General features: G+C 36.4%; 1 protein-coding gene across 2 annotated transcripts; it reads left to right on the top strand.

Annotated features, from left to right (window-relative positions):
* The first annotated feature begins 78950 nt into the window (after nt 1-78950).
* On the top strand, nt 78951-143807 carry LOC150097217 (G protein-activated inward rectifier potassium channel 3-like). 2 transcript variants are annotated; one of them, XM_090406884.1, is made up of 4 exons: nt 78951-79117; nt 107068-107277; nt 130429-131926; nt 138219-143807. In XM_090406884.1, the coding sequence occupies exon 3, from the start codon at nt 130539-130541 to the stop codon at nt 131922-131924; it is 1386 nt and encodes a 461-aa protein (XP_090263010.1). In that variant the 5' UTR covers nt 78951-79117; nt 107068-107277; nt 130429-130538; the 3' UTR covers nt 131925-131926; nt 138219-143807. The 2 variants fall into 2 exon arrangements, with proteins under 2 accessions (XP_090263010.1, XP_090263011.1); XM_090406885.1 differs by lacking the exons at nt 78951-79117; nt 107068-107277 and adding an exon at nt 110328-110451.
* The last annotated feature ends 372 nt before the right edge of the window (nt 143808-144179 follow it).

Below are 144179 nucleotides of genomic sequence, written 5' to 3'. Positions count from 1 at the left end.
TTATAAGTATTTTGTTTAAAAGTAAAAACATGTACCATAAGCATCTGCTCTTCAGTTACGACTTATTCCAATTTTAATATAATTAATTTCTTTCATATTCAATAAGCTAATTTCTTTATTAACTCTCCTTTACTGAAGGACTGTGAAAAGTGAATGAATTTTTGTGCAGTGAAACACATCATCATCACACCTTTCAAGGATTTAGGCCTACTGGCCTGTTCCCTTAGAAGTCATCGTTGAATATCTTAATATGACGTCCTGGTTTTCTTTTTCCTAATGGTTTGTAATTGAAAACTTGTTTCGGTAATCTTTCTGTTTTCATTCTTTCAACGCTTTCTATCTACTTCTTTATTTTCTATGTATTTCTTTATTTTTTCTATTATACATTCCTGGTTTAATTCTTTCATAATTTCTTCGTTTCTTTTGTGATCAAATAGAGTATACTTTGCAGTTTTTCTCATAAACTTCATTTCAGCTGTTATTAATCTTTGTCTTTTTGTTTTATTGTCCAGATTTCACTTCCATACAATAGGACTAGTAGGGCTAACATGTCGAATTCTTTTAGTTTGGTTTGTTTTTGAACAAGGATGGGTTTAAATATAGAGTTAATTACACCTGTTATTTTTAAATATTTCGCAATTCTTAGGTTTATATCTTTTTCATTTTCATATTTAATCATATATCCTTGGTAGCAAAATGAATTCACCTGTGCTAAAATCTTGTTATCTATTACTATTTTAGTTCTTATTGGATCTTGTCCTTTAAAGGCCATCGTCATTTTATTTTTCTGTCGATATTATCATTCCATATCTAATTTAAATTTAAAATATGTCTGTAATATATCTTCAGAATTTGTAATTATTATTTGGTCATCGGCAAAAAGGAGAGTTTGATTTCACAGTAGGAGAAAGTTTAATACCTTGATGGAAATGTTTACTCCATTTTATTATTATTTCATTTAGATAAATATTAAAAAGGGTTGCTGAAAGGGGACATCTTTGTCGGACTCCTTGGTTTATCTCTCTCGGATATGATAGGTCATGATTTAATTTGATTTGTATTTGATTATTTTCATATATACTTATATTAAGCTTTCAGAATATTCTTTGGTATTTGTCTTTCTTTTAATATGTTAAATAATATGTTTCTTTTAACTTTGTCAAATGCTTTTTCCAAGTCAATAAATTTAATGTGTATTCTCTTCTTTTCTCTATTATTAATTTTAGGTAAAAGGTCTATACATAATCGTCCTTGCCATGATTTTTATTTAATAATAACCTGAATTTATAGATTCAGGTTGTTTTTGTGAATTCGATTTTGGATTCGTCAGGTTCGGACCTAGCAAGCGTGACACAGTTGGATAACTTGCAGATCTCAGTTTTTTTTCTAGTGCCATATATATGCAGGCATCTTTGCACTCGTTGGTAACTCAGATTGTCGCCATTAGTGAGATTTGGCTATCAGAAGCAGACGTATTAACTGGTATCAAGTGCAAATAGTACAGTATTTTTAGGAAGGAGAGGAGGGGACGTGCCACTAATGATATTGGATGACTTGAATCCAGTGAGATTGAAGTCATCTGGTGTGAAGTGAAGATTAAAAGATCATATACAACATGGTGGAGTGTTGTTATAGACTTAGTGGATCGGTTGCTAGTGGCATCTGCATCATCAAATAAAGACGGGTGCGAAAAGAGTAATCATAATGGTGGACTTTAATTATCAGAACATTGATTGAGTAGCTATGAAATCGCATGAGAAAAATGAAACTGAATTTATTGGGCTGTGGCGAGACAACTTCCACAAGCAGCATGCGCAGAAGGAACTCGAGGTCAAAGAGTGTTAGATGGTCTTTCAGATAAAGACATGACTATTCTGCCTCCGGTTGGTGACACTAACCATGCAGTTCTCACTCGGGAAGTAGGTAAATTTACATACTGAGCTACAAAATAGGAAATGATGAAAAACTGAGGTATATGCTTTACTCTGCGTCATGGTATCGAATGGTGTATGGGAAGAAGATCGACAGGGCATGGGCAGTGTTAGAAAATATTTAAATGATTCAGTATCACAATGTATGATTAGAGTTCGAAGAATGAATAGAGTAGGAGTTAAATGGATGTGTAACCTTATCAAACAAGAGATTCGTAAGAAAATGCTGATATGAAAGGAGTACCGTGTGCATAACGATGATACACATTGATGAATGACTGCTTATGAAAATTACAGTGTGCCAGAAAAGTCAAAAGTATTATACGGAAAGCCAAGTTTGGGTATGAAAAGAAATTGATTCTACAAGCTAAAGATAACTCAAAGAATTCTAACGTTATGCTGCAAGGAAAAGAAAGAATGAATATGAAAAAATAGCTATACTGAATGCAGACAGTGCAAGTGTGACATATGCAGACATTGTTCAATAAATCAGTGCCTATTTTGACAAAAGCTATCAACCTAGTGTATGCAACATTGAGCTCACTGCTACCTCTTCACCGGATGAAGAATCTCAGGAGTATGAGGACGAGGTATTAGAGCTGTTGCACAAACTGAATAAGAATTCAGCAATATCAGCACGAATGCTAAAAGTGTGTACAGCTGAATTGGCCATTCCGTTGACCAGGCTGTTTAATATGAGTCTCGGAACAGGGAAGATTCCGCAGGAATGGAAAGAATGCATGGTAATCCTATTGCACAACGGTGGTGCAAAGACCGATGTATCCAACTATAGACCAATCAGTCCCACAGACGTCGCGGTTATGATTTTGGAAAAGATGGTTAGGGCACGCATTTCAGAAATGAGTTGACATATAATCTCTACTTTGCAATGAACAGCATGGGTTTTAGTAAGGGCAGGTCATGTTTTTCAACTTGCTCACATTCTATAATATGACCATTGAATTAGACAAGGGGGGAGGGTAAGGACAATAGCATGAAAAACAGTTGCATAACTTGGAGAATATGGGTTTGAATTATAAAATATTAGCGTGGATAAGAGGATGACTGGCTGACAGATATCAAGACTCACATCCCCTGTATACCACAAAAAGTGGTATACACCGGATGTCTGCCAGATTTCAGGTAATGAGTGGTGTACAATGATTAGCCCTTAGTCCACTGTTATTCAGTCTGTAATTAATGACATTGGAAAGGATTTAGCAGGCAACATACAGCTATTTGCTAATGATGCAAAGATAGACAGGGTAATCACGAATGTGGCTGATATGCAGTACTTGCAGAATGGTTTTAATAGGCTGGGAATGTGGGCATTGAAAAATGTCACCGAGTTCAATGCCAGTAAATGTAAAGTGATTCACTTCAGTCAGATTAGATATCCAATGTCATATTATATTGGTAGGAGTATACTAGAAGAAACTGATCAGGCTAGAGATCTTAGAGTTTTTTGTAGATAGGAAGTTGAAGTTCCAAGGCCATATAGTAAAGACTGCAAATACAACTCAACCGGATTTGTTTCCACCAAAAATAGTGCTTGCGATTCTTCTGCTAATTTTTGGCTGGTTTCGGAATTGCACTGTTTAGAATTACGGCTGAGGCACCTAAAAGTATTAATGCGTGTATTCTTCTGGTCGGTTTGTCTGTTTCACCTGCATGAAGAATCAGAGTTAAGGGAAGAAAAACTCTGCCACTTCTGTGTGAGATAGACAAACACAGTTCAGCTGAAAAGCTCTTATAAAAGCTACGTTGCCTAAATAGGATTGGATTTATGTTTTTCAAGGTAAAGAATAGTGTGTTTTGGGTCCAATGAATAATATCAATTGTGAAACTCAGATCCTAAACTTCCGTCTACATCAATGTAGTGGTCAGTCTATGCATGTTATGTGCGTTATGTTTGGATGTTTCCAATAGTTAAAGAATTACAATGTATATAGAAATTAAATTACAAACAATTCGGTACAAAAATACTTGTATAAAAGTCATCCAAATGAAAAAGAAAAAAGATGCTTACAATATTTAAAGTGAAGACTCTTTGCATACGAAATAATTTCCCTAACTATAAGCGAAAAATATTTACAAGGATTTGTAAATTAATATCTTACAGATTGGAAAGAATGAGTAAATAAAAAAAATAAATAAATAAACAAACAAACGTGCTATGAAAACACCACCAAAACCACTTTACTAATTTTCAATAAAGTCCGACTGTAGGTCCAGATAGTTCTGGACATTGACTGGCAATGGAAGTCTTTGGATTTCGTCTGGAAGTCGCCAGTTTTCTTTCATGCAACTTCGGATTACACATCGGCAAAGATTCGCTCGGATTCCAATACTGTTGTCTCAACATTGGCACCCACGGTACATCATGTTCAAGAAATCCCGCGCAGTGATGTCCCAAGTGGAATTTCTGGGACATCTGTACTGTCTCTGTTGATCAATGTGGTCGTCGATTATGCTTTAAAGGATCCACCAGTGATGACAGCTGTGGAGCAACATGCAAGTATCTGAACACATTTAAGTCTGCCGTTGAAACATTGGATTTATCTTTCGTTATCGACAACTGTCCTTGAACGACCAGAAAGCAGGTGGAGAAAACTGAGGAATTTCTGTAAGAAGACTCGCGTTGCCAATATTCTTCCAGTAACACACCGTTCCAAGTGTATACGTCACTCTCACACTTAATCTGCCATCATTCGCATATTCATCGTCATTAAATTGTTATATTTAATGACGTATTAAATTAAATACTGCAGGAAGAAGGAGCAACTTCCAGTTGCTCCTTCCTGCAGTATAAATCCAGAAGGTGTCGGATCTTCTGTTCTACAATCTGACGTAGATCCTCTTCACTTTTCAGTGGATCATTTAAAAGCTCATCTAGAGCGGGGGGATCAGTTCATCGAACTGGGTGAGAACGCTGATGTTCAGCAACTGAGCCATCTTTGTACTGCAGCCAACAAAAGCAATCGGTTTCAGATCGGATATCCATTGCTGTAAGGGGATTCGATTAATAAGCGATTATTGCTGAAGGGAAAATTGATAAAAGAAACTTAATAAAAAATAAAAAAACTCCTTGGAAGGTGGATAAGAATGGGATCTTTTTTTCGATTCTATTGAGTAGTGCTATTTTGTAGTTTGTTAGTTTTTTTCCATTCTACTAAAAGTATCGTCGTCATAAGTCGTTGAAACGGGCAAGTTGAAATCGAGTGCATTTTCTCTATAATGTGATAACAGAACTAATTACGAAAATCAATGTTAAACAATATCTAATTATTTTATACAGCGAAATAAATAGAGAAAGTATTATTTGCATTAAGTAAATTAATTACAAGATATTTCCCTTTTTCATTTGTTGGAAGTTCCTGAGAGATGAGACTCAAACACCAATGTCAAGGCTAGTAGTAAATGCGATGAGTAGTGCTATTAAGAAGATATTCATTAACTGCCTAAAGTAAATTTGAAATCCTTTGGATTCAGATGCGTCTGTATAATGTGAAAATTGTTTGAGAGGAAACAACCGATTAGTGATTGCCCTTTCGTATTATGTGTAGTAAATTTATTTGCGAAATGACGAGAATGAAACGCTTGTCTAAATTTTAAACATAGTACTTGGTGACAAATAGAAACTTGAAGAACTGGCAGCATTGCTGGTTATTTACGAAACTGTTCACCCGTCTACCAGAACATATTTCAGACACAGCTGCATACCAGATCTTCACGGCTGAACTTTGTATTTTTCGTTTTTTTTTAGCAGATATAATTCGCATCACCGTATTGCGCAGAGTAAAGCTGAAGGTGAGGTCACTTTTATATGGCCTGATTTTTTTTTTCCTTGAAATGTGACTATTTTTAATTACAATGTTCATTTGCTTTAAACAGAATATCTTTCATTTCTTTCGTTTATTTCATTTAAGTTTTTCATTTATTATTAAAAATATTTATTTTTAAGTACTAAATTCTATCACTTTTGTATGAGACCGGCTAACTCAGTCCTTATAACTGTTATAAGGACTGAGTTAGCCGGTATTTCCAAACAAAGGGCTCAGGTATTTCCAAACAAAGGGCTTTTATCATTACCAACTGAGCAAGATATTTTTTTATCATTAAAGCGGTATACAGAAAACATTTTATTTTAAATAAAGGTGATTGTCAAATCGTAGCAAATGGATCGTATTTACATCTCTCACCTATCACGCCATGTTCAGTTTTGCCATGGTTTACTAGTCATATTATTCCCAAAAGTTTTTAATTAACTGCGTCCTAAAAATGAAGTAAAGCCTGTCGTATCCTTCCCTATATACGTGGGTGGTCTGAAAAGTTCTCGGCCTAACAATGAAAAAACGAATTTATAATTTCAAAATTATTTTTATTTTTCAACATAATGTCCCTTAGGACCAATACATTTATTCCAGCGATGCTCCAGCGCCATTATCCCGTCCCTGTAGTAGTTCTCGGTGAGATTTGCAAACTACCCCTCTACAGCTGCAATGACTTGTTGATTCGAAGAAAAACGCTGACCAGCGAGGAAGAGTTTTAGTTTTGGGAAGAGATAGAAGTCAGAGCGAGCCAAATCTGGGGAATAGAGTGGATGGTCCAAAATTTCATAGTGCAGATCTCTTAATTTTCCCATTGCCAAAACACCTCTGTGGGCAGGTGCATTGTCCGTATGAAAGTTGATTTGTTTCTTCTGCAAACCGGGTCTTTTCTCACGAATTTTTTCGTCTAGTCTGGTTAAAAGATCCAAATAATATTCCCCGGTTATTGTTTTACCCTTTTGAAGATAATTAATAAAAACAAATGCCTTTAGCATCCCAAAACACCGATGCCATGACCTTGTCTTCTTTGGCGCTGAACAACCGGCTTCTGTCCAATTTTTTGACTGCTGTTTGGATTCAGGTGTGTTATGGTGAATTCAAGTCTCATCCATAGTAATAAATAAATACACACAAAATCAGTTTTATTCTTGTTAAAATGCTCCAAGCACTGTTCAAAGATTGTCATACGAGTGCGTTTTTAATCTGCGCGGTACTCATCTTTCGCAAAGCATTTTCATTTGCAATTCTTCATGCAAATATATCCTACACGTTCTTTTGAAATGCCGATAGTCTCAGCCGTTTCACGCACTTTTGACTCGCCGGTCATTCAATACGTTATCGTGCACTTGATCAATGATTTCTGGTGGTGTTACACTTTTTGGACGTCCTTCACGTGGATCATCTTCAAGGCTGGTACGGCCACGTTTAAACTCGGCAGCCCATTTCTTAATTGTCGAAACGAAGGAGAAGAGTGTCCATAAAATTTTATGAATTTCTTTTGGCGTTAAACCTTCTTTTACAAAGAATTTTATAACAGCACGATACTCCATTTTATCCATTTCAAGAGATACAGACAACACTTTGGCTTCCCACAGATTGTGTGTGTGTGTGTGTGTTTATATATTATAAACCACTTGATAGAATGGCTTGCAATTTCATTTGAATGCTTATGACAGATGTACTAACTTAGAAAAAAGAAATCTTGCCGATAGTGATGTCATCTGTGGTCGAGGCCGAGAACTTTTCTGACCTGCCACGTACGTTAAGCGTTTCCTCTGTTTCAGGTTCAAAGGATGAAAATATAATTATACTAATACAGTACTTTTCTGAAAGTACAGCTTCCTGTAATTATTATAATAATGGAAATAGCTATTTCTATCCTTACTATAGTGATACTGGCGGTGTTAATAAACCCAAGTCTTTTCACCATAAATAATAAATGAATGCCGAAGTATCACTATTTCTATCGTTACTATAGTGATGCTTCTGCATTCATTTATTATTTATTTATTTTTCCTTTGTTTAGGCGTTCTCTTATGGACAAGGAATTCAACTTCATCCTCTCCCTTCATAATTTTCATGTGGTATGATTCGTATGATTATTATAATTCTGTAGCAAATAACTTGAAATCATTTATTTGAAATTAAAGTATTAAAAATTGTATATTTTTAAAAGAATACTGAAATCACACAATATACATCTTAGAGTCTGGTTTTCCCTTTCAGTCATTTTCGACTGTAGGTGACTTTGTAGGCTTTGCCCACAAAGTGTTCTTGGTGAGATTTTTACAGGTTAGTTCACTATTGCTTTCCCCAATCCCCCAATTTTATCTGGCTCAGGACCGACATATGACTGGGACGTATTCATGACTGTAATCAATCTGTGTTCACGGGGCCGGTTTGCCTGTTCTGGGGGATGAAAAATCCCAGTTTCCGCAAATATGCGCAAGAACGCTGTAATATTGGTGACATTGTAGCTTCTGTACAATCTATCTACCCTATTTCCTCAGCCATAAGACTGGTGGAGGTAGTTGTATGCTACCATACTATGGAGATGATTATGAGGAAGGTAGTTTCTTGTTGCCTTCCTTGCTGTAGTCTATTTTAAGACCGTAGCCGTGTGTGTTCACGGGACCAGTTTGCCTGTTTTGAATGATGAAACAGTCGAGTTACTGGGAGGAAAAAACCCCTCAATCTCCGTATGAGACCAGCTAACTCACCTTTAGTCGAAAGAGACCAGGTAAAGGTTCCTCACGTTACTACGGGAATCGAACCCAGGTCTTTCCGACCAAAGCTTCGTCTATACTGACGGAGCTACGGAGGCTCCATACATTTTAGTAATGATACGAAATGCGAGAATTTTCTCAAAGTTCGTGAAACCCGAGTAAGCATCTCGTATGCCCAGAGATGGACCAAAAAAAAAAAAAAAAAACGTAATATTAATATTATTATGAATTGTGCCCTCTTGAGTCCTTGGACTCCTCGGATGTGTCACGTAATAATAATAATAAAAAAAAACCGCTATCGCCTTTGATTCCCTTACAGGAAGCAGGGGAGTTTATCTAACTAATTTGGATCGAGCTGAAGGGGCAGTTCAATCTCCACCGGAGGCCAATTAGACATAAATAGCTAGTTTAAGACTATAACTAACAATAGCCGGCATCCAGCGAAGAGGCAGCTAACAAGTGCCGCCAAAACAGGTCCCTAATCCAAACAACATTCATTTATTGTCTGAGATAGTGTGGATTCTAGGGTCAATCTTCTCGGGATGAAAAAAAAACCGAGTTTCATGGAGGAAAAAAACCCGCTTGCCCTTGAGACAGAAATCGATACCCCCTTTAGCATCATAGCAGGAGGGGGGGGGTTGTGTTCGGTTGGTTGACATTAATGATTAAATCAACTAAACTCTGGTACCTCCGTATGAGATAGACTAACTCCGAGCGGCAGCTGAAAAGCGGTAATAATTGTTCGTCATATCTTAGGCTAGGTTCGAACCCAAGTCTTTTCACCATCTGTACGAAGAAATCAGAGTAAAAAAAAAAAGAATCTAGAGTTAAAAAAGAAACCGATCTACGTATATCTTTGAATTATAATTATTGGTGATGCAGAAAGTTTTATACTTACAATGTTAACCTGTAGGGAGATAATGACAGTAACAGATTTGTTACATTAGACTACATTTGCTCATTCACGACGAATGGGAATAACGTTTGGATTAAAAGCGCGGATGGCAAGAGGGTGTGCAGAAAGCATTAACTCCAGTAGAAGTAAAGATCCAAGAAAAGGACAGGAGCTTTAAAATTATTTGGTATCACGCTGAGATGATTAAGATTACTTAGATATCTCAGGATATCTTTCGATAATTTCTTGTAGACAAGAAATTATCGAAACTATTTTGTTATGTAGAGAAATAAGTAAAACTATTAATTTCAGCTCTAGTGAGTTATCATCCTCTCTGTTCTGTAAATTACAACTCCATTCAGATGTCGAATTAGCTAGGATAATCTTTCGGTAATTAATCGGTATCATCCTCTTTAAAATCACGTAGAAACTCAAAGTTCGTACAAGAGGAATGGAAACAGATTACTGTTAATCTAGTTAAGTCAGTAACATACTCTTTTTTATAATTAAAAAGAGTATGTTAAGTCAGTAACATATTCTTTTTTATAATTAAAAAGAAAAAAAACATGTTTTGGAAAAAATTATTTGTAATTTATAAAAGAAAGAATAGCAGAACGAAGATAAAGAAGTCCTTAGAAAAATGAGGGAAATAAATGGATATGAAAAGTAATAAACATAATAATTAAAACACCTATATGCAGTTAAAAAACACAATTACAGTTCAAATATTATAATAACTTGTACCTGTACAACAAAAGAATAATACATTTCAAGCAGCAGGCTGACTAGATAATGTCACAGATGTTAAGATGGCATCAGTGCCATCTCTAAGCTTGCGACACGTTAGAGGGAACAAAAAAAAAATGCTATAATAACGAGGGCAGAGACTTGAAATTAGCGAATGTTTCATGACAGGAATATCGACGTCAATAAAGAATAAAATATTTTTCGAAAGAAAGCTTAACTGTTGAGAACTTGTGAAAAATTCACTTTTAACATTGTGATAAGATTTAAGTGACAAAATGAATTTACTCCAGCAAATCTTTTCCCTGGAACTTCGCTCGAAGACTGGTGCGAACCAAATTATGCAGCATCTCCAATAATTTCCGAATACGTAAATACAGTGCGTAATATTCTGTTTTTAGTTTTAGGGTTGCTACAGTTTTCTCTTTTCAAACAATATACTCGAGCCTTCAATCGAAATGTGTACGTAATTTGGACCTTATATCTCATCATGGAAATATGTTCGACTTATTTCCATGCTACTCTCAGTCTTCTGGGACAGTTACATGATGTGCTAGCAATTCTGTGGTTGATAGCGATGGTCTTTGGAATATGGTTTCCTGTGAAATGGATTCCATTGTTCTTGAATAAAAACAGACAAACCTTCTAACGTGTGATGCTAATTGCGCATATACTTGGAACAGTTCTCTGTTTCACTTATCCGGTTTTAAATGCCTATTTCTTAATGATATGTGGCTTCTTTATACTAATAATAATCTACGAAGATATTTCACTGTGTAAAAGTGAAAGAGATAAACGATTAGTAGTTCGATGCCTTGGGTTATGCTTTACCGCAGGAATCTGTTGGATGGTTGATATCTTGATGGTTGATAACTTGCCAGGTCTGTAAAGATGTCAACTTTCCTTACTTACACGGTGAATGGCATGTTTTGATAGCACTTGGTGTATGTGATGGTTTAGTGCTATATGCGTGTTTTGATGCTCGCAACACAGTACCGAAGAAATCATCAGTGGTTACATTCTGGCCTTCAGATGGAACTGAAGTAGGGATCGCTTATGTCATTATTGATTCAAGACCTTCGCCGCAAAATAAATATCGTTAAAAGTACACAAGAATGATTTTTTTTGTACCTTATTTGAGATCATTGTTAATGTATCTGAAATATTTTTTGTTCCCGAGCTGGTTTGTTCAAGTAATTAATTAAAAGTTATCTTTAAAACTGTATAATTTATATGTTTATGTATATCTTACATGAAAGCTGTATGTTTAACATTCAAAGTGTGCTTGGATGTCAGTTATTCAGTTTTAAATAAAGATAATTTCTCACAAAGATAATTTTTTTTTAATGAGAACTCCGCTCTGGGAACTGTGCTCAGGAAATCCAACATGGCATTTTTACAGGTACTGTAGGACTCCTCACTTTGGGACATTGTCATCCTCAACTGTATTAAATAAGTTTTATTTTATTTTATTTTAATTACTATTTATTCATAATTTTTAGCAGATTTTGGTAAATGAATTAACTCTTCAGAAATAGTAAAATCTGTAGCTGATGAATGTTTCAATTTTTCTCTTGTCAAAAGGAGTCCATTTATCAGGGGAAGGTTTTTTTTTTTTTTTTTTTTTGAGATTTCATTGAGTGAATCTACAGCCAAAACATTTTTTATAAGATAGTTACATTTAGTGCGCCCACACTCTATTTTCTTAGCAATTTCACTGTCAGTGGCAATTGTTTTCAATAGAGTTGGAAGAGCATCCATAAACCTCAAAGGCAGATTGTGTTCTTCAACATGTGCACATAATCTTAATTCTGCCTCTTTAATTTGTTTTTCCGAACTGGTATTTGGAACTGAATTTAAACGATGACCTTATCCTGGTGTGACTCTTTTAGATTCTACATTCTGCTTGTGTTTTGGAGTGTTTGCATGACAATTCATTAGGCTTTGCTATCATTAATGCATATATCACAAAATTTACAATAAGCAGTTTGTCCTTTACTTTTACCTGAACTGGTCCAGGATTTAAGAATGGGATCCTCCAATCATTCTTCTTTGAATTTTTGCTTATCTGAATCTGAATTTGAATAATAACTAGCGTCACTTTTTCTTTTATCTGAATTACTGTGTCAAAAGTGGTTTTTTGTGAGTGGGAAGGATCGGCATTGAGATCTTCACTTTCAAATTTCAAATTAATTCCCCCCCCCCCCCCCCCGAGATTTAGAATCAAATTTAAAATTTAGCAAGTTTTTTTTGTCACTTATCCATGTTTAAAAGGAAAATCTAAATAATAATATTTTTGATGAAGAATTGAAGAAGTTTTTGTTAATAAAATTAATAAAAACACTGGACTTCTTATAACGCGCGAGAAGTGTGTGAATAGCGAAGAATATATTTTCATTGGCTAATGCCAGTCGGATTGCGTGAGTATGGGATCACGGGGAGGAAAAGGTTAGCGAACAGTAAAAGGGGGGGGGGGCGATAAAAAAGAGATCATGTGTGTCACTGAATGTGACATATAGGGAGGTGGGAGAAGAGAAAAATATTAAACTCAAATGTCTAACTCGCATGTTGTTGTTATTGTTGGTATTATTCGGAAGGAAGAAAGTACTACATATGTTTTTGAACGTACTAGAACACTAAAAATTTATAAAAAGTACTAGATTTAGTACGAAAGTACTAGTGGTGGTCATGCTGATTACAAAACCTTTCTTTAAATATTGCATCCTACAAATTTAACGAAGAACCAATAAGAATGGCACACGTGAATTCATTCATTCAATTTTATCGTCTGCATTTTGTTCATTTCTGGTGCACTAGATGTCAGCACTATACTTCTGAAATTTTCCACTTAGGCGATATGGCGAACGATATATCACAGTATCAAAGTTCAAATTTATCAAAGGATTTTATGGTTTCGTTTTTATAATCTCAAATCCTTCTTTTTAAAACATGTTAATAATTGCAACACAATATGAAATTTTTTATGGCATACAGAACATAAATAAAGCCACAACCAGAAATTACAACCCTGCAATTCTCCTTTCTCAATCTATACTTCGAAGGCAAGCGAATAACTTTAGCCACCGCTATTCATTTCAATTAAGGAATTCTAAATCGCATTCGAAAGAAAATATCAGAATATTATCAAACTATGGTGAGGAAATTAGTAATTTCCTCACCATAGTTTGCCACAACCAATGTAATAGATTGATTGTGGCAGTAATTAAAGTCTAACATTTCAATACTACAAAGTCTCGGGAATATGAACAGGATTTGAAATTAGAAAAGTCATTGAAGTATATATACGAGGAAGTGTGTGATTGAGACAACAAAATCTTGGGATAATCTAACTGATAAATATCTGATGAGAGGATCCCGTCCATCCATTATGACAAACAATGAACGATGAGCGAAAACTTGCAATCCAACCACAAAATAGCAGCGTGATTCGAAGACAACGATACCAAATATGATCAGATGTCTGGGAAATATTAAGGTTGAATAGATGAGGTTGTTGCATATCTTCATATGGCTGTCCAAAACCAGGTAAGGTTGCCGAGAGTTATTAATATCAAGATGACTGAGAATTCTGATATCCATTTGGCGAAAGATTAGAAGACGTGTGCTGGTGAGCAGTTCGTGCTATGTAAAAGTTAATAAGCCTTGATCATCTAAACAAACGTTGAAGAAAAAGGCTGATATAAAGAGTTCTTTAGGTGATAAGGCATGTTCCCATCAAGATGGGAAAGAAGATGAAAAAGAAAGGACAGGAGTTACGCCGAGCAGCCTAAGCGAGGTTCCTATTAGGCTTAACTGCCACTTGAGCAGGAGTCAAAAAGCGCATTTGATCCTTACGGAGTATGCTTTAAACTTGATTTTCTTTCGCTTATTTCAGGCTGTACCCTAAGCACGGTGAAAAACTGGAGCCATTGATTATATGCTCCGTTTTTACTTGGGAATGCCATGGTGCGTTTTTTAAAAATCTTCAAACCTTAAAAATGTGGCACATTTTTGCTCTTCGAATTCGCAGCGTAGCGGAGAAAGAAGACCCTCAATCCAGTAAGTATTATTTTAGTTATTCATTTGGAACAGGTTTTTTTGATCGGTGGAGGGATACATGAATCAGATTGTGGAAAAGAAGTGTAGGATTCTGGGGGGCATTCCAGTAGATACCACTGAAAGGTAGGAGGTAAAATTGGGAAACGCATAGTGATGTCATGGTCGGAGTTGTCAAGAGGACAGCAAACATGTACAGTGTATTTGCAGAGAGAGAAAGAGACAGAGTTAAGAAAAGATCCAGATTGTTGGAAGAATTATTAGGATTCTCTGGTGAATAATTTAGGTTAGGTCATGCCTAATGGCAAATGATTAGGCTCTCCCTTTTGACTTGATCCGTGAATTCAGAGAAGGAAGTTGTTTGAGTTGTAAATATTAAATCTTCCTATGAAGATAACCTCACCGTTTAGGTAAGATTGCATGAAATTAACTCTTTTCAAATCAATATTCAGAGACTGGTATGGTTTTCTGAATTATTAGCGCAGTAAATGGAAGAGCTATAAAATAAGGCTTCAGTGTCAGTAGAGATCATATAGCGGGGATGATACAGCATTTATATTAAGTAAGATCTGTTCTGACTCGAAATAATAAAGATGCTCACTCCTTTCTTGCAGCCTTTATCTTCTGTCAGTTGTAGTTAAGTTCCCATTACATAAAATGAGGCTAAATACATTTACTATTTAATAAACAAGATAATTATTAAATAATTCTATCCTTTACTAAAAAAAATACTTTATTAAATGTAGACAATTTTTAATTATCATATCACATTAACTGATATACCAGAAATAGTATTTTATAATCTAAGTACATAACTTCTAATAGGTTTTTTTCTATACTAATTTATTGACGGGAGATCAGACGTGTTATCTTAGACTGTGCCTGAATGAATTATATACAAGCTTTTTCGGGAAACTCACATTACGCTGGCGCTAACATAGTTTGATTCCTACTGTCTCCACCTCTGCATGAAACATGCAAGAGGTCTGATGGCCGTGTAGGCCCCACCCACTATGAGGAGCAGTGGTGGATGATGTATGGTATTTTAGGTTAGTAGGTTTCTCCACTCTGGCTAAGTGAGTTCGTTCTTGACACTCCTTTCCACATTTAGTAGGGCATTACAAATTTAAATATTGCTAGTAGACCGCCTCAGTCTACAGGATTTTTTTTTTTTTTTTTGCTAGCAGGTCCCTATCCCTGCGAGGTTATATTTGTAGGCCAATAGGCTTACTTCACTAAAGACTCACATTCTTTACTGCTCTCAAACAGTTCCAGCCGGCAGGAGACGCCGCCTCGATATGGAAAACTAAGGAGCAGGTACTGAGGTTCGTAATGGACAAGCTTGAATCCTATTGGCCGGGTTTTATAAAGTAGTACACTCAAACTAATGATCAGGATGGAGAGGAGGTAACCCAAGGAGAATTCATTGCTGTTCTGCCATTAAAATCCCCCCGCCAAAACAACTCACAGGGGGAGCATTCAAACAAAAGACGCAGAACGACAAAAGACTAGATGGATGAAGACTCACCAACACCGGATGTCCCGAGGAACACTGAAAAGGTTTCCCCTGTTATATAAAGGGCCATGGATAAATTGACCATTGTCTCATCAGCCTTAAGGGACCATAACATCTCGTTCCTGGGCGAAAAACTTAGAAGGAATCAAAATCCAGCAAGCCTCAGTAACTGACTATAGAAAAATGACCAAGCTAATGGACAACAAAAGTCTTTCTTACCATACAATTGCTTTACCCAGTGAAAAGAATTTGAAGGTTGTACTTAGCGGGGTCACCACTGAAGAAATCAGTGCTGACCTTATGAGTCAGGGCCTGACCCCAGTCAAAGTGAGCAGGATGCTCAGATCAGATAAATCAGCCTATGCCACTGGTGCTGGTAGAGATTGACAAGATGCAGAAAAAGATATACGAACTGACTGCTATCTGTGGCCTTAGAATTTCTACTGAGCCGCTAAGGAAAAAGTCGTCAGCTGGGCAGCGCCAAAGGTTTGGCCATGCCCAAAAACTATGTAAGGCCAACTTCAGGTGTCTAAAATGCGGCGAGGGCCACCTGACCATCAAACGCACCGAACCAAGATCCACAGCAGCTAAATGAGCCGACTGCAGAGGACTTCAACCTGCAACTACAAGGAGTGCATTGCACACCCAAAGAACTGTTGGTCAGCAAAAGCTGCCCTTCCATCACCCCGCAGCGACACTCAAGGCAGCAGTGCAGATCTCCCCCCCCCCCGATCCAAATAATGTCTAATTCGACAACTTAGAAAGGAAAAAAAAAACCAGCAGTGACCCAAACTTATGCCGAGGCATCACTAACTAAGGCTATTCCATCTCATGAACAAATAAGCTGTAATCTAACGTCAGTATTAACTGCCTCGCTAGCCACCATGTTACAGGAATTCAGTGTGGCAAATATTTCACCATCCTTCACAAAAATATTCCTGCAAGGCACCCATTTAATTCTAACAGCCCTCAATCACGAAGAAAAGAAAATATGAGCCTAACTCCCTCATCATCACTGCGTGGAAGGCAAATGGACTGAGCAAGAAAATCCTGGAACTGCAGGAGTTCACTCACAGATACAATCCTGATATAGTCTTAGTAAATAAACACATTTCAGGCCAGCTAATAGCCATAAATTACGGGGCTACGTGTTCTACTAAACAGATAGACTGACTGCCAGTGGAGGAGGCACAGTCGTATTCATTAAAAGCTATCTAAGCCACAATGCCCTGACCAATCCGCAATCCAAGAACCTTGAAATAACAGGTATTGAAGTTCATACTAACAATACTGGCAGCATCAAAATCTACGCTGCATACAACCCATTTAGCATCCCACTGTTGGCATCTGATTTGGATTCCATTCTTGGCTCTACGAACTCCATTATTATGGCTGGAGATTTCAACACAAACACACAGCTTGGTTCAGCTCCACAATCAACAATAAAGGTTGTACATTAAACAATTATTCAACACAAAACTCTACATTTATAGCTGGACCTACAGAGCCCACCCATCACAGTCCAGTTGGAAGCTCAGAAGTACTTGACATAGTCATCCTCGGAAACATTAGATACCAGCATCAGCTGGAAACACTGAACGAGCTATCTTCCGACGACAACCCTATCCTGCTTAAGCGCGGTACGCTAGAGCAACTCACTCCTTTATACCGTGGAACAAACTCTCTAGAATTCTTAAAGAGCGCATCGGCCCATCCCCCTTTATTCACAATAAAGAGGAGATAGACATTGCTGTAAACAACCTAACCAGCCAAAATCAAAAAAAGCGATAAAATCAGTTAATCAAACTACAGCCTTTCACTCGATCAGCCGGATGCCCGAGGAAATCATGGACCTAATAAGAGCAAAAAAAAAAAAAAAGCACGAAAGAAATACCACAACACAAGACAAAACAATACCGAACAGATTAAATCGAATTAAAAGCTCTTCAAGAACACCGAAACCATGATTGCGACACTAAATTGACTAATTTAAAGACAGGGGACAACTCCATCTGGAAATTCTTGAGATCCCTCTGCACTAAAAGACAACTTATTCTCCCAATACTGACCAAGAAAGGAAAGCCCACACAGACAAAGAAAAAGCTGAAGCTCTTATAGACAACTTGGAAACACAATATATAACCCCTTTTACGAAAATTTAAACATCAACCTTATCTACAAAATTTACCACTGTGTCAAGCAAGCCTTAATACAACAAAAGGGTAATTCAGTACCTATCACACCTACTTCTCCAGCAGAAATAACAAGTACTATTACCACCTGAACAAGGAAAAGTCTCCAGCGCCAGATGGCATCACGAACAGAATAATCAAATTACTACCTAGAAAAGCTATAATTCATTTAGTCAAGATAATCAACGCTACTCTTAGATTCCAGCACTTTCCCACAATCTGGAAGACTGCCGACGTCATTTCTATCAAAAAGACTGGATAGAATCCCCATCCAGAAATGACTGGGGATTCTATCCAGTGAATGGCTGGTGTGACTTAGGTCAGGTGTCCCTCTCTATATTTCAGACATCTGTGGGCAGCTCCGCACAACATTTGGGCGTGCCCGAATTTTCAGCATCTATGGCATTGTCCTGCTGATGCCTTCTTCCTTACAAGCTCGGTTGTAATTTTGAGCCTGCAAATATCCGTCACTTCATATATCCTTTTCTGTGTGTTGCTGATTTTGACCAACACCAACGACATTGGCCTTTTGTCAGATCTCAACATCCTGCTGACTTTGATTGGGGTCAGTCTTTGAATGATGAGGTCGGCAGTGATCTCATCAGTTGTTATACCCTCAGCAACCCCCTCTAAGCACCACTTTCAGATTTTTCTCGCTTGCTAGTGCGAAGGTATGGAAGGGCAATTTGGAGTTGTCCAGCATTTTCGTCATCTAACGATAATCTGAAACAGCAGCAGGATGAATTTTCACACCCTCATCAGTATTTCTTGCCCTGGAGAAGTTCATGTTTTATTCTCCTAAGGACCTTGAGACTGAGGTCCACTTCTCTTTTTCTTGGAGGATAACTGGAGGGACCTTTTCTTTTCTGTCTTTCAGTACCAAGAAATGATATCTTGGGTATCATTGTTGCTACATCTTCCATATGATCTTCAGATGTTCATTGCCTTTTGTTTGGTTGTTCCTCCTGAGAACAATCATATTGTCGGGGAGTCTTTGGCGGTGGTGATGGGAGGTGTGAACTCCCCTTCAGTGTCCACATCACCTTCTTCCGTGTCGTTCACCTGAGTGTAGTTATTCAGGAAGCCAGGATATTCTGCCTCAAATTTATTTAAGGTAAATTTAAGAACATCAAGTGTCAGATCTCTGTTTAGGTTGTGAATGGCGTCCTTGATGTCTTTTGTTTTCCATTTTTGTTCACTGTATATTGGTGGAGAATATTCCGGTGAATGTAGATAATCCTGTAAACTTTAGAGGTCCCGTAGACTTTAAAGTCCCGTAGACACAAATGTGTCTACCAGCAAATCAATACTTAAAATACCCTAATTAATGGGGAAGGAGTGTCGAGAATTCACTTGGCCACAGGATGAAAGCCTACCTTCCTAAAAAACCATAAAACCATCACTGATCCTCGTTGCGGGTGGGGCCAAGACGGCCATCAGACCGTGCATTTTTCATGCAGACGGGAGACAGTAGCAATCAAACTGTGTCGGCGCCAGTGCAATGTGAGATTCCCGAAAAACCTTGTATGAAATCTAATCTCGGGCTCAATCTAAAATAACACGTCTGATCTCGTGAAAAGTCCAAGCCTCAATTCACGTTCGATGTTTACAACTTACAACATTACTGACCTAAGGGGTGAAGCAAATGCTTTTCATATTCCCCGCTATCTTGAGAGAAACTGTGAGTGAAAAAAAATTTATGAGCTAATTGCTCGCCCTGAGTGGGCTTGGAGATTAGTTTTCAGTATTGTAGTATAGGATGGCTGTAGATCTTTTATGTTTGAAATAATCCATTGCATCATAATCTGCAGCCTGTTTGTTAGGGTGTGTACAGATGCTTTTGAGAAGAATTTGGTTGCTATAGTCTGCATGAAAGTAGATATAGGGAACATTTGTGTGGCGATGAAGTTGCACAGTTCGTACGAACCATGGGGCGTTCAGGATCATTCTGAGACATTTGTTTTGCACACATTGTAACTTAAGAATATTAGTATTAGCGGTATGACTCCAGGCCAGAGAGGCGTAAGTGAGTATTGAACGAACTATCATTTTATATATGAGTAGTTTGATTCTGGTGCACAGCTTACTGTTCCTGTTAATTAGCGGATAGAGCTGGGCTATGGTTTTTGATGTATTTGCACAGAGAGTCTTGATATGGGATCTGAAAATTAATTTTCTGTCTCACTGTATGCCAAGATATTTGATCTCAGTTAGCCAAGGGATTTTTGTGTTGAATAGGGGGATATCTTCAGTAGGAAGCATTGATTTTCTAGAGAATAGGACGGTTACGCTCTTCTTCGGATTCACGTGGAGTCGCAATTTGTTGAAATATTGTTCGATTAGCAATAGGTTTTCTTGCAATTTCTTTATGGCTAGGTGCGGCTTTAAAGATTTGGCCAATATCGCTGTATCATCCGCGTATAAGGCTTTGATTGATGACAATGGGTTGTGCGGGATATCACACAAGTATATGGAAAATAGAATCGGTGCTAGTAAGAATCCTTGTGGAACTCCATCCAAATGCATTTTTGTGTCGAAACTGCCCCACACACATCCTAACTTGCATGCACCTATCGTAGAGGTATGACTTGATTAGATGAGTGATTCCCAATGGTATACCATTTGATATCAGTTTGTATAGCAAACCATAATGCCAAACCTTATCGAATGCACTGGCTATGTCAAGGGAAACAGCCCCAGTGCATTGTCGTCAGTTAAAACCCATGGTGACATATTCCCCTAATCTCTATATTTGTTGCGTGGTGCTATGAAATTGGCGGAACCCAAACTGCTCCTGAGGAAGAATATTTAGCTGGTGTACTGATTCTTGGAGTCTGGAAAGAATTACCTTCTCGGCAATTTTGCCCAGGTTTGAAATGAGGCTGATTGGTCTGTAACTTTGAGGCAATCGAGGGTCTTTTCCAGGTTTATGGATTGGCATTATGTCCGCCAGTTTCCAGTAGGAAGGGAAATATTTGTAGTGAAGGATGGAGTTAATTATATTTATCAAATGCAAAATAGGTCTGCGAGGTAGTAGTTTTATCACCTTGTTGGAGATACCGTCAGGACCGGGGGCCTTTTTGTTCTTAAACTTCTTGATTATATCATATATTTCAGCAGGTGAAGTGGGTGCGTTTTGAGTGGAATATGTGACAGAAGATTTGAGTGGAATATGTGACAAAAGATTTGAGTGAACATCTGACATGTCGATTGATCTTATATGTGTAATTGAAATCGAGGTGATCGTATGAGGGATTACATTGCATTTCTAAATGTTTTGCTTTTCTGTGCTTTAGGTTTTTAATAATATATTTCACCAGGTGATGTGGGTGCAATGTGGTCAGTACTGGTATCAAGAAGTTTGAGTGTCTGCTGACCTATATGAATTTTATATATGTGATTGAAGTCTAGATTTCCATATGCAGGTTTGCACTGCTCTTCCAAATTTCTTGCCGTGGCCTCCACCTTGTCTGCATCAGTGTGTACAAGGCCCTGGTCAGAGAGTATTGGGAAGTGATTTGCCTTTGTTTTTGATATTTTCTTAGTAATCCCCAGACAGAGTGATCAGGTAGATAGATAGGTGAGATAGAGGCTAACTTTCTTCCCATAGATGGTGTCTGTGAGCTTTGAGTGCATCTTTCACAGCCCCAGTAAGTGTGTTTAGATTTGTTTTATCTTGTGGCGCACGAGTGTTACGAAATCTTTTCCTGGCTCTGTTTTTTCCCATGATCAAGTTCATAATGTCTTCAGGCAAACGACCTGGCTTGTGGACAGATTTGTAGAAGGTGGCTACCGTTATGGCGGAGTTAATTAGTTGGGAGAGGCTTGTAACTGTAGATTCTATGTCTTCTTTTGTATCTATGTGAGGAACAGGGCCAATACTATCCCTGAGCACTTCCGACAATCTTTCCCACGATATATAGGAGTGAGTGGAAGGAGACAGGTATTTTTGTTTTCCCATCTGAAGTAGTATTGGGTTGTGATCAGATGACAATTCATTTAATGATCTACTATACGATATTAATCTACGGGATATTAATCTTCAATACAGCCTATTTAATAGGCTGTATTGAAGATTAATATCCCGCAGGATAGCTATATCCAGGATGTCTGCAGTTCCAAACGTACTAAGATGAGTTGGTTCGATGAGACCTGCCACAACAGCATTGTGTGATCCTATGAAGTTGGAAAGGATGCAGCCGTTCTTGTTGGTGGATCTGCAATTCCATGCAGGTGCTTGGAGTTCAGATCCCCGCATTTCATTTTAAGGGTTGGTTGTAAGCAGAGTAGATTTTCACTTTGCCAGCCGAGCTCGTGAACACCTCCACGCCCGTGATTTCAAGATTAGTGTTTGGAGGGTTGTTGTTCACAGAATTGTGCTTGATGTAGTTTTTAATGAAGATGGCAATGCCACCACCTCTGTAGACCAATCTGTCATTTCTGTATAGGCGGTAACCCCTTATTTTAGGATTATCTGAGGGTCTTAGATGTGATTCATTAATTTATATAACATCTGATTGATATCTGTTAGTGAAGTCTTGAATCTCCACAATTTTGTTTCTTAGGCCATTTGCATTCCATGCAATGATCTACAAAGAGGCTGGAATAAGTTTGTTTCTACTCATCAATTAGCGCTGTGAGGATGGCCTGTGTTTCACGGAGAAATCTTTTGGTGGAGGTTGCTGAAGTCTTGTAGCATGTTGGCTAGAGAGGCTGTAATAACAGCTGTTAGGTTTGTAGGTGCTGATTTGTTTGTACGGCCCACTTCAGCATAACTTGTTTGGTTTTGGTGCACTCTGTCTTTGAAGGTCTGACTGTGGACGCTGAGCCTCTGGCTGTGGTGCAGGGGCCTCTGGTGTTGTACTAGAGGAAGAGGATTGTTTGGCTGATTCCATCCGTCTATTTTGTGGGTGCCGAATGCATTCCTTGTAGTTGGCAGGATGGGGGGGGGGCACCGCAGCTGGCACATTTAGTTGGAGTTGTTTTCGACTTTGTCCAGATATTGGTTGGGTGGCTATCCCCACATTTCCGACATTTAAACTCAGCTTTACATAATTTCTGGGCATGGCCAAACTTTCGGCACCTGTGGCACTGCCCAGAAGATGCCCTTTTTCGGAGTGGCTCTGATGTGACAATGAGCCCGTAGATTGTTTTCAAGTTGTAGATATTTTTATATATGTTATGGATCTCTACGAGGACTAACGGCATGGGAGTCTTGTTGGATCTCTACATTCTGCTGACCTTAACTGGCGGTAGATCCTGTAAATTAAGATCAGCAACCGAATCTTCTGTATCAATGTCTTCACAGACGCCACGGAGGACCACTTTTAAATTTTTCTCCGAGCTGAGCGAAAAGGTATGGTATTGTCCATTTCTTTTGATAGTCGCCTGTAGTCTATCACCGTTGTAGGTTATATCTTAATTCCTTCATCCACATTTTTGGTCTTTGCATAATCTTAAAGCTGCCCATCTCTGCTTCCCTCTTAATATAATCGGAGGCACCTTTTCTTTGGAAGAAGCAGTGGAGTTCAAAATTTGACCATCTCGTTCCATTGTGAAGTCTTTGAGTGGTTCATCTGTTGTTTTCCGCTTTTTACGTACGCGGACTTCTTGAAAATCTGTAGCCCATTTTGACTGATCTTCCATAATCTTGGCGTCAACGTCTGTGGACTTGCCAGGGGAAACGTATCATAAAGTTTCACCTTTCATGGCCAATTTTTGTTGAGCAGCTCGCCCAGTTTGATAAATTCCCGATATACTTCTTCAAGCGTTGTCTCATTTGGCTGCTGTTTCATATCTGTCAATGTGGACCCTAAAAAAAAAAAATAATAATATTAAAAAAAACCGCTTATCGTGCAGTTGTAGCCTTACTAGCACTTCTGCAGGACTCTGAACTGTTTTGGTAAGAGCACTGATTCAAAATTGCATTATCTTCAAGATACATAATTCAAAACTCTCCTAAACTCCAAACCAACACCATTCTTCAAAACTCATTTCATTTGTCAAAACCTCCCTACAATTCGTTTTTCGATGTTTTTAACCATTAACATTACTGACAGGATGGGTAAAGCACTAGTGCTTTTCATATTCCCCTTTATCTGTAATGCGAGTTGTTTGCCTGGTTGTCTGATTGCCATGGGATCTTATGACCAGAGAGCAGGATGTCTTCTTTATTGCAGACCTTTCTTCTTGAAAACAACATGGCTTCGCTTTTGAGGGGGTTCTCTTGAATCCTCCAGTTGGTGAACCAGTTTGCTAGCTCATTGATACTTCCTTGGAGTCTAGTGATTGCTAGGCGAGGGCTGAGCGATTTTGCTAGAATAGCGGTGTCGTCGGCATAAAGGGCCGTAGTAGTAGTTGTTCTTGAATTGAGAGGAATATTTGCCATGTAAGTTGTGAAAAGTATTGAGTTTTTCGATGTTCTTTTTCGTGCGATTAATAAGTAGAGTTAATTTAAAATATGTTTTGGTGTTGTTGATATTTATTGAGTTGTAAGTTAGATTTTTTTGAATGAATTCCATTTTGTTTATTACTAACTATAAGTTGTTTTTCACAAAAGTTTTTTATTCTTAAAAACTATGACTCTTGCCCCATTAGTTCAGTGACAAGTTTCCTAGTGGAATATTTCTGGATTTTCTTAATTTTAGCTGCACCAGGTGGCAGCACTAGACTTCTAGACACTTTCATTGTACTCAATATAACTGACGATATATCACAGTCATATGAAAAGGGTTTGTGTTCATTTGTATACTTTTTATTGGAACGTTTACAGCGAAAATCCTTCGTTGGATGTTTTTTTTTGTTTGTTTTTTGTTTTGTTTAGCCGTCCTTCTACATAAACAACGAATACGAAATTTTAAAAGAGAATGAATATCTGCGAACCTTTATTTATCATAAAAAGGAAATTGTTATTCATTATCTGATCATCAACGTGGCTGAGATTCTGAGCCTAAGATGAACAGAAACTACATTTTTATCTTAGCCCATATCGTAAAATGTTTCAAGTATTTCCAGAATGTATCGATAGAGGAGGTATCTAACACTTATAGCGGCGAATAGACGTGTGAAATTGAAAAATATGACAGTGTTTGATGGCACACAAATTATTACATACCCGCAAAGTAGTATCAGGTACAACTGTAAAGTAGCACATACCTGGATTATCTTGAAAATATTGGCACAAATGTCACGTGTTTATATCGTCATTAGTTTGTATCGTCATAATTTTAAAATATCATTTTTTTTATTATTTTTTTTATTTTTTAATCTATATCTATCTCGCAAGATTGATAAAAGATACAGACCACACCTGGACTACTGTGCGCATATATGGTCTCCTGAGTTTTCCAAAGGGGATATAGAAGTAGAGAAAGGCTGCAAAAAAGTTACAAAGATGATATTCGGATTAGGAGATTAAGATTATGAGGAGAGATTGAACGTATGTTGACTGCAGATACTGGTAGAAAGAAGAAAGATTGATATGATAGAGATCTATAAATTTTTGAGAGGTGTTATAGGATATCAGTTGATAAAATATAGAAGATGGAGAGGGGACATGGGGGATTGCTTGGAGGTTAAGTTTGCGTGCGATTAAGAAAGGGCGTAAGAGATAGGTTTTTTCTCTCACAAAACCATGGGAGAGTGGAACTGTCTTTTGAAGTAGTAAAGTGCATTCAATGTGAATGAAAGACAACTGAATCGGAAGATGTATGGCCTCCCTCAATCAGTCTTTGACCATATGAATGTCTAATGATAATAATAATGAGTGCGTATGTGTGTGTGTGAAAATTCCCTCTAATTTTCAACCTCTCTTTAATACCAATATAGCGCCGGTTTCAGCTCTCTATAGGCCCTGTTTTTTTTTTAATCAGTCAATCAAACTTTATTACTTGTGATTTGTGAAGTGTATATAAGTGTTAATATAATATTCTTTTATTTTTTATTTTTTTCAGACTCCGTCCAAGAACTGCACAGAAATATTCCACCAATCACAAAACGTGACCCTCCACTTGGACCACAATCAAAACAGACATTATGGTTCCCAACCATGAAAGAAGCAGAACTTATTTCTGTAATACATCAAATCAAACCAAAAAAAGACCCAGGAATTGATTGTCTAAGACTGAAGGATATCAAGCAACATGCAACTAGCTTAGGCCCTATCCTACTAAAATTACTAAATAAAATACTTAAAACAGGACAGATACCAAGTATGCTAAAGACCGCCATAATCACACTCATATACAAATATGGAAAAAGAAATTTAATCAGCAATTACAGACCATAGCAACATTACCAAATATCAATCAAATTATGGAGCGGATCATACTGAAGAAACTCACAGCATGCACTGAGATCTTTCATATTATCCCCAAAACACAATATGGTTTTCAGAAAAATAAGGCAACAACATCTCTCTTGGAAGACTCTACAGACGTGATTAATACCGCCTTAGACAAAAACAAAATTGCCATGGTAGTCTTTATAGATCTAACTAAAGCATTCGATACACTTACACATCAAACCTTGTTAGAAAAGCTGAGTTTGAATAGACTGGCCTCTTCACAGGTGGTTTACAAACTACCTCCAAAATAGAAAGCATATCACACGTATCGGGTCAAACCGAAGCAGAGAGCTACCAGTAACCTCTAGAGTACCACAGGGAGCTGTACTCTCCCCAACTCTATTCAACATTTACATGTACGATATTAATCAGCTACCACTCAAAGGTAAGATATTCCAATACGCAGACGATACAGCAATAATATCCATCCATAATAACGCAAGCATAGCCCAAACAAATATGAAACATCACATAAATCTGATCATAGACTGGCTCACGAAAAACTTCATACACCTAAACTCAGAAAAGACAAAATTAATGATATTCAGAAATCCACTGACTCGACCAGTTGATAACAAATATATAACCATCCAATATCCACTCCCCAACATAAAAAACACACAGAACAGTAAAACCACTATAATCACTTAGGTTGAAACAATACGATACCTTGGAATTTACTGCGATGCAGATATGAACTGGAATGGCCACATAAACCCATCTACACAACAAACTCCGAACAATAACTGGCAAACTCTACAGGTTAAAAGACATAGTTCCCATACGCCTAAAAACACTAATATACAAAGCACTATGCCAAAATATACTAAGATACGCTATAACAGCATATGCTTTCTGTGCATCGTACAAACTAAATAGATTAATGTCGCTACAGTACAAAATGATAAAACTGATCTTTAGGGAACAAAGAGAAAATAACGACCTTATATACAGTGCGATGTCAGAACACGAAATACTGACAGCAAAACATTTATGTCACTATGCAGCTTTGCTAAAACATTATTTCGATGCCAACTACAGGACAGTCAGAAATACATACCGTACAACAAGACTTCAGACAACTAATTATATCACATATAAATACAATAATCACTACGGAAAGGCCACGCGAAATTTCTACATCCAAGAGATGAAAAACAAATTACCTTTTGAATACAGAAACCTTACAAACTACAATAGCCTGAAAAGAACTCTAAGGACATACTATGAACAAGAAACATGCACCTCCAAGTGTGTGTGTGTGTGTGTGTGTGTGTGTGTTTCTTCTAGACCTGTGGCTATAGTGGAAATCAAACATCAATCTACTTCCCCACACAGCAAACAAACCAATAAATAAAAACTAATTGGTGTCATCCTCATATTAAGCCTAACAAATAAGCTGAGAAATTACATCTCATCCAAGATCAATAAAAAAAAGGGGGGGGGGAATTCATATATCACATTTAAGTGCAGTAGTTACAACGCTTAAATATATTAAAATCAAAATTGTAAATATATATAACTCATTGTTAAATGAATAAATGCCGTAAAAAGCAATATTAGTCCCAGAAATAATAAATTATTAACTACAGTAACTATTATTAAAATATTATACAGAAAAGAAATGGAAAATCTGTACGAATTTCACTATGAAAAAAAAAAAAAAAGAATTAAACCCGGTCGTAAATATGTAATCACAATATGTAATGCTAAATTTCAATAATAAAAAAGGATTGTATTTAAAAAAATATGTAATCAATGTATGTATTATATGTAATGTAATGTATGAATCATATGTAATTTAAATATGCAATCATAATTTTAATAAAAATTATTATTTTATCATTATTCTTTTATTCTAATATTCTTCTTATTATTATTATTCCATCAAAGCAGGCCAATACACTCAATTAAGAGACACACAGACCACGGAAATAGGATTTATCCTCCATAGAATAAACAGCAATGAAAAGAAATTTTTCTGATCTATTACTAGAGAACTTAGAAACTGATACATCAACGAGGATGAAATAAGGTTTGCATATTTTCGTAATATCGAATGATTGTTACCATGGCAACGTATTTGTTTTTAAAAAAGTATTCTTGAATGAAATTTAGATCAGTGTGTGTGTGTGTGTGTGTGTGTGTGTGTGTGTGTGTGTGTGTGATCAATGCATGGGCTGAAAGAATTTAAAATTATTGTCATTTAAATTACGAAATGAATACTAAAAAACCTTGATTCGAGATTTTCCCCAAATCTCATGATTAAAATTCAAAATTTAATTCGCATTTTAATCAAACGTTCAGAAGTGCCCACCGTTCTCTACCCTACATTAAATAAAAATACCTTAAAAACAAAGCAAAACTTGTTGTTGTTGTTGTAGTTGCAGATGAAAGATAAGTGCTTACACGTAAACAAGTCATCCTGCATATCAGTGTTAGCGTATATAATTGCTCTCTGGAAGTAAAGACGATTACCTTGGAACCTGCTTAATGGGAGAGGAAGTTGATACATAATGCAATTTACTGTGACTTCCATTTTGGTACAATGAACGTACTCAAAGTCCTTGCTGCTTTCTATAATCTGTTTTCAAGGAAAATATTTACCTCATGTTAAATCTTCTGAGCTATGACGTCATTGTTTGACGTTGACAACAAAACAGATCCCATTAAATGACCCAAATGACGAAGTGTAATTTGAGAGATGCATTAACAGCGAGTATCGATCTTGATATATTTTTGAAGCATACTTTCGGAGTTTATAAGAAGAGTAATTGTTAGAATACTTAGCTTATACAACAGTAGTGGACCATCTCACGAAACCTACGCTATAGAGGGCATCTATAGCGTAGAAGTAAGAAAGTCTGAAGTATAATAATATTATATGTCGAAAGACATTATCCATTGCGAATTTCTTATTCTTTTTTCCTGGGAGGGGGGGGGGGAAGAAACGCGCGAGCACGCAGGAGTCTCCTGCTTGTGCTCCTAAAAGATCAGGTATTACCGATTCCCTTTGGTTTGAAAGATCTGGATTCGAGTTTCATCTGGGACGCCAAGAACCTTCCTGGTTTCAATTAAAGATGAGACAGCCCATCTCATACGGCAGCCGCTGGGTTTTTCCCTCAGAAACATGCCTTCTAATCCAGCAAAACTGACTGGAAGTCGGTTGCTAGTTTATCATCAGCAGTATCAAATTTCTAAGATGACATTCTGTTGAGTTGAATAAGAGATGGAAGATGAGTTGAATAACAGATTGGCTTAAGCGAATTGTCATAGCATCTATACGGCATATTTGGAAAGATGACAAATAGATTTTTCAATAAATGTATAGTTACCTTGTTTGCCATTTATTATATTATGACCTCCTCCTGTACTGCGAAATGAGTCATTTTTAAGATTATATGTATTTTGTGTTGTGTTTTCAATGGAAAACTACTCCAAAAATATACATTTTCAAAGTTAAACATCTAACTTACATATATATTTGTAGAATACGAATAAATCACTATTGATTAAAAGAAATAGACTTGGCCTTATAAAATAAAAATAAATAAATTAATGTTATTTTCTCTGAAATTTAACACAAAATATTTATTGTATAAAACAATATGAAATATATAGGATAGAAAAGGTTTTAATATTTTGATATAAGGGATTGAATTTTAGAGTGTGAGCCGAACCGGCATGATGGTTGTTGTTGCGAAGAATGTTTTTGATTTCAGTGGTGATTAGTGATTTTTAGATTTTGTGAATCTTCTTTGATAGCGGAGTACAAGGTAAGACTGACTTTTGATGCAATTTTCCGGCCTTTGCCCATTCTCCTCGCCATTATATATATTTCTAAGGTAAGCATATTTGAATACTTTTAAACATGAACAGTTTAAGTCCTGACGACTTTGTCCAATCTCTGGATAGGAAGCTGGCGCTTTACCTCCTCAGAAACCTGTTGAAGAAATTTGAGGTAGAGTGGCCAGGGTTTCTAAACCTATATTCAATGACAGAGGACTCCACAGAAGGGGACAACTCAACACCAGGGGAAGAAGGGAAGATGAACCTGATAATCTCTGCTCCCACACCAAAGAGATCATACAGAAACCCATGCTCGAAAAAAGCGTAAAACAGCGGAGACTCAGGTAAACGAGGGGATGGAAGAAGATGCCCCAAACACTGACCTCCCCACACCCAACAATGAAAAAGTTCCCGTAGTACGGGAAAAAGAACGATGGACGGCCCTCAGGTCTATTATGCAAAACCACCAAATTGCCTATTCATGGGCAAAAAACGTAGACGACGGAGTTAAAATCCAGCCTGCCACAGTAGGCGACTACAGACACCTCACAAAAACCATGGATGAGTTAGATATTAAGTATCATACTTACTCACTGAAGTCAGAGAAAAACCTAAAAGTTGTACTCAGGGGAGTAACAGAAAACATCTGCACAGATGAAATAACTGAAGACCTCCGCCTCCACATTCTCCCACCTATCAAGGTCAGCAGAATGTTACGATCCGACAAGAGTCCAATGCCCCTAGTACTCGTTGAGATACCCAACGCACACAAGAACATATACAACTTGACAACGATCTGTGGCCTGAAAATCACAACAGAACGACTAAGAAAAAGAGCCTCGTCAGGCCAGTGCTACAGATGTCAGAAGTACGGACACGCACAGAAACTCTGCAGAGCAGACTACAAATGCCTCAAATGTGGACAAAACCACCCCACCTCAACTTGCTCAAAATCCAGGACCTCACCAGCCAAAGCGCGAATTGTGGGGCCCCCAACCGGCAAACTACAGAGGCTGCAGTCACTACCCTAAGAAAAAAACACAACAAATGGAAATAGATCTCTCAATCCTGCCCACAGGCACCAGAGTCGACGGCTCCCCAGTTGCCTGACACCCAACAAAAGACAACAAAACACCAGCTCTCACAAATGGAAAGTACCAACAGTCTGGAAAGCCACCGTCGAAGCAGGACATATGCCGAAGTAGCCCGCCCATCCAAAGATATCCAGCAGGACCAAATTTTTCCAAACATGACAACAGTCATCACAGCCTCGTTGGCAAACATGCCTCAAGACTTCAGTAAGCCAAACCCTTCATCAAACTCCACAAAAATATTTCTAAAAGAAACTCAAACCATCTTATCAATGCTTGTTAATGAACAAAACTAGATTACTCCCAGACTCAATACAGATCGCCGCTTGGAACGCTAATGGCCTAAAAAAATAAGACTGGAGCTTCAAGAATTCTCTCACAGATACAACCCCGACATCATCCTAATTAATGAAACTCATCTAAGACCTGTAGACAATCCAGAACTAAGGGGCTAACCACTATAGAAATGACCGACTGGAATACAGAGGTGGTGGTACAGCCATATTTATCAGGAACTGCATCAGGCACAATGGAACACTCAACCCCCAACGTAGAACTCACCGGTGTCGAAGTCCACACAAACTCAACTGGAAGACTTAAAATCTACGCCGCCTACAACTCCCCTGCTAAGACCCTGCTATTTTCTGACTTGGATGCTGTACTGGGCATAAATGAATCCATCATCGTCGCTGGGGACTTTAACTCCAAACATCCCTCCTGGAACAGCAGAACCACAAATAAAAATGGCCGTATCCTCTTCAGCTACACAGGATTAAACAATACTGTCGTAACAGGATCCACCGAACTAACCCAACACAGCCCAACTGGCATAGCCGACATCCTAGACATCGCTATCCTACACAACATCAAATACCAGCACAGCACAGCATTCAAGCACTGAACGAATTATCATCAGATCACAACCCAATCCTATTTCACTTAGGGAACAAAGAACAGTCACCTCCCCCTTAAAGACGTAGGAAAGTGCTACCAGAACACATTGGTCCGGTTCCCCATATAAAAGCCAAGGAAGAAATAGGCACGGCAATAAAGAACCTCACCAATCAAATCAATAAAGCCATACCAGCAGCCACAGTATCTACGATCACCCACAAACAAAATCGTCTCCCAGAAGAAATCATGGACTTAATAAGGAAAAAAAAAACAGATGAAGAAAAAGATACCACAACACACGTGCTCCTCAGGACAAAGCAGTCCTCAATAGATTAAACAAATCTGTCCGAGAAGCTCTCCAGAACTACAATGTGACAACAAGTTCACCTCCATCTCCACAGCAGCAGATCATTCCATATGGAAATTCCTCAGGAACAAGCGCAAATCCTCCCACTCTCGAAGCAGAACAGCACCTTGCATACACAGATGCTGACAAAGCTGAAGTCATAGCAAGAAACCTAGAGAAACAATGCAGTCTTGCATATGAGAACCTAAACATCAACCATGTATACAAGATCCATCGTAAAGTCAGGTTCACAGTAAATCATCCCGATGACAATCCAAGCCCTATAATACCTACCTCACCTACTGAAATAATTGGCATCATCAACCACCTCAAGATCAAAAAAGCCCCAGGTCCCGACGGCATCACTAACAAAGTCATCAAGGCATTTCCACGCAAAGCCATAGCACATCTGGCAAACATCATAAACTCCATCCTCAAATGGCAGCACTTCCCCCAGTCATGGAAAAGAGCTGACAACATCCCAATTCACAAACCAGGCAAAGACCAACACCTACCTGAAAATTACCATCCCATCAACTTAGGAAAAATAGCAGAGAAAATCATCCTCATCAGATTCCAAGATCATGTCAACCAACTAAATATCATTCCACAAAAACAATTTGGCTTCCGTCAAAATCACAGCACCACCCAACAGATCCATAGACTGGTAGAATACATCACCACAGGATTTAATTGGAATCAGCACAATGGAGCCGTCTTCCTAGCCATCTCAAAGGCCTTCGATAAGATCTGGCACCGAGGCCTCATCTACAAACATCATCGCTAATCTTCCACTAAGCATGATACACCTGATCAAATCATATTTCTCAAACAGGAGGATGCAAGTCAAAATCAATGAATCAGTCTCAACCCAAAGGAAAATCCTCGCTGGGGTTCCTCAAGGATCACTGCTAGCTCCAATCCTGTTCAATATCTATATGGCAGACATCCCATCAAAATCCTCTCACATCCACCATGTGCAGAAGAGACGGCTATACTAGCCGGATCCCGCCAACCACATCTCGTAACCAAAAAACTACAAGACGCCATCCCGAATCTAGAGAAATGGTTTACAGACTGGCGACTACAATTAAATCCCCAGAAAAGCACAACGATACTTCACAAGAAGACGAGCATCCCCCAAAGGAGACATCACCCTGTTCAACTCTAAAATTCCCTGGAAAACTGAAACAAAATACCTCGGAATACTTCTCGACAAACGATTATGCTTCAACAGCCACATCAAGAGCACATGCACCAAAGCTTCAAAAGTTATCGCCCAGCTATACCCCTTGATCAACAGATACAACAAACTAAGCACAAGAAACAAAATTCTACTCTACATGACAATTATCCGTCCCAGAATTATATACGCCTCCCCAGCCTGGAGCCATACCTCCAAGACAAACATACTCAAGCTACAAAGGCTACAGAACAAGTGCCTGCGAATGATCCTGGACGCCCCGTGGTTCATCAGGAACGCCCAGATCCACCGGGACATATATATCCCCTACATCTCTCCACTACTAATAGCTCCCTAGCAGAAAAAGTCTTTATGAAGACATCTACGCATCCAAATCAACTAATACAACAAGCCGGAAACTATGACGGTAATGATCACTGGAAACATAAAAGACCGAAAGCCATCTTAACACTCAACGACGAATAACCACTTCTTCCCACTCAAGGCGAGCTAAAATAGCTCACAAATCTCTCCCATCACTGCTCCCGAAACAGACAACAGGGAATATAAAAAGCGTCAAGCTTCATCCTCTGCGCCATATACAGTATATCCTGTGTCCTGCATTTTAATATTTTCATGCGAAATATTATTTTATATGAAATTATATATAGTCTTCTCTATTTTTTTCTTCTTCGTATGAAAAAATATGCAAAGAAGCCATATTGTGGATTGAAATTATGCTTAATTAGTTTATGAAAAGACGAAAAAAATGTAAAATATAATTATTACGAATTAGATTATAAAAATATACGGAAACTATTTAGGAGGAAAAAAGAAAAGAAAATATTAGAAAATATATATAGAAAGTATTTAGGGGAAAATCGGAAAAAATGAATAAAATAATACTTAAATATATAAATAAAGTAATAATTAGACATAATTATTCACGCGCAGATGTATAAAATTCGAAAACATATAACATAACGCAAAAAGTATTATGATGTTGACAATTGACATTAATGTCTTTAAGGGTGAAGCAAGATGCTTTTCATATTCCCGCTATCTGTTACGGTTACAGTGAGGGTAGAATTTTGCTCGCCCTGGAATGGGCATGGAGATTATGCATCGCGACAGTAAGTTAAAATGGCTTTTGGTGTTTTATGTTTGAATATATCCGTGGCCTTGTAGGCTACAGCTTGCTGGATTAGATCGTTGGGATGTAAGGAATATAAGGAATATTTGTATCTCGATGAAGTTGATTGTTTCTGATGAACCATGAGGCGTTTAGAATCATTCGCAAGCACTTGTTTTGTACCCTTTGAAAATGTTAGTATTGGAGGTATGGCTCGAGGCTGGAAAATCATAAGTGATTATGGGACTAATCGTCAGCTGGTATCAAAGCAATTTGATTCTGATGTTTAGCTTGCTGTTCCTGTTAATTAACGGGTAGAACTGGGCAATGGCTTTAGATGCCTTTGCACACGTAGTCTTAATGTGTTGGTTAAAAATTAGTTTTTCGTCGAGCACGATACCAACGTATTTTGTTTCTGTCTGCCAGGGAATTTTAGTATTGAATAATAAGACGTCTCCAGCAGGAGATATCGATCTTTTCGTGAAGAGAATGGCAGAGCTTTTTTTAGGAATTTACTTGTTGTCTCCATTTGGAGAACCATTTCTGTAACTTTAGAAGGTTTTCTTGAAGCTTTTTAGTAATGTGGTGTGGCCGGAGAGATCTGGCTAACAATGCTGTATCATCCGCATATAGGGCCATGATTGATGACATTGGGTTTTGTGGAATGTCTGACATCTATATAGAAAACAGCAATGGAGCCATTAGGGATCCCTGCGGTACTCCGCCAAGATATGCAACTGGGATGAGACACTACCATTGATCTTGACTTGCATGCTTCTATTCTGCAGGTATGATCTAACTAGATGTACCATTTTCAGTGAGATACCGGCTGAGATAAATTTATGTAGCAATCCGAAGTGCCATATTTTGTCAAATGCGTTGGATAGATCAAGAGCGTAATTTCTTGTTTGCCTTTGGCACCCTCTATCTTTGAAGGCCTCTGACTTTAGCCACCGAGCCTCCGGCTGTGGTGCAGGGGGCCTCTGGTATTTTTGTGTTAGAGGAGGAGGAGGACTGTTTAGCTGTCTCCAACCACCTGTTCTTCGGGTGCTGAATACATCCCTTATAGTTGGTAGGATGAGGGCCGCCACAGTTGGCACATTTAGCCGAGGTGGTTTTCGGCTTTGTACAGATATTGGTTGGGTGGCTATCCCCATATTTCAGACAATTAAATTCAGCTTTACATAGTTTCTGGGCATGGCCAAACTTTCGGCACCTGTGGCACTGCCCAGAAGATGCCGTTTTCCGGAGTGGCTCTGGTGTGACAATGAGCCCGCAGATTGTTTTTAAGTTGTAGATGTTTTTATATATGTTATGATCTCTACAAGGACTAACGGCATGGGAGGCTTGTTGGATCTGTACATTCTGCTGACCTTAACAGGAGACAGATCCTTCAAGTTAAGATCAGCAGGTATTTCTTCTGTATCAATGTCATCACAGACGCCACGGAGGACCACTTTTAAATTTTTTTCCGCACTGAGCGAGAAGGTATGATACTAAGTACCCCTGTCGTCCATTTCTTTAGTCAACCTTCAGTAATCTGTCACCGTGGAGGGTTGTATCTTTATACCCCCATCCATATTTTTGGCAATTATGTAGCCAATGTGTAAACTGTACATTGTAGATCTTAGAGCCAACCATCAGTGTTTTTCTCTTCGCATGATCGGAGGCACATTTTCTTTGGGAGAATCAGTGGAGTCCGAAACTGGACCGTCTTGTTCCATTTCATTGCCTTTGAGTGGTTCTACAATTGTTCTGCGATTCTTACGAGCGCGGACCTCTTCAAAATCTGAGGGAGTGGAGATCACCGATTCCAGCTGTTTCTCCGTTTTAGCGACGTCATCGCCTGTGACGCTTGCGCGCGGGGGGGGGGGACATATCATAAAGTTTCACCTTTGCCGGCCAGTTGTTATTAAGCATCTCGCCCAGTCTGATGAATTCACGATATGCTTTGTCAAATATCGTCTCATCTATTTGTGTTTACATGTTTATCAATGTGACATGTCAGAAGCTAAGGAAAAGAAAAGGGGAAAGAGAAAAAAAAACACGCTTATCGTGCAGTTGTAGCCTGGCCGGCACTTCTGCAAAACTCGGAATTTTTTGGATAAAAACACTGGCATGAAATTTGCAAACTTACAAAAGTAAGTGATACTTGTACGACATGCATGGGCTGCAGTGGAGCTCTTCTTATCCCGGCCACCACACGGGGATGTTGGTTCCCTCATTATGATGTGACAATTGACATTTATGTCTTTAGGGGGTGAAGCAAAATGCTTTTCATAATCCCCGCTATCTGTTGTGGTTACAGTGAGGGTAAAATTCACGAGCTGTTTGCTCACCCTGAATGGGCATGGAGATTATGCATCGCTATTGGAAACTAATACAGCTTTTGGTCTTCTATATTTGAATATGTCCGTGGCCTCGTATGCTGCAGCTTGCTGAACCAAATCGTTGGGGTGTATGGACGTATTTAGGAAAAACTTGGATGCTAAGTATTGTAGAAAAGAGAAAATATAGGGAATATTTGTGTCTCTATGGAGTTGATTGTTTCTAACATACCACGGGGCGTTCAGAATCATTCTCAAGCACTTGTTCTGCACTCGCTCTATTTTGATAATGTTAGCATTAGAGGTATGGCTCCAGGCCGGAGAGGCATAGGTGATTATAGAACGAATCGTCATCTGGTATAGTTGCAATTTGATTCTGTTGGTGAGCTTGCTATTTCTATTAATTAGCGGATAGATCTGAGCTATGGCTTTAGATGCCTTTGCGCACGCAGACTTGATGTGTTGGTTGAAAGATAGTTTTTTTTTGTTGAGAATCACACACAGGTAATTTGCTTCTGTCTGCCAGGGATTTTTAGTATTGAATAGTAACACATCTCCTGCAGGAGACATTGACCTTTTTGAGAAAAGAACGGCTGAACTTTTCTGGGGGTTGACTTCCAATCTTCACTTGGAGAACCAACCCTCAAGCTTTAGAAGGTTTTCTTGAAGTTTTCTGGAAATGAAATGGGGTCCGAGAGATCTGGTTAGTATTGCCGTATCGTCCACATACAGGGCCTAAATGGAAGGCATCGGATTGTGTGGGATGTCTGACATGTATACAGAAAACAGCAATGGAGCCAGTAGAGATCCCTGCGGCACTCCAGCAAAGATATGGCGCTGGGACGATGTAGAACCGTTGATTTTACCTCGCACTGATCTATTCTGAAGAAATGAATGGATTATATGAACCATTTTTAGTGAGATACCGGCTGAGATAAGTTTGTGCAGGAGTCCAAAATGCCAGATTTTGTCAAATGCTTTGGATAGGTCTAGGAAAACAGCTCCTGTGCTCTGGCGCCAGTTGTAACTGGTGGTGATGTATTTGACAATTCTGTGGATTTGCTGGGTTATACTATGGTGTTGCCGAAAACCAAACTGTTCTTTAGGGAGGATGTTTAGGTCATTTACTGAGGTTTGGAGTCGTGAGAGGATGACTTTCTCCGCAACCTTGCCCAGATTGGAGATGAGACTGATTGGGCGATAATATTGCGGTAGGAGTGGGTCCTTGCCGGCCTATGTATAGGAATTACATCAGCCAGTTTCCAGGTGGAAGGAAAATAGTGAAGTCTTAAGATTGCATTTATTATACTGGTCGGGTGCACTACAGCTTTTCGAGGCAGCAGCTTGATCACCCTGTTTGAGATGCCGTATGGTCCAGGAGCTTTATTGTTCTTAAGTTTTTTAATAATATCATATAATTCAATAGGTGATGCGGGTGCAATATGGTCAGCACTGGTATCTGGGAGATTCAATGCATGCCTGACCTGTCTGTGGATTTTGTACAAGTGATTGAAATTTAAGTTGTTATAAGAAGGTTTGCACTGCTCCTCAAGATCTTTAGTATGGCTTCTGCCTTATCTGCATCTGTGTGGACTAGGCCCTGGTTTGAGATTACGGGGGGGGAGGGATCTGTTTTTATTTTTGATGTTTATGATGTGTTATATAGTCCTTATAAGGACTGGCTTAAAGGGGCGAAGCAAGAATGCTTTTCATCTTCCCTGTTATCTGTAGAGGACAGTGTACGGATATGGTGTTATTGAGAAATTAAAGCTCTGATCATGGCAGGAGGGTAACAGCAATAGCCGAGCCTCAGTTAGAACTTCATTGGCTACAGCATTGCCTTCCATTACCCTCCAAGGGTATTGGATTGAATGAATCAATCACCGCATCTCACGGTCGATTGATTCCAAATCTAGGTCGTTTATGATGTGTCTGTGGGAAAATGTTATTTTATATTAACTTATACGAAACTAAAACAGGTGTATTTTTGTATGAAAAATGGTAATGATACAATTCCAAATAATTATTAATAAATATATTAATTAGTAATTGTTTAATGTATTATTAATGATCAAAATAATTATTAGAAATTAGATTATAAAAATATACAGAAATTATTTAGTAAAAAAAAGGAAAAATGGAACAAAATAATAATGAAATGTAACTGTTTAAGTATGTTGATAAATGTCTACATTCCATATAATTATAACACGTGCACTTCATATTCTTGCATTAATTAGGCAAAAGCAAATTTTGCCTTGCAGTAAAGCAAACCATGATTTATAGAATAAAATTCCATAAACCATGCTTTGCTTCATGAAATATACGAAATTAATGAAATACACCAAAGAATACATGTAGCTGTTAGTTTAGAGTTGAATTTAAGGTCACGAGATGCAATATACGTGTCCTCTGGGTGGTGGTAAATGAGCAACAGCGACAGGCAGCCAGTCTATCCTAAGGATCTCCTGGCCAATTTCATGATGTCTACTGAACATAGCGACTTGCAGAAACCTGAATTTAGAAATATTGGCCTAAACTACGTATTTGTCAATTGAATATTGAATCTATTAGAAGCCAAATGCGATTATTTATCGAAATTATTGCTAACCAACAATGTTGATGTAATTGCTTTCCAGGAAACACGTGCTGCTGATCCTGAACAGATCATTAAAAGAGGTCGCATTCTAGGTTCTATTGGTGCAACTTATCACGAAGTATATGGAATAGCAACATACGTGCTAAATCGCCTTAAAGAAGTTTCTCTTCTATCTCAAAATATTGAAAAAAAACATACATACAGTAGTGATAAAAGTTCATGATATTACAATTATGAATATTTATGAGCCAGCTGGATTATCGTGGCCGGAAAAAATTATTCCTATTGCTGAACATCATGCAATTTATATTGGGGACTTTAATAGTCACAATGAACAGTGGAATTGTGCTGGAAACAACGAATGTGGTGAAAAACTTATTGATTAGATCGAACTAAATAATCTTCATTTAGTCTTTGATGCCAAAGACTAAATGAAAATTATTTGATGAAAAGACTAAATCACTTTTAGATCTACAGCCTGGAAAAGAGAATATAACCCTGATTTTTGTCTTGTGCAAAAATAATTTTGGTCACCCTATGCAAAATTTGAGAAGGGTCTTAACTGACTTTCCTCATAGTCAACATAGACCGGTATTAATTGACATTGGTATTTCTATTCCATTTGGAAGATCAATGCCTTTTCCACGCTGGAATTTTGAAAAGGCTGACCGGAATAAATACGCAAATGAACTTGACAAATGTATTCGCTAGATATCTCCAATAAGTAGTACTTTTAATCGATTTATAGATGTAGTCCTGCTTGCTGCCAAGAAAAGTATTCCTAAAGGTATTAGTTATAACTATATACATGGTTGGAGCGAAGAATGTGAATTACTCTATAATGAATATCAGATGAACAACGACCCAAAAACAGCAGACGAACTTCTAGAAAAATTGGATATATCCCGAAGGAAAAAATGGGTAAATATAGTTGAAGGTATAGACTTTACTCATTCTAGCCGTAAAGCTTGGAGCCTTCTTAGGAAACTAGGTGGTAGTGCTCCATTGATTAAAGAACAACCAAGAATCACCCCAGATGAACTAGCTAATATTGTTAATACATCACGTACCCCAATCAATAAAAAAGCATACACGATAAATTAAGAGAAAATTAAAAGAATTTAACAAGTCTTCACCTATAACTTCAAATTTCGCACACCCTTTAACTCAACAAGAAGTTGAAGCAGCCTTAAAGGAATTAAAGTTTGGTAAGGCTCCTGGTTTGGATAACATTCATCCAGAATTTTTGATTAATCTGAGAAGAAATGCAAGATTATGGTTAACTAAGTTCTATACTGACATTCTTACAACTGGTAAACTTCCCACTATTTTTTTTTAAAAAAAGCAAAAATACTTTAAATTTTAAAGCCTGGTAAGCCTAATCATTAACCGGAAAGTTACCGACCTATTACTCTCCTCAGCTGTTGTTATAAACTCTTTGAAAGACTTATTTATAATAGAATAAGCTCCACAATTTTTAAAAAATGTCCCAATAGAGGAAGCTGGCTTCAGACCAAATCGTGGGTGTTGTGACCAGGTTTTCTCTTTGGTAACTCACATGGAAGCTGGTTTTCAAAAATGTTTAAAAACAGCAGCTTTTATCGATTTGTCAGGAGACAAGGCCTTCTATATAAATTATATAAAATTATCCCATGTAAAACAATAGTTAATATCATTAACAATATGCTAAGAGATAGAAGATTTATAGTGGCTATAGGTAATGAAACTAGCAGCGAAAGGAATAATGGATTGCCACAGGAATCTGTTTTATCTCCCTTATACAGCATAAATTGTAGATAAGAAATTCTAAAAGCTGACTTAACTATACTGGATGAATATTTTAACAGATGGAGACTGTTTAAATAGGAGCAAAACAGTAATCTCTTGTTTTCATCTAAATAATAACTTGGCAAATGTGAAACTAAAAATTGATTTGAACATCACTATACTCCCATATAATAAATTCCCTAAGTACTTGTACTTGGGAGTCGCACTTGACCGTTCTCTCGCTTTTAGGCAACATCTTTCAAACTTGACATAAACTAATGACCCGTAATAATATTCTACAGAGACACTGTGGAACTACTTGGGGTTCAAGAGCCTCTGCCCTTTGGACAACAGCTCTTGCTCTGGTATTCTCAAGTGCTGAATACTGTGTTCCTGTGTGGCTAAGTAGTCCTCACTCAAGGATAATCGATTCTCAATTGAATAATTCCAGGAGATTGAGGAGGCCAAGGACTTGGGAGTGTTGGTGGATAGGAGAAGATGACGTTTAGGAGGCACATTGCAAAAGTGGCTAAATCAGCTCATCAACCCACTTGGTTGTTGAAAAATACTTTGACGAGCAGAGACAAGCAAGTTATTGTACCTCTGTACCGAGCCTTGATAAGACCCCATCTCGACTACTATGCCCAGATTTGGTCGCCTAGGTTTCTTCTTGATGGGGAGGAGGTGGAGAGGATCCAGAGGCGAGTGACCAAGATGATAGCAGGTCTATGGAATGAACCTTATGAGAACAGGTTGAAGATTTGTGGGTTGCAGAAATTAGTTGATAGGCAGAAAAGGGAAGATATGATTGAGACATTCAAATTGATAAAGGGTTTCTATAGGATTAATTCAGAGGATATTTTTGAGATCAGGACTGGTGGTGGGAGAACTAGGGGACACCTATGGAAGCTGGGCAAGAGTGTGGTTAGAAAGTGTGTTAGAGCTGGGTTCTTTACTTTTGGAGTGGTGAATGAGTGGAATAAGCTGCCAGAGTCTGTTGTGGGTGCTATGACAGTGAGTGAGTTCAAGGCAAGGTGTGATAGATACTGTGAGAATGTCGTATAGTTGTGTGGACGTGATGTTTAGGGCCTCCCTCGATGAGTCTAAGGACTCCCTTGAATCATCCGTAATAATAATAATAATAATAATACCTTAAGATTAATTACAGACTCTATTAGATCGACTCCGACTTGTTGCTTACCTCTTTTAGCAGGCATTATTTCTACGGAACTACGCAGATTTAATTCCTTAATCCGCGAATTTCAAAAAATTGCTAGTAATCCAATCCTACCTATTCATCAGGATCTCCCAAATCTTAACGTCAATAGATTGAAATCTCGCCATCCATCACTATGAGCAGCAGAAGAACTAGTTCTGAATAATTTTAATCCTTTTTCAAAGTGGGAGGAAATATGAAAGGAAAAACGAAACATGAACAATACTAAAAATGATTCGGACAAACCATGACCTTTGTGGCGATACTCTTTATAAATGTACCACACACTAAAGTCCAGTATGTGACTGTGGTGCTCCACAACAGACTATGCAACATATTGTAAAAGAATGCACCTTTCGTGCTTATCAGAATGACTGGAGTGACTTTTTACAAGCGGTTCCTAAAGCTTTGATCTGGATTACAAATTTAGATCTGAATTTATAATGATAAATATGTTTTTTCTTATAATAACATATTAAGACTTTTACTTTTAATTTTTATTTATTTTATATTTATTTTAATTTTTCAATTCCTTGGATTAGATCTATGTTTTCCTTCAAAATGTTTAACTTAAATCTTTTAAATTATTCAATCCTGTTAATATATAATGATATCATAACCAACTACATGCATTCTACCACTTATTTGTCTATTTATATGGAGAAAAACTAGACATTTTCCATTTGTTAATAGCTTAATGAGCTTCGTTTAGAAATAAGCCTTACTGCGATCCAAACTCATGGCTGACCAGTCGAGAGTCTTGCATCCTATCCACCGCACCACACTAACATAAAATTTAATAAAGTGACATCTAATTATAAAGTGTGAAAACAAAATGGTTACGGGAGTGAATTCGATGAAATCTCATTATTAGTTTTAACAGGGAAGCAGCAGAGTAATTTCTTAAACTATAAATGCGGGAAGGGTTCATAATGTTTGATCATCTCCGAACTCATTGAACACCGAATTGAGACCAGGCGTCAATTGCAGCGGAGGAAAGAGATGACATCACACTCGACAAAGGCGAAATCGCGTCATGGGCGCGCGTGACCTCCTCGTTGTTAAAAAGCACCGAAAGGGCAACAGTGATTGCGCACAGTCATCCATCTCAATTTACGACCCCCGCTGACACACACACACACACACACACACACACACACACACACACACACACACACACACACACACACACACACACACACTTGTGACCGGACGATGATGTGTACGTGCGTCTGACACAAAGCGTCTAACCCTATCCTGCCTAAATGCGAAGAAATTTCAACCTCCAACAGGATGTTGTTGGAATAGTGTGAGATTATCCTGTTCCAGGCCGGAAAAGATCGTTATATACAATGAATGACTGCTGCTAGATGAATAACAACGTAGTAAAATAATCGAGACCATTTTTTTTTTTTTTCAAGATGAATGAGCATATTCTTGATAACATATGTTAGCTTAATGCGCTTTTAACGACTCTTATTTTGAAGAAATTTCTCATTTCCTTTTCAAATAAAGGGACACTTCAGTGATTTGAATGGGAAATTCGACATCATTATGATATTCCATAAGTTAAGCCTAACATGGCTGACAGACCTTTGAAATATACAAGGATTCTTCAATTTTCTCAGCACAAAAAAAAAAAAAAAAAAAAAAAAAAAAAAATAGTGATACTCTGTTGTTTTCTGATTGAGAAGAAAAAGTTGATTCTGACAAAAGCGGTTTCGTCAAGAAGGAGTTATTGAATCCACTTTGCTCCAGAAATTCATTTCCAATTGTACTGTAGGAACTTTTAGCCTCCCAAATGTTATAAAAAAAAAAACTAAATAAGAAGGCTGACTGTTTTGTTTCGTGTGAATATTGCGGAAGAATATGAAAAAACCAAGATACATATAGTCACTAATACTTTAATACAGTGTTGGAGCTCATTTAGCCCGAATTACAGTACACATGCGGTTTGACATTCCACGAAGTGTTGGATTGCCTCTATGACTAGAACATGCCGGACGTTCACCCTTTAACTGGCTCAGGTTTGACGGAAGAGGACTTTCCTCCCGGATCTGTTTTTCTAACATGTCCCCATACATTCTTAATGGGAGTTCAGATGTGGCTTTGTGGTGGCCAGGGAAGATAGCGGAAATCGCCGTCATACTCGCTGAACAATTCTTGGCGATGGACGCATTGTCGTCCATAAAACAATCATCACCTGCTGGAAAAAAATCATCATTGACGGTTTGAACTTGATCGGCAACAATGTTCAGATATTCCTTGGAAGACACCCAACTTTCCAACAATATCAAGGGACCCGTTTCGTACCAACAGAAAATGCCCCACACTATGACACCATCTCGAGAATCTTGAGTTGTGTTTACAAGGCAAGTTGGGTTCATTGCTTTATGAGGCTCCTGCCAAACTCTCTAACGTTGGTACAGAACGAGGTGTACAGGGTCTACAGAACGAGGTGTACAGGTTTTCCAGTGTCCAGTCACGGTGTTTCTGACACCACTGTAGATGAACTTTCCGGTTCTCCGAAATCAGTGGTTTCCGTATAGGCATGTCTATATGTTCATTAAATTCTGTAAATTGTTGCTCACTGGAAGTTCTGTTTGTCCGTACAAGCGTTCTCAGATGACGGCGATCTCGTTCATGACCGACCGTCCTAGGACGGTCGGTCATGAACGAGAGCCTCTAGACAAGCAATGCAGGTTATTGTTCAACTGATTAAACACCCGGGATATCTCATCTTTTGAGAAACCAGTCAGCTCTGCTGTTTTCCAAATTGCAGGTCCAGCCAGACAGGTACCAACAATAAGCTCTTGATCGAACTCCGAAAGATTCATTGTTTTTCCCTTTGTGATCACAATTGACGATTATTGACTAACAGCATTCTTAAATAGTTGCCTAGAACACGTGGTGCCGCATGTGACTAACTATTTTGCATATACGCTGTGTATCGTTTATGTACCGGGTGATTATAAAATAACGTCAAGCGTTCAGAACCCTCTAGCGAGTAATGTATTGGACGAAACACGCCGATATTCGGTAGACGTACACAGTGGAACATGGGGATTCTATTTAACGAAAAAAAAATATAAATTCGCCAACAGGGGAAATTTTGGCACTGTTTACCGAGTAAAATGCATTAATTTGCATTATCGCGTTTCTTGTGAGCGATCATGCAATCAAAGGAAAGCCTGTGAGATTTCTTATCATTCGCAGACGAACTGCTTTTCGATGCCTCTTACCTTACGTGAGCGTGCTTTGTTAGTCAAACTCTATTATCAACGGAACAATAATGCCAGTGTTTGTCTTCGTGATTTTCGGTGTATGAAAAATTTACGAAAAGGACCGATTAGCGTAACAAACTTACGAAAACTGATTCGGCGATTTGAAACTACTGGAACTCTAGCAGTGCAGGTAGGCAGGGGACGCAAACCAATCAATCATCAACAAGTTGAACAAGTTGCAACTGCTATTGTGGAACAGGAGATGACGAATGTGTAGGGTACCAGCAGTGCACGAGCAATATCCCTGCAAACGGATATCGCATACACAACGGTGTGGAAAATCCTACATCAGATGTTGAAGTTTTACCCCTATAAAATCAGTCATGTTCAAGAATTGCGCCATAGTGATGCGACCACATGAATCGACTTATCTTTGAGATTCTTAGCGCGCATGGAAGTGGATGATGCATGGCCGTGGCAGATTTTATGGTGTGACGAAGCACACTTTTCTTTGAACGGCGATATCAACACACGCAACTGTCGCATTTGGGCTAAAACTAATCTGCACGTGTGTCTGCAGATGCCTATCCACTAGCCCAAAGTCACAGTGTGGTGCGGATTTATGGCATATTTTATCATGTCCATACTTTTACGAGGAAAATCGCCAAAATGGACCAGTGACCTGTACCGTCAATGCTAACAGGTATGCCAACATGCTACAGAACTTTGTGGTTCCACAGCTGCAGCAAAGAGGATGTCTCAATTCGACCATCTTCATGCAGGATGGTGCACCACCCTGCACGAAGATGGTCGAACTTCAGGTACAGCGTGTTTGGCGACAACATTTCTCTGACAGAAGAATCATTAGTCGTGCATTTCCCACGCCATGGCCACCGAGATCGCCTGATCTCAATCCTTGTGATTTGGCTGTGGGGGATTTCTTAAAAGCATTGTGTATCAAGGACATGTACCAGATATTCCAACTTTGAAAGATCGAATAACGTTACACGTGAGACAAATTAATTCCGATATGTTGCGAGCCACTGTGGAAAATGTCGTGCATCATATGCAGTTCCAGGAACATCAGAATGGTGATCATATAAACGTCATGAAATTGATGTATGCTGTCTCTCATTTGCCATTTAGTCATTCATTAGTCACACCTACTAAAATTAATTTGGCAGCGCCAAAATTTCCCCTGTTGGCTACTTTTGGTACTATTTTTTTTTCTTTAAATCGAATCCCCATGTTCCACTGTGTACGTCTACCGAATATTGGTATGTTTCGTCCAATACATTACTCGTTAGAGGGCTCTGAACACCTGACGTTATTTTATAATCACCCGCTATATGTACATAAACGTTTCTAATTCAGGCCGGTATGTACAGTTTCCTGTTGTACCCGTTGGAAGGTACAACAGGAAAACAATTATTAAAAATATCAACAAACAAATATCAACAAAACAATTATTAAAAATAAACCGACATACAGGAAAAAGTGAAGCAAAACTGTTTACTTGGAGTGTTATGATTTTTCATGGTATACAGGGTGTTCGGGATAAATTTGACATATTTATAATTAATTATATTTTTCCGTAAGTTACATGTATTAACACACACACTTCTCTTCATTTAAAAGTTTGGACCCTTCTTCATTCATATACAAGATGTCAGAAAGGATGGATAGCTGGAACCCACCTGAATCATGGAAGAGAATAACTTGTATCATGATGATTCGTGCCCGCCATCAAAATAAGGATATTACGACTGCTGCCCAATGCTCCCTGAATACAGTAAAAACAATCAGGCATGAACTAGAGACTTGCAATGGTGACTACGAGGATGTAGCAAGAAGAAAGATCCCTAGCAGACGATCTGATTGCGTTCGTACAGCAGAATTCCTCGCAAATCTGCAGGAACAGGTGTTGAAGAACCCTGGCATTGGAATTCGGGCTTTGTTCGTGGAGTTGCTAACTGTAGTCAAGCCCTGGATAACAAGGGTAGCCAATGGTAGGCCGTATGTATGGCAGCAGGATTCGGCCCCTTGCCACACCTCTGGGAAAAGTCAAAAATGGTTGTCTGAAAATTTCTACGACTTCACCAGTCCAAATGTTTAGCCTCCAAACTCCCCAGACCTTAACCCCATGGATTATTTTGTATGGGGCGCAGTTGAAAAAGACACCAATCGCACTTCCAGTAATACAAAAGCCCAGTTAATGGATAAAATTAAAACAGTTTTTGCGGCCCTTCCCAGGGAGACTGTAGCATCAGCTTGTTCGAGGTTCCGAAGCAGAATTGAAGCTGTGATCGATGCTAATGGTGGTTATTTTGAGTAAATCTTGTTGATAGTATTGTAATTAACTCTGCCTGTAATGTTTTTTTGTCAATTCATTAAATTTAATAGATACAAAGAAGATTTTCTTTTTCCTTACGAAACTGTCAAATTTATCCCGAACACCCTGTATATTATATATATCCATTAACTCGATCACTGAAGTAAATCTTTCCAAATTTTTCTTTTTTTATTAGGAATGTTAGAAAATAGTATATTAAAAATTATATATTATTTCAGGAATAAATATGGAAATAATATGTTATCTTAAATATAATTGTAAATCAGAAAAAATTCTTTATACTTATTTAGATATTTATAAATGAATTTAAACACCATTTTATATATTAAAATTTTTAATACAAAAGGAGATTCTGTAAAATGATTCTGTAAAATTGATGTTGTTGTAATTATTGTTGTACGTTAGAAGAAAACATGAGAGGTAAACAAACAAATTCGATTCATTGAATTTGTTTCTGGATTATACCTGTACGCGATTTTGCCAATTGGACGAAAACTTCGTGAATACTGGAGTGTTAATCAAATATGAGAAACTTTGGTTTTGTAGTTTAGTTGCTAGATTAACTAGCTGAGACGTGTTTAAAGTCATTAAATTGCGGATTATACTGTATTCAAGAACATCAGCGAAGGTAAGTGGACTCTAATTGCAACGAGGGCGATTCGTTAGGCCTAACAGCCGTTAGAATAGCCATTGTTAGCGTATCTATTTCAGATCCATTTACTTGCGTTTATACGCAAACTGTCAGTGATGAATGTGTTAGATTTGGACGCCCTCACAGATTCGCTGGATGAAGAGCCAGCGCTCATACTTGTAAATAAACTTCAAAGGAAATTTAAGCTGAAATGGCCATCAAACTTGATAGATCCTGATATCATTATAGACTCTCTAGATTCGTAAAGAAACTCCTTAAGAAGTTCGAGCTTGAATGGCCCGGCTTCCTGAATCTTTACTCTTTACCCGAAACTGATGAAGATCAAAATGAAGACGTTCCTCAAATGGAGGAAAAACTAAGTCCAATTATCTCTGACTCTACTCATTCAGATCAAGAAGAGAGGCACGCGCGTAAAAAACGCAAAACTCTCGCCTCGGAGTCAGTAAATGAAAATGGCATGGATGCCCCCAACACAGATTCCTCTGCCTCCACCAATGAAAAGGTGCCTCCAGTCATTCTTAGGGAAAAGCAGAGATGGACAGCCTTAAGAACCACCATGGCCAACCTGCAGATAAATTACTCAACTGCCAAGAACACAGAGGAGGGCATCAAAATTCAGCCCACTACAGTGTCTGACTACAGAAATCTAACCAAGGAGTTGGACACAAGAGGTATACAATATCATACTTTCACACTTACCTCGGAGAAAAATTTTAAAGTGGTACTCCGCGGAGTATCTGAAGACATTGAAACAGCTGAAATAGCTGCTGACCTCAACATGCAAGATCTGCCTCCCATCAAAGTCAGTAGAATGTACAAATCTAACAAGACCCCTATGCCTCTAGTATTGGTGGAAATACACAACATCTATAAAGATATTTATAACTTGAAGACAATCTGTGGGCTTAAGGTCTCACCAGAGCCACTTAGGAAGAGGGCCTCTTCTGGGCAGTGCCATAGATGCCAAAAATTTGGTCATGCCCAGAAGTTGTGCAAAGCTCAATACAGATGTCTGAAATGTGATGCCCACCCCACATATACCTGCTCCAAGCCAAAAACCACCCCGGCTAAGTGTGCTAATTGTGGTGGCCCCACCCTGCAAATTACAGAGGGTGCATTTGCCACCCAAAAAACAGACAAACTGAGTTAATCAGTCAGTCTACCTCACTGACAGAAACGAAAGCCCCAGAAGCTCATCAGGCTCCTATTAGCTTGAACAAGATGACAGGTGTTCACCCACCATCAACTGAGCCCCCTAAGAAAATAAATCTTCAACACCAAACAAGAACATATGCTGATGTGGCCCGCCCCCAAAAAGCAATCCATGACCAGAATATGACAAATCCACATTCAAATATAACAGCCATCATCACCTCTTCTCTTGTAAATATGTTACAGGATTTCAGTAACGCAAATCCATCACTAAGCACTACAAAAAGTTTCTTGCAGCAAACACAGTTCATTTTATCTGCACTCTCCAATGCACAGGAAAAAATTTACCCCAGATTCTCTAATGATTATCTCATGGAATGCCAACGGCCTTAAAAATAAAATACTAGAAGTGCAGGAATTCAATGACAGATATAATCCGGATATATTATTAATTAATGAGACTCATCTAAGACCTGCTGACAATCCTAAATTCAAAGGATATCAACTCTACAAGAATGACAGACTGGATTACAGAGGTGGTGGCACCGTCATCCTCATTAAAAATTACATCAATCATCATGCTGTAGCCATTCCTACAACCACCAAACTCGAACTTACAGGTATCAATGTCATCACAAACTCTATCGGAAACTTAAAAATATATTCTGCTTATAACCCACCATCAAAAACATTACTGACCACAGATCTGAATGCTATCCTTGGCATTAAACTGCCGGTTATTATTGCCGGAGATTTTAACGCAAAACATCACGCCTGGAGCAGTAGGTCTATAAATAGGAATGGCCGCATCCTCTTTAACTACACAAGCTCAAATTGCGCAACTGTGGCTGGTCCCTCAGTGCCAACTCACCACAGTCCTACTGGCTCATCCGACGTCTTGGATATAGCTGTCCTTCAGAATGTCAACCTACAGTACTCCCTGGAATCATTGAATGAGTTATCATCAGACCACAATCCTATTCTGCTCCAACTGGGTTATCAGAGGGATCTTCCCCATTCGCCTCATACCTTCATTCCCTGGGAAAAACTATCCAAAATGCTTCCAAACTACATTGATCCCATCCTTCATATTAATTCCAAGGAAGAAATTGATTCTGTAGTCAATAAACTTACTGATCAAATCAACACAGCCATAGCATCTATCACCTCAAATTCAGTTGCCTTCAAGCCTAAACGACTACCAGATGACATAATGAACTTAATCAGGGAAAAAAAATAAAGCAAGGAAAAGATACCACAACACCAGAACACCCCAAGACAAGAAATATCTCAACAAAATGAACAGTGCAGTGAGAGATGCACTTAAAGCCCATAGAAACAAACTATGGGAAGATAAATTAGCCTCCATATCACCTGGTGATCAATCCGTTTGGAAGTTCCTGAGAAACATCAAAAACAAAAACAAATCGCTTCCTCCTCTCAAATCTGACCTGAACATTGTTTACACAGATGCAGAAAAAGCCGAAACTATAGCTAAAAATTTAGAAAAACAGTGTAGCCCTTCATACAATAATCTAAATTTCAATCATATTTACAAAGTCCACCGCCACATCAGACACGTGTTAAAACGGCCTTATACCTGTACCAGCCAACTCACACCTACTTCCCCAGCTGAAATTTATGACATTATAAAGAATTTAAAGAATAAAAAAGCTCCAGGGCCTGACGGCATCTCCAACAAAGTTATTAAACTGCTACCCCGAAAGGCCATCGTATATCTCACAACAATAATAAATGCTATGTTCAGGTTTAAGTACTTCCCCTCTGCATGGAAGTTGGCAGACGTAGTTCCTATATACAAACCAGGCAAGGATCCTCAGCAGCCTCAAAGTTATCGTCCCATAAGTCTGATATCTAATTTGGGCAAAATAGCAGAAAAAGCTATCCTTTCCCGAATACAACTTTCAGTAAAAAAATTAAACATCCTTCCTTCAGAACAGTTTGGTTTTCGCCAATTTCACAGTACCACCCAACAAATTCATAGACTAATAGAATTCATTATCACAAGTTATAATTGGCATCAATACACCGGAGCAGTTTTTCTTGATTTAGAAAAGGCGTTCGACAAATTATGGCACTTTGGACTACTATACAAGTTGATTTTGGCTGGCATTCCATTAGATCTAGTCCAAATCATAAAGTCATTTCTTAGTGACAGGCGAATGCAAGTCAAACTAAATGATATATTATCTACCCAGCGACGCATCTTGGCAGGAGTTCCTCAAGGGTCCCTTCTGGCACCGATACTTTTCGCGATTTACATGGCGGACATTCCGCACAATCCAATGTCATCCATTATTGCCCTATACGCAGACGACACAGCTATACTAGCAAGATCTATTAAACCGCACCTTGTCTCACCAAGAAACTGCAAGAAAACCTGCAGAGATTAGAGCACTGGTTCTCGGAATGGAGACTGCAAGTAAACCCTCAGAAGGGTATCACCATACGCTTCACTAAAAACTCAATATCTCCCAAAGATGACATCTTCCTATTTAATACCAAGATTCCCTGGAAACCAGAAGATAAATATCTGGGTGTACTGCTGGACAGAAAACTAACTTTCAGTTCACATATAAAAGCCTCATGTTCGAAAGCATCAAGAGTCATTGCACAGCTTTACCCTCTTTTCAATAGGAATAGCAAGCTGGATACCAAAATAAAACTGCTCCTTTATCAATTGATGATTCGACCCATTATTACTTATGCTTCCCCAGCCTGGAGCCACACCTCAAGTACAAATATCCTCAAACTACAGAAAGTGCAAAACAAATGTCTCCGCATGATCTTGAACGCACCATGGTATGTCAGAAATGTCCAACTCCACCGGGACACAAATATCCCCTACATCTACTCTTTCCTGCAGTCTTCAGCAGTAAAGTTCTCAGTATCCTCTTCACATCCAAATGAATTAGTGCAACAAGCAGCCAATTATAATGAAACAGACTTCTCAAAATACAGGAGACCGAAGGCCATCCTACTTCCAAATGAAGTTCTCTAAATCACACTCACTCAGGCAGAGCACTTAGCTCATAAACTTTTCCTCACACAGCAATCCTTATCAGATAGCAGGGATTAAAAAAGCATTTAGCTTCACCCTTATAGTCAGCAACGTCTTGCGTCTTGATGTTGTTGTACGTAACGTGTCGGTAGACAGAGTTAATCGACCGTGAGATGCGGTGATTAATACCCTTGGAGGGTAATGGATGGTAATGCTGTAGCCAATGAAGTTCTAACTGAGGCTCGGTTATTACTATTACCCTCCTGCCATGATCAGAGCTTTAATAGCTCAATAACACCTTATCCCTACACTGTTCTCTACAGATAACGGGGAAGATGAAAAGCATTCTTGCTTCGCCCCTTTAAGCCAGTCCTTATGAGGACTATAAGGATAAGGACGTAACGTGTCGAAGAAAAAAAGAGACTCCGCTAGTGACTTTTGATGTGATCGGACGCGTTATTTTAGGCTGTGAATGGGGGATTGACGAAAAGCTTTTGTAAGTGATACTTGTTGCAGATGTGTTCTGAAGATCTCGCCATTTTACATCAGTGCTCTTACCGAAAAAATTCCGAGTCCTGAGAAGTTCCGGCAAGGCTACAACTGCACGGTAAGCGTTTTTTTTTCAGCTACACATATTTGACATTGACAGATATGGAAAAACAGTTAAACTCATTAGACTAGACGAGCTACTTAATGACAATTGACCGGGAAAGGTGAAACTTTATGATACGTTTCCCCCCCTCCCGCATCACAGACGTTGACGCCGAGAAAATGGAGGATCAGTTAGAATCGATGATCCCCATTCCCTCAGATTTTGAAGAGGTCCGCGCACGCAAGAAGCGCAGAACAACAGTAGAGTCACTCAGAGACAGGTAAATGAAACAAGACGGTCAAGTTTCGGACTCCACTGCTTCCCCCAAAGAAAAGGTGCCTCAGATCATACTAAGGAAAAAACACCGATGGTCAGCTCTAAGATCTACAATGTCCAGTTTACACATTGGCTATGTAGAAGCCAAAAATGTGGATGAGGGTATAAAGATACAATCCGCCACGGTGACAGATTACTGAAGTATTGACTAAAGAAATGGACGACAGCGGTATTCAGTATCATACCTTCTCGCTCAGCTCGGAAAAAAAATTAAAAGTGGTCCTCCGTGGCGTCTGTAAAGACATTGATCCAGAAGAGATAGCTGCTCATCTTAACGTGCAGGATCTGCCTCCTGTTAAGGTCAGCAGAATGTATAGATCCAACAAGATTCCCATGCCGATAGTCCTTGTAGAGATCATAACATATATAAAAATATCTACAACTTGAAAGCAATCTGCAGGCTCATCGTCACACCAAAACCACTCTGGAAAAGGGCATCTTCTGGGCAATGCCAGAGGTGGCAAAAGTTTGGCCATGTCCAGAAACTATGTAAAGCTGAGTTTAAATGTCTGAAATGTGGGGATAGCCACCCAACCAATATCTGCACAAAGCCGAAAACCACCTCGTCTAAATGTGCCAACTGCGGTGGCCCTCATCCTGCCAACTATAAGGCGTGTATTAAGCATCCATAAAACAGCTGATGGAGACAGCTAAACAGTCCTCCTCCACTGGTACAAGAACATCAGAGGCCCCTGCACCACAGCCGGAGGCTCGGCGGCCACAGTCCGAGCCCTTCAGAAATAAAGGGAGCCAAAGGCAAACAAGAAGTTATGCTGATGTGGCCCGTACAAAGAAGTCCACACCAGAACAGAATCAGCCAACAGCACCTACAAACCTGACAGCTGTTATTACGGCCTCTCTAGCAAACATCCTTCAAGACTTCAACCTGTCAAACCCTTCAGTAACCTCCACTAAAAATTTCTACGTGAAATACAAGCCATCCTCACAGCTCTTATAGATGAATGGAAACAAACTAATTCCAGCCTCTCTTTAGATCGTTGCATGGAATGCAAATGTCCTCAGAAACAAAATTTTTGAGCTCCAAGATTTTACCCATATATATCAACCAGATATTATTCTAATAAGCGAGACACGTCTAAGTCCCTCGGACAGCCCTAAAATAAGGGATTATCTCCTATACAGAACCGACAGGTTAAAACTGTAGAGGCGGTGGCACTGTCATCTTCATTAAAAATTATATCAAACACCATTCTGTGAACAACCCTCCAACCAATAACCTTGAGATCACGGGCGTGGAAGTATTCACTAGCTCGGCTGGCAGACTGAAAACTCTGATCAGCTTACAACCCAGCCTTAAAATCTCTACTGCACTCTGATCTAAATGGTATCTTAGGCGTCAGAGAGTCCATCATTATTGCTAGGGATTTAAACTCCAAACACCCTGCCTGGAATTGTAGAACCACCAACAAGAATAGCTGCATCCTTTCCAACTACGTAGGATCAAACTAAACTGTTGCGGCAGACCCCACAGAACCAACTCATCTCAGTACGTTTGGCACTGCTGATATCCTGGATATAGCTATCCTGCAAGATATTAAACTTCAGTACAGCCTAAAATCATTGAACGAGTTGTCATCTGATCAAAACCCAATTCTACTACAGCTGGGAAAACAAGAATACCTGTCTCCTCCTTTTCACTCATGTATATAGTGGGAAAGAGTGTCAAAAGTACTCAGGGATTACATTGGATCTGTTCCTCACATATGTACAAAAGAAGATGTAGAATCTGCAGTTACAAGCCTCACCCAACAACTAACTCCGCTATAACTGTAGCCACCTCTTACAAATCTGTCCACACGCCAGGTCGTTTGCTCGAAGACATTATGAACTAAAACATAATGAACTAAACATCCTTCCTAAAGAGCAATTCGGTTTTCGGCAACACCATAGTACTACCCTGCAAATCCTTAAAATAGTGGAATATATTACCACCCAGCTACAACTGGCATCAATACACTGGAGCTGTTTTTCTTGATCTATTCAAAGCATTTGACAAAATATGGCACTTCGGATTGCTACACAAACTTATCTCAGCCGGTATCTCGCTGAAAATAGTACACCTAGTTAAATCATATCTACAGAATAGAAGCATGCAAATCAAGACCAATGGTACTCCCTCATCTCAGCGCCATCGCAAGTATCCCTACTGGCTCCATTGCTGTTCTCTGTATAAATGTCAAATATCCCGCACAACCCAATGTCATCCATCATGGCCTTATATGCGGATGATACAGCATTATTACAGCATTATTATTACTAAAAAAGCTTCAAGACAAGCTTCTAAAGTTAGAGAGATGGTTCTCCAAATGGAGACTACAAGTGAATCCCCCCCCCCCCAAAAAAAAAGCTCAGCCATTCTCTTCATGAAAAGAACCACATCTCCTGCAGAAGATGTCTTACTATTCAATACTAAAATTCCCTGGCAGACAGAAACAAAATTCCTTGGTGTCGTGCTCGTCAAAAAATTAACTTTTAACCAACACATTAAGACTACGTGTGCAAAGGCATCTAAAGCCATTGCCCAGATCTACCCCTTAATTAATAGGAACAACAAGCTAAACATCAGAATCAAATTGCTTTTATACCAGCTGACGATTCACCCCATAGTCACTTACGCTTCTCCAGCCTGTAGCCACACCTCCAACACTAATATCCTCAAACTGCAACGTGTACAAAACAAGTGCTTGCGAATGATTCTAAACCCTCATGGTTCGTCAGAAACAACCAACTTCATCGAGATGCAAATATTCCTTATAGTTTTTCCTACAATCTTTAGCTACAAAGTTCTTCCTAAAGACTTCCATGCACCCAAATGATCTACTTCAGCAAGTTGTAGCCTACGAGGCAACGGATATATTCAAATATGAAAGAGACCAAAAGCCATTTTAACTTCCTGTAGCGATGCATAATCTTCATGCCCATCCAGGGCGAGCAAACTGCTCATAAAATTCTACCATCACTGTAACCGTAACAGATAGCGGGGAATATGAAAAGCATCTTGCTTCACCCCTAAAGACATAAATGTCAATTATCAATTACGTAATGTAAAGTTTAGTAAAATATTATAAAGATATATATAATTTATTTTATAAAATGATCTATAAAAACGTAATTTTATATAATTTTAAAATAAATATGTAAATGAGTATATTATAATTATAAAGATATAATTTATTGGATAATATAATATAATTGGTACCGAAATGATTTTATGCAAAGTCATTTATAATACATTTCGTCATGCGAAAACTCCTTTATTGCTTCTTATTTTAATCACTGGTTGCATTGTATCCGAGCTAAAAATCACCTGCTTCACGCGTACTTAAGAAGGTGCTCAAACAGATCTCTTGTTGACATAAACGCTTCTAAAAAGAGGCGTTTATGTTGCCTTGTAAAAACAAGGCAACTTTCACTGACCTTCGAAGTCTGAAGTTGGCCTTCAGACATCACTGGATAACCGCTGTGGCCTCTAGCTGCTTTCGTGGAACTGGCGATAGGTGTGTGGGGGGAGAAAAGGAAGGGAATCATGGATGCACGAGAATTAAAGAGGATGTACACGGAAGAATGCAGGATGTCAAAAAACGAACGCTACAATTCTTAGAGTATGAATGAGCAGAATAATTCATTGCATGTTTATGTTATCCAGGGCATTAACAACAGAGCACTACCTGTTGCCATGGTTACCACGAATCCCATTTTAGCAATTTACAGGGTTCAGATGATATATTTATTCATAACGTTTCTCATCAGATGGTAATATCACATAGCATAGGCAATTTATTTTGTTTATTTTATAGTTGGAAGAAATACTGAATCTTGTAGTTGTGATTTTTTTTTTTTTTTAAAGATGCTGCCAAAATGGGAAGTAAAACAAGTTTGTGTACTACTAACCTATAATACCAGACGTAAATTTGTTTAGTTTATTACGAGATTACATTTGCAAATATGATCACTAGAGGTCACTCCTCATATTGTTGACTTTTATTTGTTTATTTTCAAGATAAAGAATTTTTTAGCTAATACCGTTATCATTTCATTCATTGTGTTCATGATAAGATGCCTCCACAAAACCAACAACAAAAAAGTTGATTCCATAAATTCCTTTGTTGGAGATGTAGAGTTCTTGTTCCATCTTCTAGTCAATATTTATAATTCTTACTGATAACACAGACAGTGATGTGATCAACTAACAAGGAGGAGTGTGCCATTGGTATAAAAAATCACGTGTTTCTTGTTTAAAAGATATCTGAGTTGTATATACACTATAACTTAAATTAATGGCTGCCTACAGAACTTAGCCCTGTTACCATGGATACCAGAAAACCAGGCTAGAATTTTTTGATTTTCAAAAAGTTATTTTTTGTAATATAATTATATGAAACGAGAGAAAATTAGTTGACAATAGAAGTCAACATAAAAATTAAAAATGACATATTTTTAAAAGATGGATTAAATATATAAATTAATAAAGTTATTAAAAAATAAATAAAAATACAAACACAAAGCAGTTTCTACAAAAAATTTTAAATAATTAAAAATTAAAACGAAAAACTCGTTTTAATTTTTAATTAAAATTTAATTCATTTTAATTTAATTTAATTGTTCTAAAAAATAAAATAATATAATTAAAAATAAAGTAGGAAATTGATGCAAAATATAGATGCAGAGCAGCCTTATGAAATGCAATTGCAAAAGAAATATGTTTAGTTTTGGTTACTCACTTAAATAAGTTTTTCTAGGCCTTTTTTCAGAATGTTCTGGGCTAGTCGATCTCTGGTACTTGTAAATAGGCGTTTCTTTCCGTTCCCTTTTAAATTGGCAATTCAGGAATTGTAGAACTCACACAATAATACCATTTAGAATTAGGACCATGATATGGTGGAAGTTGTCCGCCATATATCAACTGAGCAGGAATAATGCTTTCATTTTTTTTTTTTTTTTTCATTTCGTTACTCGTGAAAAGATGTTTTTAATAAATGATACAAGCAATCTACTCTTTATATTGGCAGGAAACTTAAAAGTGATTTTGGTAACTGACAATGAACCCCCCCCAAAAAAAATGCAAACAAAATTTAATATTGCGTTCTATCTTAATTAAATTTAGGGGAGGTTTCCATTGATAGGAGAAAACGAAGGCAACCTCCATCTACAAGCCTGTTTAACAGGGGTAAATTAATGTATTACGTTGTTAAACTTTTGGTAAGTCCTCTTTATGAAATTTATATTACTTTCTATGAGTCACCCACTAAGAAATGCGATGTGCAGGAAAGAACTGCAACAGGCTATATTTAGGTTTTAGTAAGGCTCTGGACGCAACTATAACAATTATTTACAAATTGAGAAACGCTTTGATATGGTTCGAAGGATGGATGAGGCAAACAAAATAGAATTTTGTACTGAATGGTAATGCCTTCGATTTGGCTACGGTAACTAATAAGATTTCATAGGATTTAGAATTGGGACCAAATTATTCACCCTGTACAAATACTATTATTTCCATATACAAAGCAATGGTTAGGCCTAACTTAGAATACTGTATTCAAGTTAGTAAATCCTACATGCATATGCTGAAGAGCATTAATATGCCACAAAAACGAACTTATAATCAAATTTGGTAAAAAGTTGCAAAACAAGGTTAATAAAATGGGATTTAATGATAGTCTTATAAAGCTGTTAGGAGAGTAATGATTTTTTTTTCTTCACAAGTTCTGAGCAATAGGAGATATAATTTAAACTAACAAAGACTTGTTTCTAAGTTATACTTAAGAATTTTTTTTTACTAAAAGAATAAATCAAATGGAAATAAACTTTCAAAAGTATTGATGTATCAGATGCTTTAGCGAAATTTAAGAAAAACATAGACAATTATTTGGAAAGCATTCATTAGTATAACTGAGATGCCTTGTAGGTTATACTTGGGCACAATGGCTTTTGGCGACATGAAACCTCTAAACCTAAGCATGAGACCCGTTAACTTACCTTCGCTCGAAAAACATTTATAAAGATAGGAATAAAAATTAAATAAAACGTAAATAAACATAAATAATAAGCGAAATAAATCAAGCTCGAGTAGAAGAAAAATATAAAATAAAATTTAAAGAAAAAGTTGAAATAAATTGCGATAATAGTAAACATATACATAGAAAGAAACACAAAAATTAAGCCAAAATATAAAAACGAAAAGGAAGTAGAGATAGAGAAGGTGTAAAACTTCACATAAATAAATAAATAAATAAAAATAATAAACGAAAAAAGAGGGGATAAAACAATAATAATATAAAAATAAATTAAAAAATTAAATAATTAAAATTCAATTATAAATCAGTTAAAATATCAGGACGTGTTTTAAAAATAAAAATTAATTTAAAATAAAAGAAAAACAGATAGAGTAAAAATAGTACAAACGAGAAATAAATTAAAAAAAAGCAAAAAAAACTACAGAAAAGAAATAAAACCAGAATATCAAAAAAGTTTATAGTATTCAATAAATATCGTCTTCACAGTTAGTAAGCTGCCAACGAAACTAGTGTCTGAACGCTTCAATTGCCACACTATAGCGAATAAATAAGCCAACCAATCAGTAGCATTACCAGCAAAATGAAGTAATCCACGAGCTTATTAGAAATCCCCAAGGCGTAACTTTTTTTTTGCGATGTCAGTCTCTTGAGAGTCAGCGAAAATGAAAAAAATAAATAAATAAATAAAAGGGTTGGCTCGATGGTGCTTTGCGTTGCTAGCTTGTTCCTGGCACCCTAAGGAAACCCGTTTACGGCCTACTTACACACAGTTGCATGCCCGACTGACTTTTTTTTTTTTCTGTTTATTATTATTTCTTCTTTCTTTCCTTATGCAAGAAAGCAGATGATTTTTTTGACCTAGTGTATTTCATTTTTCTCTTCGTTCTTTTTGTCCCTTTTCCCCTTTTATAAGAACTAGTAATCGCTCTTATATTCTCTCTCTCTCTCTCTCTCTCTCTGTGTGTGTGTGTGTGTGCGTGTGTCTTTCATTCATGATTTGATTCTTTATCCTCATCTTTCTTTTGTTTGTTTCTTTCACTCTCTTTGTCGTATTCTGCATGCGATATGAATGATGTTTTTTTATCTCTCAGGATGTGAATGGACAGAAAAGAAAAGTAAGAATCCGTATAAGCATAGACGCAACTGTAGAGCCACCCGACCTTCTATACAATAGCTGTGCTTATTGCTGTTCAACGAAAGCTATTCTACCAGTGTGACGTCACGAGCACGTGTTTCTGATGACAATTGCACGTCAAAGAGGTTTTTTTTTTTTTTTTATAACAGTGGCAATGACCTATTTTAAACCGAAATACGAACAGCAACGAACAAATGAGGTCACAACAGACAAAATGAAATAAAATAAATAATAATCATAGAGCCACTTAACAATAACCGAAGAACGTCAATTGCTTTGTTTTGATTTGAACTTGTTCCACTTCAGGATCTTCTCATAGAAATCCTAATTGAAAGCAATAAAAAAGGAAAAAGAATTCTTTGAACGACTAACACCCATCTCTCTTTCTTTCTCTCTCATACACACATTGAAAAAACACCCAAGACAGTGGTAACACCCCCCCCCCCCCTCTGTGAACAGAATCGAACTTATGAGTGCTTGTTCTACCGATTGATCGTGAACTTTCCATATGGCTACACAAGCTTGACCCCTTACGTGAAGCGAAACATCACATTACAGATGTACCGTAATATTTTCCTGACAAAAATAAATTTTAGGGTCAGTAATCCAGTACTAACCTTGCTTATACTTTTCAGCTTATGCGAGAAATCTTATTTTCTTTTCAACTGATGAAAAACCGAAGTAATTGGAATTTTAGCACATCGTATGAATTAAGGTCAATATATATATATACCGTCTTTTTCTTCTTGAATATCACATGACAGAGCAGGATACAAAGACAAGGTTTGCTAAATGAATGTAATTGGGTACAATCCTTGAAATAGGACATAGAGTGAACCATCTTCCACAGAGGAGTTATAATAGACTGCCATCAATCAGTTTGTGCAACTGAAGCACAATTAAGGAATCATCTCAGACCATCTGCGGTTGATACGTGACAGAAAAAAAAAAAAAAAAAAAGATGGCAGAAAAGAAACTGAGTAAATGCAGCCAAATAGATTGCATAATCTGAAGGAAGTGAATAGCACAGAATTCGTTACGAAGCCCAGATGTAGCGGTTTGTGTCAGAACATTATACTGAATCTCATAACACTTTGTTATGAGATTCAGATTTGAATAATACTATTTGAATAAACCAGGAATACTCTTTTAAAGGCTTTGATACTTCTCCAAATAACTTCAACCATCTAAGAAGCAAAGTACTGGTTTCACAGGTAATGAAAGTCATCGACGACCTAAAGAGTACCAAAATGTAGTGGTCATGTTTGCTAGCACAAAGTCCTGATCCGAACCGTACTATTAGGAGTAGTTATTACAATATCATTCGAGGGAGAGATCATCACTTCTACCCTCTGCAGTTTTGAATGGCCCTCTAAGAATCGTCTGTTATCCTAAGAAATGACTGCAATTCTGATTTAAGAATAAGCCAAAATAATTGTGTATTTATCGACATTTAACGACAGATCTGTGTAAAAGAGTGGTAATCACAGCCAAAGACGGACACACAGTGTATTAAGGTGAGTGAAAATGAAAGGAAGATTAGTGAAATACTTGAAGTTCCCCATCCCCTCCCGGAGATCTTGCATACAGACAAATCGGCCATAGAAAACATGAAAGTAACAGTAATACTATTAGTGCGTAGTAGAAGGTGTAATATGTAAATAGAGGAAAGTAATGTAGAGAAGTAGGTGTGTGGACAGTGGCGGCTCGTGGCTTGAAATCGTGGGGGGTGCTGCAACTTTCGAAATATACATACACACTGTAAGTACAGTGTATACGTGTTTGGATAAAATATCAAAATCATGGTAAAAATTAAAAAAAATTAAACATGAAAAAATATTGTTTATTATCGATAAAATTATACAGTTTGGTATACAAAATTACTTAAAAATAAAATCTATTATCATAACCCCAATAATGTTCTAAAATAAAAAATATAACAAATGTTATGTCTTTAATTGTAATGTCCAAATATTTAAAGAGACGGAGTAAACACGATAAGCACTACGAACACTCTACTACTGGCGCGAACTGCATATAAACAACAGTGGAACTGCGCGACTGACAGTGTCGCATTACGCTAATAGCCCGCATCTCATGACGTGCTTATGCTTGCGCGCGTAGCAATATGACACTGTGGTAAACACAGTGCTGCTAGCGCCCTTCGCCCTCCTAAGTGCTACAGGATGGATTTTTATTATTTTTTATACAAAATAAGAGAATTGTATAGGATTGGTGATGGGAAAATTAAATATTACAAGCAAATATAAATTAATTAATAAATATATTTATATATCGAGAAAAATTCGCCTGCTCGTGCATAGGCACTGCAGTTTCGCAGTGCCTTTGCACGAGTCGTCCCTGTGTGTGGAGTGAAGTGCCATCCTGAGATGAGCCCAAGGATTACTTGGCGGTATAACATAATAATAATAATAATAATAATAATAATAATAATAATAATAATAATAATTAACACAGAATGTTGTAAGTGACGTCTACTTCATTGCATATGTAGGTTAAAGAAGTCGTATACGTGAGAAATAACGGGCCATATTCCTATGTCGCTCAACTTCAGCCCAATTCGTTTCGATGAAACTGCGAATGATCAATGTATCAGTCACGATCCACAGTGACTTCAAAATTAACCACGAGAAAAATAAATCAGCAAAATGTGAGGTTCCACTGTTACAAAAATAAAGATCCACTGGATCGGATATTTTTGGAGTCTCTTTAAATTATTTTATCTATAATTAATCCATCAATTAGTAACAAAGGATCGATACAAAAATGATAGGTTGGTATCCCATGTTTTTCCTCTATGCAGGCCAACTCGCGCGCGCTCACACACACATTTATACACTTCAGTAATGATAAAGAGCAAGATCGAGCAGCTTATGAATATAAATGAAACAATACTGCATTTAAAATGCTTACAGGGGCGTCTCTTCAAGCTGGACCGGATGGTATATGTATGTAAATCATAAGGAAAAAGCTATACTAAGACAGGTGAATTACATTTTGGCATCACATTTTTAAAATGCGGACCCATCTCTGATGATACCATCAATGTCTTTTAAACGTGTGTTTCAATATGCAAATTCTTTGCACTATCTTCACCCTCCTCTAAAAATCGTCAAGTGTCTAAATTTCACTAAAATTTTATATAAAACGGAATGATTAATTTAAAAAGGTTATAATTTTGAATTTAAATAAGTATAATAAAGCAACGAATTAATAAAAAAAAAAAAAAAAAAACTCAATTCCTGATCAGTGAAATACAAATCAGAACCGGTTGACCAGAAACTAATTAAAAACAGATACTATAAACACACACACACACACACACACACACACACACACAGCGTGACAAAGCTATTTATGTTTTGCAAAACGTCTCCCTAGATCTGAAGTATCATTTTGTTTAATGAGTTGAAATCAAATACATTCGTCACTGCATGACAAACAAACGAAATCACTTTTAACTTAATAATAGATTCTGGAAGATTATTTATAGCTATAGGTAGTGGCTAAGTTACTTCTGGGAACATCCCAATTACTGCGGTAAATGACCTATTTTATGGCAGGTGTTTGTCTGCTTCAATCCCAGCAACCACCACAAAATGCGTAATAAATGAGCCAAGCCTGCGGGAATTTAACTGTCTTTTCCATTTCTTTGGCTAGTTTCTTACGCAAGAAATCCAATCTGGTGCTTACCACTGGGTTAATTACAAGTAATGCAACACTAGGTTCACATACACACAAACCGGTTTTATTTAGGTCTTCAATATTCATCAAACTTGAATTAAAATGCAAAATTGCCCCACAAGATTGAACGTAGCACACGGTTTCCATAGAAATTATGCATGAAGCGCAAGTGTGGTATTTCACTGTCAAAATATATTTCTGCACGCGATTCACCATGACAACTGCGCGTGTAAAGAAACACAGGAAATCTCTTTGAAGTTAACACGTAGATACGTTTCCATGGAAACTTTATGAAGTAGAATTTTTGGTATTTCAGTATCAGCTCGTATTAAATTATGCATAATCAATCTACGCATGCTTTGACATTGGAAATTGTTATTGGCTGAAAAAAACAGTTGGTTATTTCTTTTGATTTCGTGTAAAATGGACGGCGGCTCATAGCAGCATTTGAGTATATCTTAAAAAAAAGATTTATTATTAGCGAGAATACAAATTCATGTCTGTTTTTAGATTACGTATAAGAGCGAAACTGGCTCAAGGACAATATAATTAAAAGGGGAAAATAGTATTTAGTATTCTTAGACTAATTACTACTATTTGTAACTGTTGCGATCTTTGCAAATTTCCAAATATAGACTTTTTTTCCCCCCTTTCCCATTGGATGAGTGCTTTGTTGATGTAATCGCTTAATAATAGAATAACTGTAGTTAGCGAAGTAGAAATCGGGAAGAAAATAATATACAATTTCACTCATTTTCTTATGTAATTTTCCATATGTTACAATTTTATACATATTATTTTTGTTTAAAAATAATCATGATGATGACAGAATAAGAAATAAATTTATAAGATGATTGAAATTGTAAAGATTGACAAATGTGTGCAAACGTTAAATATTTTCTAAATATTAAAATGTTGAAATATATCATCATCATCATCATCAAATTCCTGCCATGTACCCTCAAGGGGTGTACAGGATATGATAGTACTACATGAAAAAAATTACATCATTATTAATTTCCTATCTACAATTTTCCACCAAATCAGTCTGTTACTTGTCAAGACTCCAACATTATCAGATCTTATATTTCTATTGTCTAAAGCACTTTGTACCGTATCAATCCACCTATATCTTGGTCTTCCTCTGGGTCGTTTTTCTGCCAACCTGGCAGAGAACACTTGTTTTGCTAATCTTTCCTCGCAAATTCTGTTTAAGTGACCATACCACCTGAGATTAGCTCTGCTAACGCATTCCTGGATGCTGACAATGTCAAGTTCTATCCTAATATCCTCGTTTTTAATACGATATTGCCATTGATGCCATCTGTTCACGCCTCTAATCTTTCTCAGGACTCTCATATCTGTGGTCTCTAGTCTTTGGTCAAGTGTTTTACTTCTGACCCAGCTCTCAGATCCATAAGTTAAAACTGGTTTGAACACTGTCTTGTATAGCTAATTTAGTGTTCCGACTAATTTCTCTCTTATTCCATATGAATTTATTCAATTGACTTCTCACCATACCAGCTTTGCTGATTCTGTTGTCTATTTCTATATTTAATTTACCATCTTCAGTAAAAATCGTGCCTAAGTAGCTGAAATGTTTTACTTGTTCCACAGGTTCTCCATTCACAACACAGTTGACATTTTCAATGATTCTGCCTATTTTCATTGTCTTTGTCTTTTTATTGCTGACCTTCATACCATATCTATTACAAGAACTATTCAATTTAGATAGAGAATCTTGCAGACTTATAGCGGATTTATTTAGAAGTATAACATCATCCGCATAGAGCAAAGAGCTGACATTAACATCTCCAATTTCGATATCATGTTTAATACCACATTCCTTCATAATGTGATCCATATAGGTAATGAATAACAGAGGGGGTGATGTACATCCTTGTCTCACACCAGATTTAACATTAAACCATCTTCCTGTACTGCATTCAATTCTAACTGCTGACTTACAACTCAAATAAAGACTAAGTATTGCTTGATATAATGCCAAATTGACACCATATAACTGCAGCGTATTGAATAGCTTCTCTCTTGGCACCTTGTCATATGCCTTTTCCAAATCGACAAAACTTAAATACAGATCTTTGTTATATTCCCATGCTTTCTCGACTATTTGTCGTAAAGTGAAGATCTGATCCTGACAGCCTCTATTTGGCCTGAATCCAGCTTGTTCTTCTCCAAGCTTTTCTTCCACAATTCTTCTCAACCGTTTATCAAGTATACTTGCATAGATCTTGCCAGGAACACTCAGTAGGGAAATACCTCTGTAATTCTCACATTCAGTTTTATTTCCCTTTTGATATATGGGTACTATGAGAGCTCTACTCCAATCATCGGGAATTCTTCCCTCTGTCCAGGCTTTCTGAACTATGCAGTGCAGCCACTGTAACACTCTTATACCACCATACTTCAGCATTTCTCGTCGAATATCATCTACTCCTGCTGCCTTTCCACATTTCAAGCCTTTGATGGCTTTTTCTACTTCAAGTATGGATATGTATTCCTGACTGCATGCCTGGGCAGTGTTTTTTATCACTGTGCTGTCATCACAGTTTGTTTCATTTAGCAATTTTTCAAAGTAATTACTCCATACTTCAAGGATATCTTTTTCTGCCGTTTTCATGTCACCTTTATCATCTCTAATTCCTTTTACAGCACTCTTTCCTCCATTCTTAAGCTTCTTCAACAACCTCCAGAATATTTTGCCACCTTCTTGATATTTATTTTCTATATTCTTGCCAAAGTCCTCCCATGACTTTTGTTTAGCTAGTTTTACACACTGTTTAGCATTCTTGCATTTGTCTCTATATTCTCTAAGAGCACAAGCTGACTTATTTGACAGGAATTTTTGATATGCTTTCTTCTTTTCCTTCACTGCCTCTTTAACTTCCTGTGTCCACCAGGGAGTTCTGATTTTTTTATCCTTACAGACAACCTCACCACATGCCTCTCTGGCAGAATCAATCAATGTTTTCTTCAGAGTTTGCCACTGAATCTCCAAAGTTTGATTCCTGTTCTCAAACTCTTTCATTTTTTCTTCAATAATCTTTGTGTATTTTAGTCTACAGTTCACATCTGAGAGCTGCTCAACTTTTATTCGCTTTAATACTTTCTTACATGTTATTCTTTTCAATATTAAATTCAATTTTATACTGCTCAAGACTAAATAGTGATCACTTCCAATTTCAAATCCTCTGTACACTCTGGTGTCCTGCACCAGGGAGAAAACATCACTATCAACAATAACATAGTCAATGAGACTTTTCTTATTCCTAGTCTCTTCTCTCCATGTGAATTTGTGCACATTTTTATGTTGGAACATGGTGTTAGTAATAACCAGTCCATGTCCTGAGCAGAAATCCAACAGATATTTTCCATTATTATTAGCTTTGCTCTTTTTTCCCAATTTTCCCCAAAATATTTTTGTATGTCTCACAATTATTTCCTGCTCTGCTATTTAGATCCCCAACAAGGACCAACTTTTCATTTTTCATTGTGTAAGTTGCTTTTTCTAAAGCCTCAAAAAACTCCTCCACTTCTACCTTACTAGAACCTTCTGTGGGACCATAGGCACAAATAAATCTCATTGTCCAGTTCCCCATTTTCATATTTGCCCACATTACTCTACTTGAGACTAACTGCCATTCAAGAAGATTAGCCTTGTATTTTGTGTTGAATACTATGGCTACTCCTTCTTTTCCTTGATTGTCATTGCCTGAATATAACATTTTGTATTTATTGCTCAGAAAGATCTCACCAGTTTTGGTCTTTTTTGTTTCAGTCACCCCTATTATGTCGATCTGGTACTTATCTAATTCCTCAGCTAGCTCCATTTCTTTGCCATTCAGGCTTCTTACGTTGATAATACCGATCTTTAACTCTGGTGATGTTGAGTTGGGGTTTGTTTTCAGATTTGTTCCAGTAGCTGACTTTTCGCTGTTCGCCCTGGTTCCGTGGCGAAAACAACGGGGCCTTGTTTAACCGGGCGACGCCCCAGCCGGCATGAAATTCTGTCATGTTGTACCATCATTTTTTTTTTTATTTTGGTTTAACCAACAAGAATACAATTTGGTCGGCTAAATCCCAAATTGCCAGCCCATCCTCGTTCGTTCAGTATCCAAGTAGATACCCAACAGGGTGCACCACGAGAAGGTAAGGATTGGACATTAGGTCAGAAGCCCTGGTCGGTTCTCCGCATTCCTTTAAAGGCTATGTGGAGGTCTCCTCTCAGTTATACAGCTTTGACCCTTAAGCACCCCTGTTGAAATATATTCGTTAAATATTTTCTAAATATTAAAACGTAGAAAATGCAAGTAAGCTGAAATCATATAACAGAAGTGCTACAGCAATCAGAGGCATAATTACAAAAAGCATTTATTCTAAAAAATAAATAAAACATTATGTAAACATTTAGCTCTATGATAGAAGTTTAAAAGCGATATCTCTTCTGCATATCAAGGAATGGCTTTACTTAAAAGCCATAATCCTTTTGGGGACAGCATTTTGTTTTTCGATATACACGCAACCGGAAGTATCATTGAAGAAAATGTAATACAAAACAACCCGTTAGTCTGTTTAAGAAATGTGGGTTAGTTCCCTTTCACTATAATAATCAACCTTAAAATTAACGTAAATTTCTATTTTACATTGTTTTGGGGAATAGGGAACAGGAACAGAAATCCTGTTCCTGTTTAGTCTTTTTAATTTTTTCAAGGCCACGATGAGAGCGAATACAGCCAGTCTAAGGCTAGGTCAACAGGTGTTCACCTTTCACAGCAGACCTTAACCAGACCAGCAAAACGTATAAAGATGAGGATGAATGTACTACAAGTCGAGTATGACGTCCACTTTTTTTTTTTTTTCATTCATTTCATGTAAATCTGATATTAGCATATCCAGGTAGAAACTTGAAGGTATCATTTGAAATAAGCTATGAAGTACTTCCTCTTTCCATAAATCTCTCTCCTTCTCTCTTTTTATTATTTTTAGTTCTTATATTTGGCCGACTCTTCTTTGTTTCTTTCTAATGCTGTTATCGTTTTTATTTTCTCTTTTTCTGTATTTTTTCCTCTTCCTCAATCTATTCTCCTCTCTCTTCCCATCTTTGTTTCTTTAACTCCTTCTGTTCATTGACCACCAAGGAAATAGAATTCAAAGGGAAAGAAAAACATTGACAATCGATTAAAATGCCCATCTGTTCATGAAATCATCCAAATGGATAGTCATTAACTCCAATAGCCATCTTATTAGAACATGCAATGAGCTCAAAAATAAATTAAAAAATTTCATTGGAAAGAGCTGTGGGTTCAAACCCCGTCTAAGATGCGAAGAATCTTTGTAAAGCCTTTTAAGGACGAGTTAGCCAATCTCATAATATGCAAATCGTCAAAAAGCACACATGAAAAGAGACATAATACACTGGCCTCGTAGTTTTATTTGCTTTGGTCCCAATTTCAAACAACCTACTTCCCTAACCTAACTTTCTTAAGTTGTTTTACTCACTTGGGTTTCCATGACAACTAGTTACATATGTTGTCTTCACTGCTCCTAATCTGATAAATATTTGATTAACTGCATCCAAAGTCAAAATCATGTCACAGTTTAACCAAATTGTGCTTTATAATCAATTCTGTGATCCTAAATATTAGAAACATTAAAATGCGTTTATTTATGAGCCAGTCAGCTGTTTCATTATTTGTATCTACAATAGTAATAAATTATATTTGTATGTTGACAGTCACTGACCATATACATCAACATTAAACATTCAGGAACTTGGAGTAAAAGTCTGTTTTTTTTGTTTTTTTTAGGGTAAAAAGTAAGTTTGCGGAGATAAAATTAATGAGGTCAATGAAAGGGATATTTGAAGAAAGGAACATGGGTCCAAAACACAAAAGCGCGCTATTTTTAGTGATATTTTTCCCTTTTCGAATGTCTCACACTGTTGGGTGCACAAACTTTCCTTAAAACCAAAGGAGATTATGCAAAATCAAAAGTTACTTAAATGCTCTTTAATATTTTATAACCTTCTCAGAGTGCTTCAAGAGTCAGCCACGATGTGTGTTTACAGGGAAATATTTCTCAAATCTCTCATTAAATTCACTATCCAACTAAGGAAAAAATTCAGCTAGTAACACCACGTAAGCTAAAAACGAAACCTTTTAGTTCAGGGTCATCAAATCTCTGTATGAGGTCTGAATTTTATATTTCACCACTAAGGGGTCTACTCACTTCGATGACGGATGATAAATGACAAACGGGAAAAGAAGCTTTTAAAAAATCACATGGAATAAATAATAAGGGAACCACAGCTCCCCTTAGTAAGAAACAGCTGTCACAAATAATTCACTATTATCGATTTGCGTATGCTTCTTTAGGGACGAAAACATATATTTAATAACTGATGAGAATAAGGAAACAAATGACTTTTGAAGTTCTGCTTGAACTGTGTTGTAAATACAAGAAAACACGGCTTTTGTATGTGCTGACAACTTGCTGACAGACGATCAATCTTCATCTCACATTTTAAAGAAAGAAAAAAAAAAACTAATATCAGAACAGTGAGAAATATTGAGTTGGGTCGCTTCCTCTATCCGTAAGGAAGGTGTAAAGAAAGTTGGCAAAGTGAAGATTGACGAACGCAGTCAATGTTCATTTGAGGAAGAAAGCGAATACAACCAGTGAGTGTAGAAATTCCATATTTTAAAGTTTCGTTAGAGAAAAGCTAGAAAAGACTCCAAATAACATTCAGAATGAGTTTATATTTCAGGTAAGTGAGTTTTTACTTGGATTGTACTGTTTTTTTAAAGTTGCGAGATAGTCTAGTACATTTCCGTTGCTTAGCAACACTTTAAAAGACGGCAACCTATCCTAACACGTTTCACGTTGCTTAGCAACTTGCTTAAAAGCAAACCAGCCAATAGAAAATGTCTGTTTTCACGCGTTTCATTGTCACTTTTGGCAAGATTACACAATAAACAGGTCACCATTTTTTCCCCTCACTTTGCATGCGCTGTAATGCGAATAGCTGACCTTAATATAAGTGGCAGTAATCAACGTGTAAAAAATGATTGCAACAGTACTAATATGCGAAATTTTCTGCTACGAAAAACGTTCTTTTTAATGTGACCGATTTAACCTTGAATTAAGGTATTTTATGATCCTATTAATGGTACATTGGGATTTTTTTTCCGAGAAGATCTTCCAGGCTTTAAAAGAACGAAGAAATAAATCATTTTTAAGGCCTCGAAATCACCTCTTTCGTACATCTCTGTTATATACCAGAAAAGAATCTTTTACAGCGATATATGCAATTAATTGACCTTGACTTTCGGCACCATCACGAGACTTTGGTATGTGCGACAGGGTCAAGAGTGACGCGATTCGCTTCCAGAGTCCTTTGCAGGAACATTTAATGAATAATGGGAGATCGGGCGCTGATTTTATTAACCTTTGTGCACTTCCTAGTCCCATTTATCGCTTTGAACTCCGAAGTCCACGCACACATACAAAACATTTCACTTCCTGCATTTTTCGAATCATTTAGATCAGTTTTATCATTTTATTTTTCTTCATATTTGTCTCTGTATTTTCTTTCGCTGTCCTTCCAGTATAAACGTATCTTCCCACTTGTATTTCACATCATTTCAAACAATGGTGACAATCGTAACTTAAAGTGGGTCACCTGAATAAATTCCATATCCGTAAGACGTCGTTTGTAGTGTTTCTTACAACTACAGATTACCACATCCCATCCCCCATCCTTACATCAACTTGTTTACTGTCCGATTCTCAATCGTGGGATGAAGAAAGTGCAGTACTGCATTCTAAATTTGTGTTACAAGACAATAAACCACTTGCACTTTTCCAAGGTAAAGAAAAAAAAAAATTTCCGAACCACAGGAGGTTAGGCCAGGGACATTATGTGGGAGATGGCCCACCTAATGTCCCTGGAGATGGTTACTTGTAATGGATACTGATCCACCAATAATGACAATGGGTCAAGGAGGGGAAAGATGATACCCAATTTACCACCTCACTTCCTGATTAACATTCACCGTAATATTTGGGATTGGTTCAAGATAACTTTTCTTTATTAAACAAAACAAAATACATGCTCTGAAATAAAATCGTATGATTCTATTAGTTATTTTCTGATGACTGTCCGGTCGCCAACAAAATTATTAAATGCAAACGAGGAGCGGTTTTAGGCTTAATGATTTAACCAGACTTGATGCTGAGCGTTAGGCTTAAGAAATGACTGTTATCTTATTATAGCAGAAACCGGTTTGCGTAGCGTCTAGATGTTAAATCGAGGAGGGGGGGGGTGTTGGTGGAAGAAGGCGTGTACAGTATGCTAAAAATAATTAATTATCAATGTATAATACCTTTCTTGTGTTTATTTTTTTTTCTCCGTTTACATGTATCTTAGGTTACACTGAAGGATCGCTAAGCTGTAGGATAATCTAGAGAACAAATATTTATTTTAAAATAGGATAATAGTTAATCAATAATTATAAAGAGAATTAAGCTAATATAAAATGCGTATTTCTAAATAAAATAAAAAAACGATGTAATTATAACATTTGTAAACTCGAGATACAAAACAGAATTCTATCCTTTATTGTCGCTAAAACTGAGAATAAACAGAAAGTAATAACTAAAAGAAGGTCAGATATAACGATGTTTTCCAAGAAAAAGACAAATGAAAAATCTTTTCGCCGATTAAAGAAAAAAATGGAGCTGAACCATTAGCCCAATAGCTCATCGACTCGTCTTGTCATAATTAGCTTCTCCTCATCTAAGTGGTCGCCCGACGCGGATGTTCGAAGTGCAACCAAATTCTCCAACTACTCTTAGTTTGCTTCTATTTCACGCATCCTTGAAACAAAGTCTTGAGCAACTATAAAACAGGTCAATGCGTACTTCAGAGAAATGGTTCCCGGATGCAAACAGTTTTTAGCATCCCCTCATGGACAGATAATTTCATTGAGATTCCCGGTGGCACGAAGAAAAGAGAGGAAAAAAAAACTGTTAGGGAAAGCAGGTGGGAGGAAAAGAAAGGCATTCGTTTGGGAAATAGAATTATGATTTAAGTAGTAGCAGCTGAAAATATTCCTATGAAAATATCTTTAGAACGTTTGTCTATTATGTATATGCTGCGTTTTATGTATCTACCTCCTAAAAGTACAACGCCCACTTGTTTGTTAACTGGATAGCTGAAGTATCAGAAAACTTTAATCGGAAAAATAGGCTTCATTTCGTGCTAATGTTCTACGTTTTCAAATTTGCGTAGGCGGGATTTGCTATACACAAACAAATAATATCATAATGTGCATTAAGCTTCCTACTTTTATTGGGATATATCAGTATGGAGAGAGAAAAAGAAGAATTATAGAGAAGAGAGCACAAGAATAGATGGAAAGAGATAGAGATTGTGAAAGAAAGAAAGATATAGGAAAAAGAAGGCGGAGAAAAAATATATATGTATAAAGAGAGAGAGAGAGAGAGAGAAAGATAAAGAAAAAAGAAAGAAAGTACAAGAGAAAAAGAGAAAGATAAAGAAAAAAGAAAGAAAGTACAAGAGAAAAAGAAAGAAATAGACAGAAAACGAGAGAATCAGAAAGAGGGAGGTATAAATACCGAAAAAAAAAAAACAGCAGAAGAAATGAGTACAGAAACGGTGAGAGATAGAAAAGTACAAGGAGTGACAGAGAGAGAGAGAGAGAGAGAGAGAGAGAGAGAGAGAGAGAGAGACCCAAGAAGCAGAAACGGGGAGAAAGAAAATATTTCAAAACCAGTAGTCCTTTTGACAAGGTGGTGGTAGCCTTTATTTATAATTATCTATGACCGCGGTGAGATTCGAACCGTAGTTCGTTGTTTGAAATGCTATGAGAAATATGCTATAAGAATGCTATGAGAATAGGGGAAGGAAGAGAGAATGAAAATGAATTGACGAAAAGTATCTTTGTGAAATAAGAATAATATTAAAGGTGTCAAGCTCCTCACTATGACAAATATGTGGTTCGTTGAAATCCTTCGGATCCTTTTTAATATCCATTTCGTGTTTTAATTACTTATTAGTACAATGGTTAATTGTGGCGAAAATTGACTGAAATAAGATGGTCCTTTATTGTGAGTTAAGTTAGAAAACATTTAATAATTAAATGTAATAAATTCTTCGAAATTTCGTCACATAAAGGCACCCAAATCGTTGTGAAACTTGCATCCCATTGATTTACCTTGTGGTGACCACTCTGACGCATTTCCGTATCACTTTTCTTCCTTGTTCGACGGGATTCCACATCTTGCGAGCACCTATTTCAGAGAATTGAGGGTTAAAATTAGAGAGGGTAAAGGTGCAGAATTCATCTGAAATAGTACTAATTTTTAATGATTTTTTTTCCTGCTGGATTATTTAGTGCAATACGGGAATCCCATGTTGTCCTGATAACGAAAGATTCAGGAAAAATTTGTGTTGTTATTGATAGCTGTAAGCATGGAGTTCAAAGGGTTTATATAAAGCATTATATCCAGAAAAATTATAGGTTCCATGAATGTGGTTTAATATGTGGTTGTTTCTAATATTTTGACTATTGAGTACAATACGTACCTCTCCCTGGAGTGTAACTTTAAACACACGTTTTACATTAAACATTTAAACACATTTTAAAGTGTTTTAATGCCATATTTCAATCAGAAGCTATAGTGAAGTACATGACATTCAAAAGCCAAGCCTAACAATTGTTTTGTGGTATACTAAGATGTTAATTGAGCTGAAAAACGTTCAGTTGCTATGATGACGAATGACGTCACTCACTCTCACAACAATGTTACAGACTATCAAAAGCAATTATTATTATTAACACTATGTGATGTTAATCATAAGAGAAACTCTCCTATTTTAGCAGTTAGGTCATATTAAAAACAATAGGACTTGTATTCACGGATATTATTACAAAACAATCTTAAGCATTAAAGGCTTGTTTATTTTATCACTCCTTCAGCAGGAGTGATAAAAAAAAATTCTGGGCTTACCAACAGATGGCGCTACTGTAGGTGCAAAGCACCATAGCTAGATGTCGCTAGGATAGAATCTTCCTTGTAATTCGTCGTTTATTTTATAGTTTTCTGTTTGCATTAATGAGAAGTTAAAATACCTTATGAATTGAGACTATATCGTCTTCGCACTTTCCAACCAATCAAAAATTGGCAGAATTTAACAGGACATGCTATTCAAACTGAGAAAAACCTGTTTAAGAAGTCGTCAACATTTTTAGATTTGCTTTTAGATAAGAAACAATGAGAGAAACTCAAGCATATTATTAATTTTCTAAGTGTAAAATTGGAGTGAATCTTTTGATATTCATGAAACTGTGTTATGAGTTCATTACAAGCTAAACAGCGAAGTAAAATTTCTATTTAGATGTCCTGCAGCTAAGAAAATGTGTAGAGAAAACTACTTGAGAAGTACTGCAAGAGAGATTGATTTTTTCATCATGACAATGCGCCTGCTCACTTTATGTCTGTAATGGAATTTCTGGGCAAAATACGCATTATTACCCTTCCCCACCTTCATAACTCTCTATTTATTTATTTATCGTATGGCTTGTACACATGGTTAAAAGACAATTTGGGGGTGCAATTCTAGCTCGCCTCCTCGTGGCACCTTGGGCCATGCTAAAGAGTTAGAGCGACTGGCGGCCAGACAATTGTGCAATCTCCTAACCATACTTACACATGGATAACTCTCTAAATAATTTACTATGCAACTTCTTTCTATTTTTAAAACTCAAGTTGGCACTGACGAGTGGATTTCACATTACGATTTAAAAGATAAATAAATAAATAATAACAAAAATAATAAAAAAATTAAATAAATAATAACAAAATAATAAAATATTTGACAGATGCTGTCAATGATAATGTCTTTTCTCTGGTGATGCAAGTAAGAAGTTAAGGATTATTATTTTTGCTTAGTGTGTTGAAAATGATGTTGACTAAATCCCTGTAGTTAGTTGTGCATGAATTCAGTTGAGAAATTCCTCATGTAATTGCAAACATGCACGTGTGATGTTGCAGTTTACAGAAAAGAAGTCACATAACTTGCTTATCGGAGATTTTCATCTTCTCCGATTCTGCATTTCACTGCGGTCACTGATCTGAATCTACGTTGAATAGTAAGAATGGGAGAAGAGTTGTCATTCTCTCTCTATTGGTTTTCTATTTAATCCATTTATGTACCAAACCAGAGAGAGAGAGAATATGCATAGGGAATAATTTTTTTAACAGTAAAAATATGCATTTGAAATAACGGGAACAACAAGCTGTTTATTTCAAAATACATATTAAAATCATAAACATCGGTTTAATGAAAAAAAAAATAACAGAAAACTATCAAAAAAAAAAAAAAGAAAGAAAGAAGGATAATCTCTCTTAAACCGAAGGATGTACTGCACTCTGAGTGGCTTCTCGGCTATATAAAGTTCGTATTATCTTCTGCAATCCAGAGGAGAACACCCTTTGAGCTCCTATTTGCTTTGAATTGGCTTAGAGTGTCTTGTTGTGTGAATGAACTACTGATACTTTTATTGGTGCTACCAACAGTAGTAGCAGTATTAGAGAGAGAGAGAGAGAGAGAGAGAGAGAGAGAGAGAGAGAGAGAGAGAGAGAATATACATGAGATAGATAAAAAAAAAAGTAGATAAAGAACGATTACATGAAGATAGCCACAGATGGGTGCTGGTTTTCGTTTTCGCTTGTGTTTCTTAAGTAAAATATAGATAGAATGAAAAAAAATAAACAGATAGAGAGATAAAGATGAGGAAGAGAGAGAGAGATAAAAAGGAAACTCGACAGAAGTCAACAAATCTACCATTTTTTTCTTTTCTACAAGTCTGGCAATTAAAGCTAAGTTTTACGACTCATTGTATAGCAGTTATTACCAAATTAATTATTTAATAAAAATCAACTTTTTCTTATCTTTTTTCAATCTTTTGTTTGTCACGCGTTGCTTTCTCTGTACAGTAAACAATCAGTAAATTAAAAGTGAACACCGTACAAGAACGGTGTTCACTTTTAATATGCTGACTTGCAGTTTGTGTATAAACTACCTTACAGGTTATGATTCACATCTACATTACGATTAACATCTACAAGAATCTAATCCAAACAACTGTGGATTCAATTCTTTTCAATACTTCGTGCACAATCCTTGTTTTGATAGTTAAAAAGGCGATAGAAAATCTTCTAAAAATATCATTTAATCGTGTCATTTTTTAATATACGATAAAAACTCCGTAAAGTTAACTTGATTTTAATTATTTCATCAATAAATTCTCTAATATTTAAACTAATTAGTTGAGAATTGCAAAAAAGACTATTTAAATAAAAATATCATCAAGCCCGAGATAGAATCTCAAAGCATATATATATATATATATATATATATATATATATCTTTCATATTTTCATTCAATAGTCAAATATGTTGTAACTCGATTTTTCCAAGAACCTCTTTGTCTGGTCTGCTTTTGCATACTGACAGTCATCCATTTTCTCTCGGCATTGTCGTACTGTTTATACATAGCTCACAAAACCGGTTCGTCAAATATCTGTGATTACCCAGTTAAAACTACCTTTTCGTCGAAGAAAAAAAAAAAAAGTTGTCAAGGTTCGATAATTCTCCAATAGAGGCGCATTAAACCTCTTCCGGAATCTGCAGTTCCTTGTTTTTGAAATTAACAACAATTATAAAAGCAAAAGCAACAATAAAAAATAAATAAATAAATAAAAACTTTTCTAGTTGATTCTACAAACATCATGGAGTAGATGAAATAGATAAGACTGCAACTCTTTATACATATGAAACAGGCTGATAGGTCGTATACAGCCTCATTTATGAGGAATTAATTATAAGATTCATTAAACAATGTCATTTCGATAGACCGTTGTCATGGAAACTGTGGCTATGTATGTGGTTAAAAATCTCTACACGGAATTAATAGAATCTTAGCTCGTATTAAAATCAGTCGGTATACAAAAAACAAAACGGGCCAATCAGAGCAGACAGGAAACTCTGGAGTGGCGCCACCTGTTAGAGGCTAGCAGTACGAAGCATTGGTTGCAAGTTAGTGCCGGGGAAGCCGAGCAGTGCGCGTGTTACGAGATGTGGTGGTTTGGTTACTGAGAAGATCGGATAAGTTTGTTAAGTATAACGCGTCGTATAACCCTTTTATCGAGGGTCGCTCGGGTCATCTACCCAAGGTGCAACAGCGCACACTGTCAACTTCTCCGCTGAGTGATGAGAACAGGTAAGACCAAGTTCTGGGGGGAAATAGGGGAGTGTGTGGGTTAAAGCAGATGGGAATGCATGGCGTAGACAGTTTTTATGGTTCGACAGCAGAGAATAGCTTTTATGTAGCCAGCGACACGATTGTCGTCAACACTATTTAACTACTTGGAGAGTCTGCATTCTGTTTTCGATCCAGTCTGTTAGATGGTTGGTTACAGTATTAGGACATCTAAAATCCTTTAACTCGTTTTTTTCTGTATAATTAATATTCTAGAAGTTCCTCACTAGCAGTCTGTAAGCATATATTTTACTATTGAATTTTAAACCTACATCCGATTGCTTTTGTGCAGTTTACTGGAGAAAGAATGGCTTATTGAATGCAGTATTTGTTCATTCTTACTTTCATACATCTACAGAACACGGGTTTAGAAAAAAGGATCTATTGTTAAACATGAATTTTTGAGTTTTGATTTCTCTCCCGGTCAAGAACACGTCTATATATATATATATATATATATATATATATATATATATATATATATATATATATATATATATATATATATATATATATATATATATACACGCCGAGCTAAATGGTGAAAGAAAGAGAGAGAGAGAGGAAAAAAAAAGACAAATAGGAAAACAAGATTGAGAGAGGGGGAGAGTTAACCCGATTTATTATTCAGAAAGTAAGAATGAAAGAGTAAAGATAGTAGGAGTAATTGATTATCCTTCATCATTTCACAGAAGAAAAGATAAATAAACAAGGAAAAATTGTCAAAGAGAGACAGACAAAGAAATTGTTTTGGTCACATTCGTAGGAAAAAGCGGGCAATTTAATATTTTATTATTCAAAGGTTGAGTTCCTGATTTACGCTCACGTGTAGACCCACACTTCACCGTGTAGGCATTCGAAACCGAAATCCTACGGAATAGATTGGTTACTCCTTATTCCAAGAATTTTATGTCTGTATATGTGTTTGTTCATGAGTCTGGTCTGATCGGCCTGTTCTGAGGGACGAAAAAACCCGAGTTTCCGGGTGAAAAAAAAAAAACTTCCGTATGAGACCGGCTAACTCACCTTTAGTCGAAAGAGCCCTTTTAAAGTACAAACAAAAAATATTTAAACAGGAAATGAATGATAAATATTCGCAATAATTAAATGGTTGCAATAATACAAAGAGCAGCACACGGAGTCGGTAGCTGTGTGTGTGTGTGTGTGTGTGCAGGTGTCCATATACAGCTGCTAAGCATGCAATTATCATGTGTACACGGTAAAGCCGTCTGTCTTCCTATGCTCATGCACAAAATGTGCAGAATGTTTTCCATTTCAAATGGCGAACAAAGACTTCAGGTGTATTTGAAATGGATGTTTCTATCTGTTATCGATTAAAAATAAAAAAACAAACAAACAAATAAATAAAAAGGTTTTTACTTCATTACATTTTGTTATACACATTGTAATTATGAAACTGAGTTACACAACAGTGGTGTATTCTAAAATGCTATGATTTGAATCCAAGGGATCAACTTGGTCCCTCCAGGATTCATTCGATATACACTCTAAATTTTACGAGACACCAGCTTAGCTGACTATATACATAAATGCAAAAGCAATGTCAAATAAATCTTCCGAAAAAAGAAACAAAGTAATATCAAGCATAATATCAACAAATTAATATATTTACTCTATCAGAAAATCATTTAAGGCTTGTCAAACTGCATTAGGTTGTTGATCTAACACATCACTGTTGTGGCTGTATCACTGCGCATGCGTCCAATCTCTGACATTATTATTTTATTTTATTTTTTTTTCAGGTCTTTGTCATTAACCTTCATTTACAGTAAAATAATCTCCGCTTGAGGGAGCTCTATGTAATCTGTATATAGTTTATAATTCTGGCCAGTTTAGAAATTATAATCCTTTATCTATATGAAGTAGAATTCACATATAAACAAACATCAACAATTAATTCGATAAGAAATAACATGTAATTAGTGGGAATTTAGAATTTCCAGATCCAGAACTTGTATAGTAATTTGTTTTAAATAACAGAATGTAAGTAATTGATTCATCTCAAATAAATGAATATTGCATAAGATAAAGCATGAGATTAAGGAGGAAAAAAACGAATACATTGACTAGACATATTACTTAAAAGAATTTTAATGTTTTATGAACCACTTTTATTTCCATTTTTGAATATTATAATATTTACAACGATTTTTTGTTTATTTCGTTATTTTGGTTATTACGTCACCTACTGTGTGCAACAATATTTGTTATTTATTCATATCAGTGAAATCTACACTCAAAAATATCTCCACGTGGAATCTACAATAATGGCGTCAATAATTTAATTGTTAGAAATTCACAGTAGTAGTACTTCCATTTTTGGACATCTACGATTGCGTGTATATTTCAAGCCAATGACTGCTCTGGAATAATCTACTGCGATTGCGTCAAACGACATGTTTTCTTTTGTTCACTAATCTGTTCGTAGATTTCAATAAGAAACTTGTATTGTTGTGAAATATATAAACATTAAAACACTATTAGTGAATAGTTCCTCTTAGGAGTTGACGTCACAAGCATGCGCACTGAATCTGTTTGATTATACTTGATGTGTCAATTTTAGTGGTATCATATGAAATTTAAGATAAATGAAAAAAAAAAAGGGATAAAATTGTTAAATTAAAATCTCTGTGTTACAAGGTCGAGCACCAACAAGACGCCATGAGTTGATTAAAGAGTTGACTACGGGTGAGGCAAAAAGGGGGGTTGGCAACTCGTTATAGCAAATTCATGTCATTCTTCCGCTCTGTGCGGATGAAGAGTCCTTAAGAAGCAGAAAAAAAAAAAAAAAACATCTCTGCGGCAGCTTTTTTTTCCAGAGGAAGTCGAAGTTCCCGGTGACCTTGACACGAATGCAACTAGTTACGAAATAGCTCCGACAGGCCCTAAATCTGAACGATAGCCCAGATTTACTTTCTGACATGAAGGAATGTGTATCACATGAAAGAAACAATCTCACTGATGACCGAAACACTGGAATCTTATCAGTAGAACGAGTTGGACAAGAAGGAAGCTCAGCAAGATATCAGCTAACACAGCAGGAAAGAAATTGAACTAGACAAGGCCTAATATATGAACATACTAGAAATATTTCACCACTGAGTCTCTAATTAAAGCTCTCTCTCACAACTATTTTCAATCTCCTTAAGCAAAAATTGACTTCAAAAATTCTGAATCTGGGAGGTATATTCAAAACTGACTTCGTTTCTCCAACAAAAACTAAATTGTATTGCAAATATAGGTCTTCGAACTTTTTTAAAATAGTGTTCGTATGTCATTCTATTTAGTTATAGTTTTGATGTAAGTTTGAAAAAAAAAAATCAATTTCCATTTTTTCAAGAGTTCATCTGTTTGTCTATAATTCAGAAATTAATGCATGTGATTATTCATGCTATTTTTATGATTTATGAATATTATTTATTTATTTCTCTTATAAATAAATAAATTAAATGTATATTTTATTTAGAATTCAAGCCTAAATTTATAAAATAAGAAAATAATTTTAGAAACTCTAAAAAGGACGTCGTACACCTTTAATGTTTTAGTATATAATAGTGTTACAGTGGAATTTTCCAAAAACCGGTTTTGGCTTAAAACTCACACAAAAACAAGTCTGGGATAAAAGGTTAGCCTCTATCTCACCTATTGATCACTCTATCATCACGAGAAACATCAAAAATAAAAATAGATCCCCCCCATAATTTCAAACCAGAGCCTTGTCCACACATATGCAGATAAGGCAGAAGCCATACTAAAGAATCTTGAGGAGCTGAGCAAACCTTCTTATAACAACTTAAACTTCAATCACTTGTACAAAATCCACAGAATGGTCAGACATGCATTAAATCTCCCAGATGCCAGTGCTGACCATATTGCACCCGCATCACCTGTTGAATTATATGATATTATTAAAAAAATTAAGAACAATAAAGCTCCTGGACCAGACGGCATCTCAAACAGGGTGATCAAGCTGCTGCCTCGAAAAGCTGTAGTGCACCTGAGCAGTATAATAAATGCAATCTTAAGACTTCACTATTTTCCTTCCACCTAGAAACTGGCTGATGTAATTCCTATACAGAGGCCAGCAAGGACCCACTCCTACCGCAAAATTATCATCCGATCTGTCTCATCTCCAATCTGGGTCAGGTTGCAGAGAAGTTCATCCTCTCACGACTCCAAACCTCATTAAATGACCTAAACATCCTCCTTAAAGAACAGTTTGGTTTTCGGCAACACCATAGTACTACCCAGCAAATCCGCAGAATTGTCGAATACATCACCACCAGTTACAACTGGTGCCAGTGCACAGGAGATGTTTTCCTAGACCTATCCAAAGCATTTAACAAAATCTGGCATTTTGGACTCCTGCACAAACTTATCTCAGCCGGTACCTCACTAAAAATGGCTCATCTGATCCATTCATTTCTTCAGAATAGATCAATGCAAGTTAAAATCAACGGTTCTACATCGTCCCAGCTCCATATCTTTGCTGGAGTGCCGCAGGGATCACTACTGGCTCCATTGCTGTTTTCTGTATACATGTCAGACATCCCACACAATCCGATGACTTCCATTTTGGCCCTGTATACGGACGATACGGAAATACTAACCAGATCTCTCAGACCCCATTTCATTACCAGTAAGCTTCAGGAAAACCTTCTGAAGCTGGAGGATTGGTTCTTCAAGTGGAGATTGGAAGTCAACCCCCTGAAAAGCTCAGCCGTTCTTTTCTCAAAAAGGCCAATGTCTCCTGCAGGAGATGTGTTACTATTCAATACTAAAATTCCCTGGCAGACAGAAACAAATTACCTGGGTGTAGTTCTTGACAAAAAGCTATCTTTCAACCAACACATCAAGTCTGCATGCCCAAAGGCATCTAAAGCCATAGCTCAGCTCTATCCAGTAATTAATAAAAATAGCAAGTTCAGCAACAGAATCAAATTGCAGCTATACCAGTTGACGATTCGTCCTATAATCACCTATGCCTTTCCAGCCTGGAGCCACACTTCTAATACTAACATTATCAAGATACAACGAGTGCAGAACAAGTGCTTGAGAATGATTCTGAACGCCTGGTATGTTAGAAACAATCAACTCCATAGAGACACAAATATTCCCTATATTCTATCTTTTCTACAATCCTTAGCATCCAAGTTTTTCCTAAAGACGTCCACACATCCCAACGATTTGGTTCAGCAAGCTGCAGCATACGAGGCAACGGACATATTCAAATAGAGAAGACCAAAAGCCTATATTAGCCTCCTATAGCGATGCATAATCTCCATGCCTATTCAGGGTGAGCAAACTGCTCGTAAATTTTACCTTCACTGTAACCACAACAGATAGCGGGGAATATGAAAAGCATTTTGCTTCACCCCTAAAGACATAATTGTCAATTGTCGGTTTTGGTCATTTTAGTATAGTGTCCATCTTTAACTGATTTTTCAAACAAAATTTACCGCAATTTTAATACAAGTTCGAAAAAATAATCAATCGTGGATTCCATTTTTCGAAGAAAAATTAAATGTCTCTATATCTAAATTAAAAAAAAAAAAATTCGAGATTAATTCTTCTCGAATATTTAATCTCCTTACCTTCGAACGAAATTTTAGTTAAAACATTGACATGTATTTATTTATGGTACCTTTACATGAATGAGGTGTTATTTATTTATATTAATATTTTTATTTATTATTTTTTCTTAGAAATAATGTTGTAACCTATATTTTATTAATTCAAGATAAATACAATATTTTAAAATAAAGAAAATATTTTTTAAAAGGGTAAAAATTCATTGTACGCCTCTAATTTTTTCAAATCATATTAATATAATTGAACTGTAATTGGCGTGAAAGAAAAAACTATAATAAAACTATAATAGTAATGGTTCTAGTTACTGATATTGATCCATATTTAATATTTAACGATTATTCTAGATTGCTCAAACTGGTCCTTACATAAATGTTGCCGAACACGTGGTACAGGTTTTATTCAATTACTTCGTCAGGCGATACACTAAAAAGAGTAAATGCATGTTGCACAAATTCCGGATCTAACTAGTTACTTTACATGCTCGTTTTGCCTTTTAACTTACTCGTTTCAAGTGGGAAATCTTCCTGTTTTTATAGAGTTAAGCCTATTGTCGCGATGCTGGTTGAAATTAATGGTTAACAGGCATAAAGAGCTCTCTGTGAGTCTGTTGAAATGTTTGGGCAGTTATGGCTGGAAAACGTCATTATCATCAGCTCACGTGTAACATTTTAGAGTGATTACAATGAACAAGAAGGAAAAATATACTCTAAATGGAACATAATTTTCAAAAGCTTTCTTTGTTATATGCCATACGAACAAAAACTGTAAAAAAAAAAAAAAAAAAAAAAATCTGTACTTCTAAACCAAGCAATGCATTCTATTGCCATTGCATTAAATAACATTTGGTTGATATTAATCGTAATTTTTTCTCAGAAATCAAAACCGAGCTAATCAGTGACATCATTACACTAACTCGCTTTCAGCTTTAAAAATAAAATCAGTATAAAATTTCCCGAGCTAGTTTGCAACTAAAAGGTGGTTATTATGAAGAATATTTTCTTCATAATGACGAAAATAAATTTTAAAAAAATCAAGACAAAACTTTATAATTAGAACATTTAGTGGTAGACGTGTAACATCATAGTAAACTATCATTTATTTAATTCTGTTTATTTTTCTCGCTCTGACTGCGATATCCGAGCCATAAGTACATCATCGATCTATCAACGATTGTCAAATCGTCTTTGCTTCTAAGAAAGGAAAGAAGCCAATCGTTTCTTAGCTAGTTCTTATCTCTATTGGAACATGATTGGCGTCTTACTTTTCACCTAAGTGCAACAGGAAAATCACTCTGGTAATTTGTTGAACAGTCTCAAACACGATAACCATCACGTGACATCATAAGGCGTAGCAATAAGAAGGAAATTGCTCAAGTAGGACGGTTTCTCAGATGGCAAACAGGTTTTTCTGGGAACTGCTTTAAATCGTGGTTTGAAAAACGCAGATTTTTCCTCTTTTCGTACTACTTTTTTACATTTTTTTTTTTGGTGTCGATTGGATACGATGCAAACACAGATTTGTTATTTGAATGTAAGTTTTTCCTTCACTGAAATGTAAGATTTATTCGGCTGACGGATGTTGCCATCTACGTATGAATCCAAAGTATGTTTATCTGTAATGTGGAAATTAATAAGAGGTGTATTTCTTATCTAGTGTTGCCACACGGTGAAAATCAGTCGTATTCATTTACTGCCGACCATGCGTGGGTTTCATTCTTTCGCTACTAACCATTCTCTTAAAACAATGTAATAATATACGCTACCTAATGAGAATTATGGTCTCTATTTCAGAGGGAAAAAAGCATCAGGTTTTATTTTCTTTATTTATTTTTATTTATTTATATTTATAAATTTTTCCATTCACGAAATGTTTTATGTAACCTATAGTACATCCTCATCATGGATGGGCCAAGGATTTTTTTTAAATTAATTTTATTTATGTATTAATTATTTTTTGTATTATTTTATCCATTTTCTACCTGGTTCGGAAACCTTGCTGTAAAGACCACTCTATGAAGCCACTTCAGTCCTACAATAATCGGAGAGGTGATTTGACACTAGACGAAATTCATCTTCCACCTAAATACAATCCCAAACATCCATGCCGAAAGTGAGATTCGAATAAGAAAACCTATGCCGAATTATTTCATTGAATTCTTTAATAAAATATTGTAATAACTTATTGATCGTGAAGTGGATAAATCAATTTGCATCCCACAGACTAGACGCTCGCAAACTTATTACCAGATCACCACTATGAGCTTCAGATACACCTCTCCTTATGTTGTGTCGTATACAATTGTACCTTTAGCAGGCAGTGCATTGTGGCTGCAATGTAAGCGTTTATGTTAAGGGGAAGGGGATGTTAGTTAGTGTATCACACGTCAACCATTTATAAGTACTTTAAGCATATTTTTAAGAATAATCATTTCGAATTTCAGTTAGTACAAACGTGTTGTGTCATTCGATTTAATCTCTCATAAAAACACCAATTATTTATTATTGATCGCAATGAATACTTTCAGAACGTCCCAACGTAGCCTTTTACTAAGTTCATTCCTCAAGTGTTGCGCATACTCATAAGCCAAAGCATTATGACAACCCATCCAATCAAACTGCGCAGTTATCAGAAAACAGGACGATGGTAGGGGTATCCTAACATGGAGATAATTCTCATAGACATCAATGGGTCCTCTGATCTCCAATGAATACGACTTAAGTGCCAATTCTTATCTTGGATTATTTCGGACAAGTATTGCCTTGCATCAACAATGAAGTCCAATGGATCTGGATTCATTCAGTACATCTCACAAGGCTCACATTTACAAGAATAGCCCGAAGAACATATCCCAGCATTCCGTGTACTCCTCCAGCTGCTTAATTCCCCTAATTTGAGTCCTATCGAACATTTGCGAAATCATGTGGAACATAGCCCCCTCCCATTTGAAACGAATGTCTCTCTTGGTCGCTAACCTCCGAGACATTATTCTATCTAGTTAGGTAAGAATACTTCAAGACACCTTCCATCATCTGATGGTGGCAGTGCCAAGATAGATGGAAGCGGTTATTCCCCCAAAAAAACACGCTGCTAAATCATGTTTGGCTCATTTTTTTTTTTCAATTATTAATTGTTTATAAATTATAATATTATTTACGTTAGTAATTAATAAGAATAATCAAAGATATATTAAAATATATTAATAATAATAATCAGTAGTAGTAGTAATGATAATAATATGTAGCATCTTTACATCAGATAATAAACATGATGCTTGAATTGCTAGCAAACCGGCTCGATACGTGTGGTGTGCTTATCTGAGGATGCCACTGGATAACTACGGTTTGGTGATCGGAAACTGTCCACCACAATACATCTGGTATTTGTTTGACTGCTCATGTGTCTCTAGTTTAGCATAAAGAACAAATGCGCATATACACGCTAAAGGAAGAACTATTGTATATGCATCGATATCTAAGAATATAGTGATATAAGGATAGCTTGATCGTGATGCTGATTATATTTGTATTTTCTGCAGTTTTCTATTACTACAGCTAATTTTTGCAGTTATGTTATTTGACAGGTGGTTTTAGTTATTCTATAGTTAGCTTTGAAATAGATTTAATACTGCTGTGTAGTGGCAGGTGTTTCATTGTTGGTATTGTGTTCTGTCATGACATTAAGGTTATAAGTAGTGTCCTCTCTTTGATCTGTTTTTAATGTTGTGATACTATCCTGTTTAACTTATAATCGGTACAGAATGCACATCATAATTGCATACATTAGGACAGTTTCGTATAAAAGACTTGAAGAAAATCGTACTATTTCACAGCAACATTGCAATAGATACCAATGTATCTAATTGTCTACTTTAGAGTGATAATTGCAGATACAATTAGATGTCATCTATATAGGAAGATAAGACAGTTGTAGATATTTAGTCTCTATGGATTGTAGCGTTGAGATTTCTGTTTTTTTTTTGTGTGGAATTTTGCCAAAGTTTAAGGGCTATAGAATTCCTGAGTTATTTGTAAGCCAGTTAAATAACCAAGTTAAAATCATGTTGCATGTTTGAACAAACAGCGCTTAAATTGTGATGTATAGACACCATAGCTACGTCATCTGCATGCTGCAGCATGCTTGTTAATGGAAGCTGATTAGTGGCATCCATATAAATGTTAAACAGAGTCCGGAGAGAGAGAATTTCTCCCTGTGGGAGCTCCACAGGTTAGCTCTTTGCTTCGGTTTGATCCTGTACACGTAATTTACTTTCTGTTTTGTTGCCAATGTGTAAATCACTCAAGAAGAGCTCCAGGTATTCCTGTATACATTAACTTTTCTGGTAATTTTTTGTATGAGGTATCGAATAAGCTTGTATATACTCGTAACTATAGAAATAAATTTAAATGTTTTGTCAAAGGTGGGATATTGATTAGTTCCATAATAATTCAGAGCAGTTAATTTGTCCTTTTATCGTTATTATGATTGTTTTTCTTTTCCTCTATACAAACAAAATCCTTAAAAGGACTGGCTTAAAGGGGTGAAGCAAGAATGCTTTTCATCTTCGCCGTTATCTGTAGAGGACAGTGTAGAGATAAGGTATTATTGAGCTATTAAAGCTCTGATCATGGCAGGAGGGTAACAGCAATAGCCGAGCCTCTGTTTGAACTTCATTGGCTACGGCATTGCCATCCATTACCCTCCCTGGTACTCATTTTAGTCGCCTTGTACGACATGCATGAGCTACACTGGGACTATTCTTATCCCGGCCACCACGGGGGCTATACAAACAAGCATGATTAATGCCATCTTTAGTGTATTTTATGTTCAAATTTAAATACTTTATCTATAAATTACTAAAATATAGAGCTCATAAGCTTTAATTTAATATAATAGAGAATATTATGGATACATCTGTGTTTTATAGCCAGAATATTAAAATATTAAGCGCAAGGAATTACTACTGCAAATATCAACATTCTCCAGTTAGGCTTAAAAGTCCAGGATGAGGATCATGATATCTTGATAAATATCTTTGGAATGAGGCTCACAGATAATAATAAGTCATTATAAAGTTCAGGTAGTTGTAGGTACCAACGGTGACTAATATTTCATTATTAATCGTGCCATTTTTTGCCTCGATTTTTAAGACGGTTGATGTAGCAAGTCATCAAGATATTTTGAAGCAACAAAATACACAATGAATGACTGTAGCTGTGTATAATTCTGGAAACAGGGCATAGCTTAGAATTAACTGAACTTCCAGATGGTTTTATCAGAGGCTGCGATGTTAGTCAATTAGTGGGACTGCAGCTCAGTTAGAGTAATGTGATATCGCTTGTGACTTAAAGATAAAAGAAGATGATCAAAAGAAATTCAATCTGACGTAGCCATACAAAGTGAATGGAATGGACATCTGTTTCCAGTCTTTACAACTGATTGCTTCTTGACCAAATGCTTATATTAATTCAGATATGCACTTATTGCCTTATTGAGTTTAACAAACTTATAAACGTCTGTAATTTTTCATTTTCCCATGAGTAATCTTCCTCACACAAATCACTGCATGGGACTTTCCAAGCGAAACCACACTTTCAATAGGGTACACCTTCGATGATGTATCCACTTTTGATACATTTCAGTGATGGGTGTTTTCGCAGAGGTATGAATACGTAAATTACCTTGTGACTCTCATTTTTTTTTTTTTTTATTCAAAAAGTAAAAGATTATGTTATAAACTCGGATTTGCAGCCTAACAAATATACCGCGACGAGTGTCTGGAAATAAAAATTGCAAATGAAGTGTCAGTCGGATATTTTAACTGAATGGTACAATCCGTAGTTTGTTCGTTTATCCATGTCTAATACGAAGCATTTTTTTTTTTTATCGGATTGAAAGACAGTGGAATACAGAATTTCAATTCTTTCTCTCCGTCCTGCACCTAATAAGTTCATTTACTATTAGAATTTACTATTATTTAAAAAAAAAAAAACATTTCATCCCCAATACTTCCAGCGAAAGGTATCATCAATACCGACTGAGCTACAGAGACTCTAGTGAGTGAGCGAAGGAGGTGGCACATATGCTTTTCTGTTATGCTACATGAGGCATATTTCGTCTAATGATACAACCGCTGTGAACCCCTTTTACGGGGAGGTACGATACCATCTCAATCCCCCCTATTTTATCCTGGCTTAGGATCGGCATAGCTGACGAATCAGGCCCAGCTGAGAGGAGCCCCGTTTCTTAAGTATTCCTGACTATAATCCCTGTATTTTCACAGACCGGTTTGTCTGTTCTGAAGGACGACATACCCGAGTTTCTGGGTGAAAAAAACCCTCTACCTCCGTAGAAGACCAGCTAACTTGCCTTTTGTAGAAAGTAACCACATAAAGATTACGTCACAGACTGGAATCGAACCCAGGTCTTTCCGACCTAGAGAGGCTTTACTTGAGGTATCATCTCGACCGTTGTTAGGATGTATGCTTCCCCTAGGCAAGTATTATTTTGCGTTCCCTGAATTCAATAAGTTTTGTAAATTAAAAAAAAAAATGTGTTTTTATGGTTGAGATACAATTTTCCTGGTTTTTGCATCTCCCCAGACTTGCCATTCCTAGGCATTGCCTTGGTAGCTTACTGTGGTACTATGCTCCCCGCGGACCATACAAACAAAGAACACTGCGTACTTTTTTGATGTTTTTTTTTATTGCCTTAATTATTTTTTAGAGCTAGGAGATTTCTACAAATATCCATACCGCAACGGGATTCGAAATCTGTGGCGTATTGGTAACAAAGCGAAGTCTGAATCCATTTTACCATTATCTTGTAAAAATGTATTAGGGTTCTCAATAGATGCAATAGGTAAATGAAAAGGAAAACGAAGATAGATAGATAGAGAGAGAGAGAGAGAGAGAGAATATCTATTTTACGAAGTGTAACGGTCCATCTAGAAAGATTAATAAAAATCTTGCTTTGATCTTGGAGAAAAAAAAAATGCAAAAATAGATAGAAAGATATACAGCGTTGTTTTCTTTATCATTCTTTCCTGTGAAAGAAAATTATACAAAGAGTCTTGGAATGAAAGCAGTGAAGATCATTGACTCTTGACGGTTGTTGAGCTAATGGATAAAGAGCAAGTAAAGTGGAATCACAAACTTCATTCAAAGAACAACGAAGAATGAAGTGTTTCGAGTTGAACGGCTCCAAGGTGAAGTGCCTTCACTGCTGGTGAGTGTTAGTTCCAGCTGTGAGAGTGAAAGCAAGCGGGTACACAGCGTGACCTTCGCACTCAACCCTTCAGCTGTGGGCCATGGCTTGCCAGTGTTTCCTATGCATACCGATATTTGCGGCGTCGATATCTTGGCACGTTCTGGAAGACAACACGCTTTCCCGGCATCGCTCGTTAGCATGTTTTGGAGTGACGATTGTTGACAGCGTAGTTTTGAGTATTAGCAAAAAAAAGAAGGTGGGAGATTAGAGAAACTTCGGCATTCCACGGAGACAAGCGGCAGATTTACCTTCTCCGCGGAGTCCTTCCCTTCTCGCGAAAACGAAATAAGTCAAGGTTGCGCAAAGCAGTGGTGTGTTCCTGTTCACCTTGTCGGAGTTCCACCACAATAAACTCCCCACGAATCAACTCCGCTTTAGCGCTTGCTCTGCTGACACGAAAATTGCACTGAATAATCATTCGACTCGCACTAAGGACATCTCACCACACAAAGTAAATACCCCACGGATTTGTGTTCCATTTAAAACCCATTGCTGAAGAACTTTCTTTCTTCTCTCTCTCTCTCTCTCTCCTTTCTCTGTTCACATATTTTCTCCATCGTTTTCTTTTTACACCCTCTGTCCCAAAAGAAACCGAACTTTTCGAAAATAGAAGAAACTAGTGGCGCCACCTGTTGTATCTTTTTGTTGTCAAAATCGGCAACCTTCATTAGTGTTGTGTCAACTGTTTATGACATTTGTTTCATTAGACGCCGAGTTATAGTGCCAAGAGTGACAGTAGGTTTTGGCGAACGGTCGGAAAATGAGTTTCAAACAGAGAGCTGCGATTGACTTTTGTGTTAAACTTCGTCAATTTTTACCAAAACGCATCAAAAAGCATACAGTGATGAATGCTTATCCCGTACTCAAGTTTACAAGTGGTTTAAGCGATTTCAAAGTGGTCGTGAGACGCTTGAGGACGACGAAAAGCCGGGCTGTCCAAAAACTGGACCGAGCGAAGTTTACATCCAAAAAGTGTGTGATTTCATCAGAGAAAACCCGAAATTATCAGTGAATTGATTGAAGATGAATTGGAGATTCCAAAGTCAACTGTGCACAACATTTTGACCGAGAGTTTGGGCCTTCGTAAATTGAATTCGCGATTTGTTCCCCACAAGTTGACCGACGACCAATAAAGTATCGGATTGAATTTGATCTCATTAAAACCGTTCGTAAGGACTCAAATTTCCTTGAAACGATCGTTACTGGTGACGAACCTGTGTTTTGCGTATGAACCCGAAACAGAGTGCTGAGTGAAGACCACCAGAAGAGGTGCATCCGAAAAAAAGTCGCTTGGAGAAGTCAAAAGTAAAGACAATGATTTGTTTCTACGATTACAAGGGAATTATCCACAAAGATTTTGTTCCACCTGGCCAATTGGTCAATGGTGAATTTTATCTCGAAGGTTTGAAGCGATTGATAGGGAGAATCCGTCGCGTACTGCATGAATATCGTGACGACCGACCGTTCGTGAAAACACACTGTCACTCTTGGGACTATAACTCGGCTTCTAATGAAACAAATGTCATAAACAGTAGATACAACACTAATGAAGATTTCGACAACAAAAGGATACAACAGGTGGCGCCACTAGTTTCTTCTATTTTCGAAAAGTTCGGTTTCTTTTGGACAGAGGGTGTATGTTCACCTCTCTCTCTCTCTCTCTCTTTTTCTTTCTTTCTTTCTCTCTCTCTTTTCTCTTTTCACATATTTCTCCATCATCTTCATTCTATGTTCATCTGTCTCTCTCTCTCGCTCCAACTTTCTGTCTTCGTTCTCTTCATCCGTCATCTGTGATATCTTCTTCATGTCTCTCTCTCTCTCTCTCTGTCTCTCTCTCCTCAGACTTTTACTTTCCACCTAATATTTTCTGCTCTTTCTATACTTTCCTTCTTATCTGGCTGTTATCTTCAGAAAACACCGAGATTTTAAGATACCTTTCGCACGATATATTCCCTGACCAATCATTCCAGCTACGCAAAAACAATATCAATTATTTTTTTGTCTGTGTTTACGCCTAAAATAATAATTATTTAAATCCGTCTTCTGAGATTAGAGATGTCAACTGAAATAAATGCAGAGAAAATCCTCGGCTACTACACAAAAACATTGTGCCTGTGTATGTGTCTTCGCACGTATCCTAGGTGATGGGACAACCAGCCGCGTGCCGGATGTGGGATCGTGTATCACTGTAGGCATGAAGTGTGGGAAAAACACTAAAATGTGACGATTTTCAACTCTATATCCGCGAGGATCGAGTGATGTATCCTAGTAATGCGATACCATACACCAATGAACATTGGACTGGACGAGCATCTCATAGTTCATCTGAAAATCATCGGGGGTTAACCTTTTGCATGGGGGGTTTGCACGACACCAGGAAGACGTCACATAATTCTCATCTTCAATGCAATCGCAGAGTTTCAGTATCAAGAATCACATACTTGCTTGATTCAGTTTCTTCCTATACCCATACGTTTGCCTCAATGAGCCTGTTTCGGCATTGACACGTGGTTGGTTGCCAATTAAATTCTTCTAATGTGTTTTGTACTTAATCGTTTCTTATTTCTGTTTACGTATGCAACTGATAACTGCCTCATACTGTTTTTTTTTTTTTTTAAGTTTATATATGGCAGTTTTGTTCGAGCAAGTTCAAGGAAAATTTTCAAAGCGTACAAGGGATACCTCTCTAGCTCTTTCAAAGGATTTAAGTATTTAAAAAGCACGAAATGAGTGTAAAAACACGTGATGCAAGTCTATAAAAGTCTTTAAGGATTGTATGAGGTAATCTTGATGATATTTTCCAAGTCATTTTGTGTTAGAAAACTATAGGTTAAAAGACTCGAACACAACCTTCATTTTGTACGCAAAATAAAATATTTTCATTTATAGTTGATTATATCAGAAAGATAACTAATATTACATATTTCTCCAAACTAGTTTAACTTTGATGATCGCTCAGACTTTACAGAACAAACTTTAAATTTTTGTGTTAACTTGTGTTGATTGGGAAGTGTGTCTACTCTTCAACCGATAGGCCGTTGATATGAATTTCAATGTGAGCGTGGATATTTTGTGAGTCCTTAAGTGCAGCTATTTTCTTCCCTTGCGAGAACAGCATCTTACTTATTGGAGGTACGAATTGGCTTGGGAAAAAGTTGCTTTTTCTTTTTTTTTCCGCAAGGTTTTTGGAAAATCGGATCCCTAAATGCCATAATAGAGTATTTTACGGGATGGGATTAACATAAAAATAAGAATTTTTTAAAAATTTTAGAATAAATAATATTCTAAATTCTAATATTTAGAATATTCTAATTTTTGAACCCTTTAGAATGTTTTTTTTTTCTTTCTTTCTTAATCAGTTGTCGTTGTTCTTTCTATAAGAAAATGGAGACAAGCATTCTTTCTGTGATCATTTTTCTATGTTTCTATTTACGACTTCTTAAGATCTATGATACAAATGTTTTTCTTAGTTCATACCCTGTCAATGAAGAAAGACGACCTTTTGACCCCCTAAAAAAAGCCAAACCCTTCTATTACTTCCCTCATTAAATGCATGGCGAACCACTTGAGAGTCATTAGCAACATTGCAGACCTTCAAGAGAGGGTTTTAATTACTCCGTAACAAGCCCAGTTTACTATTAATTATCGCTATGACCCAGGGGGGTCACGTGACATTTTTATCTGCGAATAGCCAGGATGCAGTTAGGACAAAAATCAAACCCCGTTTTGAGACGACGTGTTTTTGATGTTAATCAACTGACATCCAATATTCCATGGATAACAGAAGACCTCGCTGAGTGACCTCGAGAGAATGCGATAAAGGCTGCAAAATTGGTTCTTTTTTCGTTTTTTTTTCTTTACTTCCTGGTAACTTTATTCATTTGAATATCGGAAGCGCTGATTTCAATTAAGATTTGAGTGTCTTTCTTTATTCTTTTTTTTTGTACTGCCACTTCTTTACCTTACTGTCTTCGTTCTTCTTTGTCTCTCTTTATGTTCAGCTGTCTTGTCTTTGTTTGCATTCTTTTTCTGTCATTCATTTATCTTTTTTTTTTCTCTCTATTTTTCTCTCGTTATAATCTCTTTGTCTTCCCATCCAAGCTCTTCCTTTTTTTTTATCTCTTTTTAGTTATATTTTGTTTATTTGTTTTCACACTTTGTTGTCTGTTTCTATCTATCCTGTTTCTCTTATTTTTCTGTCTTCTTTCTTTTCCCATGTTTTATTCTTCCACTTGTCTCTGTTTTATTTATTAGCTAAAAGATAACTGTAACTCTAGCGACTGGAATGCAACTATACATTTTTATAGTTTCTTATTCCTTTGTATTCTTTTATAGCGTCGTTTTTTTTTTTTATATTCTGTCTTTCCTTCTCTTTTCGAACTTTCGCTCACTCACTTACTTGTTGCTATCCGGTTCAGAGCCTGTTTCTCATATAGGTCGAGAGCATTTGCCGGTTGGTTGGCTGCACTCGAGTAAGCTGCGATGCTATCATAAATAAAGGTTGCAACATCCGGACAAAGTTTTACTATTTCTTAGAAGAAATAAATCGACAAAGACCGCACTCTACAATTGGTAACGGTGACTTCTCGCTCTACCATGACCTCTACTACCGACCCTTCTGGCATTTCGACACGAGTCTTATTTTTGCATCAGAAGTAATCCCAATTACGTGCGTACTGTCCTACCACCTTGTTTTCCCTTCCAACTTGGAAAAAAAAAAAAAAAAATGAATCACCTCAGGAAGGTACCTTAAACAACTTCAGAGAATGCCCGAAGCTACGGTGTCACCCGACTAGGTCATAGGCACGATTACTCTAGAAAAGTGCCACCAATTGCTCAAACACGTACAAGAAAGGCTTAACTACAAGAAATAAAAATTATATATTTCTTAACATTCGTATTCACAAGTTCTTGCTGTCTTGTTTGCTAGTCTAGAAACACACTTTAGTAACGAAAGAGTGTAAAAGACCAAAAATATGAATTTTGTTATCAATTTGGTCTCGAACAGCAAGACCAAAGTTATGTCGAATGATCTTTGCCAACAGTACGTTGGAAATCTCCACAAAATCGGACATGGTTACTATGGAAATGTCACCGTGATTGCACTTTTACACGCAGACACACACTGATATCGAGTCACTTAGTCTGATTGTCTTTGACCAAAGTGATTATCGCACCAATTTACACCCTTCATACTAGTGGCGGCCGGTGAAAATTTTAAGTGGGGGTTCTGCATATACAAAAAAAAAAAAAAAAAAAAAAACCACTAATCAGTAACCAATGTATTAATAAATACATTTATTAATACATTTATTAATACAAAATATTTTACCCTCACCACGAACAAATACCAATAATAAAAGTTTCGTATCTCACAGAAATAACGCGCGCAAGCATACGATACACTGCCCAAACGTGCAGTGTCGGAATCACTTGTAACGTGCAATGGGAAGCACAAACGAATATCGGCGAGTCTAGCTGCAATTGGCCTAACGTGATAATTCTGACACTGCGTTTTATCGCAGTGCATTTGTTTCGTAATCTAAAGCGTTAATCGAACAATTTCAATTATTAACTATTCAATCAATGTCGAAACATAAGCTGTAACCTTTAACATGTTGTATTGCATTTATATAATGTTGTAAGCATTGTTATTGCTTATCAACACAAGCAAAATTTAATTTTTTCGCTTTTTTCCTTGGGGGTACTGCAGTGTAGCAGTGCTTATGTACGGGTTGCCACTGCTTCATACTCACTGTAAATGGCTTCGTGTGCCATTAGTTCTTTTTCTTCATTTTAAGAGAATCCACAAGATTTATCGTTGACACATTGAAGAAATACGATGAAAGAACGATACAACTAATGCAAGAATGCAAAAAAGAAATCTTACGTGGGACATGATTATTCCCCAGAATACGTTATGTAGACTTTTTCTTTATTTTTACTATTAATAAGACCTTATGTAAAGATCAGATATTAGCCTACTTGACACAGTTGAAAATAGGGTAGAAAAGAATTGATATTTATTTTTCAATTAATTAGAAATAACTGATTAAACTGGGACAATAATTTGGATCATTATAATAAGATGGGAAATATTTTATGAAGCACATAAATTATTATCATCCACTAACTAAACATCTTTCGGTACACATGCTGGAATGGTCTATAAGTGACAGCTGACTGGAGTGAGAGAACGAAAAAAAAAAAAAAACCTGAAGGAAAGTAAAACTGAGTGGAGAGAAAACTGAAAAGCAAGAGATCAAACTAAAATGGAGAAAGAAAGAAAGATACAAGGAGAAAAGATAGAGAGAAAGGGAAAGAGAAATATGGTGGGAGAGAAAAAGAAAGGAAGAAAGAAAGAAACAAAAGAGAGAGAGAGAGAGAGAGAGAGAGAGTGATAAAATACAAATAGAAATAAAAAAAAGAGACCAGAAAGAGATAATAGCATAAAACAGCGAAAATAGAACTAATATAAAACTGTAATCTCGATTTCATTCATTCAAATCACCCAACTTGGATTCTTGAAATGATTGTTGTATTTTGACCATTCACTGAGTTTGTTATTTGCTGAAGAATCAGTTCATTACGGTGCTTCGTGCCATGCAACGAGTCACATGTTTGTAGATAGTATAAATTGGAGAAATGTGATGCAGGCGCGAATTCTCCATGCTTGCTGCGCAAGCTCATTAATTGAGAAAGAAGTACTATTTATTTGTTAATAAATGCATGCATTTATAAGCATTCCATTTAGGCTTTTATTTTTATAGACAGAAGACGTCTTAAGCTTGCGCGGCAATAATTGAGCTTTGCGTTGTGTATCAAAGGCCGATGCTTGCTCGTCTAGTCAAGCCACCTTGGCTTGCTTGGTTGTAGGAGCTTCCAGGTCCTCGCAGCAGCACTGTGATTTCATGCGCGCGCATAGCCATTTCAAGTCGTCTCACTCTGTTGTAGTCAACATAGCTCTAGCCAGTGAGCTTCAGCCAGCCTTTACAAGTGTGCGTGTTGCTTGGGAAAATTAAGTTACCACCAACTTTTTATGACGATGTTATTGACCAGTTCATAAAGAAGAACCGTAGGGTAGAATTTGTATTCAAGTAGCTAAATTGAAGAAGATAGAATATCATTTGTAAAATAAATGTTGTATTTGTATGATTAAATGTGCATAAATTTCTAAATACATAGTTTTAAATGGTCAGTAATTCATTATTCCGCTAATCAGACTTCAATCACACCTCTCACTCCCGGAATGATAACAAGAGCAAGCGTGAATTTCAAGACCAGCATTCGCCCCTGATATGATGCTCCGAAATTAATGCAACTGAGTCTGGGTGGAATGGCTGCGAAAAGGGAGCTGACAGAGTTTAAAAGAAGTGTGATAGAATGCCATATTGCAAGCCTATCTATTCAGCAAATTATCGTAGAATTGGGACATCCCAGGTCAACAGGCAATGATACCATGTTGAGATGGAAGCGTAGTGAGTCAACTGCAGGTACTATCCGTAGTGAACATCACACTCACCAAACACTGACTGTAGGAGATGCTACGAAGGATAATGTGTAAAAATTGCCATTTGTCGGCTGACACGTTGAATTCGAAGCTCCGGGCATCGACTGGAACATGAATCTGTACAAAAAACAATCAGAACACAAGTTCACTACATGGGTTTCCATGAGGGGACTCAACATGCAAGCCCCACATTACCCGAACCAACATGAGCGTCGTCTTCAGTGGTGCAAAGCGCGTGTACAGTGGGACGTGGAAGCTTGGACATAACACAGGTGTCCATGTAAAGCGATGAATCACTCTACACCTTCTATCGAACAGATGAGGGTGCGTCGGATGGCCGGTGAACATCTCTTACCAGAGTGCATAACCCAAACTATGAAATTCGGGGTAGCGGTGGGATGGTATGGTCCTATTTTTGCTTGTTTGGTCTCGGACCTCTGTCTGTGGTACCAGTAACATTGAACCAGTAATATTTGAACATTCAGGCCAATGCCATGCTTCCTACTGTGTGGCGTTTCTAAGGAAATTGTCAAACATCACCACACTTGACTGGCCTCTCCCAGAGCCCTGATCTCAACCCTATTGAACATCTGTGGGATGAACTGAATCGTCGGGTAAGGTCAAAGATCACCCACCCCACCCCACAACAGTCCAGGACCTCATTACGTAAATGTACAGGAAAAATGGTCCAAAATTCCCATTGATCGCTGTCGTACATTTGTGGAAAGTATGTCCTGTAGGCTTGCTACAGTCATCACAGCAAAAGAGGTCCTACATGTTATTAAGGTGGGCTGCTTGTTTGTCACACTATGGTGTCTGTTGACTTCTTTCGCAGGGTATATATCTTTCCTCATTTGACAGCTGTAATAGATTTTCCCTGATATTAATATTATATGAGCTTGAGATGTATTAATTATATTCAATATTATTACGAGTCACTTTGAGTTTTCAGTGATTAACACTGATATCATAGGAAAGTCGTGTATGACTAAACTAGCCTAAAATAACCTTTTTTTTTTTATTTATTAAACAAAATACTTTATACATTCCTATACGATATCCATCAAGCCTGCGTAAGTTTTGTGTGTTACGTTTACGGAGTATAACTTTCCTTCTTGTTGCAGCTCATGATAAAAAAAAAAAAAAAAAAAAAAAAAAAAAAACATCGGCTGTAAAAAAAAAAAAAAATTGTTCGCAATTTGTTTTAAAATGTTCCTTTTCGCGTCCTTTCAGATAGTTCTCATGTCGGTTCTGAACAGTTACCGGTGGATGATATCTACGAGGATGTCCTCTTGTGCAACTTATTGTGATTCTCTGGGTCTAGTTGAAATAATTTCCGGGGAGAAGCTGGGATTATTACCTTGTTTATGTGAAACTTGCATAAGATGATCCAACCTTAACGTTTAACAGTCACTTATTTACAGTATAAACATCGCAATGACATCTGGTGTCAAAGAATAAAACATTGCATTTTTTTTGCCACTTGAGGAGACGAAAGAAACTAGCAATACACCCACTCGTACTATCTTCGTGCTGTCAGCATCATCTGGCGATGGGTATTAAATAAGCTATTAACCTCAAAAGGTTATCTCCCGGGGTGATTTATTCTGGGAAAAAACTTCTGTGAAGTGGGTGTTGTCAGGCTCGTGATACAAAGAAGTAGACAGTTCGTCAACAACTGCATTGAGCACTTGAGGAAACAGCCGAGAGAGAGAATACTCGCAGGATGTTAGACAATCTTCCGATTTTGTTTCGTTATATGCGTATCAAATATCGTCACAATGCTGAAATAAACTCCGGCGTATGATGCACACTTGTTACCAAGGCAACAAGAGCATTTGGAATATTCTGGAATGTTCATTTCACATGATTCGAATGTTGTCATGACAACTCAGAAAAAAAAAAAACGTTTTCCGTGTTCATTTCATTTGTAATTTTCACGCAGTTGCTATGACAACGTTAAGAATAAAATTATTTTTGCTTGGTTCATTTCACGTGGTTGCCACGACAACTGCAACAATGGAGCGCGTGTAATATTTGCTAGGCAACAATGGACAAGAAAAGGAAACGCATTTTCATATGGGCTATGCAAAACGTAATTTCCATATGCTTCAGACTAATTGTTATAAATTTAGAGATATATTTTATCGCTTATATACCTCATAAATATACTTGAAACACAGCCATTCGAAGAACTGCTCTGTCCTCCATACTTACCCTGTTGTATAATAGACGATATATTTTTTATATTTATTTTTGGTCTTATCAGCTCAGCTAACCAACCAGTTTGATGAAGGTCTCTGTCTAGACGAGCCCATTTTCAACTGATATATATATTTCTTTCTAATGATATTATATCACTGTAATTGTGTTCTTAAAGTGACAGACTTCATCAAAGCAAGCGAAAGGCTGCAGTTTAAAATCTCAAGGCATGGATGCTAGTTAAGCTTTTTTAAGAGAGTGCGTTCGTATTGCTTTAATATGATGCTTGATCACGTTTCTATAGAATTTTTTTTTATCATTTGCATGGACGCATACCAGACAGCAGACAGATAATTGCATAGTTCAGTTTCTAAATAGAGGGTATTAAATATGTTTTTTTTTTTTATTATGCACACATTTACTTCTATTTTAGCCATATAAAGTATTGGAAACAAACATTTATTTGAAGTTTTATCAATAAACTGACTTACAGACCTTCAAAAAATTCTCTTATAATAATCAGTACTTTTTTTCTCAATCTGGTGTCCTGCTCTTACTACAGCAGAAGGCAATACCTGATGAACACGAAGAAAGCCAGCGATTAATCACAGTAATGACTGTTCATCCTTTTGTAATGCTGGACCGGCTAGTTTGCCAGGACAGCAACGCAAAACTACTTCCACCTGATGGTATCCATTAAAATTACTAACCTTAGCAAAAAAAGGTAGTTTTAATAACAAATCACTTTATTTTTGCGAAGAATTAATCAAATTAATTAGCCTAGAATAAAAATAAAATGCAATAATTAATCCGCTACCTCTTTTTAATTTAATTTTTTTAATGATTTCAATTCGCATTCGAGAAGGAGGGTACGGCAAACAACTGCCGCCATCTTGTGATCTCCATTCCGACCACTGTATATTATCTAAAACAGTGTGAGGTCTACTCTCGATTTTCTTGAGCAGATAAATAAAAAAATAAAAAAAAAGAAGGAAAGAAAAGAAGAACTCTCATATATTTTAGAACCGTGTTTTGTGAAGTTTACCCAAATAGCTATCAACTGCGCTTCATGCTGTTCACACATCTGCCCGAATTTGAAAAACTGATCCCCCCCCATTAAATACATATATAGTTTTCCATGCAGAGTACTGTATTTCTTGATAAAAAATAATAATAATAAATAAATAAAATAAAAACTGAGTGAAATTGTATAGTATTTAAAACACTAGTAAGACGATGCGAGCGTTTAAAATAATTAAAAGCAGTGAAAGGAAACTCACTCTTTTGTTATAGAAAAATATCGCATTAAATCGTTTAACTCATTCTGATCACTAAATTAAATAATTTTTATTTGTAAACTAGATTCATTCCCCATAGTAATCACTTAAGTTGTTTTTTTTTATTTCTTGTCATTGTATCAAACAATTATTATTATTATTATTATTATTATTATTATTATTATTATTATTATTATTATTATTATTATTATTATTATTATTATTATTATTATTATTATGTCATAAATTGCAACTATTTCGTGAACAGCTAAAATCGCAAATAATAACAATCATAATAATAAAAAAACTCCACACAGAGATCGTTTAGTTTTCAGCAAACAATAAAAATATAACTTGTGCATTATTTGGGTTGCCAAGACAATAGTAGAAAACTGTACATTTTTTTCGTGTTGATATCTGTAATCAACTAACACAGATATCATTTGGTTTCAACAAAGAATAAAAATATAACTTTTGCATTGTTTGGGTTGTCAAGACAACGGTAGATTTTTTCCGTGTTGATTTCTGTAACTATCACGGAAATCGTTTGGTTTTCAACAAAGAATAAAAAATACAACTTTTGCATTGTTTGGGTTGCCATGACAACGGAAGTTCACGTTCATTTCTGTAATTTTTATTGGTTATCAAGCCAATAATGAAAATGAATATATCTTAGGTTGTTTATTTTAACATGATAACAATGAAACATCACACAGCGAACATATTTATCACTCATTGCAATTTTAAGTGAAGTTATATTAAAATATTTCTCATTCGTTTTGTATATCTTATAATAGAAAAGTGTGCATAAAAATATTGAATTATATTTAGAATAAGCATTTTGTTTCGGGTTAGCAATGTATTTATATAGATTAAATGATACAGTAAATTACTATCGAATTAATTTACTTGTTTTTCATAGAACGGTTATGCAACTAAGGTTTCCATTATTAGTAGTATTTTTCTATTGAAATAAAAGCAATGGAAACTTTTAATTTGAAAAGAAAATACAAGCCATAGTTTTCTTGTCTTCGTCTCAAAGCTTTAAACTTATCGACTTCGTCTTTCTAGCATAATAATGCTTACTTTCAGAGAAATAGCGTTGTATAATCGGATTGCAAGCGCAACTTCCCACATTCTAAATGCCATTTCGACATCATTCTGACTCATCCAAGAACTACCAGAAAAATATTGCGCTTAAGATAGTGGGGATTGCTATTAAATCATATATATTACCCCTAGTGGGATATGACTCACGATTTCTGCGTCACAGTTACCATAGTTAAATAAGGTTCATTTGCTCAGACTAAATCCCACTTGTACCACCTAGAAAACGTCTGGACAATTAGACATAAATAAAATTTTGTACAGAAGTAGCAGATAACAATATAGGTACGAAATTCCCTCATTTTTTGTTCTGTTAAATAAGAATTCTTCAAATCGGGTTTGTTTGAATTATTAGGTATTCTGAGAATAAATACCTAGTCAAAAATTTGAATCCCACATGAGTATTTTATGGATCCCTGTACTTTTTTTTATTATTATTGTTCTTTACCTAAGCTGAAGATATCGATCCATATATGATTAGCGGATTATCGTTTAGCCAAAGGCATTCTTGATGGTTCTGTTACACTACCTCGTGTTCTTCTGTGAGAAGTAGCTACCTTACGATTTAACCAATGTTTATACACTTTTGCGTTGACAATCATGTTGAGTTAAGGGGTTTGTCTAGAAAATAATGTTCTTCCTTTGGTTGTTCCCCTTGTAAATACATTCTACATAATGAAGTCTTATTGGAAGTCAATTAGGTCATTCGATTTCGAAGTGGAAGTGCTGATTTGTGTTTATGTCAACTTATTTACGGTAATATCCAACGTTTCATGCATTTTCTTAGGTGAAGGAATTCGAAATAAAGAACAAGTGGATTGAATCTTTTCCTCATAAAGATGGATGCACATTGCATATCTCTCTGCCAAAATATTCTCAGACTAAAATGATAATTTATGCAAATGCACCGCCATTTTGAACTATTTCTTTATTGCATTGAATTTTTATTACTAATCAACGGTTGTACCTCCCATACGGATGAAAAGACCTAGGTCCAAATCCTGTTGCATTAAATTTTTATTAAATTTTTGTTATTACAGATATCAAGAGCCTCAGTGGTAAGGTTCCCTTCCCTCACCGATGGAAAGATCCGGGTTCGCATCCCGTCTTAGACGCTTTTCAATAGTTAGCCGATTTTCTATGGAGGTTACAGAGTGGACAAACCAACCCTGAGAATTCATATAACTACGGATAATAATACATTCCCCTAAGGGAAGCAGTGTAAATGTCTGTAAACCTCTAACCAGAAGATTTTTACATATAAACAGAAAAAGAAGAAAAGAACAGAAAAATGTAAAGAAAATTAGACTTCCCTCAAAAAAAACAAAAAAAACAAAAAAACGGAGCACTTCCATAGATATGTTCTATCACGTTTTGTGCCATCGTGTTTTTTTTATCCACAAAATGAGCGTCACTCGATTTAATGATTATTTCTTAGAACTACTGCGAAAAAAGATAATTACTATTCTAATTTTTCATCGCATTTTTTCCTACAGCTAATAATTTAACCCCCTGAAGCTAGCGCTAACCTAGAGTAGCAACTATTCTCAGTGGAAATTTCCAGACTTGCAACTGGTATTGCATATGTATTTTTTTTTTTTTTTCGTTTTGTTTTGACTCGCCATAAAACAATTTTCTACTGACAGTACTCAGTCCGAAAGTACAGTCTAAATAAAAATGTGCCATATGTTTGTAGAGTACGTTTTCCTCGACATTGCTTTGTATAATCTCTGTGACTAAAGCCATTATTTGAATTAAAGTTCTCTATTTTCCTTATGGTGCACATTTAAGTTATATATATATATAATTTTTTGTCACTGACAATCTTGCTAAAATTAGATAGTTCAGTATTTACTTCATACACCAAAATATCTTTCAAATAAATTCTAATGAAAAGACGCCGATTGCTAAAATTTCGCATTTTCTATAAATCAACATATTTTGCACGCGCAATAGTTTCCTAGCTAGAAAACACATCCTGGTTATTATATAACATCTGGTATCTTGTCAATAGACACGAGATGCCTGTTTCTGTGGGTTGGTATTTGAACAACTACGTCATCGGTATGTTTATTTAAAATGATGGTTTTTGCGTCTAAATAGACGATTCAGGTTTCTACTCAACTATCGTATCTCGTAGCTAGCCATTTTTTATTCTTGCATGGCTGCTTTGATATGAATGTAGTCCATTAGGGCCTTTTAATCTCTTTGAGTAAGTGGGATTTTGTGCTTTGTTAATTTAATAAGGGTATTATCCAAGCAGAATCACAGTTTAAAATAATTACCAGCAATCATTTTTAATACAAAGAAAATTATGCTGATAAAAGCTTCAAGTCCCAAAACTATTGCTATCCCTCCGTGTTTTTTTTTAACTCATTTACCTTCGTTAGAGTAATGTGCACGACTTTTATCTGCAAATCGTGGAGGACAACTTCAATAGCCTTCTGACGTCACACGTCACGAACAAAACAGGATGTGATGTAACAAGGGGCGTGGCTACGCTAACTATGTATAAGTCTTCATGGGAGAAAAAAATGAACAATCTGAGAGTTAGAAGCAAATTGGCAAGATTTTTGCAGAAATATTAGGAAATATTAGATTTTTCGAAATATTTTGCAGAAATATTAGAAAAAATATTGGAGTCAGAAATGGCTGAACTTAGCTTCTGTAATTTTAAGATTAATCTGTTTCATAAGATTATATATATCTTACGATAGCATTTGCACCTAGTTCAATTCAGTATTAACATATGGGCATTATAGGTGTTCATAAAAATATATCGAACACCGAAAATGTTTAATATTTTGTTACCTGCGCCATCTAGTGCACAAAGTATGAAATGATATCACGTTCTTTATATATTTTGTTTGATCTAAACTGGTAACTTTTGTACAATTTCAATTTTTTTACATTTTTTTTATTGCTTTATTTTTCAGGTGTGCGAAATCTTCAAAATCAATCGCTGTCGAAGTGGATCTCACCGGTATTAGATTTTAGAGGAAAACGACCTCCATAACTAACGGAAGTGTTAGGAGTTCATGTTTTCTGAGTGGGCACCAGCGAATGGTCATAACGCCGAGAAGGACACGTTAAGAGAAAAACCAGGATAAAAAAAAAAAAAAAAAAAAAGAGAGGGAAAAAAATAGGTGAGAAAACCAATTGTATAATATCAGATTCCTTCTAAAAGTAACGGCGCGTGACTGCCACTGCAATAAAAAAAAAGAGATATTCATTGTTATAGAGCTTTGACCTGTTCTCAGGTTACCATAGCAACAAAAGGAAAATTTCATTGTTATGAAGTTTCATGTAGAAATACTACAAGTTACCATAGCAACAAAAGTGGGATTTCTTTGTTCTAAATCTATGATCGCTTAGCATTTACTATTGTAATTAGCTTAGCAGTTACTATTATAATTATGCTTAGAATATCCTACAATTAATCGATATTAACTGCATAAGAAGTACAGCTGTCCGATAAATTAGTACACTACATTCAACAGCAAATTAAGAATTATTTCTAGACAACCATTAGCATCACTTAACTAGATTTTTGTTAACAAAATATAGGCATTTATTTATTTTTTAAAAAAACATTCAAAAATATAAAGACCTTCGTTTAGTTAACAAATATCTAGTTGAGTACTGTTAATGTAGATATAAGCTCAAACTATGGGGAGGAAAAGAATATCAATAATAGCAGATCAAAGAGCAAATATAATTCTAAACAATATAATAAATAAATAATAAAGCATTGGAATTGCGACTATTTATTGATTATAGCAGTGTTTCTCAACATCTTGTCCCCCCCGTGGGGCGTACGCCCTACAGGGGGGGACAATATGAATATTTTGGAGGGCAATTAGAAAATGATGTTGCAACCCTGACTTTCCTAGAAAAAAAAGCTGACATCACCAGTACAGCAGTCAACATAAATACAGTATCAAGAAGAACTCTCAGAAAAGCAAAAATGATGAGACTATTAGAACTTTATTCAACATAAAAGGAACAATGGCATGGCTTTCTGACGAGACAGAAACGAAATTCAACTAGTTTTGCAAAAAAAATAAATAAAAAATACTGTTGCCCTTCTCGTCGTCATATTTAGTTGAATGTGGCTTTAGTGCTGTAAATGACTTGCTACTGAAAAAAAAAAATCAGCTGGATATCACAAACTATGGGGATTTGAGACTGAAAAGGACTAAATTAGTACCTCAAATAAAAACTCTTTGCAGCAGACATCAAGCTCAAGGATCGTATTAACTTGGATTTTATTTTCCCGAGTTCAGTTCGATTTATGTTTTATGATATACAAAGTGTAATATAAAATTTATATTCATTGAAGAAAGTCAAATTAAAAACAGTTTTACCTATGTTCCTTTTTATATTTAAAATATATGTTTATATTATACTCTTTCAGAACTTGGCTGACTATTATGCTGGGGGGGGGGGGTATCAAAATCTTTGAGGCGTTGAGGTGAGGCATGATCCAAAAAACGTTGAGAAACACTGAATTATAGGAAATTTCCCCAGAAAAATAATGATTTAATTATTTTTTATATTAAAAAAAATGGTTAGATTTAGAATTTAAAACTAGGCGAACTGTGAATTGTGTTCTTCGGCCGATTTGTCTGTTTTGCTAGGTAAAACTCTCCCATTCGGTATGATACCAACTAATTAATTCTCAAAAGCCCTGTAAATGTTCCTCACGAGTCTTACGAGACTCGAACCTAGTTTTTTTGTTCATCCTATCTGTGTAAATATGTTAACACTTGAGAAAAATATTGAGGAAGGAATATGAAACACTTGGAATTTTAAGGTAAACTTGGTAATGAAACACGTAAAGGAGATTATAAGTGTATATCTTAAGGAGATAAATCCACTGAATAGAAATGATATTTTTACATTCTATCAGGAATAGCATACCAGAAGACGCAATGATAATTGATGATGGATTACACTTAAAGAAATATTATTTTTGCACCAGAGGATAGGATCAATGGAATAAACACCTTAAAATATTGCGGGGGTGGATACTCGAAAGAAATTTATAGTCCATGATTATATGAAGGATAACTTTCAGATAATGTTCGCCAGAGAAAATCAATGTTATTTTATTCTTGTTCTGACATTATTGCCATACAAGCTATCCTGTATATTTTGATGTTTCCTGCTTCAATGTAGATAATTTTTGATCCTTGACGTCCCACATGACCTTCTCTTTAACCAACTAAATAAGAATGCTATTTAAATTGAACGATTAAGCAATCAATTGTATGCTTATCTATACTAATGCAAAACTGGTACCGACCAAAGAAGAAATATTCCTAAGAGCAACGATGACCTCAAAGTGAAAAGTTGGGAAATACCCAGAATTCTTGGAACATTCTACCCACAGAGTTCCGCATTAATTTCCAAGGAAAAAAAGAATGTATCAACATCTTAAGTCAGAAGAGAGGCATCAGTGAAAAGCCCTAAGGAAAAAAAAAAAAAAAACAGTCGTTACGTAGCAGGTGGATGGAAAATAAATTAAAAGCGCAATAGAATGAGACAAAGGAAAAAGTACAGCACTGAAATCCTTGTTAGATATGCAGGAAATACGTCATAATGTGATTTGACCAGGTTGCTTTGTTATCCTGCGCACTAGACACTTTGGCGCACCTAAATGATAGGTAATGAGGAAGTACGCCGAATTTCTAAGTATTGTGTGACTTACAGAATTTCAAAACGTCTTTAAGTGATGGAATATTGACCCTAACTATACCCTTCAGAATTTAAATCGCGCAATTTATTAAAGATGTCATTTTGGAATCAGTTTTCTCAATAAAAACTAAACCTAACGGGTTACGCATTTCTTTCTTTTTTTTTTTTTTTTTTTAATCCCGAACTTCCCGAGGATATCAGAGCAATTAGGTACTTGATGCTAGCGCCAAATTACTCAAACGTGCTTATCCAGGATGTTTTCCTATCTGCGAACCATTAGTCTAGAAAGCACCCTATGTGATAGGCCGCTAACGGTCTCTGAGCGGCTTCACCTGGTTCTGCCTAGACAGAACAAGCGATCTCTCCCGCCCCCATCTCTAACATTCCGACACACTTGACCCCTCATTTCTGATGACGTAGTGACAAATCCCCATAGTAACAAGTCCCTTTTCTATTAGGGGGGAATCTATTAAGGGGGATAAACGTTAGAACGTCTTATAAAGACTACTGATAGTGACTTTGCCTTCTGATCGCGTGTGTGTGCGAATGAGGTGACACTTAGAGAAGCTTGTAGTGAGGGAAGCCATCTCTAAGATCACAGTAACAGTCCTTGGATGTTGGTAAGAGACTTTGAAATTACAGTTATTGACATTACGTTAAAATTGTATGGCATTCATATAATGTTAATTTTTGTTAAGCCTAATTATAATAATTATCCATGTATTTGTATAGCAGTTAGGCTTAAAGTTCATTCATAAACCTATGCATGTTTAATCTGTATCGCTAACTGAAATGAATATTTATTCCAAATAATTAATATTTAAGTCCGTGAAATGTTTAAATAAAGTACTGTATACTTTAAACGTAAAAATCCTAAGGAGTACTTTTAACCTTGAGTTTATCTTATTACTATACACTATTGAAGCCGTATTCGTGAATATATTTGATTTTAAATCTTTCTTATCAGCATATTTTATCACTCACTATTCCCGTAATGCTAATAAATCTAATTTTACACCTATCCATGACACAGACATTCGGGGATAATAAACTGACTGTCGCATGTGTTCGGTGCTTTTCTCGCTTACAGGAAGTCCGAAAAGAGCGAAGCATAGAAACAAGCCATAAGTGTGTTCCGAACAATATAAATGATCTTTTTTTTTTATATTTAAATAGCACAACTTTTTTTGTCGTGAGATTAAAAAACGGAAAAGCCAACACTAAACTCATTGTCTGGATTTCTATGAGCTGCCTTGTTGACTTTTACTGACGAGGTCATGTAATAGGAGGGGATCCGATTGCACCTGTTCGTCCTACTCCATACTTTCATCCCCTCTCGTCTGTTCAACGATAAGACATCGTTGTTGCCAGGGGCCGACTGTCTTAATTCGAAACAAGATCCTCTAGAAATGCTGATAGTCACATAACGAAGAAGAAACTAGAGTAGACTTAAGACGTAGGGAATCCCTTCTCGGAGAGATATATCTGTCGTCTGCTAATTTTATTATTATTTTTTTATTTATTTATCTTTATTATAATAGCAACAGTAAGGGTAAAGGAATGTTACAAACTGATGAAACTGGGCGTGTGATACATGCCCAGTTTCATCAGTTTGTAACACTAAAGCTGAGAGCATTCGCTGATCGATGAAAAAGTGAAAGTAAAAATTTAAAAAAATATATTTTACTAAAAATAATCTTTACAAAATAGAAGAAAACTCACCAAGAAGTACTGATGACAAAATACAGAAATTTTACGCGTATCGCTACAACAATTAAATTTTCTTTCATTTGATTGGTGGAGGCACTGTTGATATGGAAACCTCATGTCCATTTTTTTCCGCTTTCAACAATGAAATTTAATTTAATGTTTCTGTGGTAACCTCACACCAGTCTAACTTTACAATAATGAAATTTATTTTCTTGTTACTATGGTAACCACGTATCTGTCAAACTAAGCAATAATGAAATTTACTTTCTTGTTGCTATGGTGACCTCATGCCAGTCTAACTTTACAATCATGAAATTTACTTTCTTGTTGCTATGGTAACCACGTATCAGTCTAACTAAGCAATAATGAAATTTACTTTCTGATGCTATGGTGACCTCGTGCCAGTCTAACTTTTCAATAATGAAACTTACTTGTTGCTATGGAAATCTCATTTTAGACACTTTTAATGAAATCAATTGAAATAAACTACTGTTTTTAATGTAATATATTTCATTTTATGACAATGCTTTTATTTTGCACATGCACTTTTAAATCGCGTGCATAATATAATTATTGTGGCTCATTCTGAGATTACATTCAACTCCGTGGAGAAGGCAAGAAACCAATAAAATTAAGTCTTGCCAGCTGAACAAATAATATTCACTCTCTTGTGGGATCTTTAGCAATTCATAGAACGCCAAACCATTATTGCAACTTCATGACGTCATTTGTAAGGCCACTGAACCTGTGATTGTTAGTAAACGATGAGAACAATTGGCCTAAAGCTGTAAAAGGTACGTCAAAGCAGCGTAACATTGGTAGAGGCGTTTCTCTGCCATTTCCGTCTGCTTTGTGCATTGGATGAATCAACCCGTACGTGAATTACAAGAGAGAAAGACAAGGATAATAAGAGGATGAACTCCGATGAACTGAGTAAAATAAAGGCTTCTAGTTATCATAATAGCGCATGTAGAATCGAGCTTAATTGTCAATTTTAGGCATATTTTCATGGTAGTGTATCAAAGAACATTTGCTATAAGCTATTAAGCTATGCTCCATGATAAATAGGTATAATTCCAGAATTTTGGGGAGTTTTTTTTTAAAAAAAAAAAATGGTTCTGCTTGACTAATTACAAATCACATACTTGTTTATACAATGCCAAACACAATAAGTTATTGTTTTTTAATTGAGTAAATATTTGAATTTTTGTCTAAAAAACAAATAAATAATAATTATACATAAAAATATTTTATGTTTATTTGATTGGATCTAATTTTCTAATAATACTATTATTATATTTTCCTACACCTTATTAATATTAATTAAAGTCTATATATACATATTTCATTGCTTGCCTTCTGTATTATGTCCCCGTATGGTTGCTGGGATAAGAATGGCACCAATGCAAATCCAAGCATGTCGTAAGAGGCGACTAATTGGACGCTGAGATTCGAGAGTTTGAGTTCGCTCTCTTAAGGTTTGAGTTTGCTCTTTTGCCTTAAGGGAGCAATTTGAGTCTCCGGGGAAGGTGTTTTCCGGCCCGGCCCGGTGAGGGGCTTTGTCGGTGAATGCTTTTCTTCGGAATTTGAGCGGTTCTGCTCGGTGGTGGTGGGTGGAAGGCCATCATTGAGTGGAGCCAACGCTGAGATGGACGGTCTTTCGGCCACTATTGAGTGGTCTAGGGATCGTCTTAATTTTTAGAGATTGGCTTTACTTACGTATCACTAATGCAAATCCAAGCGTGTCGTAAGAGGCGACTGAATGGACGCCGAGTTTCGAGAATTTTGCTCTCTCAGGTTTCTTCCGGAATTTCGCTCCCGGTGAGGGGGGGGCTTAGATTTCGGGAGGTTTGCCTGGGAGTGCATACATATATATTGAGTCTCTCCGGGGAGGGTGTTCTCCGGCATGGCCCGGTGAGGGGTTTTGTCGGTGGATGCTTTTCCCTGAAATATAAGTGGTTCTGCTCGGTGGTGGGGGGGGGGCGTCACTGAGTGGAGCCAACGCTGAGTTGGACGGTCTTCAGGCCACTATGGAGTGGTCTAGGGATCGTCCTAATTTTTAGAGTTGCCTTTACTTACATATAAGCTCCACTGCAGCCTATACTTGACGTACGAGGCGACTAAAATGGGTACCCAGGGAGGGTAATGGATGGCAATGCTGTAACTAATCAAGTTTTAACTGAGGCTCGGCTATTGCTGTTACCCTCCTGCCATGATCAGAGCTTATATAGCTCAATAATAATACCCAATTCATAGATTTTCTTAATCAGATGACGTGATAAAGAGTCAAGGACTCAGTCCATCTATCTCCCCCCCCTAAAAAAAAATCTGTATTATGTTTATGTAATGAGTAAATATAAATATTGCAATTCATTCTATATTGTCTACGAAATGAGTAAATATTTTTTTTTATAAAAAATAAAAAAATTTAAATATTCATGAAAATTAAAAATATAGAAAACAGCAAAAATGTAAGAGTCTCTGCACCAGCATGTAATATCAAATGGTTAGCATGTTACTGGTCTATTAATGCTTGAAAAGTAATAAAATCTCTCTCATGCTTTACTCGTTGGTTTCCTATGAATGTTTATAATAGTTTTCCTTCTTGAATTTTTTTTTTTCATTCCAGACACAGGCTACACAACACATGTTATATATAGATAATATAGTTGGTTCTGCTGTAGCCATAATCAACCCAAACTTCTTGAAGAAACACAGTCAACTGAAGAAGATAGTTAATGAAAAATATACACCTAATAGCCTTAATTACTATCTGCATGATTCTAACCAATAACCATTATATTATATAGATGGATTGCTAATTTCATTTCAACAATATTAGAGGTTCATTTCACTCGCAACAATGCCTGATGATTCTAACAATAAAATGTTCTTCTAACAATGTTAGTGGTCAGTTTTATTCACAATATTTAATTTTCTTTTCTGTAAATTTCAACAATGCCAGTTGCTTCCAAACGATGCAAGTCTTTTTGCTGATTTTGGACTTTGCTTTTAAGAATGCAATTTATCCATTGCGTATGGTTTTGTTGTTTTTCTCGTCGGACAGCTGTTAAGATTAGCAATGTTACTATCTCCAGTCGCTAAGCTACTAATTCTTGAGAATGTTGTTCTTAGAAAACCCGGTCCATAAATCAAGGGGGAAAAGATCAACCGTAAAACTTCTCAGAATGCATTATATCAGCTGTATTTGACCAACCGGTAATAATTAACAATTTAAAGTCTCGCTGTTTCCTTCTAACAGGTGTGTGCCTTGTTGCTGGTTTATACGGCCACTGTTTTCAGTTTTCCATAACGCAAATATCTTAAAAGAGGTCAAGTATTATGTTGATGTAAGATTTGGTCTCGTGATTCTTGCTTACAGTTGTAATCTTAGAACTTGTTATCTGAGCTGTTTCTTAGATGGGAGCTTAATTTAGCCATTGAATTTATCTTTTCCAAGAATCGGACAATTGTTTACCTGCAGCAAACACAAATACGGATAAGAGTTGTTTATTTATTATTATAAGACGTGATTCATCACAGAAACACTCCACACACACACACACACACACACACACACACACACACACACACACACACACACACACACACACACACACACACACACACACACACACACACACACACACACACACACACACACACACACACACACGCGCGCGCGCACGCACGCACGCACGCACGCACTTGATAGCAGTGGAGGTCGGACGGACATAGACAAATAAAAATGCTAATTAGGTAGCTAACAGATGTCATGTATTAAAATCTCTCTTGTAATATGAATATTACGACTTACATGCTAGAGAATGACGGGAGATTATATCGGGTGTTAATAGACCTTTGAAATGCATACGATGATATACTTACGATGTCGTCTGCTTAACTCTGAGAGAGAGAGAGAGATGAGAGAGGATAATGCGAGCATTGTAGAAAAGGGCAAAGACCGTGGTGAGAACAAGGGTCAGACGACAGATTTGTTTTAGTGTGGATGACCATTGCTGTGTCCAGTGAAGAAATTACGAAACATCCTGGTACTGTTGAGTCATTTTATCTTCCAAAATTTTTACGATATATAAAAACCTTCCGAAAACAAATAAATAAATAATTTGTATGATCAAGTAACATTTTGTTTCTGATGTAATGGGATTTTTCTCCTGGAAAATCAGATTTTTAATTCCACGTACAAGTAAATTGGTCAGAGAATGCACATAATTTATAGACAAAAAATACTATTAGTCAGCGACAGACGCAGTACCGTCGACAGGATGTAGCATAGAGGTTGCCTGCTTCACGGTGCGGCTTAATAAGGGCGCTCGCTCAGCCATATTGCAGTAGGCGCCGTAGCAACGGCGCCTACCGCAATATGGCTAACAGGAATTGCTAAGCTAACAATTCCTGTTAGCTTAGCAAGTGCGGAAAGAAGTTTTTTCAAGCTTCAACTGATTAAAAATTATTTGCGAACAGCAATGACCCAAGAAAGATTGGTTGGTCTAGCAACTATATCGATAGAGGCGGACATAGCTTATAATTTAAATTTAAAAGAGCTTAAAAACAGTTTTATTGTGCGTTATCCCCGTAGAGCAAACATTGAATTAATATTATTATGTAATTGTTTTGCATTAATGTTTCTCTTGTAATAAAAATAAAATAGCAATTGGAGATTTTCTTATATTTTTGCCTTATAATCCATCAGGGGTGATATTTAATTGTTTGCCTCAGGGCACGCCAGAATTGTTAGTACCCGTTTTTGAATTCTAATTTCAATTCCTCGTTTGTTGTTACTTAAGCGGTTAGCCTAGTGGCTTTGTTCTTCGCAACCATATGCCTGGGGAAGGAATGTCCCAGGTTCGATTCCCGTCGAAGAGGTGAGGAACTTGAGGATCTTCCTCAGGCATGGCCTGCAAGTCGACAAACCGGCCTCGCGTCTACAGTCAAAAATATATTCTCCCCCAGCGGCAGGCTAGGCGACAGGTCGGTTGGGAGTGGTACTAACAAGAAGTCGCATCTAAGTAACACGCGGACCCTGCATAGGAAGCGGGAATAACGCGTAGTGAAAGAAGTATTTGTTGTTACTTCTATCAGTTCTTCTTGCAATTGTAAAGATTCTCCTGTGTCATTATGTAATTACATAATGACACAGGAGAATGACACCGCATCGCCTCTTTGAAATATGAAATAAACGCGATAGCGGCCTACCATCGGTAGCAACTGAGAAGATATTTAAACATTTCTTTTTCTTTAAAAATCTCTTCCAATGCATTCTCCTTTAGTGTCAGTTAGCACATTTTTAGCAAATAATAATTCTTGGCAATTTTTTTCTTCTTTTATGTATCGTACATATGCTAAAAGTAAGGCTTCATTTCCTGGTAAAGTAGACTCATCAATTATTTAAATTAAGGGGATTTTAAATCCCACATTGTTTTAAAATGGAATAAGAAACTCAAAGATTGGAATCAGAGAGTTTCATGCCGAATATAGTATAAAAAAAACTATAAAGTATCGGCGATCACTAGCGTGAGCTAATGCAAGTGACCCTAGTACGTAGTACAATACCGGACAACTCGCAGCAAAGGAAACTCGTATAGCAGAGTATATAAGTTCATTTCGCTATACCCCTTGGTATCTATTTGGTCTAGCTACTCAGTGATGAAGCCTCAAAAAAGGCTGAAATCGGTCTGGGTAGTGACCTTCCATCATAATGTAATGACAGCATACATTTCCTAGGAAGTGTGTTTTTACATTATGGGAAATACCTAAGAATAGCGATCAGAACTTTACCACCTTTGCTGCGAGTTGCCCGGTATTGTACTACGTACTAGGGTCACTTGCATTAGCTCACGCTAGTAATCGCCGATACTTTTATAATTTACTATTTCGGCACGAAACTCTCTGATTTCAATCTTTGAGTTTCTTATTCGGTTTTAAAACAATGTGGGATTTAATATCCCCTTAATTTAAATAATGTTTATATCGCCGAAATGAAGCCTATTGGCTCTTTATATTTAAGTAGACTCATCAAGTTGTATAGAGAGCGCAGTTGTTTTTAAAATACTCACATAATGAGTATTTAAAAACATCCTGGGCCATTTCATCAATTCTTTGTTGCAGTTATGATTGCTTAAAGAAATGTTCTTGATAATATCAGAGGCTGGCTTGTGTAGTACACTGCGTATGACCCCACTAACACCTGGTAGGATTAGTTCTTCCCCTACATTATGTGGTTTTCCAGATTTAGCAATCAGTAAAGAAATGGTGTAAGAGGCATGCAACCCATCGCAACCTAGTTTGGATGTTGCTGAAAACATCCCTGCCAATGTTGGTTGTTTCAAAAATATTTCTTGAAATGTTTGAAAATACGATAAATCCTTATCTTTTTTATCAGCATTCTTCTATTCTTGAAGGCTTCATAGATTCATTTGAAAAAAAAAAACATTTTGGCCAATCAGGCACATTAGTAACGTTTTGTTTGTAGGCGACTGAATAAAGCCGTATTTCAAATATTCGATATTATAATTGTTTACATTTCTTTCTGGATTCAGCCATGATATTATTTGAAAAAAAAAAAAAAAGTTAAGTCTATAAAATTACTAAAATCAATTTCTCACGTACCAAACCCAAGTTATTTTTACAAGAAAAGGTATAAAAATACTCACGTGAAACCTGTTTTTATTGGACGAACAATAATTTACTTTGTGTGTAATCTGTATATTGGTTGATGATTTTTTTTTGGTCCTTTATGCTTTCACCGCCCCTTACTTCAATTCAACGCCCCCTTTTACTCATGAGGCCACTACCCCCCCCCCCCTGGATCGTTCCAGCGCCCCCCAAGAGGGCGGTACCACCCACTGTGTTAGATGAATGGTTGACGTAGTGTGGTGTAGACGGTTGTGTGGAGTGAAGCGCCCTACCGTGGTGAGTCCTTGAACTTCTTGGAGGTATCACATAATAATAATTTGAATAATTCCTCTTATGATGTTTTTACTTAGTCTATCTTATGATATGGTAAGATTTATATCAATTTATATTAAAATATTTTTTTAATAAAAATAAAAACAGTTTTTTTAAAAAAATAACCATTCGCTCGAAATATTTTTTGTAGGTCTTTAAACTTTTATAAATTTGAAACAACTTCGTTTATTTATTTCTTTTAAATAAAACTTAAGAAAGAAATCAATTGTGCGAATAAAAGAAGTTCAATCGGATAAAAATGAACGTGAAAAGTGCATTCGTAACACCATTCTCGTATACCAACCGACCACTAAAATAAAAAGATGTTCGTAAACGGCACTTACGTATTGTCGTGTATGCAAAATACTTGGTCGCGTATAACTAAGACGTAAATTTTGTTATGCGTAATTTGTTTTGCCACTAAACGCAACGTCCAATGGGCATTTTCAGCATTTATTCTCAATTCGAAACTATATTTTGACGATTGTTCTCCTTATAAATGTTCCAAAAAAAATCTTAATGGCTCGACAAGTTTTTATGGTAAAATTCAGCACCAAAGAATAACATGGTTAAGCTCAGAAAGACAAAACGAAAGAATCTAATCTAATATATTATATGATATTATTCCTTATAAGGACTGGCTTAAAGGGGCGAAGCAAGAATGCTTTTCATCTTCCCCGTTATCTGTAGAAGACTGTGTAGGGATAAGGTCTTATTGAGCTATTAAAGCTCTGATCATGGTAGGAGGATAACAGCAATAGCCGAGCCTCAGTTAGAACTTCATTGGCTACAGCATTGCCATCCATTACCCTCCTAGGGTATTAATCACTGAATCTCACGGTCGATCAATCCAATTCTCCACCAAACTCATATTATATTATTACCATTAACATTACTGACAGGATGAGTGAAGCAAAAGTGCTTTTCATATTCCCCTTCATCTGTAATGAGAATTGTTGGGAATGGGAGATTTGTGAGCAATTAAACTCGCCCTCTGAGGGCAGTTGTGTTAGCTATGATCGGTTGAGAGAAGAATAGCCTTCGGTCTTTTGTGTTTGTCGTAATCAGTCTCATTGTAATTGACAGCTTGCACGATTAGTGGGTTTGAATGTGAACTTGACTTCACGAAGAATTTTTCTGCAAGATTCCGAAGAAAGGAGGAAATGTATGGAATGCCGGTTTCTCGGTGAATCTGTGAATTTATGATGAACCACGGCATCCAGGATCATCCTAAGGCATTTGTTTTGGGTTCTCTGCAATTTCGAAATGTTTGATCTTGAAGTGTGACTCCATGCTGGTGAGGCTTAGGTGATGACTGGACGTATTACCATCCGGTAAAGAAGCAATTTATTATGTAGGTTCAATTTGCTCTTGCGGTTGATCAATGGGTAGAGCTGAGCTATGACTTTAGAAGATTTGGAGCAAATGAGATTGATGTGCTTGTTAAAAAGGAGTTTCCTTATCCATTAATACCCCAAGATATTTGGTCTCTGATTGCCATAGGATCTTATGACCAGAGAGCAGGATGTCTTCTTTAATGCGGAGCTTTCTTCTTGAAAACATTATGGCTGAGCTTTTGAGGGGGTTCACTTGAATCCTCCAGTTGGTGAACCAGTTTGCTAGCTCATTGATACTTCCTTGGAGTCTAGTGATTGCTAGGCGAGGGCTGAGCGATCTAGCTAGAATATCATCGGTATCGTCGGCATAAAGGGCCGTAGTAGTTGGTCTTGAATTGAGAGGAATATCTGCCATGTAAGTTTTGAAAAGTATTGGGGCCAGAAGAGAACCCTGAGGTACTCCCGCCAGAATTTTGCGCCTTGATGACACAATTCCGTTGAGTTTTACTTGCACGTATCTTTCATTAATATATGAATATGTATGAGTTTCACTAGTTTAATTGGGATATTGTTTTCAATTAGTTTGAAGATAAGGCCTTGGCAACATCCAAAAATACATCAGCAGTGTGAAGGTGCCAGTTAAAACCATGAGTGATATGTTCTGTTAGTCGGTGAATTTGTTGCACCGTGTTGTGAGCTTTGCGAAACCCAAATTGCTCATTTGGGATTATTTTCTGTTTGTCCACTGCTGATTGTAGTCTTGATAGGATGACCTTTTCTATTACTTTGCCAAGACAGGAAAGAAGACTGATGGGCCTGTAGCTTTTGGGAAGGTGTGGGTTATTACCAGGCTTTTTCAGAGGTATAATGTCCGCGATTTTCCAATCAGAGGGAAGTATTGGAATCTTAAAATGGAATTGGTAATATTAACTAGATGAATTATGGCTTTCCGTGGAAGTAGCTTTATTATTCTATTGGTAATGCCGTCAGGGCCGGGGGCCTTTTTATTCTTCAGATGGGAAATGATATTTATTATTTCTGTTGGAAATGTGGGGTTGATGGTTTCCGAATCATCCTTAGGCTGTCTTAGTGCATTTCTAACTTTACGATAAACTTTGTAAATAAGATTGATATTTAAGTTTGCGTAAGATGGGCTGCATTTTTCCAGATTGTCAATTAGGGCTTCTACTTTTTCTTCATCTGAGTGTGCAATTCCAAGATTGGTCTTCAAAGGGGGAAGTGGTTGTCTTTTGGTACGAAGAGATTTTACAAACTTACACATGGAGTTATCTTCTGGGTTGATTTCTATGAGTTTGGATTCCCATTTGGAATTCCTGTACGTCTGGAGGGCTTCTCGAACCTGTCTGTTCAAGGTGTTTAAGGTTGATTTGTCCTACGAGGCTCGGGTGTTGTGATATCGCTTTCTGGCTTTATTTTTGGTCCTAATCAGGTCCATCTCTTCTGGGATCCAGTTAGGAGCGTGGAAGACAGTGGTTTGAGTGACTGATGCTATTGCTGTGTTGATTTGCCTAGTTAAATTGCTTACAGCTTGGTCTATTTCTTCTTTTTTACGAATGACAGGGGGAGGACCGATGTGGATTGGAAGAACCTTAGAGAGCTTGTCCCATGGTATGAAAGAATGATGGGGAGAGAGTTGGTCTTGAAGTCCTAACTTGAGCAGGATGGGATTATGATCTGAGTTAAGCTCTTCTACTGTCTCCAGCTGGTATTGATATTTGATGTTTCTGAGGATAACTATGTTTAATACATCAGAACTTCCTGATGGGCTGTATTGGGTGGGCTCAGTGGTTCCAGCTACTATTGATGAGTTGAGTAACGCGTAGTTGAATAAGGTACGGCCTTTGGAGTTGATTGACGAACTGAACTAGGCCATATATTTGGAGTTTAGGTTTCCTGCTATAATTATGGAATCCGTGGAGCCGAGGATGGAGTCTAAGTGTGCTGTCAGTAGTGGAATGCTGGGAGGATTGTACGCTGCATAGATTTTGAGTTTGCCTGCGATATTAGTGTGCACCTCCACACCTGTTACCTCAAGGTTTATAGTTTGGGGATTGGTCAGCGAGTTGTGGCTTAAATAATTTCTAATAAAAATAGCTGTGCCGCCTCCACTAGAGTTAAGTCTGTCTGTCGTATATAAAATATAACCTCTTAGTTCTGGGTTGTTTGATGGTCTGAGATGGGATTTACTGATCAAGATTAAGTCTGGATTGTATCTTTTTGTGAATTCTTGCAGCTCGAGAATTTTATTTGTTAAGCCCTTGGCATTCCATGCTGTTATTATGAGAGAATTTGATTTAAATTTTTTAAACATTATAGAGAGCTGTTAATATGGATTGGGTTTCTATATAGAATCTTTTTCTGGAAGATGGTGAGGTGCTTGCTTTGCTGAATTCATTCAGCATTTTTGCAAGTGACGAGGTTAAAGCTGATGTGAGATTAGAGCTTGTTCGCTCTTGCGATGAAGGAGTCTGGGTTCTTACCGCTTCCGCATATGATTTGGACATGGATGAAGGTCGAGTGCCTTCCCGTGTTGCCGAATGTGAGGTATTATGATCTGGAGGGCGACCTGCTTGGTTGTGTATTGTGTCATTGCTTGGAGGAGCGTGGTTCGTTCTTGTTGATCCACGGTTTTTTGGATGGAAAAGACATCCCTTGTAATTAGAGGGATGTGGTCCTCTACAATTGGCACAGCAGGCAGGTGTGGATCTGGGCTTGGTGCAGGCGTTAGTTTGATGACCCTCACCGCATTTTAGGCATCTGTAGGCAGCTCTGCACAGTTTTTGGGCATGCCCGAACCTCTGGCATCTGTGGCACTGCCCTGCCGATGCCTTCTTCCTTAGAGGTTCGGTTGTAATTTTAAGCTTACAAATGTCAGTAACTTCATAGATTTTTTTGTGTGTGTGTGTTGGAGATTTCGATATTATATTATTAAATCAATGCAGTTTTCATGTAATTTTCATAGAAAAATAATAAAATGGTGTATCATAAAATTTATAAAATATTCTGAATGAAAGAAGTACAGTATATAGAAAACTTTTTTCTCTTATTGTTAAGTAAATTACACTTGACAAGAAATTATATTAAATCCAGCATTATTTCAAAGCCGAATGTTGAAACTATGAAAATTTCTTAATTTGACCAGAGAGCTTGAGGGAATACATTCCCTGGCATCCTCGAGTTGCCTTAATGTGGACTACTTTAAAGACATAGGCACCGCCCAAGCGTCTATGTATTTGCCTTTTATAAAGAGGCCAAAAGGCCTAATTCGGCGATTACTTTAAGGCACCGACCCAGAGTTTGCTTTTGAAAATACATTTCTCGGACATTTCAAGTTCCTTAGTACTGAATGAGAATTTTTCCTCTCTTTCTGCCTGGTCTCTGAGGAGAACCAACCATTTCAAAACAGCTGCCAGGCCAGTTTATTTTTTTATTTATTTATTCTTATGGCAAAAGCAGCTACAGGTCAATGTCCAGACCAGAAAGCCAATGCAGGGCCTCATCTGTCACCTCATGGATGTCCTGGAGGCCACCACCATGAAATTGGCGTCTTGGGCAATCATTCACAATATGAGTGATCCTCTGGGACACAAGGGGAACAGCTACAATAAGGGTCGTCTGATACTCACCATTTATGCAGTAGGTAGCCACATCTGCCCTGGCTAATTCTGATCCTGTTGATAGATGACCAAATCTTCCAAGAAGAGCAAAACCAGGTTGAGGAGAGCAGGGATCTTCAGCCAAGAAACCATTTGTTCGACAAATGTTCTCTCCACATGTAAGCCAGGCCAGTGAAACCTTATCAAAATGGTCTAATAAAAGGTGAATATATAGACGCTTGGGCGGCGCCTACGTCTTTTAAATAGTCTACACTAAGGCAACTCGGGGATGCCGATGAATGTATTCCAGCAAGCTCTCTGGTCAACTTATGAAACTTTCATAATTTCTACATTCGACTCTGAAATAATGTTGGATCTAATATCCACTTTGCTTATATAATTTTACATCGCCGAACTGAAGCCTTTTGGCTTTTTATTTTAGTAATAATAAAGTTTATTTTAAAGGGGTGGGATGTGTTTTTAAGTACAGCCTTCATGAAACAGATTTAGATTTTTAAAAAATAATAATAATAAATATGAATGGCAGAATGGAAGTGACCTAAGGAATTATATTTGAAAAATCGGAAACTAAGATTGGGAGTGAGGAGAAGAACCAGGAAGAAGCGCAGAGGAGGTGGTCTTGTGAATCGACGGCAAATGTCGCCTCAGGAGCTAAATTAGAGGGATGCCAATTCACGAAATTCCTTTTTTTTTTTTCATTATTTTCATGCATCTGAACAACCAAAAGACCAATTTGAACTAAAATCCGGAAATGCTTGTTCTTTCGCTGCTAAGGATGGCTCTCTAGTCAACCCCGCAATTGACCATAAGACCACAATGAATTTAGAGAATAGAACTGTGCGAAAACCCTTGGATAATAAATGCAGACGGAATTTTATCTTACCCTTAATGAATAATGCATAATGTAGATAGTCTGCACCACCTAACCAAAAATATGGTTTCTCTTAGGATGCTTCTTGGAAGGCAACAACCGTATGCAATTCTGCAAAGATTAATTGTATGAGGAAGAACAACAAAAGTTATTCATATATATGCAGCTATCATGTAATTTTCATAGAAAAATAATAAAATGGTGTATCATAAAATTTATAAAATATTCTGAATTAAAGAAGTATATAGAAAACTTTTTCCCTTATTATTAAGTAAATTACACTTAACAAAAAATTATATTCTCAGTTTAATTTTTATTCAGTCATAAGTAAACAAAATTACAAAATTTAATTATGAAATATCTTCACGAATAGTTATCAAGTTACCTTGGTTATCAAGGTAATACTTGATAACCAAGCTTTTTACATGTGTCAGCTATGTTGGGATATATGAGTTTCCTTTTAAAATTAAGTACCCCCCCCCTCCGTCATCCCTTTAGAGAAGCATCTGCAGTGCAATGTGCAGATCACAAGAATCGACAATTGTTAGACATCCACTTATACGAAATTTGCAATGAATGCATGTGACTGAAATGCAAATGAAAGATGACGTCATCGATGACATCAGAAGATGTATGAGTAGGGAAAAATTGTTTACGAACTCTGAGCTAAGATCATGTTTTCTCCAATTAAACCGGACTTTATTTATTAACCAAAACATGACCATCTACCAGCAGCCTGTTTGGTCTCCTTTGGACGATATCCTTCTTGGCATTGACTCCTCTGGACCACGAAAAGTGTCCTGGTCTAGTGGAGTCAATACTAGACCAGGACACCTTTCGTGTCCTGGTCTAGATTGATATATATCTAGTCGGTCCAGAACACATTCTGGACCGACCAACTAGACAGAATAGCATCTCAAAGATCAACAACCGAGCATGGCATTGATGTCGACCGTCGGTTGCTTCCTTCCAAATGAACCCATAAATGTTCGATGGGATTCAAATAAAAAAAATTAGATGGCCATAGAGAGCAGACGAATGGTTGAATATGCTTTCGCGCCACCCGATGGATCTGAAAGAGTCCATCTGGGCTCATTTGGGAAGAGACGACCCAATGATTCCATGCAAACAAATTTCGTGGCAGGATATCGCCATTAGCGTCCTGTTTCCAGCCCAGAAGTCTGGTAGGCCAGAAACAGATTGGGTAGTCGTAATGTTTTGGCTCATGAGTGTGTACTATTGGTCAATTCACCATTGATCAACAGTATAATGGTCAGTCCTAAAGATTTCAATTACCCGATCATTTTCTGTTTCAATACCTTCGAGGGCTGGTTTAGAAACGAGTAAAGAAAAAAAAAAAAGAAAGAAAGATACAGACATTCTAGGGTGAGATTAAACCTCTAGAGAATTGTAGAAAACTCATCAAAAGCTTGAATGCAACTGTTTTTATGAAAACGTTTGTGAGGATAATTTCAATAATTTAATATATAAATTCCAATCTGACTCTACATCAATATTTGTCAACTTTTTTTATTACAATACTATCTGGAGAAATGCTAAAGAAGAAAAATCTATAAAGGAGTTGTTAGACCATTTCTAACATATTAGATACAAACGTAAATAAATTAAAAATTAGACAAATGAGTCAACCTATTGAGATTACAACATTAAGAAAAGTTAAAGGTATAACAATGTTAAACAATGGTAGATCCAATCAATAAATGATTGGATCTAAAAACGACAATGAGGATGGAGAATTCATATAGAAAGAATGCAGAATAGTTGATGAGAAAAAAAAATTAATTTTGATTACGCTAACATCGTGTTGATTTTATTCCCCATAAAACTGTTTGGGACCTTCATCATTGCATTCGTTGCCAGGCTGTCATGTATGCTACACTGTCATGTGTTGGTAGTTATATACATTCCATCCATCCATCCATCGTGCTCTTGTCCGTCCAAGACGGGCTGAGTTACCTGATAGGGATTTGAAGCAACTGAATGCTGCTGCTTTGCCGTTCCTCAAAGGGTAAATATTTTGTGTCTGTATAGGTGTGTTCACGGGACTGCTTTGCGGGATGAAAAACCGGAGTTTCCGGAGGGAAGTCTTACCATTTTCCTTATGAAACCGGCTACCTATGACTTAGGAACAGAGGCTCTTTATATTCATTAGACGATACAAAATGCTTTAATATCACTTTTAATATAGTTTTAATACCAGCTATTTGAGGAACTCTCAAAGACAGATATTCTCCAACTTACTCCAACAATGAATTTTATTGAAGACGTTATTTTGAAGTTGGTGTTTAACGTCAAGTTCAGATGATACCGATTTCCATATGTATTAGTTGGTACACATCAATTAAAACTTCTTAATTATGAGTCGCTATCGGTGTTTTTCAAAGCAGCTCTCGAGTTACCGCCTTTTCAATAAAAGCACACATTAAAACGCGGTCAACCCAATAATACCCAACCGAACAAAGTTCATATCAGGGCTACTTAACCACATTACAACACGTGCATTCAGACAGTCGTGTTTATTAATGGCCACCTGTAAAATGACCATATGTCTTCTCAACCAGCCCGAATTTGATTCGTGGGGATGTATTTTTATACTTAAAAATCACTCAAGAATTAGCAATCTCTGGAGTTTGTTAGATTTCCACTTACGTATTCCCACAAGATAGAGAAAAGAAAAAGACGAAAAAAAAAAACAGCACTCAACAGGATAAAAGTCTGCGCTAAGCGAATTGTTTTCGATGAAAGCTTTTTTCGTGAAGGAATAAAAGTTGCAAACTTGGATGTCTTTTGTAATGTCTCAAAGACATCATCTAGACGATATCACGCGGTGAAGAATTATTGGAAGGCTTGAAGAGGGCCACGGAATTACTGATATTGCCAGTGAGTTTCAAATCTCACAAAGCGTTGTATCCAGGCTCTGGGCATCGTTACAAACCAATGGAATGCGTTCCAGACCTTTGCTAAGAGGTCGCCCTGGCTCTACTACGGAGCATAAAGAATGATTTTTAGTTATAACAGCAACACGTAGATGCACAACAGCAGGTCAGCTTGCAAGTCGGCTCCATTCAAGCACAGGCAAACGGATATTTCCACAAACGGTGGCAAGACGTCTGCAACAAGTCGGCCTATATGCCCGAATGCCTGTAGTCTGCTTTCCTTTGTCCACAGCTCATCGTATAGCACATTTTCAGTGGTGTTGTATTCATAGACAAGACATCAATGGGCTAATGTACTCCTTACAGATGAGAGTTGTTTTAGTCTTTCCTTCGATTCTAGACGACACTTGATCAGGCATGAAAGTTGTACTTCTTACCTCCCAAATCTGAGCCTGATCTCAACCTTTGAGACGCAATAGGCAGACGCATTGCTGCTCGAAATTCCCGTTCTAGAAAATAAACAAGGCCTTATCCTTGTTCTGTAGGGTAAGTAGGCCAGTTTGCCGCAAAAACTCCTGAATTACTTGGTACTAAGCATCGTATAACACTGTGAGAGGCAGTTTGAAGTGGATATTCCATACTGAAATGTCTCTCTACGTAGTTTTCTGTAAGCACTATACATTAATTCCTTAACTATGTCTTTAGGAAATTTGTAACTTTTGCAAAAACGTATTACAATTTAATTTATACGAAATTTATAACACATTTTTGCGTAACATAATTTATTAGTATGCTGGCAATAAATTTATACCCACATTTGGCTGTAGTCATGCAAATATTTTCATATGCAGGTTAAAATGTAGTTCTTCCTTAGCTTTTGGACATTTGTGTATATTATAATGTCACATTAAAATCGCTCCACCAAAAGCCTCTCAACATTCTTTCTAGAGTCCATATCTGCATATTATGTACTTATCCTCTGGTGTCCGAATACTTCTGACAACCTAGTGTAAATTGAGATTAAAAATGAAACTTTTCTTTGATTTACTTGAAACATGACGACAAAAAAGTATTTTGTTGTTTTTACCACAATCCCACTCATAACTGAATAGTGATGTCACATCGGGAAATAAAAATCATTTACCGTGTACAAATATTGAACCATTGGACATTCGGTTAACCAATCCGACGTTACTGTTGCGCAAGTGGAGACTGCAAAAGGTTTCTGAGAAAAATGAATATTTTGAATGAGAAAAAACATAACAAGATTGATGAGCTCTCTCAAGCATTTGATCATGCAGTCAGGTGACACACTAATAGCCCCAAGTTATTTCCTTTCCACATTACACCCTCTTACTCTTGATAGGCTGAATGAATGTGTTATAGTTTATACAAGTAAAGTTGGTACCAAATATGGTTAGGTTCAAATCCCGTCTAAGAAAAGAAGAACCTATCCTTGGGCATAAAGACACCATATTTCCTCACGTAAAAGAACCACAGCATCTCTCTTTCACACACACGCCATGCTTTTCTTTGGATTGGATTTTAGAATTTATAGATTATATTTTTCGCATAATACACGATAAATTGTTGTTTCTGAGAGTACTTTCTCATAATATATTATTATTGTTATGTATTACAAACTGTATTATCTTCATCTGTCTGTCCCTTTTATTTGGGACTGGATGTATCCATTACCACTTGGCTTTAAAGAAAACTAATTAATCCTTTGATAGATTGGCTAGACTGCTTTATATAATATGATTCATAAGCTATCTCACACCCATTCCTAGTATGTATTTCCGATATTTATAAAATTGCAATTAATAATTTCAATTAAGGCTATTAGAACTTCATTGGCTACAACATTTCCATCCATCCGTGTCTTAAATTAAGGGTTTTGACAGGTATTTTATTATAATATTGTGATATAGAAAATATAAAGGTGTGTAAAATTGTTTTATAATTATATTATTTGATAAAAATAAAATTAAATATTTAAAATATATGTTAAAATAATGCATATATTGAGAACTATTACTTAGTTACATATTATAATTAAAGTATCAACTGAATTATTATTTCTTACAGAACTAAAATAAAATAAAGTGGTCCCGTGAAAAAAATTGATAGGAGTGACGGGTTACTTATGTTTGAGAGGAGAGTAGACGTTGTTGGGTGTGATTCGTTCTTGGGTTTGCTTTTAGGGTCAAAACTGGTTTCAATTTTTAGAAAAAAATAACTGCTTCTCGGAATGAAAGAGAGAGAGAGAGAGAGAAGACTGTGCACCAAATCCATATATTAATTATTTTGACCACCCGTGATTGAAAAAAAAATGCCTTTCAACTGCTTTAAATATTTGGTTATGATTTTATAAATATGTAATAAAATAATTTCAATATATTTGTTTAAAAAACGAATACATATTTAATATCCTTTTAGTTATTAAGATCAATTACTTGCTTAATTTATTTCTCTTTCTGTTTTAATATTTTTAACTTACGCACCTATTAAAAGTTCACTTATGTGATATACAACTTTCTGATGTTGGAAAAAGTAATTTTTTTTTTTTTAATACGTTTTACTTAAATCTTGTCTATTGCACTGAACTAAGTTTCAGCAAATTTACATAAATCAACGTTTAATATTCGATCTTTAAAAACAGTTTTTGATTTCTGTCAGGCCATTACCCAGACCAACATAAATATAACCATACTACATCACGTTCTGCTTCCTAACGACCAACAGCATTCTTTCTAATCTCTCACAGTCTATAAATTTATTCTACACGCAGTAACGGTTAAAGTAAGTGCAGTGTGCACTGTAATCTCGTGTCATTGTAGACTAAAATGACCACCTCTGTACATAATAAGCACTTTCAGATTTTCTTTGGCCAAAGTTTTTCATTCTTTAATGCAAATCACCTCACGTTAAAGCTCTTATCATTTTCTCTCATAAATCTTAGTTAATGCAATGGTTGGAGGTTCTATTTGTAAGATAAAAAAGCATCGAGACGCACACAAACGATTGGAGATCAAAGGTGACACACATTTTCAAGGTTAAAAAACTTTTTAATGTTTGCGATAGCGTAACTTGTTCTTATATTATAAGCCTACAACACATTATGTTTCTAGTACCTCGCTAAATTAGAATTATCGTTTATTTTTTTTCCTAGACATTTCTGGTGCCGCTCTAGTGGAGACGAAATCTTCGATGTAGTTGCATTTTATTTGAACTGCAGGATTTGTCGCTGCTCACAAAAAAACAGAGGGAAAATTTACAAAAATGAAATACTTGGAACAAGACAACAGTGCTATCTGGCAACTTTTGCCCAGCAATAGTACCCAGGCCAATGGAGAAACTGAAGGCGATTCAAGCCCAACTCCAACTCCCACCGAAAACCAACAATCTATTACGAAAAACAGCACATTCTCTAGGAATCTCTATCTCAACGGATACACCAAGTGCCTGGAAAATCATTATAGCTCAGGGTCAAAGTTTCGTCAAGCTAAAATCATCCCAGGTAGGGTTAGGAAACGGGTCGTACTGAAAAACGGAACTGTTAATCTATCCAAAGAGAACGTCTCGAAAAGAGGGCAGCGCTACCTGCAGGACATTTTCACAACTATGGTGGATATTCAGTGGAGGTGGAATCTATTGGTTTTTGCTATGGGATTCATCTTGAGTTGGTTGATATTTGCAGTGATTTGGTGGTTGATCGCTTTTGCTCACGGCGATCTAGATCACATTGACGAAGAATCCTGGATCCCCTGTGTTATGAACCTCAAAAGTTTCTCAACGGCGTTTCTGTTTTCTGTTGAAAGTCAGCATACCATTGGCTATGGGTTTCGCTATACCACAGAGGAATGTCCCGAAGGGGTTTTTATGATGTGTGTTCAATCAGTGACTGGAGTAATGATCCAGTGTCTCATGGCGGGAATAGTATTCGCCAAAATAGCTAGGCCTAAGAAGCGTTCTCAGACGCTAATGTTCAGTCGCTATGCAACAGTGTGTCTGAGGGATGGAAGGCTTTGCTTAACGTTCAGAGTTGGAGACATGAGAAAATCGCACATCATTGGGGCAAAGATCAGCGCTCAGCTCATCCGTAGGAAGGTCACCTTGGAGGGAGAGATTATCCCTTATTATCACACTCAGCTAGATGTCCGATTTGACGACGGAGATGACAGTGTGTTTCTCATCTGGCCCGCCACTATTGTACACGAGATTAACGAAACAAGTCCGTTTTATAACATGACAGCTGAGGACATCTTCCGAGAGAATTATGAACTAGTGGTCATTCTAGAAGGAACTATTGAATCCACTGGTCAATCCATTCAAGCCAGATCCTCCTACATTCCTACAGAGATCCTATGGGGCCATCGCTTTGAACAGATGGTTGGCTTTCAAAAAGAAACTGGAGAGTTCCGATTGGATTACAGAAAATTCAACGCCACCTACGAAGTGGAAACCCCGTTATGTAGTGCGAGAGATTTTTACGACTATCGCCGAATGTTGTCTTTGTCATCTAGAGCTGCTAGCTACAGTGGCGCCACCACTGAAGGTATGAGTCTAGCGTCTTTTCGAAGAAGTGAGTCAACTCCAGAAGCAGAATGCGGATCATCTACCAGAATTCCCACCATAGATGACCCAGAGGCGTGCGTGGAATGTTGAAGGTGAGTACCAACCTCCCTTTTGGACTATTTGTGTAATGAATTGATGTTTCGTTGTTATAGATATAAAAATACCTTCACTTTACCTAAATGTGATGACAATTTGACCAACGTAATCTGACTTTGTTCAAATATACGAAGTCATTTAGTGTTTCTCTGGCTTTTGAATGAATTTTAAAAGATTTGTATTAGATAATAGCATTATTATTATTATTATTATTATTATTATTATTATTATTATTTTCATACTACGAATTCACTTCAACGCTCAACTCATTTTTACGTTTTGCAGGGTTAGTTGTACTATGGATTGACGTATCTCTTTTAAACCAACAACAAGCTGCCGAACATTTGAATCCCATCGTGGGCAAGGATATTTCTCATTGTTTTTATGAATTTTATGCTTCATGCTTCCCATAAACACAGGGGATAGTGTTCGACGGGGAGATGAAAATCACCTAAAAACATTCAAACATCCATTGTTGGACTCCAACTCACATCCTGTTAGAGAAAGGAATTTATATCCTATAACATTCAGTAAGACGAAGTTTATTATAGGAGTGTTCACTAATGGCCGCAACTAAAAATTAATAAAAATTTGAAATTTTAATTTTATAAGCACGAAAAAGCAATCATTGAGTACTATTTTTAATACAGTCACTTTCTTGACGGTAAAAAGTATATATAAGTCAAGTAAATAATATATTTATGAATAATTTATATATGTATATATATAAATAAAGATATAAAAAGAAATATTATTTAAAATAGAAGTAATTATAAACTATTATTGATTAAAATGTTATTCAAATTTAAAGAACTCTTTGCCAAACCATTTTAGAAATATTATAAAATTTATGAAAAGGATCACTTCTAAGGTGTCTATTACATTATACGTTATATCCAACTTATTCAAGTTGGAAATTTGTAAATCACCTACCTGCGTTATCCGATTAATACTATTTTTTTTTTTTTTTTAGTAAACAGTCTTGAATTTTGTGATCCATGCTTTCAAGTTCTCATCCATTAGTTTAAAGAAATGATCGAGTTTCTTAGTGTAAAACAGCAGCCTTGGACATCAAATAACACTTCGAAATATCATTTAAATCATATTAAAGATAATAAAACTGTCATGCAGTTATCGTCAGAAGCCTTTATAGCTAAGTTGGTGTAGACGAGCCGTGTCGCAGGAAGATCGAGGTTCAAGTCTGTAACCTGATCAACTTTGTCATGCCATTTTCAATAAAATGGTGGATTACCCGTTATTTTGCTGTGTAGGCCTTCGATACACAACGCAAAGCTCAATTATTGCCGCGCAAGCTTAAGACGTCTTCTGTCTACAAAAATAAAAGCCTAAATGGAATGCTTATAAATGCATGCATTTATTAACAAATAAATAAATACTAATTCTTTCTCAATTAATGAGATTGCGCAGCAAGCATGGAGAATTCGCCTCTGACTATGGCGAAATTAGTTTATGAAATACTTTCCAGCAAATTTTGATAATGTGAGTCTGGTATTTTGGCCCATTTTGCCAACAATATGACTACGAATCCATGTTCTGAACGCAATTTTTGTAGACAGAAGACGTCTTAAGCTTGCGCGGCAATAATTGAGCTTTGCGTTGTGTATCGAAGGCCGATGCTTGCTCGTCTAGTCAAAGCTACCTTGGCTTGCTCGGTTGTAGGAGCTCCCAGGTCTTCGCAGCAGCACTGTGATTTCATGCGCGCGCATAGCCATTTCCGCTCCCTTCACGTCGTCTTAAACACAGGCCATACGCAGTGAAAGTAGGTTAATAAACAATGCGTATTCGTTATTAAAGTAACTTTAATAACGATTAGTAAATTTTTTCGCATTTATTACTAAGTTTAATATTAAAATTAATGATTTTACTTTAATCTATACACGGGAAGCATATAACAAAAGATAGCTTAGTTAATCAGATGAAATAATGGATGTTATATTCAATAAAAAATAATAATTTCTATCGTAAATTAAACATGAAACCAGAGAACACACAACACAACACAAATACTCATTATGAACAGAATTCAACACTTTATCATAATTGACCCCTTCTCGCTCTCAAACCAATACACGGAGAACTAAGAACCCACCAATACAACATTCTATGCACGTCCCAAATGAATTTATAATATGAATTTATGAACTTCCCATCAAGCGAAGCGTAAGATGTGGTTTCGATCTCGTTCTACAGCTATTAAGAATTCGTTTGTTTCTCTTTTATCATAATATTACTACAGAACAATTAAATTCCTCTTGAATTCATTGTGTATGATGACAATGGTCGCGAGGTACATACGGGCAGGTAGGACACCGTTCTATGAAATATACGTGTATTCCTCTGGCGGTTTGTCTGTTGGGAAGAGTCGAAAACCGGAGTTTCAGGAAGGAAAAATTTCACTCTTCCCGGTATGAGACCTGTTCACCAACCTATAATTGAAAAGCCCTTATAGAGACTATTCTCCTCTTAAACGCGATTCGAATTCAAGACCTTCCAACCACTAATACTGTGGACTATTCCAATCAATTTTAAAATATACTGAGCTCTAAAAGTGATTTTTTTTTAAAATAATTCTTGTAAACTAATATTATTTTTATGCCTTATCTTAAATAATTGAGGCTCCTTAGCTCAGTCAGTATAGACGAAGCCCATTGGTCGGAAAGACCTGGGTTCGATTCCCGTCAGTGACCTGAGGAACCTTTATCTGGTCTCTTTCGAGTAAGGGTGAGTTAACCGGTCTCATACGGAGATGGACGGTTTTTTCTTCTGGTAACTCGGATATTTCATTACTCAAAACAGGCAAACCTGTCCTTGAACACACAAGGTTAGAGTCAAAATATATTACGGTAAGGCAACAGGAAAACCACCATGCTCATAATCATCTCCCTAATATAGTAGCATATAGCTACTCCAATCAGCCGTATGGTTGAGGGAATAGGATAGGATCTTAAATAATGAATATTATGTTAATATTTCTAATCTAGTTGTTAATTTATATATATATATATGTGTGTGTGTGTGTGTGTGTGTGTGTGTGTGTGTGTGTGTGTGTGTGTGTGTGTGTGTTTTCATGCCTTAAATTTGAAATAAGACATTTTGTTAGCTATCATTTATCGAATAGAATGAAAGAATAATAAAACAAGTCTATAGTTGGAAACCAAAGTATAAGAGAAGAACAGGAAGACCTAGAAAAAGATTAAAAAGATACTATTAAAGAAGATGAAGTGTTGGTCGCAACAGATATTTTAATGCTTGAAGAAGAAGATCATTTATCGGATCAAACAAACGAATAAGAATAACGTCACGCGAGTAGATCAGAAACTGCTATCTGAACAGAAATATTCGGATGCCTGCTCATTCCAACTCTGACTCTAATATATATGAAACGCATTAATATGAACTTCGTCCACCCTTTGCTGTTATACCAGCTTTCAATCTTCAAAATCATTCGATAAGTGATTTTGGTACTTTTGCCGTGATCATTCTTTTTCATTCAACCAGGAGAACATTAATGAGGTCAGTCACTGATTGGTGTTTTTGTTCTGACTCGCAATCGATGTTCCAATTCATCGCACAACTGTTCGATGGGGTTAAGATTAAGGCTCTATGTAGGCTAGTCAAGTTCTTCAACCGCAAACTCATTAAACAATTCCTGTACAGACCTTGCTTTATGGACCGATGCATTGTCGTGTTGCACCAAACTTTTGCCACGTTGGAAGCAGAATATGTCCAATGTCATTACAGGCCATAGAGCTAAGGCTGTTCATGGTTGAAACTAGAGGGACCCAGCCCAGACCACAATATCTCCACCACCAAACTTCCCAGTTGGTACAAAACATTCGGACTGGTAGCTAGCGGCGGGGGAGTCCGCCCCAGGCGGCACTTCTAACCCTTTTGAACTTTTGCAGTTAATTCTAAAATACAATCTCCAGAACTCATTTCCATGCTAGTTGTGAGAAGAGTTTTTTCTAAATAAAATTGATTAAGAATTACCTACATTACTATGAAATAGACGTCACCAATATCATCGACGATTTTGTTAACAGAAAAGCTAGAAAAATAACAATTTAGAATGTTAAAATGAAAGTCGTATTTTTGGTGTGTGTTGAGAGGGACGAAAAACTCAGGGACCGCCCCGGGCGGTAAAAGCTCTAGCAACACCACTAGCTGGTAGCGTTTCCCTGCAACCTATTTTCGTCGTTTGAACTGCCGGATGGTGAAGCGTAAGACATTCGAGAGAATGAGTTACCACTGCTCCAGTGTCCAATGATGGTGAACTTTACACCACTACGCAACGCATGGTGATTCCCCTTGTTCATATTAAGCTTGAGTGCAGTTGCATGCCCATGGAAATCCATGTTCTTCAGCTCTCAACGAAAAGTTGCGATGCAGGCGTTGTTTGTAGAGTCATATCAGAACTCGGTAGCGAGTGTTTCAACTAAAAACAGGCGATGTTTTCGCACCACGTGCTTCATCACTCGTCTATCCTACCCTGTAATTCTATGTGGTCACAGTTGTTGCTCCACTGCACACTAACATCACTTACCTACTGGGATATCTACCGCAGGGCAGAAATTTCTCGAACTATTGTTGCAAAAGTGGCATCCCATTATAGTCCCACGTCGAAACTCACCGAGCTTTTCAGTACAGCCTATTTTACTGTTAATGTTTCGCTGTGAAAATGTAAGATCGCGTGTTTCCTTCTATGCCTCTATAAGCCATGGTTGTGATATACATGGCCACATCCAATAGGGTTGATCGATTTGGATTTGTGCCTACAAACTATTTGATTAAGACACAATCCAGTTATTATCGTGTGCTATCAAGAAGGGGAAAAGAATCAAAATATATTGCTGAAAGGACAGAAAATTATTGTTTGCATAATAATAAACAGCGACATGTTTTTGTTACCCATTGCTTTTTTTTTTACCACTCGCCCTCTAGCGGAATGGAGATTTTCATGAAATTCTTTATTTCATAGTGGATTAGCCATCTTATCTACTCGATTTCTTTTATGAAATGAATTGTTCAGTAAAAGAACGAAGATAGAAAGAGAAAGAGATTAGAATAATATAGAAAAAATATAACAACCTGATTAATGAAAAAATAAATATTATAAATTAGTTTAAACTAATGCAATTTTTCCATGCAGTTCTATTTATGAACACCATAGTGAAGGGCAATGATTACAAGCACTTTGTCCCCCTTTATTTGAACAATTAACATGTGCCAACAGAAAATGATGATAATAATACAGAAGTGGGGGAAATGTCCTGTTGTGTTGTTCGCAGTTCACTTCTCATCACGAGAGATTCGGTTTTCATTGTTTGCGTCACAATAAACTGTTCAAGGTCACCATAAAACCAGCTGTGACAACATTGACTCTGTTGCTAGGCGGTAACTCAATAAGTACGCTACTTGTAGGCGCGTTTTTTCCCGCAGGGGGGGGGGGGAGAAAGGTACCTCATCCGGAAAGATCTGAGTTCAACGCATAATCCGTATTTTCGATGTAAACAAATCAAAAATGAATAACACTAATATAGCTTCCCTCTAATAATACCTAAGAATGTAAATAAAGATTTGAAAAGACAGAATACTAATGCTGTAATTTTTCTTTCTTTTTGTAGCTGTGACTTGCAAAAGATTAGTACAATTTATACATTATTTAGATTGAATAATGTGCAAATGAAAGAGAAATGATTACATTTAGATACTCTGTATAAAATTTGTAGGTTTTCTTAATTTCGAAACGAATTTGATACCTCATATGACCTACAAAAAACAGCATTACTTGAAACAGTCTATATTTTACGACGCTACCTGACGGACTATTCTTAGATTCTTGGATCCCAATGAATTTCAAATCCAATTGAACACAAAATTGCTTATGCAGATTTTAGTTCCTGGAGAACGAGTGAAAAATGTTACGAATGTATTAGTAGGACTGGTTTTACTGAAATACGATTAAAAATTATAATTTTGAAATAAAAATTATAAAGAATTGTCGCTTCCTAAGTAAATGTCACTGCGTTGGTCATATTCTAGGAGATTTGTAAGTTATAAAAAATAGAGGGAAAAAAAATTGCAGTACAAGTGACATCTAGCGGTAATTTACTTCACGAATTTTAGAAAAAATCATTTCCGTGAAAAGATAAAATTTAAACATTGTCGATAATATCATTTTATGTATAAGATATTCGTTTTATTATTTCAAAATATAATATTAAATTATTATTTAAAATATTTTTAAAACTTTTAACTTATTTTCAGGTTCTGTTTGAGGAAATTACAAATCTCTGTAAACCTTGATGCTATTCAACTGTGATACATTTATCGCTACGTTGCCTTGATTGACGCAATAGCCACAAGATGGAGCCTCTGCATAATTACCAAAGATCTGCTATATGCAACAATGACAACACAAATTATTAAAAATAGAATGGGGAAAGCGATACAACAGGTGCTTTTATTTTCTATGTTGCACGTATAGTGAATAACAGAAGAAGCTACGAATATTTAGCTATATTTTAAAAACTATATATATACACACTAATAATATACCATTTTTCACAAATATTCCGTAATAATTTTGTGAAGATTGGTCCATCTTAAATGAGTACATCTGATGGTACAGATGTTATAACACTTTTATAAAAAATATTAAATTAATAATAATAAGAAGAAGATACAGAGCTGAATAGCGTGTTTTATAATGTATCGTCTCTTTGATATGATGCACTAGTATCATTTGATACAGTTTTTTAATTGAGTGCTACATCGAGGACCATAGTTCATAGTTTTCGTATTAACGATGTTCAGTTCCTACGAAATACGGCTATCACGGACTGTTCCCATTATTTAACAACACCTACTTCAATGAACAGATGCATAAAGAAAAGTTGTGCATTGCCAAAGTACAGGATCTATGAAGGAATGATACCTACAGAACTGTGTTAGGAATATAAATATACTCTTCTTCCAAATAAGTTTTTGCCAATACTGAATGAGCACCCGACTCCTATATTACTCTAGAACTATGGGTAAGCCATGAGAGACAGAAAGAAAGAAGAAAGTGATAGTTTTAAAAATGCGTACATTGTAGTTTTATAGATTATGTTGATTGACATTTTTAAAGCGTCACTAGTGATTTACTATGACTCCCCACAATAGATGATGTGGATGCTAACACATGCTTACGAGGCTAATGTAATTCCTAGGAAATACCCCTAGGAATGGCAAGTTGAATGGTAGCAAAGATCAGCAAAATGGTATCTCATCCCTAAACACACCGTTTTTTTTTATTTTTTATTTTTTTTAAATTTAATATACTTTCTTGAATTTGATGGTGGTAAAATAGTGCTTGCCTATATATTAGATTAGATTATATTGCATATACCTTAATATCGGGTTTACTTCCGTAAAGAATATACGGGGTCTCTTCCTCCATTGTGCCAAAGAAAAGTGGAATTTAGATTCCGTAGACAAGTGATCATTATAATTAGGTGAATTATAAACAACCACATATATATATATATGTAGAAAGTTTTTTACCTTGGGTATAATATACGTTCAAGATACCAAGAAATTTTATACTTGGTTTAATTCTTTTCCCAAGTAAGCAAAATAAAGTTTGGTGCGTGAAATATATTCACATCTGAGCTACTTGTAAATAGAGGCTAACGACTTCATATCATACCACCTTAGTACGTATCCCATAATGCAAAGCACATCCCCTTTCGGGCATGTATAATGCAATGCATAATGGGAAGGGCCACTGCCCAGACTGGTTTCGACCTTTATTGAATGTTCAAGTATAGGTCAAACTCCAAAAACTCAGCGTTGTTCCCCTCAGTAACAGAGACACTCTGCCTGAGAACTCTCAGCATTAACAGCCATGCCTCAGTTAACTTCATGGGCTACAGCATTGCCATTCATTACCCCTACCCCCTGGACCTGGGTAACAGCAGCAGCCGAGCCTCAGTTAAAACTTCATGGGCTAAACATTGCCATTCATCATTCAAGCTTCCAATCAGTTTCGACCTTTGTATAGGTGAAGCGGGCTCGAAAAATAAGATGATCCCAAAAGATCGCCCAACTCAGCGTTGTTCCACTCAGTAACATGCTCACCCCATCACCGAGAAGAACTTCTCAGCATTGGCTCTACCCAGTGGCAGGCTTACCCCACCACCAGGTAGAGCCATAATCTCAATGGTGGCCTCACTCAGAGACAGGCAAAAACCTACCCCCGAGCACAGCCTCTCAAATCAGAGCCAGAGCTGTAACGGTTTCGGCCTTTATTGAGGTCTCTTCAGTGGGAGCCAGACCCAGGAGAGATACCGAGGTTGAAGTAATGCAGAAGTCATATATATCTCGTATACAAGTAGACAAAAGGCACTTGATCTTAATAAAAATCTCTGGATGAGAGAAAGTTTTTTACCACGGGTGTATTATATGTTAAAGATACCAAGAAAAAATTTTATACTTGGTTTTAGTCCTTTTCCCAATAAGCAAAACATATATTTCCCAAGTAAACAAAATATATTTCATGCCCAAAAACTTTGTTTTGTTTACTTGGGAAAAGGATTAAAACCAAGTATAAAATTTCTTGGTATCTTTAACACACACACACACACACACACACACACACACACACACACACTATACAGTTGATTTTTCTGATATATATAGATGCAGTATGTTCTTTTGAGGGCTTAACGCACAAACAAATAACCTTCATCTGAGTAAAAGAACACCTCACTGTATAAATGCATGTAATTTATGGGATTCTGAAAGAGCCATCTGAATTACTACTTTACAATAATCATTTTGAGCTAATAAAACTATGATTATTATTAATGTTTAATAACTAGAAAATGATTTATTTAAAAATAGGAAGAGAATAAGTCTTCGATTTCATTTTGTATATGATAATGATAATTTATCCATATAACAACCTGAAAATTACTTCTGCTTTTTTGGAAATTTCACTCATTACTTTAATTTTAACTTAATTAACCAATTAACTAATAAAAAATTAGTTTGACATGAACTCTATTATCGTTATTTGTGTGGGAGAGGACTGTGGAATATTTTGTGACAAGACCCTTGTATATAACCAATGCTAATACTCTAAGCCTGTAGAGGGCAGCAGTGATTAGTTAGAAACCCTATTGTGGAGTGACATTTGTGATTGGGGTATAGAATTTATGATGGGAAATCAAAAGAATAAAGGAAATTTGCATGTAAGAATAATAGATCCTTGAAAAAAAAGGAAGCTAATTTGGACAGTGCTTATTTATATCCCTAAGTTATGGGTTCTTGCATCCTAGATACAAGTACTGGAAGCTGCACAACATTTTTATGTATCTATGTCAATCTCTAAGAATTTGAGTGCTTATACAGCTATGAAATTTCTTTTTAATATATGTTTATTATATGCTAAATTGTATTAGATGAATCTGTGTTTTTATAGGTACATCTATTTACGGTAGCTAAAAAAGCATTTATATGAAAGAACTGAAACAGCAAAAATTCTATATAAATATATATACTGTATATTGTAGTCATTTATTAGAAGAGTTTAAAAATAGAAATCTGTGATGAATGACAATATTTTGCCTATCTGTGTATCTTTTGAAAGTAGGTAGTTTATAATATACTGTATATCGATGGCAGAGATATTTTTATGGTTAACCATGTTATTTGTAGTCAGGAGAGCTGTGATCAAATATATTTTTCTCAGTCTAAAATTTGCAAAGACCATATGCATATACATCTTCTAGTTCTAAAATTAAATGAATAAATCTCCGATTTTTTTTCCCTAACGGAACTTGTTCTTTAAGTTAACTTTTATTTTAAATATAAATTGGCAATATGGTTAATTTTCATATCAAATTTTTATCGGTAAAACTAATTTTAGATTATTTTAAATAATTTCTTCCACTTTTTTAATTTTAATTTCGTTAGTTGTAAATTCAGACGTTAGATGGCGCTCGTGTAAGAGCTGTCGGGCAATAAGTAAGGTATAGTGTTCGTCCTTTTCGGTTTTTAGCCAGAAGTAAAACAAATAAGAAGAAATAAGAAAGACAGAAAACTGCACGTGGTAAACAAACCGAATTTCTAGTCTTGATAAGTGTTAATACTCCTCATAAGGAACCGGTCACACATCATTGTTGTTGTAATTTCATACTTCTTTTACTAGGGCAAAAGTCAATCACGATCTATAGTTTTATTCATGATTTATTTAGTTGACGGTAGACTACATAATTTGATTCTAAGAAGTAAGTAGTAAAATCATTCCATGCTTATAATATTTAAATAGCTATACGTGTAGATTTAGATATTAGGTAGTTTAAAATTATTTAGAATTTGATGTTAATATTAAAAGCTTATCAGAATAAATGCAATGGAAATGGTAAAAAAATAGCAAAATTAAAATATTTTCATTATTTTTAGAGTAACTCTTTTATTAATGTTAATTATAATACACCTTTTTAAATATTAAATAATTGATATTGAATAATCTTAATAACGTATTAATGAGTTTTGGCATTTTTCCAGTTTACAAGATTTTGTTGACATTAATTATATTAAATCTTAATAATAAATTATCAACATTAACTATTCAACTCAAATGCAATAAAGAAATTAGAAAGAATGATAAGACATATATAAAATGAAATGATAATTTAAGTTTTCGTGTTAGTAATGATAGAAACATTCTGATTAATACAAATAATAATCTCTTCCATTTCTGTGAACTTTTGTGTCTATCTTTTGCTCATCATCATTAATTTGTTGATATATTTAATAACATGCTTCATCACTGAACTGCTACTTGATCTCTCAACACTATTTATATCTCAAGCTAGGCATTTTCCTTATCTGGTTCTAGCTGTGTTTATTTCTTTATATTTGTTATTATGAAATATTTGAACTCCATTTTAGCCAAGTGTGGTCCTAAACGTATTGATACTGTTTATATTATAAATTATACAGCTGAAAGGAATGCACAGCACACTTCAATACGATGTCTGGACTATCATTTGCTTAGAGTTCATGACCTTTGACTTTTTTTATGATTTTGGACTGATCGAATGGTACATTCCTATGAGAAATTTATAGTAATAGTTTTTACGACTATCAGTAAAGTGTGTTTTCATAACGTATTAATATTGATGAGAATCAAAATGGAAATATTTTCTTACATAATGCGCATTTGTGCTAATGAAACAGTGTTAGCTAATAGTGCCAAAAAAAGAAAGACCTATCTTCCAGTAAAATGCAGATTTTGTTAACGCCATTGCTTAGCCGTTGACAAAGCTTGGGATGTCATTTGATTCCATTATGTACATTCTTCATCTAATTCATCAGAAAAAGCTATAGAAAATGCTTAAGGTTGATGTGTTTTACATAAAGAAAAAGGTCAAATAAAGTATAGATTTACAAAAATACACACATGAAATTAATTACTGGAATAATCTGTCAAATTATATGAAAAAGCAATTAAATTATTGACATTAATAGATCTAATAATGGCTAACTGGAAAAAAAAATAATAATACAAATAATATATAATGTCAAGTAGAATTTGCTCAATTAGCTAATCTTCTTAAGGCAGAAAACAAAATTAGTTTATAAAAAAAGTGGTCTGACATTTTAATTCCGAGTTGTTTGTGTAGTTGTTTTTGTGTGTTTGTGCTAGCATTATTGATGACATCTGTGTGAAATTGTAATTGCAGTTTTATATAAAGCATTGTCACGTGATGCTACAATATGATGTAATGGGAAGTAAACGGAAGACCAAGTTCCGTTATTGTAATAAGTGCCTTCATCGATTTTTTCTTCTTTTTTTCAATAAAGATGGCTTTTTTTGCCAATAAATTATGTGGCTTGCTTATTCCACTTTATCATTCAATAACTTCACAAAAATACTACATTTGATCACGATATAATAAATTTTAAAACGTCAACTACAATGTTATTGTTATCATTATTAATGTTGTTGTTGTTGTTGTCTTTGACGTTTCAAAAATATAATTTTTTTTAAGGTTATCTGACTTTTTTTTAACTGCTCGACTCTTGTAATTATTGATCATCTCAGCTCTGATCAAGTCCTGTATAGCGATGCTTATGTTTGCATCTACCAATAATCTTCTGTCAGTAAATACAAACATAAAAAATAAACTAAAATACAATACTTTTATTAGATGAAGATGGTTTATGATCATT

Source organism: Typopeltis vanoorti, chromosome 17 (assembly GCF_054136105.1).
Source record: "Typopeltis vanoorti isolate ZY-2024b chromosome 17, IOZ_Tvanoo_1.0, whole genome shotgun sequence".
Taxonomy (NCBI): domain Eukaryota; kingdom Metazoa; phylum Arthropoda; class Arachnida; order Uropygi; family Thelyphonidae; genus Typopeltis; species Typopeltis vanoorti.
Note: the sequence above shows the minus strand (reverse complement) of the source record. Positions and strands in the feature narration are given on the sequence as shown.

Coding starts and splice junctions, on each gene's coding strand:
- LOC150097217 (XM_090406884.1), top strand. CDS start 130,539: ATGAAATACTTGGAACAAGACAACAGTGCTATCTGGCAACTTTTGCCC.